The following is a 144,179-nucleotide window of genomic DNA, read 5'->3' as shown; positions in this document are numbered from 1 at the left end:
ATGATGTTTCATGTTAGGCTTTAGTAAGTGTAGCCTCTGGTGACGATTACCATGCGTTACGGTGAGGACAGCTCGGTGAAATATCAATGCCATCTCACTACAATGTTCCTGGGTAGAACTGAAATATACGAGTTGGCACATGCTGAACTAATTAGTAAAGTGGTGAAGCATAGCGTTTGTCTGACTAGGCGGACATTGACATCTTTAGTAAACGTTTGCATGGCATTCCAGACAAAACAAGAGGACGGTCACACATAACCCTTAACTTAAGTTAGCAGGCTTATATTTACCCTAGGGCACACTGAAACACAAAACCTTCCCTAACTAACTAAGCATAAAGTTAAAGTTAACTACGTTGAGCTGTCAAACAAGCTTTAAACCTCTGTGGTATAGACTGTGATACATTGCTGTGATACATTGCTGCACTAGAAATAGGTGAGAGAGTAGGACACAAAGCTTTAACAGAAAAAAGGCAGTGAGCGCTGCTTAGTGGGCTCAGTTCTGAGAGGCCTCTGTCTTCTTCATCAGCTGCCACTTGCCAGGCTGCGGGTCTGCGGTCGTGTCAGCCGATTCCCTGGGTTGGTAAGTCTGCAGCGCTGGTATGCATGGTCTCAGGATCATCCGGGGGTCGACAAGTAAGAGAGACATTTCTCCAGCCCCAGGTCGTTGCCAAAGCTGACACCCTCTGTCCATGGACTCAGGTACCTTTGCACGGCCAAGTCCTGGCCCCCCACGGGACAGTTGGAAGATCGATTTGGCATCTGTCGCCAGCAGCGTGCGACCTTCCTCCAGTGTGGTCGGTGTCTTGAGGGCTTGCCTCTGGTGGCTTTCGGCCTAGGCAGGCAGTCGTTGGTGCCGTTAGGTGCCCAGAGGAGTCCCTGCCGCTGCCGTCCGCAGGCTTCTCTCCGTCCTCTGTTTGGACCGGATGGCAGTGGATCACGCCTGTAACTTGTCCCAGAAGGCATGGAATAGTGTGTCCAGCCTGGATTCGATGGAGCTTTACTTGGACCCTTGTGTCTGTTGAAGGTTTGCGGCGCTTGTGAAAGGGTCTCCACCATCTTGTGTGGTCTGGGCACTGTCTGCTGTGAGCGGTATATCGATGCAGCAGGAAAAACGTTGATCCGTTCACCCAGTGGGGACCGGGATAACACCCGCCGGTCCAAGGGGGTTGGGAGGGGGGTTGGAGGCCAGCAGAATCGCTTGGTGTGTCAGGATCAGGGATAGCGGCCGCCTCTCCCGGCTCCAACTCTAGTAGGCCGCACGTGGCGTTCCAGTCTCCCAGCCTTGACAGGCATCAGAGAGGTATCCCTCGAGTCAGCAGTGCACCGCTGAAGTAGGTAGTGCACCCCGGTAAGTTTTGTGGCTATATAGCTGCTGATTATACCTCGAAATCTGCCCCCCAGGCAGGAGCTCGCGCTGCTCACGTCTGCACAGCTCAGAGATCAGGCTCCGCACAGCGTAAAGTTTTGTGTAGGCATAGTAATGAGAATTTGAATTGCTAAGAGGGAAAGAATCTGTCGGGTGATCTAGAACCATCACTGGACACCATTTAGTACCGGTTGGGTAGAATGGCCCTATTTGATTAGTTTTCGTTTGTTTAATAAACAGGGTAAAATGATCATCTACTTTATTTAAATCATGAAACTTAAAACATGTTTGACTGTCTGTGATTTTTTGACACCATAAACGCTTTAGGTCTCAGGAAACCATAAAAGACCATATACGGTATGTGGCGGCTTTTAAAACAACAGAAGTCTGATGTTCGAAAGGATTGGTGTCCAGTAAGTTCGAAATAGCTCGGAACGTTTGACTGTGGGAAGTCGTTTCGGAGGCCTCTGGACTTGGAGTTGTAGAATACCTTTTAATACACTTTTAACAAAGTTTTCTACTTGGAAACTGTTTATTATTAGGGTATGATGATAAAGGGACACTATAGTCAGCTTAATGTGGTTATTCTAATGAGTAAAGTCAGTCCCTGCAGGCTTTTTGCAGAGAAAATGCAGTGTTTACATTACAGCCTAGAGACACCTCCAGTGGCCACTCCTCAGATGGCTACTAGAGGTGCTTCCTGGGACAGTGCTACACAGTGCCAATGGTGCTCCCACGCTTTCAAACAGGTTAAGAGTATGATTGAGACAGTCTGGCACAGGGTTGCCACTTGACCACTGCACTTGTTAAGCAGAAGCCAGCACAACATTTCTGCAAAAATATTAAAGCGCTTAGGGTTGCACTTTGAGCTGAATGTAAGTCGTTTGGCAAAGTAATACTGGTCTTCCTACCTCACACCATGCAGTGAAGGATGTAAGGGCAGTAATTTGAACGCATGTGAAATGTCAGCCTTAATCATACTCCTTCCACATTATCAATGATGACCTTAATGACATCGTCTATTTTAGAGTTGTGTAGAGAAAAGTCTGAATGAGTGAATTCAGACTAGATGTAGTGGTGGAATAAGAATCAATAATCAATCTCTTTTTATTATTTAATTTCCTGGTGGCTACACTGAGAGGACTGGTCTTTCAGCAGGCAAAAGCTGGTTTGTTAAAGGGGCCTATCATAAAACAATTGGAAATATCTTTATCCAGAAGGAGTTGTACTGTTAGAGGGTCTTTTGTGGCTGACTGCAGGTTAGGACATTCAAATGCGGATCTTTTGTGGCTGACTGCAGTTAGGACATTCTAATGTGCCTGTTGGAAGTGACACCATACCGTATGAAAACCAGAATACAAACTTGCACTTAAGAACTGTGTTAGATGATGAGGGCTGTTCAGGCAAGCAGCAATTTAGAACGTCAACCTTTATTGGAGATAGTCATTGTTTATGGAACAGTTTGGGCACATAGCATAGTTTTGGCATAAAGAACACACATGAAGCAGCCTGCAGTTGCTGAATCCACAACTCCTGGGATTAAATTTGTTGTACACCTGAGCTTTTTCCTTAGAGGATAATGGGCCTTCTCAACTTATCTGTAAGGTCTCTCTGGATTGGTTTGTTTGGAAATTCAGAGGGAGTCTGGCTGGTTAATGGGAAACTGACCTCGTTGGGGAATAGATCGGTGGTATGTGTGGAGGACATACATGTCGCACAACCTGGGATCTTGAGCCCCGCAAAGTGTCTGCAGAAAAGTCCCGTGTCCAACTGGCTCCAGTCATCACTGGGCCAACGCTGCTGCTGCTTTTGCAGAAAAGGATTTGTGATAATCGTAAAATGCAAACCCACCATATTTGAGCCCAAGGTCTAACAGCAAATATAGGTCCAGTTCCTCTCTACGATTTGGGAGGTTTAAGCAAATTACGTCTCTGAACAGACAAAAGGTCAAGACAAATTCAGAAATGGTTAACTTATTCTTGAGTCTTGGATCTCTAGCTTTCAGAGAGATCCCAGAATGAGTAAGATTTATTATTAACTACATCTTTTGAGTCTATCAGTAGAGACACCAGATTTATGACTTTACCTTCCAATATATCTTTCCTTAAGTTCATAGGGACAAGATGAGCAGGAGTGATAATGTGTGCAGGTTGTGATGACAGGTTAACTAAATTAGCATTACCCTGGTGAGTGGATTTAGTTTGGGAGACTGGTAAAAAGGAAGTTAGTGCTTGTTGACTGACCAGGTAGGTTAGCTACTCCAAAGTTTTGAGTCTGGCGTTAATGTTGTTAATGAAAGCTGCTACTGATGAGACTGTGTTATGTAATTTAGAAAGATTATGTTGCATAGAATCCTCATGGCTGGGACCAGGTCTTTTATTATCATTATTACATTTCAACTAGCGGAACAGTTCAGCTTTCATAGCCGTGGCTGGGAAAGGGATACTCCTGTGCTTTAACGCTGCTATCTTGGGAACATTCCAAGATGTGTAACTGGAGGCAGGGCTTGGGGCTTCTGTAAGTCTGTCAGGAGAACAGGATCTAGCTGGGGTACTCGGTAGAGTCAGATCATCTCCATGAGCCGAAACGTTAGACATGATAGCAACGTGATAATGTAAGAGAAGTAATTGTGCTTGAGACTTGACTTGAGACTTGAACCTGTAGGCTATTGCCAAGTAACGAAATTATATTATAATGGCTAGTGAGTCCTTCTAGTAGCCAAGCTGCACAACAGGCTCTACTTATAAACTTGACCCGAGTGATAACGAATCCACTAATAATAGTATTGTAATAGAAAAACAGACAGACAAGTTGATACTCCTAAACAAACAAATAAGTAAAATTAGTTTAGGATGTAACCAGGGTCAGTGCAAGGATTTTTGCCCCCCTAGGCAAACAAAAATTTGCCACCCCCCATATGTCCACCATGTGACATCACAATACCCCAGGGCCGTCTTTAATGCTGATTGGACCCTGGGCAAGCATTAGCTTGGGCCCCCTGGTTCCCTCCTTCCCACCTTCTGGCATGCAAACAAGCCTTCCACCTAAAGACACACATAAAGAAAACACACACACACATAAATCGTAGACTTAGCCACACTTATTTTTCACCTAGAGAAAATACACACACTGACACACATACAGATGCAAACACTGACACAAATGCAGATACACACTTACACAGGTACATACATCCAAATACACAGACATACAAAGAAAGATACACAGATACACACTGGCACACATACAGATACACTCACTCACTGACAAACATGCAGACACACACAAACACACCCTGACATATATCCAGATACACACAATAATGACACACATGCAGATACATACACAGACAGAAATGCAGTTACACAGACACACACTAACACATACAGATGCAAAGATACACATACGGACACAGATACACAGGGCACACACTGACACACATGCAGATACACAGACACAAATACCAAGAGATACAGAGGCGGCGTGGACCGCGGTACAGGAGCTTCAGTTTCCTGTACCCAGCCGGACTGACAGGAAGTGCTCACTGAGAGAGCACTTCCTTTCAGTCCGGCCGGTTACAGGAAGCTACTGTACCACGCCCCCCCGGCCACGCTACACTGAGGGAAGCGCTCCTTCCCTCCTACCGGGTCACTCAAATCTGGCACCCCCCCTAGGGCGGTGCGCCCTAGGCGACTGCCTAAGTCGCCTATAGGACGCGCCAGCCCTGGATGTAACAAAGGCTAAGGAAGTTAAAGTAAAAGCAAATACGTACCATCCTGTACGTATGTATTAAAGGTATGAATCAGTTGTTTTGGATACAGGAACTGAATCTAATATAAGTATGAAATAATATAATTACTGCTAGAATTTAAAAAAGAATGTATTTGACTTTATTAAATATAGTAAGAATTAACCTAAAGTATCCAAGATTGCTGAGTCTTAATCAGAAAAACCCTGGTGGTATAATTCAGAAATGTCAAAGTCCTATGTAGCGTAAAGAGATAATGACATAATGATATACAAGCGCATCGCGATAAGCGTAATATGTATCAAAAGAACGTATCAAAGACAAGCACTGGAACTTGTACATTGAAGATGACACAACTGTAAACTGACATGTTTCTTATAAGGACTAACAGAACCTATCATAAGAAAGATTCAACCTATTGGACTTAGCTAACTACAATAGCCAAATTAATTAAAGGTAAACTCCAGTGCCAGGAAAACAATCCGTTTTCCTGGCACTGGAGGTACCCTCTCCCTCCCACCCCCCAATCCCCGGTTACTGAAGAGGTGCAAACCCTTCAGTCACTTACCTGAGGCAGCGACGATGTCCCTCGTCTCTGTCTCCTCCTCCGCGCCGCTCCTCCTTCTGATTCCGTCGGCCGGTGGGTGAGACTGATCCCGCCCACCGGCCGAGGAGACCTAATGCGCATGCACGGCAATGCTGCGCATGCGCATTAGGTCTCCCCATAGGAAAGCATTGAAAACTGATTTCAATGCTTTCCTATGGGGAAATTAGCGACACTGGAGGTCCTCACACAGCGTGAGGACGTCCAGCGACGCTCTAGCAAGGGAAATCCTTGCTAGAAATCAGGAAGTGACCTCTAGTGGATGTCTAGTAGACAGCCACTAGAGGTGGAGTTAACCCTGCAAGGTAATTATTGCTGTTTATAAAAAAAATGCAATAATTACAGTTGCAGGGTTAGAAGTAGTGGGAGTTGGCACCCAGACCACTCCAATGGGCAGAATTGGTCTGGGTGCCTGGAGTGTCCCTTTAATACATCTGTATTTTTATGAGACACAATGTTACACAACAGAATGAAACAAAGTAACCATGTAAAATATTATCCAACCAAGTGATATACCAACCAAGTGATATGAGAAATGTACAGCAGGTGGCGAGCTAAACGTGATTCCTGTGTCGAATTTGGTACTAATAATCGTGGGTACTGAAATACATTTACTAAGTAGAAATTTGCGGCTGAAGCCAAATGCAGCCAATACTAAGCAAAAATCTTAGTTAGCGAACTTAATGTGAGATAATATGTGAGGCTAAATGAGGCCGCCGGCAAGTACAAGCAAACTGCCATTGCCGATCCGGACCAAAATATTAGGTAAGAGAAGCGATTTCAACATATAGTGTGAATGAAACCAACATGGTTCATAACAGACAGGTAATCATTATATATTGTGAACGGCTACTCACAGTCAGTGTAGGACGGAGCTCTAAACGCTTTGAGTCGGTTGGAAATTCGCCGATTGAAACAGCATCTACTTATAGAACTAAACTGTAGCACAAGCAATTTCATACCAAGGCGGGACTTGCTAAATTCCAGGGAAGCGCAGAGAGCCCCCTCAAACAAAGTTGAATGGGCAATGCTAGCACAACTTCGAGAAAACGACGGCAGGTAAGGTAAGGGTGTTCAGGCTATATATGCCGAATAACCCCTCCCACAATTTCAGGCTTCTGCCTTATATTTATATATAGCAATTCGCCCCTCAGTCTGTTTATAGACTGTGCTGGTTTGTCAGCTACGATAGTACCATGATTATAACTATATACACGGAAGAAAATTATAAACGCAACACTTTTGTTTTTGCCCCCATTTTTCATGAGCTGAACTCAAAGATCTAAGACTTTTTCTATGTACACAAAAGGCCTATTTCTCTCAAATATTGTTCACAAATCTGTCTAAATCTGTGTTAGTGAGCACTTCTCCTTTGCCGAGATAATCCATCCACCTCACAGGTGTGGCATATCAAGATGCTGATTAGACAGCATGAGTATTGCACAGGTGTGCCTTAGGCTGGCCACAATAAAAGGCGTTTATAATTTTGTTCAGTGTACAAAGAAATAGAGCAAACAATCCGAAAACGGGATCCCTAATTTGGCAATGGATAGGACTACACAGTAGAGTTAAAAAGTTGAAGTGTTTGTAATGTCAAAAAAACAAACCGAGAGCTATAAGTTGTGGATACAATGTCACAAGCGGCTGTCATGGCAGGAACACTGTTGAGTTGTTTTTAAAATTGTAGTAAAGCTCTAAAAACAGAGAGAAATAAGGGTATAGCTCCCTGTAAGGGGGTGGGTAGTATTATTGCCTATCACGGTCAGACAGCCTAATCTGAAATGTGAGTCTCAGGTGACGGAAAGCTTCTAAACTAGTAACAGTAGTTGAAATCAGAAGCAGGCAGTCCATGGTAAGTAATTACAGTTATAATTAAAATTATTCAACCCCTATCAAATCAAAAATCATATTGTGCAGTAGTTACAAAGTAACTGCCAAGCCAACCACAATAAGCCAGCCCCACCTGGGAACCATGTAGCTGAATACAGGGTGAGGCTCAATAGGGTCAACGAAAAAATTTAATATCTTATAGTAACCGTCACATTGAATGTTTCTAAATCCTTCCCTTGGATTAGCATGGAGTAGGGCGTCCAGGTATACTATGGACAGGGCTTTGCTTACTGTAAATACCAAACCACAGTCTATCCCTATGCATTTACTAAATAAAGGCTAAATCACCATGTGAAACTAAAGTGCAAACATGATAAAATAACAGCTCGAGGCGTACATGGCACCTTCATCAGGGTGAAAAATTTAAAGCAGCCCTTTTAATGTTATGTTCTATTGATTTTCCTTTCCTGGTGCTTTCTGTATCTCCCTCCCATTGGCCTTTTTCTTTACATTTAGTGTTGTTTCTCCCTTGTGCCAGGTCTCAGTATCTGGGAGCAGCCATTTTGTTCTCTCTGCACACGATGCCTGCAGTGTGCCTTCTGTAGGGTTGATTTTACTAACGGATTTCAGGTAAATCTGATTGGTAAGTGAAACAGAACTGTGCTTTAAGCTCCGCTCATTGTCAGGTTATCTCAGTATGCCTGTTATATACAGGGTGGCCCAAACGTAGGTATACAGTTTATTTATTTTCATTTTATTACAATGTTTATTACAGTTTTATTTTTTCTTAACACTTCTCGTAAGTGCTCGAAATGTCTTCCATTAAACGTTGCAACATTCTTCGAACCTGTTCAGTACACTGTAACACACAGTACGACACAAATTCCGGTCGACATCAATGTCCATAAATGCTTCAGAGATTAACTCTTTAAATTCGACCATTCGACCTGGGGTTCCTCTCAAAAACTTTATTCTTTACTACACCCCAAAAAAGAAGTCAATTGGTGTTAAATCGGGTGAACATGGCGGCCATTCAATGCTGTCACGTCGTCCGATCCAATGCTGTAGGAAGGTGTTGTCAAGGTTGTCCCTTAATGCAAAAGAATAATGAGGAGGTGCCCTATCTTGTTGGAAGAGCAGTTTGGCGAAGTTAGCCCTGGTTCTGAGTTGTGGGAGGTCAAGCAACAAGTTTAGGTAATCTTTACTATTCACAGTTCTGTTGAAGAAAACCAGTTGTACAACACCTTCGTTGAACAGTGCACCCCAAACTAGGACACCTGGCTGGTTCAGTTAAGATGTGATTGTCAAATGAGGATTTCCATCTGCCCAATACACACATTTATTAGACATGTGCAATTTGTTTTGTTCCGAATGTAAATTTGGACATTCGTATGCTTCCAAATATCCGAAGTGCCGAACTGAACCGAATTTCGGAAGTGCCAAAGTGCTTTGGATTTCTGAAAAGTGGCAAAACAAGAGAGAGAGGGAAAATAACATGAGTGATGACAGGGGTAGGGTTAAGGTTAGGGAGCTCTACAGATGTTCCGAATTCCGAAGTGCCGAAGTACTGAATTTCGGAAGTGCCGAACCAAACTGAATTGCTGAATAATTTTTCTTACCCAAATTTCCGAACCGAACCGATTTTTTTGCCCATGCACACCCGTAACATTTATGCCTGTTCACATGGCCAGACAATTTGAAAGAAGCTTCATCTGACCAGATAATCTTATCAAGAAGGTCTGGTTTGTTAGAGATTTGGTTATCATCTCACAGAATTGCAACCAATGGTCTTGGTTGTCCTCCAGAAGACCATGTAACAGTCCTGGACGGTACAGCATCAACTTCCATTTACGCATTAAGCATTGCAAGGACGTTCTCGGTATGGATAGCGGCTGTGAACTTTTTCAGACTGTTTAGAAATGTCAAAGCAACTCTCATTTCAATTTCCTCTTTCAGAGACGTCCTAGGACATACATATTTCGGTATAATAACCACTGCACCAGTTGCTCTAAATTTATCTCTAATACGATAAAGTGTCAGATGTGTTGGTGGAGGAGTGTCAGACGCAGTATATATTTAAAATGCAGCCATTAAGAAGGTGCCTTTTAAATGTCCCCTTTAATCACATCGCCTTTTTATTATTGCAATATCATTAAACCACTGCAAGAATAGACACAACTTTAAAGAGGACGAGGACCACTGTAAGGTAACATTAGGGTTTGGAAAGGGGGCGGTTTGCTTTGGGGTAACCTTTTAGGTCTAGTGGTTGTTATGATTGGTAGGTATTTAAGGGACGGAGACCTAGACATTACCTGCCTTTAAGGTGTCAATTGTAAATTAGTCAAATCCACACAAATCCCATAACCACCTGGTGGGGGTCTGCGGATACACTGTAAAATTATTAGTCTCTTCAACTTTCTCCCCTCTATGTCCCCCAATCCTGTCTCAGTATCTCCTCCATCTTTCAATCCCTCTCAGTCTGTCTACATGTCTCTATTCCTCTGTCTGTAGTCTCTCTAAATCTCTGTCTCAGTCTCTCTCCGTTTCTCTATCAATCTCTGTATCCCCCCTCTGTCTCAGTCTCTCTCCATCTCTTTATTCCTCTGTCTGAGTCTCTCTTCGTCTCTCTCTGTTGCAGTCTCTCTCCATCTAACCCTATCTTGGTCTCTCTATCTCTGTCTCTCTCCATATCTGTATCCCTCTCTATCTACCCCTATCTCCGTCTCTCTATCTCTACCTCTGTCTCTCTCAATCTCTGTATCCCCCCTCTGTCTCAGTCTCTCTCCATCTCTTTATTCCTCTGTCTGAGTCTCTCTTCATCTCTCTCTGTTGCAGTCTCTTTCCATCTACCCCTATCTTGGTCTCTCTCTGTCTCAGTCTCTCTCCATCTCTGTATTTCTCTCTATCTACCCCTATCTCCGTCTCTCTATCTCTACCTCTGTCTCTCTCAATCTCTGTATCCCCCCTCTGTCTCAGTCTCTCTCCATCTCTTTATTCCTCTGTCTGAGTCTCTCTTCATCTCTGTTGCAGTCTCTTTCCATCTACCCCTATCTTGGTCTCTCTATCTCTGTCTCAGTCTCTCTCCATCTCTGTATTTCTCTCTATCTACCCCTATCTCCGTCTCTCTATCTCTGTCTCAGTCTCTCTCCATCTCTGTATTTCTCTCTATCTACCCCTATCTCCGTCTCTCTATCTCTACCTCTGTTTCTCTCCATCTCTTTATTCCTCTGTCTGAGTCTCTCTTCATCTCTCTCTATTGCAGTCTCTCTCCATCTACCCCTATCTTGGTCTCTCTATCTCTGTCTCAGTCTCTCTCCATCTCTGTATCCCTCTCTATCTCTATCTACCCCTATCTCCGTCACTCTATCTCCATCTCTGTATCCCCCTGTCTCAGTATCTCTCCATCTTTCAATCTCCCTGTCTCAGTCTGTTCCTCTCCATCTTTCTCTCTATCTCTCTCCCTGTCTCAGTCTCTCTCTCTGTGTCTCATTCTCTCCCCAATCTCCCTGTCTCAGTCTGTTCCTCTCTGTCTCTCTCCATCTTTCTCTCTATCTCTCTCCCTGTCTCAGTGTATCCCTCTGTGTCTCATTCTCTCCCCAATCTCCCTGTCTCAGTCTGTTCCTCTCTGTCTCTCTCCATCTTTCTCTCTATCTCTCTCCCTGTCTCAGTCTCTCCCCAATCTCCCTGTCTCAGTCTGTTCCTCTCTGTCTCTCTCCATCTTTCTCTCTATCTCTCTCCCTGTCTCAGTCTATCTCTCTGTGTCTCATTCTCTCCCCAATCTCCCTGTCTCAGTCTGTTCCTCTCTGTCTCTCTCCATCTTTCTCTCTATCTCTCTCCCTGTCTCAGTCTCTCCCCAATCTCCCTGTCTCAGTCTGTTCCTCTCTGTCTCTCTCCATCTTTCTCTCTATCTCTCTCCCTGTCTCAGTCTATCTCTCTGTGTCTCATTCTCTCCCCAATCTCTCTGTCTCAGTCTCTCGGTCTCTCTCTCTTCTCTGTCTCCCCCCGGTGTGACGCAATCAGGCTGCGCCCCGCCCATGACGTCATCTCCCGGTTTCGGTTTCGTTTCCCGGTCCGGCAAAGCTACCCCCCACCGGCACCGTGCTGCCCTGTCTGGTCCTCCCCCGGCCCTGGCTCTGCGGCCCCCTGAGACCCAACATGGCGGAAACCGAGAGCGACTCGTGGGAGGAGGAGGAGGGAGAGCGACCGGGGGCGAGGAGACACCGGGGGGAGGACATCTCACAGGTTATAATATTATTATTATTATTATTATTATTATTATTATTATTATACTGTGTATAGAGAGCGACCGTGGGGGAGGACATCACACAGGTTATAATATTATTATACTTATTATTATACTGTATATAGAGAGCGAACGGGGGAGGACATCTCACAGGTTATAATATTATTATTATTATTATTATTATTATTATTATTATTATTATTATTATTATTATTATACTGTACATAGAGAGCGACCGTGGGGGAGGACATCACACAGGTTATATTATTATTATTATTATTATTATTATTATTATTATACTGTACATAGAGAGCGACCGGGGGGAGGACATCTCACAGGTTATAATATTATTATTATTATTATTATTATTATTATTATTATTATTATTATACTGTATATAGAGAGTGACCGGGGGGAGGACATCACACAGGTTATAATCTTATTATTATTATCATTATTATTATTATACTGTATATAGAGAGCGACCGTGGGGGAGGACATCACACAGGTTATATTATTATTATTATTATTATTATTATTATTATACTGTACATAGAGAGCGACCGGGGGGAGGACATCTCACAGGTTATATTATTATATTATATTATATTATTATTATTAATATTATACTGTATATAGAGAGCGACCGGGGGCGAGGAGACACCGGGGGGAGGACATCTCACAGGTTATAATATTATTATTTTTCTTCTTATTATTATTATTATTATACTGTATATAGAGAGCGACCGGGGGGAGGACATCTCACAGGTTATATTATTATATTATTATTATTATTATTAATATTATACTGTATATAGAGAGCGACCGGGGGCGAGGAGACACCTGGTGGAGGACATCTCACAGGTTATAATATTATTATTATTATTATTATACTGTGTATAGAGAGCGACCGGGGGGAGGACATCTCACAGGTTATAATATTATTATTATACTGTATATAGAGAGCGACCGGGGGGAGGACATCTCACAGGTTATAATATTATTATTATTATTATACTGTATATAGAGAGCGACCGGGGGGAGGACATCTCACAGGTTATAATATTATTATTATTATTATTATACTGTGTATAGAGAGCGACCGGGGGAGGACATCTCACAGGTTATAATATTATTATTATTATTATTATTATTATACTGTATATAGAGAGCGAACGGGGGAGGACATCTCACAGGTTATAATATTATTATTATTATTATTATCATTATACTGTATATAGAGAGCGACCGGGGGGAGGACGACATCACACAGGTTATATTATTATTATTATTATTATTGTTATTATTATTATACTGTATATAGAGAGCGACCGGGGGGAGGACATCACACAGGTTATATTATTATTATTATTATTATTATTATTATACTGTGTATAGAGAGCGACCGGGGGGAGGACATCTCACAGGTTATAATATTATTATTATTATACTGTGTATAGAGAGCGACCGGGGGGAGGACATCTCACAGGTTATAATATTATTATTATTATTATTATTATACTGTATATAGAGAGCGACCGGGGGGAGGACATCTCACAGGTTATAATATTATTATTATTATTATTATCATTATACTGTATATAGAGAGCGACCGGGGGGAGGACATCACACAGGTTATATTATTATTATTATACTGTATATAGAGAGCGACCGGGGGGAGGACATCACACAGGTTATATTATTATTATTATTATTATACTGTGTATAGAGAGCGACCGGGGGGAGGACATCTCACAGGTTATAATATTATTATTATTATTATCATTATACTGTATATAGAGAGCGACCGGGGGGAGGACATCACGCAGGTTTTATTATTATTATTATTATACTGTATATAGAGAGCGACCGGGGGGAGGACATCACACAGGTTATATTATTATTATTATACTGTATATAGAGAGTGACCGGGGGGTGGACATCTCACAGGTTATAATATTATTATTATTATTATACTGTATATAGAGAGCGACCGGGGGGAGGACATCTCACAGGTTATATTCTTATTCTTTTTATTATTATTTTACTGTATATATAGAGCGACCGGGGGGAGGACATCTCACAGGTTATAATATTATTATTATTATTATACTGTATATAGAGAGCGACTGGGGGGGGGGGGGGACATCACACAGGTTATATTATTATTATTATTATTATACTGTGTATAGAGAGCGACCGGGGGGAGGACATCTCACAGGTTATAATATTATTATTATTATTATTATACTGTGTATAGAGAGCGACCGGGGGGGAGGACATCACACAGGTTATATTATTATTATTATTATTATACTGTATATAGACAGTGACCGGGGGAGGACATCTCAAAGGTAATAATATTATTATTATTATTATAATGTATATAGACAGTGACCGGGGGGAGGACATCTCACAGGTTATAATATTATTATTATTATACTGTGTATAGAGAGCGACCGGGGGGCAGGACATCTCACAGGTTATATTATACATGGGATTGTGAATCATGTTTTCACTTATTATTACAGCAGTCCAAGAACTCCATTTATGCGAGTTATACAAGTGCTGCAAAGTATTTTGTGATAAAAGAGGTCAGATGACCAAAGAATGGTCCCGTTAGTCTGTCCAGTAAATGTGGGATCCATGTCTTACTCCTAACTGTGTTTCTAATTTCCTTTCTTTCTCTTTCTTTATGTTACAGTATTATAAGCAAGAACGGCGAAGAAGAGCAGCCAAGGACCTGCGGAAGTATCGGAATGGCTACCCAAACAGTCGCAATCTTACTAATTACAATGTAATCCTCTCCTGCTCGTATTGCCTGACCGTCTGTGACAGCTGGGAGTTGGGGATGGGTGAATTGAGAGAAAATACCCTTTAATTAATTTTTCTATAATGATCAAATGATTAGGATGAGTTCTCTTGGCATTAAACGTATTTAAGAATTATTTCAAAAATCTTTTCCTGTGTGTTTTCAGGACAATTCATTGTTCAGAAAGCTAATTAACCCTTTAAGTCCGGAGGACGTACTATTACGCCACGCAGAAACCGGCTCTAAACGCCGGCGGGCGTAATAGTACGTCCTCGCTTTTATTGCCGCCCACGTGGCCGGCGGTATTCTCCCGCTGCAGATCGCGGTCGGGGGGGATGCCAGGCCCCCCGGGCAACCCCCCCTGTGGCCGGTGACCGCGATCTGCAGTCTCTGATCGCAGTGACAGGCTGTCACTGCGACCAGTATTCAGCATGTGTCAGCCGATTTCAAATCGGCTGACACATGCGGCCGGCGGCTTTCCCCTTCTGCAGATCGCGGTCGGGGGACTTACCTGGCCCCCCAGGCAGTCCCCCTGGGGTCAGTGACCGCGATCTGCTAGGTCTGAGATCGCAGTGACAGGCTGTCACTGCGATCTCAGAGCGCTCTGATCGCAGTGACAGCCTGTCACTGCGATCAGTGTTACATGTGTCAGCCTATTGGCTGACACATGTAACTGGCACAGTGATCCCCCTGCAGATTGGAAGGGGGGAGTGCTTGTACCACCCAGGCACTCCCCCCTGTGGTCAATTACCCAATCTGCAGGAGGTGATCACAGTGACAGGCAGTCACTGTGATCACTGATCCTGTGTGTCAGCCAGTGATGTGACATCACTGGCTGACACTGTCTCTGCCCCCTGTCCTGTAAAAAAAAAAAAATATTAGTTCAAAAAATAAATAAAAAAAATTACAGTTACAAATAAAATATACTTAGATCATATATATTATATATATATGATCTAAGTATATATATATATATATATATATATATATATATATACACACACATACACACATACACGACGTGTATTTAAATATTAATATATATATATATTAATATCAAATTACACGTAGACTGATACTGATTAAATATATATATAATTATTGTTATATATATATTTATATATAATATAAAAAAATATATATGTAAATACGTAAAAAAATAAAATTAAAAAAATATTTAAAAATAAATAATTAAAAAATATATAGATGTGTGTTATTTCGTTCTAACTGTATTGTGATAATAATATATATATATATTTATATCAAAATACACGTAGAACAAAATAATATATATCATAATATATATATCTATATACATAAATATATACGTATATATCACTATATATACCTATATATAAATAAAAATATTAAAAAAAAATTATATATATATATATATATATACGTATATATACACATATGTATATATATACATATATTAATTCTACACATATATTTATGTAATAATTTTACATAATTAGGTATCCTAATTAATTACAATTAGCGGGACCTGCCTGACAACCCATGCCGAAAGTATAGGGAATTTAATTTGCTAGCACTATATTTAACCCTATAACTTTCCAAGACACCATAAAACCTGTACATGGGGGGTACTGTTTTACTCGGGAGACTTTGCTGAACACAAATATTAGTGTTTCAAAACAGTAAAATGTATTACAACGATGATATCGCCAGTAAAAGTGACGTTTTCTGCATTTTTCACGCACAAACAGCACTTACACGGACGATATTATTGCTGCAATACTTTTTACTGTTTTGAAATACAAATATTTGTGTTGAGCGAAGTCTCCCGAGTACAACAGTACCCCACATGTACAGGTTTTATGGTGTTTTCAAAAGTTACAGCGTCAAATATAAGGCTTGTGTTTCAGTTTTTTCACATTAAAATTCGCCAGATTGCTTACGTTGCCTTTGTGACCCTATGGTAGCCAAAGAATGAAAATTACCCCTATGATGGCATACCATTTGCAATAGTAGACAACCCAAGGTATTGCAAATGGGGTTTGTCCAGACTTTTTTAGTAGCCACTTAGTCACAAACACTGGCCAAAATTGGCGTTTTTTGCATTTTTCACACACAAACAAATACTAACGCTAACTTTGGCCAGTGTTTGTGACCAAATGGCTACTAAAAAAGACTGGACATACCCCATTTGCAATACCTTGGGTTGTCTACTATTGCAAATGGTATGCCATTATGGGTGTAAATTTAATTCCTGGGCTACTATACAGTCTCAAAGGCAACGTAACCAATCTGGCGAATTTCAATTTCAAATGTAACACGCTATATTTGACCCTGTAACTTCCCAAAACACCATAAAACCTGTATATAGGGGCAACTGTTTTACACGTGAGACATCGCTGAATACAAATATGTGTATTGCATTGCAGTAAAAGCAAACAGTATTTTGACATCCACAGTTAAAATGTCACATAGAACTAAAAAAAAATAAAAAAATCTTTTTTTCTCCCATTTTTTTATATATTTTTTATATTAAATTATGTTCAATACCTAAATATTTAATGTTAAATGAAAGCCCTGTTTCCCCTGAATAAAATGATATATAATAAGGGGGGATGCATTTCATATGAAAGAGGTGAATTACGGTTGGACAGACATATAGCGCAAATGCCAGGTTTTGTTTACGTTTTGTTCTGTTCACAACTTGTACATTTGGCTGCGGTGTTAAGGGGTTAAAGGAACTATCTGGCTCTGTATGTGGGTCCCAGGTATGGCAGGCTGGAGACCGCTGGCTTTCGTAGCTTTCCTGCGCATGTGTCTTGTATCATTTTACCGGTGTCTGAGCCCTGAGTCCACACAGATCCAGGTAGTCGACAGGAGATTTAAAGCACTGCCTCGCTTTAATCTTCATACAAATCACAGCTGACTTAACCATTTGTTTACAGGCTTACTTGTCACAGTTGTAAATTACGCTTGTTTCACTGCTCACAAATTTAGAACTGTGTTTTTTCACAGGAGCCAGAAAGAATACAATCTATGTCCCTCTCAGACTGTCTGCAAGGAGACCTATAATTTACCATATCAGAGTGGGATTATCTGAACTCATACACTATTGCAAACTCTTGTAGGCCTCTCCAGTGACATGCAGTGCATATCACAGTGAGGTCTCGGGCTATGGCGAGCGGGTACAATATTCACAGCTTGCCTTGTGAACTGTTTCAGCTCTGGCCTCAATATGAGCTTTAACTCTCTATACTATATCCAGAGAAGTCCTCGGCCCTCACAGACTGCATTATTCACTGTTCTCTGAGGTCCAATGTTAAAATAAAAGACGGTTTCTCCCAGATCAGTCTCTGTAATGGCTGGATTCAGCACTGGTCCATATCCTATTCACAACAATATCATAGTATCCTTAATTACCATTAATGTATCGAAATCAAAATTCTATTCTGATTAATTATTACTGTAAACAAGAATAATGAGGAATCAAAGGATGACTGAAAACAGGTTAAATACATTTATATACAGTAGGATTGTTTCATTCTGATGGTTTATTTAAATGATTTGTGTTTATGCATGAAGGCTTCTTGTATTTGGCTAACAACACACACACACTGATTTATTTGTGTGTTGTTTGTTTGTATTTCTGTAAAGGTTTTGTATTTGGAATGTGAAAGGAATACTCCAAGCACCATAACCACTACAGCATGCTGCAGTTTTAATATATAGATCTTCGTCTTGTATTAAAATGTTTAATTATACAATTCTTCATAAAAGATAGATATTTTTTTTTTTTGTATTAGCACGTCCTAATATAGAATATAGTTCTAAAAAGAACAACATATTTCATTTTTAACTCTTTACGGGGGAATCGCTGCTTTTATTTGGGAGATTAGAAAGTTAGAACCATGATAATGTAGTCTTTTGCAATATTTAGCTGCATCGGGATTTATAGGGGATTATTGTTTTCTGGGAAGTTCTATTTTAGAGGTGAATTGGCCTCATTCTAACATATAATCCCAGGAATGGACAGTTTACTTCTAGCCTCATGATGTGTAGTTTTTACTGGGAAAGCAAACTGCAAATGATGTGTTGTTATCCTTGGCAAATCATTTGTAATCCTATCTCTCCGATAGGACGAGAGCGCAATGGAAATGCCAAACCTGGCTTTTTATCGGAACGAGCGATCTTTCAAGCCATGCGGTGAGTACAAAACTCCTGGAAATCCTCCTGGCTTTTACATTTTCCATCAAAAGTAGGATAGATTATGCAAATTTTATTTATATTGCTTTGCAGAACACTAAGCACCAAAACCACTTCACTGTAATGGAACACTGTAGTGATAGTAACACAAACGTATATTCCTGACACTATAGTGGTAAAATAACAGTTTGGGTGCCTGGTCCCATCTTTACTTTAAAAAGGTGTTTAACCCCTGAAGGACACATGACATGTGTGACATGTCATGATTCCATTTTATTCCAGAAGTTTGGTCTTTAAGGGGTTAAACTCCCCTTTTTTCCAACACCTCTCTGGTCTCGCCACAAGAGGCTCCCCCCCGCTTCGCCGTCATGGCTCAGATAATAAGATTTGACGATCTCTGACAAACCAATGCTTTCCCACTGCACCAACCAGCATCTCCTCTTTAATGCATCTCTATGGGGATTGTTCAGCGCTTCATGCAGAGCGTGGAGACCCTGTACGTAGGTGCTGCACACAGTGCGGCGCTGGACTAGGTTACACCTCTAGTGGCCATCTGAGTGACTGCCACTAGAGGTATTTCTAGGCAGTAATGTAAGTGTTTACATTAAAAAGTCTGCATGCACAGGCTATAGACACCATAAAAACTACATTAAGCTATAGTTGTTCTGGTGACTTTGGTGTCCATTTAATGTAGAGATTTTGTTGCAAGATACTGTCTCTTTATTTGGAAACTGTCAGACATTGTTCTTAGAACACACTGAGAGACGCATCAGACTGCCAGTCACTGCAGCTCTTTCTGAGACCCATTCACAGCATGGTTACACTGAGCATGTCCGATTGGTGGAGAGCAGTGATTTGCCTCAAATGATATTCAATCAAAACTGATAGTCATTGAAAGCTGAGCGCCTGCCCTGTGGAGACTAACAGGTATATTATATGGCGATTTATCTTTATTTTCTATTTAGAGCAAAGGGTAATCCTGAAACTAAACAGAAAAGTAACACTGTGATGTTAAAATCTAGTGAGCATTAGACTGTTACTTTAAATTATTAATAGCTATTTCTCCAGACTAGTGTAAACTCAGTATCAAAAAGATGGCTTTGGCACTCTAAGTGTGCTGGTGAGAGGCAAACTTTTCCAGATTGCTCTTCATACTTTGTGAAGAAGCAGAGACCGTTCTAGTTTGTGCTGTCTGAGTCAGCATCCTACAGACCATTTTATTAAGCAGTATTAATTAATGTAACCTGCATTGTATTCCATTCATTAATGCTATATCTACTCTTGCTTCTAATTAGCCTTTTTTTTTTAGCACAACCTCATTTCATTCATTAATTTGAACTTTAAATTGGAATTTCTGAACATTGACTCAGTCTGTCACCCAACTGCAAGATTTCTCACTAGCAAACTTTGAAAACAAACCCCCTCCCCCTCCGTGGGTCCTGTTTCTGTTAGCACATGATTGCTTTCAGCCTGACTGTGTGTTGAATTGAAACATAAATTCCATTTTCTTTAAGTAAAACAATATAAATGAAAGCCACAGTAACACGAAATCTAAAAGTTGTTTCTGTATGAGGTGAAATTGATCAATAATCAATCATTCAATACCTCCTTGTACAGCACTGTGGAATATGCTGGCGCTATATAAATAATCATACATGAACAACAAAACAGTGAAATGGTGGCATTGTAAGTATATTTTATATATGTCCAAAATAAAATACAAAATAACCATTTTACCCTTTCAGTAGCGAGTGTGTCCGCTGCAAGGGATTGAGTGTCTCAGGCACACAGAGGGTTAACGTATGAGGATTTATGATTGGTGGCACTGTGTCTTCAGAATTACATAAATGAATTGTTCTTTAATGAACACAACCTGCTATTGTATTTTTATTCTGTGTATAGCTCTCTATTTGACCTTCCTTGTCTTGTTTCTGTGTTAAATGCAGGAGAATACATCGATGTGATACTTGAGAAATGGAAAGATAATTATGAATTACTAGAGGAGAATCATTCTTACATACAGTGGTGAGTACTTATACCTGCTGGCATGGGAGGAGTTAATCAGCGAAAACCTTTGTGATTGGTACGATACAGGATATAAATATATCTATTTTTAACGAGACTGAATTTTGAAGATCCTCTTTATTTCAATCAAAGGAGAAAGGAGAGGATCAATACATACTGTAAACCGATCTTTATGAATGGTCATTTCTGGCAATCACTGCTCTCTATTAGAAGCATTTAACGCATTTGGTGCATGATGCATATCTTAATATCTTAAAGCGGCACTATCATGTTTTTTTTTTTTTCTTCAGATTTCCTTTCCTAATGCCCCCCATTTCATAATGATTACACTACCTCTTTGCCACTTAGTTACATAGTTACATAGCTGAAAAGAGACTTGCGTCCATCAAGTTCAGCCTTCTTCACATATGCTTTTGCTGTTGATCCAAAAGAAGGCAAAAAACCCAGTCTGAAGCGCTTCCAATTTTCCAACAAACTAGGAAAAAAATCCTTCTTGACCACAAAATAGCAGTCAGATGTCTCCTTGGATCAAGCAGCTATTGCCCCAGTAATTAGAAATTATATCCCTGTATGTTATGTTTTTGCAAGTATTTATCCAATTGCAGTTTAAACATCTGTATAGACTCTGACAAAACCACCTCTTCAGGCAAAGAATTCCATATCCTTATTGCTCTTACTGTAAAAAAAAACCTTTTCTTTGCCTTAGATGAAATCTCCTTTCTTCAAGCCTAAATGTGTGACCTCGTGTACTATGTATAGCCCTGTTTATGAATAGATTTCCAGATAATGGTTTGTACCGGCCCCGAATATATTTGTATAATGTTATCATATCCCATCTCAGGCGCCGTTTTTCCAAACTAAAGAGATTTACATTTTTTATTTTTTTTTTTTGAATTTTTTATTTTTGCAGTGCATATATTGAGTACAAACAGGCTAGAGGTACCCCAACGGCAGTCCTCTAGCAGAGCATCACATGTGACATTTGGGGTAATGAACAAAGATTTGCACTTTTTTTTTAAATAATAAGAACAAGATAGACCTCAAGCTAAACAATCATGTCTGACATTGAGGATACACTGAGGAGAGTCATAATGTTGGCTATTACAGTGAAAGGAGTCAGGTATGTGCCTCATATTTTGACAACCTGTGTGACAATGCAGACATGGTGAGAGAACAAAATGTTCATTAGGTAAACATGCTTGCAAGATTGTAGTTAGTGCACCCCTGGGTGCAGTGTCGGCAGAAGTGTGTACTGCTGTGATATTAGATAGAGTGTGGAGAGGTGTCAGAAAGGAAAGCAAAACATAAGAAAGCATAATAACTGCATGTTAACGGCATACCGTAATACAAAAGGCTTGGTGCACGGCACGTTAAACATAATTTGCTTCTCTGGTTGTCAAGGTGAGGATATGTCCAGGTATCAGTCCCCGAGGCTAATTTAGCCTATTCCTCTTGGTGGCTGGGTTGCAGTGCCGCTTGAGCCTGTGGCCCTATTGTCTCCTCGGCCCCAGGCCTGTAGGACGGCCAGCATCTGTAAGCTGCTGATTTGGGTTAGCTGAGGAACCAAGACTCTTTCCATCACAGGGGGGGCGAGGGTGGTATAAAATTTCCTTTGCTTGTGTGCCGTTCGTCGCCCGCGTGGACGCTGCTTGGAGGTTTTTCCTCGTGTGGCTCTTTGCCTGGGTGGTCGAAGTTGGGATTGTGGGGGTTTCAATTTTTGTTTCTTGCTCAGAGGAGGTGTCACCTTGCCTGAGTGCCCTGTTCTCCCATTTCCCAACTTCGGCACCGATCTATGAGTAGTGGTGTCCTGTAGCCGTGCTTGTAATTTGAGCCAGAAAGCCTGGAATATGTGGTCTAGCCGCCTCAGTGTGCAGGCATAAGTGTCGCTCAGTGCCCCTGTAGTTACCGTCTCGCCTCGTGCGTTTGTGTAGGCTGCGTCCGCCATCTTGGGATTTTGAGCCACACTGTGTGTTTTGTTCTGTGAGCTTATGAAGCAACTCTAGTATAGCTGTCTGCTCTCCAGGGGGGGACCGGGATATCCCCCGCCGGTCCAGAGCGGGGGGGGGTTAGGAAAGTCGCTTGTGTAGTGGCTTGGTACAGTGGAAGGAGAGCGGCCGTCTCTCCCCCCTTCTGCCTCCAGTGGGCCTCAACGTGCTGCCGCGGTTCTCAGTGCCTCCGAGCGTCGATAAAGGTGCTCACGGGTAGGGTCGGGTGTCCCCAGCGTGAATTTCACCTCAAGCAGAAGATTCCGAGTTGTCAGCCCGGGATACTACTGTGTAAGCAGCGTTTACAGCAGGAGCTCGTGCGATGCACATCTTGCCTGCTTGCAGTCCAGGCTCCGCCCCCTCCGAGATTTACATTTTTTAACCTTTCTTCATAACTAAAATGCTCCATTCCTTTTATCAATTTTGTAGCTCGTCTCTGCACTTTTTCTAGTGCCATGATATTTTTCTTTAGAACAGGTGCCCAAAATTGCACAGCATATTCAAGGTGTGGTCTTACCAGCGATTTATAAAGAGGCAAAATTATATTTTCATCTCGAGAATTTATGCCCCTTTTTATACATGACAAAACCTTACTGGCCTTAGCAACGGCAGATTGACATTGCATATTGCTACCTAATTTATTGTCTATAACAATTCCCAAATCCTTCTCGTGTGTGGTTATCCCTAGTTCACTACCATTTAGGGTGTAAATTGCTTGTGCATTCTTAACCCCGAAGTGCATAACTTTGCATTTTTCTACGTTAAATTTCATCTGCCATTTTAGTGCCCAGTCCCCCAATCTATCCAAATCCCTCTGCAGCAAGGCAATATCCTGCTCACATTTTATTACTTTACAAAGTTTTGTGTCATCTGCAAACACTGATACATTGCTTTCAATGCCCATTTCAAGATCATTTATAAATATGTTAAATAGAAGTGGTCCCAAAACAGAACCCTGAGGGACACCACTTACCACTTTTGTCCAGCTTGAAAATTTACCATTTATGACAACTCATTGTACTCTATCCTTAAGCCAATGTTCTACCCAAGAACAAGAATATTCATCTAGACCAATTTCTTTTAGTTTGAAGACTAACCTATTGTGAGGAACCAAGTAGATCACATCCACTGCAACACCCTGATCTATATTTCTACTTATTTCTTCGTAGAATGCCATTAGGTTAGTTTGACATGATCTATGTTTCATAAAACCATGCTGATTATTGCTAATAACACAGTTCTTCCCAATGAATTCCTGAATATTATCCCTTAATAGCCGTTCAAATAATTTCCCAGTCACAGAAGTTAAGCTCACAGGTCTATAATTTCCAGGCAAGGATTTTGAACCCTTTTTAAATATAGGAACAACATCTGCCTTCCTCTAATCCTTCGGTACAATACCTGAAACAAAAGAATCTTGAAAAATTAAATACAGAGGTTCACTTATTTCCCCACTTAGCTCCTTAAGTACTCGTGGGTGGATACCGTCAGGCCCCGGAGCTTTATTTACATAAATTTTCTTTAATAGCTGTAGCACCGTGTCTCGAGTTATCCAATCACAAGTTATCTGCAAGTTTGTTGCAGCAATCATTTGCATATCTCTTGCCATAGGATCCTCATTAATAAATACTGAAGAAAAAGTTATTTAAAATTTCTGCCTTTTCCTGGTCTTCATTGACTAACAGACCCACCTCTGTTTTCAGTGTACCTACACTTTCATTTTTTTTTTTTTTTTGTAAATATCTTTTTATTCGTATTTTGGGGTTGCATGTAGTTTCATGAAACGTAAATAACAGTGTGGACACGCAGGTCCAGGTATCAGGATATCAAGATTCAACAATGTTGGACTCGCAGGTCCAGTCTGTAAAGAAAACAAAAAATATGCAACGTATATATATGCTGGGGGTACACATTACCCCTATCAACTATACTTATTTCTACATTAGTGGACTCGCAGGTCCCTTTAGTTTGCCTGGGAACAGGGCTGAGCGTGTCTCCGGCTTCCCCTTGCGTGTGCCGTGATTATGGTTTTGGCCGACTCTGGGGTTTCAGGGGTGTGTAGCCGGGGTCTCCCGGTTCATGGGTGGGAGCCCTTCTCTTCGTGGTATGAGGGAGAGGGGGTCGAGGGGGTTCTGTTCGTCGGGCTCGGCTGATGACTAAAGGTATCTCGGGATGTCGTCCCTGACTTACTTCTTCAGTCAGTCCCCCTTCCCCCCTATCTCTCTGCTATGTGGGCTTAGTGTATCTCTTCGGTGTATCCGCCTCCCCCTATACCGATTTGGTACATAGCACTTTTCCCCACTTGGTAGTCAACCACTGCCTGGAGAGCCTGATTTCTTATGCTTGTCCCTGTCTGGCCTTGCAATCTAGCATATTTCTTTTACTTAGTTAGTGCACGCATCTTCGCTCCCCGGTTCCCGGGAGGGGGAGGGGGGGGGGGAGGAGGGGGGCAGGGGGGTCAGGTATGTAGGAGGAGGGAGGGGGGGGGTCGTGTCTCCAGGTGTGTGTCGGAAGTGTCGTCCGTGTCTATGACTGTTAGCGTATCAAGTCTTGGAAGTCTGGTTTACCGGTCGTTAGGATCCAATGGGTCCAGATGGTCTGGTACGTTTGTGATTTCCCCTCTGCCTGTAGGGTGAGCTCCTCAAGCGTTCTGAGTTCCTCCATACGTTGGAACCAGTGTGCCATCGGGGGAGCGTGTTGTTTTTTCCAGAATACTGGAATCAGGCTTTTAGCCACATTGAGGATTCTGACCGTAAGGGATTTCTTGTATACGGATGCTTTGGTTTTGGTGTGGTGTAGGAGGAGTGCTGCAGGGTCCTTCGGTGGTGGGGTGTCTGTAAATCTCTGAATGATTTTGTGTATGTGTTCCCAATAGGGTTGGATAATTGGACATTCCCACCAGATGTGGATGTAGGTTCCTGTGTGGCTTGTGCACCTCCAGCATGTATCGTCTGTTGTGGGGTCGTAAGTGTGTGTTTGGAGCGGGGTGCGGTACCATAGGCTCAATGTTTTGTAGGCTGTCTCCTGTGTCCCGCTCGACGGAGAGCAGTGGAGTGTGAGTGTGCAAATCTTGTCCCATTGGGCTGTTGTGAATGTGGTGTTAAGTGCTGCTTCCCATTTTCCCATGAAACTTGGGGGTGGCCTTCTCCTCAGTTGCATAAGCATACCATAGAGAACGGAGATGCCCTTCGCTAGGGGATCTGGGTCCATGCAGATGTCTTCGAATTCCGTCAATGATCTGGTGGCGTTATGTGTATGGAATAGTGTGTGCGTGAACATGTGTAGTTGGCGGTACCTAAACTGTAACATGAATGAGTTATGTGCATTCCCTGTCATTGCTTCGAGGGTTTTAAGTTGTCCACTGGTGGTCGCGTGGTGGAGTCTCGGAGTCTCCTGTGTCAAGAGTCTAGTTAGCGTCTTTGGTTCCATCCCCGGAGGGAAGTTCTCATTGTGGGTCAGTGGAAGTAGTGGGGATGGAGTGGTGGTGAGTGTTAGTGGGATGGCTATTCTGTGCCAGACTTGCATTGTGGCCTTAATTAGGGGGTGTGGAGCCGCCAGTCGTCTGCCCTGTGGGTGGTCTAGCCAGGGGAGGATCGAGATGGGTTTGCCTATCTGTGCCGATTCTATGTCTTTCCAGGGTTTGGGTACACCTGTTTTGGTCCATTCCACTACTCGTTGAATATGCGAGGCATAAAAGTATCTTTTAAAGTCAGGGAAGGCTAGCCCCCCCTTCTCTTTCGGTAGCGTAAGTGTGTCATGTTTTATCCTTGCCTTAAGTTTGTGCCAGGCGAATTTAAGGGCCATGGACCTGAGGGAATTAAAAAAGGCTTCCGGGATGGCGCATGGGACCGCCTGGAACAGGTACAGCACCCGTGGCAGGATGTTCATCTTGAGTACCCCTATTCTCCCGAACCATGAGAGCCGCACCTGCTCCCAGTCCCGAAAGTCCTTTCGGAAGATGTCGAGTAGCGGTTGGAAATTAGCTGCGTAGAGCTGGGTGAGATCTCTTGTGATGTTCGTCCCTAAGTATCGCAGGGATGTGCCTGACCACTGGAACGGGAGTTCCCGCTTCAGGGTTGTGGCCGTGTGTGATGGTATTGAAACATTGAGTATGGTAGATTTGGAGTAATTGATCTTGAAATTCGACAGTACCCCGTACGTGTCGAATTCCTGTAGTATTGCTGGCATTGTGGTTTCTGGTTCGGTGACAAAGAATAGCAAGTCATCAGCGTATGCTGCTACTGAGTGTCGTTTCCTCCCTACCACTAGACCTGGTATTAGAGGGTTGTTGCGGATTGAGGTCAAGAATGGTTCCAGGGCTAGTATAAATAGGAGGGGTGAGAGGGGGCAGCCCTGTCTAGTCCCGTTCATTATCGAGAAGGGGTCGGTGAAGGCTCCGTTGACGCATACTCGCGCCGTTGGTGTGGAGTAGATGGCTCTAATCCAGGACATCATGGATGGGCCCATCCCCAGCCGCTCTAGCACTTGGAACATAAAGTCCCATGATATTCTGTCAAAGGCCTTCTCTGCATCTGTTGAGAGCAGAAGAAGGCCCGTGTCACTGATTGTAGCAGCGTGGATCAGGGCCAGTGTCCTGGTCGTATTGTCTCTCGCTTCCCGATGTGGGGTGAAACCTACTTGATCCTCGTGGATCAGGTCCGGGAGGTAGGCCTGCAGTCTCTGCGATAGTACCTTGGTGAAGAGTTTGATATCGCAATTGAGCAGAGATATAGGCCGGTAACTGGCACATAATTCAGGGTCTTTCCCCTCCTTAGGGATTAAGCTAATGTTCGCCGCCAGGGACTGCGGCGGAATGTGGATCTCGTCGCGAATCGCGTTGAGGGCTACCAGAAGGCGTGGGAGAAGGAGTTCAGGGAAAGATTTATAGTACCTAATCGGGAGTCCATCCGGGCCTGGGCTCTTGCCCTGTTTGGTTTGTTTAAGGGCCCCTGTTAGTTCTTGAAGTGTGATGGGTTCGTCTAGTTCCGTGCTCGCCTCTTGTGTCAAACTGGTGCCTATACGTGATTGTAGGTAGTGTGTTATGCGGGCTTTCTTTTCTGTTAGTTCCCTCTCCGTCAGGTGTGATTCTAGTGAGTATAAGTCCGCGTAATAGGTCCGTATGGTGTCGGCCATGTCTCGTGGCATGTTCTGGAGGTGACCCTGTTTGTCCCTGATTTTGGGGATGTATGCTGTCGATCTCTTCTTGGCAATCATGCGGGCAAGGAGGGCTCCACATTTGTTGGCGTTAGTATGGAAGAACGCCTTGGAGTGAGTGTATGCTCTATGGTAATTGGTGTTGAGGAGGGAGGAAAGTTCCCTGCGTAGGGCTGTCAGTTGTGCCCCGTCTGATGGAAGGTGGGATTGCTTGTGGGTGTCCTCTAATTTGCGAATGTCATTCAGTAGGGTGGTGAGTCTGGCGGTTTTTGCTCGTTTGAGGGCAGCACCTTTAGCTATAAAATGTCCCCTCATCACGCATTTGTGGGCTTCCCACAGGCAGAAGGGAGTGGTGTCAGGGGTGTCGTTCTCTGCGAAGTATTGTGTCAGTCGTGTTTTCGCTTCTGTCTGGGCTACTGGGTCGTTTAGGAGGTAGTCGTTTAGTCTCCAGTTATTGCATGTGGGTCTGAATAGCGGGGATGTCAGTGTCAGTTGGATTGGGGCATGGTCCGACCAGGTGGCCGTGCCTATTGTGGATCGTCGGATTTCTGTCAGATAGTAGTGTGGTATTAAAAAGTAATCTATTCTTGAGTACGTGCCATTGGGGGTCGAGTAGAAACTGTAATCACGGTCGCCTGGATGAGTCGCTCTCCAGCAGTCTACTAGTCGGTGGACGTGAAGGGTTTTGTCAATGTCCTTCAGTATGTGTCGGGGTATCGAGGAGGTGCCTGTGGATGTGTCGAGGTGTGGATTCAGGGCTACGTTTAAGTCACCCCCTATAACCAGACAACCCGTGGCGAAGTTTGTTATAGTTCTGGTCACGGAGCCTAGGAAACGGTGTTGGCGTCTGTTGGGGGCGTAGAGGCATGCGAACGTGTAGGGTCGGTCTGCTACCATTCCCTTGACACAGACGTAGCGCCCCTGTGTGTCACTGAGGACGTCGGTGGGGTCAAAATGTAGGGATTTGTGTATTAGAATCGCCGTGCCTTTAGTTTTCCCTTCCGGGTTGTTGCTGAGGAAACATTGTGTGTATCTATGGTCTGTGAGTTTAGGGGCTTGTCCCTCCTTAAAATGTGTTTCCTGGATTAGGACAACCTGTGCCCTTTGGCTGTGAAAGTGTCGGAGTGCTGTGGAGCGCTTTTCCGGCACATTCAGGCCTTTTGCATTTATGGAGAGGAGGTTAATCTCCGCTCTCTTGTGGGTGGTATATGAGTGCGAGGTCATGTCGTCTCCGGATTGTCTGTACGTGGGGAGGGGTAGGTAGGTGTGGTTGGGGATGAGGGGGGGGTGGGTAACGGGAAGGGTACGCTATCAGCGTTAGCCTGTAGCTGCCTCTCTCCCTCTCGGGTCCCCGGGACGGGAGCTGCGCGCTCACAAAAGCAACAAAATAAAACCGTGAACAATCAACAGTTTAACTAACTATACAACCTACTAAGGTAAAGGTGTGGGCTAGGTGGGAGCCGACTCGGCCGAACCAGTCGGTCCAGTCGGGTCCCCCCGCCGTGAACTGTACACCCCTGTCCGATGGGAGCGTGGCCTATCTCTTCCCTTCCCCTCTGGTCGGTCTCCGTCTGGGGGTCGGAAGTCTAGGTGGTATTTGAGCGTGTCCTTCCAGAGGACTATGTGTGGGAGACCTCTGTCTGTCCTGTGTCCTCCTTCCTTGCCCCTCTAAAGATTGTCTTGCCAGCCTCAGCGGTCATTATCGTGTGGGAGACCCCTCCCTCGGGAGTCCCGTTACTACTAGGGTGACCGGCCTATTCTGCGTAGCCATGGCGGTCTCGGATAGTCTGTGAATTTCGAATGTCCCTCATCGCATGTCCCCACTCTGGCCCGGGGGTCTGGAAATTGTGTAGTTTTGGTCTAGGGGTTCGGGTGGGGAGCCCGTAGGTATACCGTGGCATGTGTCCGGGTAGTGGAGGCCCTGGGGGGGGGGGGGGGGGAAGGGGGGAAAGAGGGCAAAAGCAGGAGTAGGGGAATGGGGCCCAGTAGCTCAGGTAATGGAGGTGGCCTCTCTGGGTTATGAATTCAGGGGGGGGGGGGGGGGGGGGGGAACCAACAATCCCTTCCATGTCCACCCTCCAAATCCCCCTCCCCAAACAGCCAAGGTGTCCCATTGGTCAGTCCAGGCCCCGGTAGTCCCACTTCAAGAAGAGTCCCTGGTGCATATCAAGTCCCCAGCCCGCTCCCCCTCCCCCCCCCCCCCACCCCAGCAATGCAGCAAAAAACACAAAGAACTGTGTCCCTATGTATTGTCTGTGTGTTTGTGTGGCCAAGGGCCTAGATGGATGTAGTTATAGTTACGTGTTCCGCCGGCCCCTCTTCGTCTTCGTGGTCTCTTGGCGCGGCTAGTGGATTGCTCCGGCCGGTCTCGCAGTTTCCGTCCGGGTCCTCTGTCGGCGCTGTGATTGTGGCTGCCCCCGTGGTGGTGGCGGAGGGCCGTTATAGTAGTCGAGTGGGTCCGGCCAGTTCATCTGGAGCGGGGGCAGGTGGAGTTCGTCTGTGAGATCTTCCAGATCTTGTGCAGTACGGATCTGTCGAGGGCCGCCGGTAGTGCTGGCAACAAGGCCTGTCGGGAATGTCCATCTGTACCTGACGTTCTGGTTGGCCAGAGCTCTGGTCAGCGGTTTCAGAGCTCTGCGGTATCCCAAGGTGGCAGGGCAGAGGTCTGGAAACAATTGAAGCTGTTGTCCGTTGTGTGTGACTTCCTTTCGGTTGCGGGCCTCGTGTAGGATCTCTTCTTTCAGGGCATAGACTTCCAGGCAGCAGATCACATCTCTTGGCGGGGCCTCTGGTGGGCCTCTGGGTCTAAGCGCCCTATGTGCCCTAACAAATGTTATGGAGGTCCCTTCAGGGCGGTTCAGGAGGCCATTAAATATAGTCGTGAGCAGGCCCGTTAGCTGCGCGGGGGTCTCTTCCCCTTCCTGTAGACCCCTTATCCGTATATTATTTCTGCGGCCCCTATTGTCTAGGTCCTCTATATGTCGTGCCATGGCCTGCATTTGGGTCAATTGTATAGCTTGGGTCTTTGTCTGGGAGGTTTGTGCTTCTGCCAGTTTATCGTGGTCTGCCTCTATTCGGGCCATGCGGTCCGCCATACCTTGTATGTCTTCCCTCATTAGTTGAAGGTCTGCCCTGATGGATGCCTGAAGGGCCGTGTTGGCGGTCGCCAGGTCTGCCCGGGTGGGTAGTTCTTTCAGGAGGCTTAGCCAGTCCGGTGGTGGGGCTGCCATGTGGTCTCCTCTCTCTGGGGAGTGCGAGGTGGGAGTAGAGGCTTCAGACTGAAAGTAGGCCTCCGAGTCCGCCTGGGAGGTCGGGTCCGGTGTCGCGGTCAGGAACTGCCGCATGGAGGCATGCATCTGAGCTTGGCGGGTCCCCGAGGGTCTGGGGGTACTCCCTGGTTTAGAGTGTTTTCCCATAACGGGGTGAGGCGGCAGATATTAGGCTGTTTTCGGGCTTGGTCGGAGGAGCTCGAGGTTTATGCGGCCATTCCGTTCCGCTGCCAGGCCACGCCCCTCATTTTTTGTTTTTTTAGAATTAATGTACTTGAAAACATTTTGGGGGTTGGTTTTGCATTCTTTGGCTATCAATTTCTCATTTTCTAGTTTAGCCACTTTAATTGCCTTTTTGCAAGTATTATTGGCTTCCTTATATCTTATATAGGATGCCTCTGATTTGTCCGATTTAAATGCTTTAACCCCTTAAGGACACATGACATGTCTGACACGTCATAATTCCCTTTTATTCCAGAAGTTTGGTCCTTAAGGGGTTAAATGCCCTTTTCTTATTTTTAATCTCTTGTTTTACTTCTCTACTAAGCCACATTGATTTTAATTTGTTTCTTTTATATTTATTACCCAATGGTACATACTGTGAAATAATATTTGTTTAAATAGTTTCCTCAGTGTTTTTATCACTAAGGAGTTTATGCCAGTCGATATGTTGTAGAGCTGCCCTAATCTTATTAAAATTGGCTTTTTTTAAATTATACGTTTTAATATACCCCATGTGCTTTTGCTTTTTTGAGTTTATTTCAAAAGTGACCATATTGTGATCACTATTTCCCAAATGCTCCCCTACTTGAATGTTGGTTAAAAGATTAACATTGTTTGTTATAACGAGATCCAGACAAGCATCCTTTCTAGTTGGTGCTTGTACCAGTTATGACATAAAAGTGTAATTTAACACATTCAAAAACCGGATTCCTTTTGCTGAAGTACTAGTCCCTTTATCCCAATTTATGTCCGGGTAATTAAAATCAACAATAATTAACGTGTTACCCCGATTTGCAGCTTTACCAATTTGCTCTAACAGCAGTTCTTCCTCATTAATATTTACATTTGGTGGTTTATAACATATCCCAACCAATAACGTATTTCCCTTTGTTTGCCCCAAGCAGATATCTACCCATAAAGCTTCCACATTTTCCTCGTCACACTCCACATGCCTAAGATTTGACTTTAACTCATGGCTGACATACAAACATACCCCACTATATGTGTACCCATTTAAGTTAACTGCCCAGTCATGTGTCCCATCCCACCATGTTTCTGTTATTCCTATTATTATCATATTGTTTAGTGTATGCGATTGCCTCTAGTTCCCCCATTTTGTTATATAGGCTCCTTGCATTAGTAAGCATACATTTAATATTACCAGGAGTCATTTGTACTTTTTGTGAATTATTAATATTACATACCTCCTCTGTTCTGAGCTTCCCCCTCCCCCCATCTCCACCCCCTATTGTTCTGAGCTAAAGCCCATCTCATTTCTATCCTATCTCCATTTTCTAGATTGCTTTGACCCTCCCCCCTACTACTGGTTTAAAATCTCCTCCAACCTTCTAGCCATTCTATCCCCCAGCACAGCAGACCCTCTTCCGTTTAGGTGCAATCCATCACGACTATACAGGTTGTACCCAAGCGCAAAATCGGCCCAGTGCTCTAAAAACCCAAAACCCTCTTTTCTCCACCAAGACTTCAGCCACGCATTGACCTCTCTAATCTCCCGCTGCCTTTCTGCTGTAGCGCGCGGCACAGGTAATATTTCTGAAAATATTACCTTGGAGGTCCTTTTCTTTAGCTTACTTCCTAGATCCCTGAACTCACTCTTTAGGACCTTCCATTTTCCTCTGACTTTGTCATTGGTACCAATATGGACCATGACAGCTGGGTCATCCCCAGCCCCTCCCAATAATCCCTCCACTCTGTCGGCAACATGCCGGACCTGAGCACCCGGGAGACCGCACACTGTCCGGTTGAGTCGAGTGGCAGATTACCCTATCTACTCTCTTAATAATAGAGTCCCCTACCACCACAACCTGTCTAGACTTCCTTACCCTCTCAACCCCACCAGTACTAGAGGGGCTGTTCCCACGGCTGTTAGAAGGAATAGCTTCCTGCAGTACAGCTACTCCTGAACTGATGCTCCCAACATCTTCACTCAAACGGGCAAATCTGTTAGGCTGCACTAGATCAGGACTAGCTAAACCTTTCCTCTTCCCTCCCCCTCTGCTTCCTCGCCCCACTGTTACCCAGCTATGTGCCTGTTCTCCAACTGTCTTATCTCCTCCCACTCCACTACCTGCACCCACTAAACTCTGCTCAGTGAGCAGCAGACTCCTCTCAAGATTATCAATCTCCCTCAGTGTTGCAATTTGCCCCTCCAGATCTCCAATCCGAGCTTCCAGAAAAGCCACTCGCTCACACCCACCACAGAGGTATGGACCCTGGACAGATTTATCCAGGCATGCATACATGCAGCAGGATGTACAATGAGTAAAACTTGTAATCTTGCTAGCACTCATCCCCAGTTACAAAAACACTTACCTTTATATTTATTATCTTTTCCCCCTTGTGCCTGACTCCATACTTGGGGTTCACCTCTGTCCATGATGCCTGCAGTTTGCCTTATCTGTGATTGATTTTACTGATTGATTGTGGGTCAAAAAAGGTTCAGACACGGAGCTGTGTAGAAACAGACTGGATAAAAAGGTTCAGACACGGAGCTGTGTAGAAACAGACTGGATAAAAAGGTTCAGACACGGAGCTGTGTAGAAACAGACTGGATAAAAAGGTTCAGACATGGAGCTGTGTAGAAACAGACTGGATAAAAAGGTTCAGACACAGAGCTGTGTAGAAACAGACTGGATAAAAAGGTTCAGACACGGAGCTGTGTAGAAACAGACTGGATAAAAAGGTTCAGACACGGAGCTGTGTAGAAACAGACTGGATAAAAAGGTTCAGACACGGAGCTGTGTAGAAACAGACTGGATAAAAAGGTTCAGACACGGAGCTGTGTAGAAACAGACTGGATAAAAAGATTCAGACACGGAGCTGTGTAGAAACAGACTGGATAAAAAGATTCAGACACGGAGCTGTGTAGAAACAGACTGGATAAAAAGATTCAGACACGGAGCTGTGTAGAAACAGACTGGATAAAAAGGTTCAGACACGGAGCTGTGTAGAAACAGACTGGATAAAAAGGTTCAGACACGGAGCTGTGTAGAAACAGACTGGATAAAAAGATTCAGACACGGAGCTGTGTAGAAACAGACTGGATAAAAAGATTCAGACACGGAGCTGTGTAGAAACAGACTGGATAAAAAGATTCAGACACGGAGCTGTGTAGAAACAGACTGGATAAAAAGGTTCAGACACGGAGCTGTGTAGAAACAGACTGGATAAAAAGGTTCAGACATGGAGCTGTGTAGAAACAGACTGGATAAAAAGGTTCAGACACGGAGCTGTGTAGAAACAGACTGGATAAAAAGGTTCAGACATGGAGCTGTGTAGAAACAGACTGGATAAAAAGGTTCAGACATGGAGCTGTGTAGAAACAGACTGGATAAAAAGATTCAGACACGGAGCTGTGTAGAAACAGACTGGATAAAAAGGTTCAGACACGGAGCTGTGTAGAAACAGACTGGATAAAAAGGTTCAGACATGGAGCTGTGTAGAAACAGACTGGATAAAAAGGTTCAGACACGGAGCTGTGTAGAAACAGACTGGATAAAAAGATTCAGACACGGAGCTGTGTAGAAACAGACTGGATAAAAAGATTCAGACACGGAGCTGTGTAGAAACAGACTGGATAAAAAGGTTCAGACACGGAGCTGTGTAGAAACAGACTGGATAAAAAGATTCAGACACGGAGCTGTGTAGAAACAGACTGGATAAAAAGATTCAGACACGGAGCTGTGTAGAAACAGACTGGATAAAAAGGTTCAGACACGGAGCTGTGTAGAAACAGACTGGATAAAAAGATTCAGACACGGAGCTGTGTAGAAACAGACTGGATAAAAAGGTTCAGACACGGAGCTGTGTAGAAACAGACTGGATAAAAAGATTCAGACACGGAGCTGTGTAGAAACAGACTGGATAAAAAGGTTCAGACACGGAGCTGTGTAGAAACAGACTGGATAAAAAGGTTCAGACATGGAGCTGTGTAGAAACAGACTGGATAAAAAGATTCAGACACGGAGCTGTGTAGAAACAGACTGGATAAAAAGGTTCAGACACGGAGCTGTGTAGAAACAGACTGGATAAAAAGGTTCAGACATGGAGCTGTGTAGAAACAGACTGGATAAAAAGGTTCAGACACGGAGCTGTGTAGAAACAGACTGGATAAAAAGATTCAGACACGGAGCTGTGTAGAAACAGACTGGATAAAAAGATTCAGACACGGAGCTGTGTAGAAACAGACTGGATAAAAAGGTTCAGACATGGAGCTGTGTAGAAACAGACTGGATAAAAAGGTTCAGACACGGAGCTGTGTAGAAACAGACTGGATAAAAAGGTTCAGACACGGAGCTGTGTAGAAACAGACTGGATAAAAAGATTCAGACACGGAGCTGTGTAGAAACAGACTGGATAAAAAGATTCAGACACGGAGCTGTGTAGAAACAGACTGGATAAAAAGGTTCAGACACGGAGCTGTGTAGAAACAGACTGGATAAAAAGGTTCAGACACGGAGCTGTGTAGAAACAGACTGGATAAAAAGGTTCAGACACGGAGCTGTGTAGAAACAGACTGGATAAAAAGGTTCAGACACGGAGCTGTGTAGAAACAGACTGGATAAAAAGATTCAGACACGGAGCTGTGTAGAAACAGACTGGATAAAAAGATTCAGACACGGAGCTGTGTAGAAACAGACTGGATAAAAAGATTCAGACACGGAGCTGTGTAGAAACAGACTGGATAAAAAGATTCAGACACGGAGCTGTGTAGAAACAGACTGGATAAAAAGATTCAGACACGGAGCTGTGTAGAAACAGACTGGATAAAAAGGTTCAGACACGGAGCTGTGTAGAAACAGACTGGATAAAAAGGTTCAGACACGGAGCTGTGTAGAAACAGACTGGATAAAAAGATTCAGACACGGAGCTGTGTAGAAACAGACTGGATAAAAAGATTCAGACACGGAGCTGTGTAGAAACAGACTGGATAAAAAGATTCAGACACGGAGCTGTGTAGAAACAGACTGGATAAAAAGGTTCAGACACGGAGCTGTGTAGAAACAGACTGGATAAAAAGATTCAGACACGGAGCTGTGTAGAAACAGACTGGATAAAAAGATTCAGACACGGAGCTGTGTAGAAACAGACTGGATAAAAAGATTCAGACACGGAGCTGTGTAGAAACAGACTGGATAAAAAGATTCAGACACGGAGCTGTGTAGAAACAGACTGGATAAAAAGGTTCAGACACGGAGCTGTGTAGAAACAGACTGGATAAAAAGGTTCAGACACGGAGCTGTGTAGAAACAGACTGGATAAAAAGATTCAGACACGGAGCTGTGTAGAAACAGACTGGATAAAAAGATTCAGACACGGAGCTGTGTAGAAACAGACTGGATAAAAAGGTTCAGACACGGAGCTGTGTAGAAACAGACTGGATAAAAAGGTTCAGACACGGAGCTGTGTAGAAACAGACTGGATAAAAAGGTTCAGACACGGAGCTGTGTAGAAACAGACTGGATAAAGTTTATTTTTGAAAGCTCTGGTAGCTCCCAGTCTGTCACTGAACATGTGTCGTCTGAAACAGCAGGTTTTACAAAGTATGTGAAAATGGCCATCATTAAAATGGTTTTGGTGCTTGGGCTTTTCAAAAAGCAGGGGTAGAATGCCTTGCCTATCTTTCAAGTCTGACTAATGAACTACGGTCCGTTCCTGCGGATATTTCAGTATATGCTCAGTATGTTATTTGTGTTGGTTTTATACTTTTTGCCTGTTGTTTATTTTATATGTAAACTCTAGTCTGTCATAGTTAGGTAAACAAGTGGCGTTACCCATCATATTGCAAATATTATTACAATGTTCTATATTTACCTGATTTCATTCGGTATACCGTATATACTCGAGTATAAGCCGACCCGAATATAAGCCGAGGCCCCTAATTTTACCCCCAAAAATTGGGAAAACGTATTGACTCGAGTATAAGACTAGGGTGGGAAATGAAGCAGCTACTGGTAAATTTCTAAATAAAATTAGATCCTAAAAAAATTATATTAACTGAATATTTATTTACAGCGTGTGTATATAATGAATGCAGTGTGTATATGAATGCAGTGTGTGTGTATGCAGTGTGTATGAGTGCAGTGTGTATATAATGAATGCAGTGTGTATGTATGAGTGCAGTGTGTGTATATGAGTGCAGTGTGTGTATGAATGCAGTGTGTATATAATGAATGCAGTGCAGTGTGTGTATGAGTGCAGTGTGTATGCAGTGTGTGTATGAGTGTAGTGTGTGTGTATATGAGTGCAGTGTGTATATGAGTGTGTATAATGAATGCAGTGCAGTGTGTGTATATGAGTGCAGTGTGTATATGAGTGTGTATAATGAATGCAGTGCAGTGTGTGTATATGAGTGCAGTGTGTATATGAGTGCAGTGTGTATATGAGTGCAGTGTGTATATAATGAATGATGAATGCAGTGTGTGTATGAGTGCAGTGTGTAGGCAGTGTGTGTATAATGAATGCAGTGCAGTGTGTGTGTATGAGTGCAGTGTGTATGAATGCAGTGTGTATAATGAATGCAGTGCAGTGTGTGTATGTGTGAGTGCAGTGTGTGTGTGTGTGTGTGTGTGCAGAGCATTGGTGGGGGTTGGGCATTTTATTAATTATTATTTAATTATTATCTTAATATTTTTTTTGTTTGTTTTTTTAGGTAATTATTTTTTTATTTTATTATTAATTGTATTATTTTTTTTTGTTATTATTATTTTAATATTTTTTTTCTTATTATTTGTTTTATTAATATTTTTATTTTTTCGTCCCCCCTCCCTGCCTGTTAGCTGGCCAGGGAGGGGGGCTCTCACTCCCTGGTGGTCCAGTGGATGGGCTGTAGGAGGGGGGCTGGCAGGAAGCTGTAACTTACCTTCACCGCAGCTCCTGTCAGCTCCCTTCTCTCTCCTCCGTCCGTGCAGCTCCCAGGTCAGTTTCCTCTGCATCTCTCGCGGCCGCGCGGAGCGTTGCCACGGTAACCCGTGGCAACGCTCTGACCCCGCGGCTCTCGCGAGAGTTGCAGAGGAAGCCGACCTGGGAGCTGCACGGACGGAGGAGAGAGAAGGGAGCTGACAGGAGCTGCTGTGAAGGTAAGTTACAGCTCTGTCAGCCCCCCTCTACCCCCAGTCTGTATTATGGCAATGAAAATTGCCATAATACAGACACTCACTCGAGTATAAGACGAGTGGGAGTTTTTCAGCACAAAAAATGTGCTGAAAAACTCGTCTTATACTCGAGTATATACGGTACTTTGATATTACTGCTGTGGATTCGTCATCTAGAAAGTTGCTGTGCAACTAAATGGATCCTTGTTAACCCCTATATCTTTTATTCCAGGCTTTTCCCTCTGCGCGAGCCAGGGATGAACTGGAAAGCCAAGCCTCTAACTGTGGCTGAGATCAAGGTACAGGTTTTAAGTCACTGACCCATGATGGTTGGCATGCCTCCTGTCACTGGCTCATTATACTATCTCTGCCTCCCTCTAGGAGCTGAAAGGTGATAAGGAAGCCACGCGCAGGTTTGTCGAGGCGTACAAACTCATGCTCGGGTTTTACGGCATCAAGCTTGTGAACGAGGACACCGGTGAGGTGGATCTAGCTCATAACTGGGAGGATAGATTTGAGAATCTGGACTAGTGAGTTAAAAAGATTCTGTTTTACTGTGTGTGCTTGGGGTAATGCGCCCATTGTATGTATAATGGTATCATTCTGTCTTGTTTTCAGTCACAGCCACAACAACCTACGCATCACTCGAATCCTGAAGTGTTTGGGGGAGCTAGGCTTCGAGCACTACCAGGCTCCCCTAGTCAGGTTTTTCCTGAAACAAATATTGTGTGAGAAGCAATTACCGAATGTTAAAAGCAGCGCCTTGGACTATTTCATGTTTACCGTGAAAGACAAGAACCAACGCCGAGAATTGGTGCACTTTGCCTGGGAGAACTATGAGCCCCAAAATCTTTTTATGTGGGGCCCAATAGAGAAGCTCAAAGAGTATAAAAAACACAATGAACTTGTGTCAGGAGATGAGAGCGACCAACAGCCCGCAAGTGAGAACAATTATCAAAAAAATTTCAACATTGCAAAACAGGAGGGAAGTAAGAGCAATGAGCCATGCGAAGATGATGGGCGTATACTAACCAGTAGCTTGGAAAAGCCAAGGGACAATAGCGAAAAGCAAGACCTCACAAAAGAAGAGATAAGTTGTGAAAATATTAAGGAAAGCAAACAAGCAGGTGATGGTGGGCTCGACAACAATTCCATCACAAAAAAACTAAATGGTAACCCTAGCACTGGCCAGATCAGTAGATTAACAAGAGGTGAAAGGGATGTTGATAAAGAGGTTACTGAAGAGGTTAAGCAAGATTTAGTCTGTAGGGAGGGAGAGAAGGAAAACCAAATTTTAAACAATGGTGAGGCAGAGTTCAGCGGAGAGACAGGCAATACTGTAGAGGACAATACACAATATCAACCAAAGGTAGATCCCAGGAAAAGGAAGATTGATGAGGAGAATCAGTATGTCCCCCAAAAGGCTGATTCAACAAGTGACGAAGAGCTCTCCTTAGAAATGACCCAAAATTGCAATATAGACAGCTCCTCCCCACCTGCTGAGATGGATGACCCTAAAAGCCAGGAAGCCATGGCAAAAAAAAGTAAATTGGAAAATAGTCCATGTAAAGGTCACATTTCGTCAGATGGAATCTCTCACACTGGTGGAGATTCAGCTACAAATGAGGATTTGGTCATTCCATTTTCAAACTCAGAACCAGATCTGCCGGAAACGACAAATAAACAACATGAGAACATAAGTGAAAATTCCCTTCATACAGGAGACATCTCAACAGACAAAATTTTTACAAGATAAAAACACGGCATCTGAGTTTTATGAAGCAGAAGGTTGATTTAAGGATGAAAACTGGATAATCTGGAATTCTGCATAAAGTGGTTGTTCAGTGCAGAGCAACAGGTGATCAGAGAGGACGGTAAACTCCTGACTACCTTGTATTTCTTAGTAGGGTTTGAGGCTGATGTCTACATGTTGTGGATCTACCTGTGACAAAGAACATTGAGCTGTGCCACTGCTCTATATGTCAGAATATATCCTGATACCTGTGGCCTTTTAACCAGTCTGATGCCAGAGCTCCCTGAATCCTGAGCTCTCATCGATTTCTTTAGACGGGTGGTGGGAAGAAAAGGAGAACGTTTAATTACCATAATGGTCCTTCAGGCAGAAACTCTGGAATTAGCCTCTGTCTGGTGCTAGGTGGGAACTTCACACCATCCATTCATTATTTCATATCTTTATAATTCAATTGCTTTACTTTCTTCTTGCTAAAATGAAAAATATTTGCCTTTTGAAATGTTTACAGAGGTTTGTATGAAATCTTTATGAAATGCAGATTGTGATTTCTTTTTCTCTGTTTCGCTATGAATTTACAATTAAACCAGCGATTGTAGCCCTTGTGTCCTGTCTTGCATTTAGTCACAAAGTAGTAGATCTGTTGCGTGAAGTATTGCTCAGGCTGGCGGGGAGTGTGCGGAGTGTCGATCGGCCTAGCAGGGAGTGCACCTCAGCCTGGGAGGGAGTGTGCAGAGTGTCGCTCAGCCTGGGAGGGAGTGTGCAGAGTGTCGCTCAGCCTGGGAGGGAGTGTGCAGAGTGTCGCTCAGCCTGGGAGTGAGTGTGCAGAGTGTCGCTCAGCCTGGGAGGGAGTATCGCTCGGCCTGGGAGGGAGTGTGCGAAGGGTCGCTCGGCCTGGGAGGGAGTGTGCGAAGGGTCGCTCGGCCTGGGAGGGAGTGTGCAAAGGGTCGCTCGGCCTGGGAGGGAGTGTGCGGAGTGTCGCTCGGCCTGGGAGGGAGTGTGCGGAGTGTCGTTCGACCAGCAAAGTGCATGTAAAGGTTTACTGCAAAATGCAGTCTATTATAGATCATGAGGGAGGAAAGATGGTCACACTTAACATCCTGGTAGGGAGCACAAACCTCAGGGTTCTCAATCACTGAAGAGAGGGGGATGATTTCATGAGCGGACACTTTATATTTGAGCGAGTTAAGAATGTAAATGCTATTCACAAACTGTTTAAAGCTCATAATCAGTGGGCCACTGAACTCTGAAGGTTTATGTATACTGTTTAGTCAACTCTGCATTTCTCTATATTCCAAACTCTGCAGGTCTCTATATACTGATCACTGAACTCTAGAGGTCTGATCACTGAATTTTCAAGGTCACTGTATACTGATCAGTGAACTCTGCAGGTCACTGTATACTGATCAGTGAACTCTGCAGGTCACTGTATACTGATCAGTGAACTCTGCAGGTCACTGTATACTGATCAGTGAACTCTGCAGGTCACTGTATACTGATCAGTGAACTCTGCAGGTCGCTGTATACTGATCAGTGAACTCTGCAGGTCACTGTATACTGAACTCTGCAGGTCACTGTATACTGAACTCTGCAGGTCACTGTATACTGAACTCTGCAGGTCACTGTATACTGAACTTTGCAGGTCGCTGTATACTGATCACTGAACTCTGCAAGTCGCTGTATACTGATCACCGAACTCTGCAGGTCGCTGTATACTGATATCTGAACTCTGCAGGTCGCTGTATACTGATATCTGAACTCTGCAGGTCGCTGTATACTGATATCTGAACTCTGCAGGTCGCTGTATACTGATATCTGAACTCTGCAGGTCGCTGTATACTGATATCTGAACTCTGCAGGTCGCTGTATACTGATCACCGAACTCTGCAGGTCGCTGTATACTGATCTCTGAACTCTGCAGGTCGCTGTATACTGATCACCGAACTCTGCAGGTCTCAGTAGACTTTACAATAAATCTTGCAGCACTGCATAACATTATAAAGGTCCACTTTGGGCTAGATAAATGTTTCCTCAATTTTTAATGTAAAAATACATATTACATGAATACATTTTAAAAACAAAAACCAAACAATAATTAATGGGACTCACGCAGGGTATCAGTGGATCTTCCCAGCTCTTTGTTCATAGGGCTGTTATATTGTGATTATTCCCATTGCTTGTGTTACTCTTAATGGGGATAAAAGAAAACGGCAAGTACTAAACATAATATATCAATATATAGTGTTGTCTCCTCGAGTAAACTTTCTAATTACATCCCTGCAACTGTCTGATTCTGAATCCTTTGATGGAAGACTCTGCATGTCAGGAGTCTCTGTATGTTTCTTGTGGCCTGTGTGATGCCCCTGGCTGTATGTACCCTTCCTATTGTCTATTGTGCGGTGTTGCTGTAGGTGTAACGTTGTGTGGAACAGGTGATGGTTTATGTGAACTGTAATTTATCAGATGTGAATTGTCTGGTTGTCTGTCTAGTGGCCCATCCTTACACTTGCATTCATTCCATGTGAAGCCAGTGCCTTGTTTATTAGCAATGTAAATAGAAGTGTCTGTGTTCTTTGAGAAAAGCCATGGATTGTTTAATTATCCCGAGGCCAGAGCTACGAGGCCCCAGTAAGAGTCACTGGTGGTTCTGGTTATAGAGAAGCTGGTAAACCGTTTACCCTGGTTAAAGGGTGCGATCCTGACAGATATCACATGTGAGGACATGGACAGGGTATCAGTAGGTATACACACTGTATTCTTCAATGAGTATTTGTCAATTATTAGTTTTTTTTGGGGGGGGGGAAACGTTTGAACTGAAAGGATCGGTCAGATATTTCCACTAATGGTGCATGCGCACAGCCAATGCAGTTATGCAAGTGTGAAAAACTATGCATAATTGGAGAAAGCAAGGAACACAATCTATTTTTATTTTTTTATTTGACAATTTTAATTTTGTCATAAGGAAAAACATGGGGGTACAGAAAGGAAAGGGGAGAAGGGGTTCAAGTTTTACACAGCGTTTGGATGTAACATTGACACTTTCATTTTAGGAAGTACAATGGTTTCATCATTTGTGATACAATCGGTTATCATTACACTTTGGCAGGCACTCTCCTGCTACTTGGTGCGAGGTTAATGGTTGTGGCTACCCGCCTATTATAGGGATACCCCATCACCAGATGGGATGCTGATGCGTACACGCTTATGGGCTTCCAATGGGTTTGCTTCTGCATCTACCAATTTGCCAATTTTTTAATTCTGGCGTAGCAAGGAGGATACAAAAGGGAAGAGGAGGAGGGGTTGAGGGTTTCAATTACTGTCGTGTTACCTATGGATATCAGCGGGTCCACACGCCCTACATATCTTATACATCATGTTTCTTGGAGGATAATGTGTATCAGTGGTGCAACACGTTTCACAAGGCATAAGTGGGTCCCAAATGTTTCTGGATGTATATACCATCCTCGCCATTTTGAGGTTGCAGGCATGATGTGGACCAATCACAAAACCCATCTATTTGCTTTGACCCTATTTGCTTTGCCTTATTGTGTCTTCTGTTCTCAGTACCCTTTAGTGTGTCCCTTAATTACTTGTGTAATATTCTGGTATTGACCATCGCATTGTTACTGACCCTGCGTTTATTTTTAACCCTTTCCTGTGTTCTTTGGCTGATTACCGTGTAACTGACTGTTTCTGACTTCGCTTTTATCTCTGAAGTTACGTCCGGCCATTCTAAGGCTCGGTAATACATTATTTCCTTGTTTCGTCCCTTGCCGTCCTAAACTCTGCATGTTGGAGTTTTTACTTCATGACATCAAGTTTATTCACTTATGGATCAGGAAACCACTGGATAGGAAAGTTTGCAATTGTCTTGAGGTGGAATGTCCCTGTGACAGAGCTCACCTGTTCCCCGACTGTGTTCCTCAGCCAAGCTCACTTACTAGCTGGAACCGGGAAACCTGAAGTGCTTGTGCCCCAGTAGCCACAGCTTGACTGGCGTCCTTCTAGAATTAAACCACACGGCCAGGCTGTAGCTCTCCTTTCAGGCAGGTATCGTCCCCTCTGCCTATTCCGCTGCAGCTCTTCTTACAGGCAGGTATCGTCCACTCTACATACAATAAATACCAAATAAAAAAAGTTACGTGTGCACTAGCCTAAATTCCTATGCATATTTTAATAGATTGAGGTTATTTAGTAACTCCTAATGGCCATTAGATGCAAGCCCACCTACCATGTCAAGGCAAACTTTCTAGGTGGGTCGTACACTAACAATTCACCTGGCTTCCTTCAGCTTCAGGCAAAGAAATCTCTGAGACAGAGCGGTATTTTTCTAAACCCCTACATACTTATTAACCCTTGATAGGGAACACATGGGGTGGGTGGTAGCATTGTAACATGGCTGTGTGATACAAAAGTGAATACAAATACACAAAAATAAGTTCTGCGCTTTAAACTCCCACTACTCCTGGGGGGCAGCAACGACCATAGCACACATCAGCCGCAATATATACAATAAAAAACAAAGAAAAAAAGTTACCTGCACACTAGCCTGAATCCTTATGCATATTTAAATAAATGGAAGTTATTTAGTATCTCCAATGGCCATTAGATGCAAGCCCACCTGCCACACCACGGCAAACCTCTTAATCCTAAACTAATGTCACCTCTGCCTATTCCGCTGCAGTCCTTCTTCCAGGCAGTTATCGTCCCCTCAGCCTATTCCACTGCAGCCTTTCTTCAAGACAGGTATCACCCTCTGCCTGCAATATGATTTATGTTGTCTTTACAAAGGAACTTGCAGTTTTCAGGCCTAGTTCTTTTAATTTATCCCAGGGCTAGAGGGGTCGTGCAGCCAACCGGTACAACAACTCTGTGTCTGGGATCCCCAAAATTTCACACAAGATATAGTTCCAAAGATACTAACATACAAAGCTTTATTTTTTCCTTGGGACTAGCCCATATGATAATTACATAAAGCTTATGGTGACACACTCAAATAAATACATAAAACCAAACCATGTAAAGAAACATACAGGCACTCATAATAACATATAAACATAATAAAGGGACGGAGAAGACAATAACTAACATGAAATATCTCTCCTGCCTGCAGAAACCATAATATGCAAATATATCTGAATATGCAAATGAACAAGCCTTGCTATTCAGGTAGTACATATTGATGTTGCTACCAGCAGGTGGCGCTGTAAAGGCTCCACAGGCATATCCATCAGGAGAGCACACAAAACATATAACAATAAAACAATACACACCCTGCACCTATAATGGAAGCAGGGTGATTTAGACAGAGGCATATCCCAGGGTCCTACATATAATGCCCATATGAAACCCCAGGTGATGCTACCGTCACAGTCCCATAGTGCCAGATGATACCATGTCAAAATACAGTTTAAGGAACACAAAACTGCAACTTTTACAAGACTACTTAAAATCGCCTATCTCAACAAACAAATATGGGGATCCAGTTCCACCATATGATAAGCCCACCACTACTCCACAGTACCGCAATATCGGTGGGTCATACACTAATTTTAATGTGGGAGACAAATTGTGTAGTGCTACTGCTAATTGAATTAAAGTGTAATCCAAATAGCAATTTCACTTCAATAATAATTTTTATTTTATACAGTGCAGATATGTGATCTGCATTGTGAGTGTATACATCGATAATTAGTACTTGATACTGATTAATAAATCCACTGGAAACTGCAAAACGCGCCTCGGAGGGTTGGAGCACCATACACTTTGTTTTGTATATTTCTTTTAATTTGTTTTTAGCATATTGTGATTTTAAGATGAAAAAATATTTGTCTACTTGAGCAACATTATCTGGTGAACTCCAGCTTTGATACCCACTTCTATCCATGGGTGGTGTCCACTTAAAATGACAGACAAGCTGTTATACCTAGAGCCAGGACTAAGGGCTCTAGAGAAGGTTAGCAGGGGACTTGTATATGTACATCTGTCACTTTAACATTAACATACTTCACTAAATGCTATTGCTCTTGTCTACTTTTTGTCTCCCCTTTCATGAATCCATTTAGATAAAGATAGTAGAGGGTCTGTGTCACATGAGGACACATTTACCTATGTGGTTTGAGCCTGTCCTATCTGTCCTATATATTACATCCGTACTTACTTACAGACTATTGGGTCCCTTGTCCCAAGACAACCTGTTTGGCAATCCCTTCCTGAAAGAACTCCAAAAACACATTAATTTGTTTATTACAATGAATAAAGCACAGTCTCCTTTAAAGAAGGTATTTCGATAGATGCCTTTCAAGGGTCTTATTTTTCCCATTTCTGGCAGACGATAATACTAGCCATTTCTGTCCTTTAGGCCCCCATGTATATCAACCCCCTACTTTCTACAAGGACAGATCTTTCCCATCTCAGCGGTAATTGGGGTGTGGGCAAGAAAGTCAGTAATGTGGTACAGCCAGGATCACTTCCACCAAGTCCTTCAGTCCTGGTGGCTGTTTAGTAATTTTTTCAGCTGGTCGTATTGCCCTTTGTTTTAAGGCCTGGGAGTGCATTTCGACACAAGATTGGATCTTGTAGAAGGTGAGGGATTTCTTCATTAAGTTCTCCACTTCTCCCGTTTAGAGGTGAGTCCCACACCTGTTGCAGATGTTCTCAGGTATCCAACGCCTGTTGGGCAACAAGGTTTGCTTGCTGAGTTTCAAGCCTGCCATTTGTCCCACACCAGAGGAGGGCAGCTTCATCAGCACACTTCAGGTCAATAAGAAGACAGAGGATTTCTTTTCCTTCATAAATTTAAAGGAATATATTGTGTTTAATCTACACTGTCATTTCAAAATGGATGGCATCCATCTTCTCGGAGATCTACTACGTCCTGGCGACTGGTACACTCACTTGGATTTGAAGGAAGCATATCTCTCTGTGTCAATCCCTCCGGTTTTGGTGGCAGTGTCGTCTAGCAGTTGACTTGTCTTTCCTTCTGTTTCAGTTCGGCTCCTGGTGTTTCACTAAACTACGGAAACCATTCGGGGCCATCAGTGGTTGCAGGGCATGAGCTGCAACATATATCTAGACAACCTTCTCCTGTTTTGCGATGACAAGCTTAGGCTCTGGGAGCAGACAGACAGTTTAGTCTCTTTTCTGTAGTGTCTGAGCTTCCTCGTGAACTGGGACAAAACCATCTTGGTTCTGGTTCAGTCGATACAGTTCTTTGGATTTAAGATCGATGAGCTCTCTTGCATGCTTTGCTTCTCGCCATCCAAGATATCCAGCACCACGGTTCCCCTTTGACAACTGGCATGCCTGGTGGGTCTCCTGTCATTTTTTTTTCAGGCGATCTTCCCAGGGCCTCTGCACTACAGGGCTGTGAAAAAGTTGAAGGCAGATTATTTGAAGCTGTGTTTCATTTTTGATCAGGTGGCGATACTGATGATGTATGTCTGGTGGTTGCTTCATGTGTTTGCATTAAACAGCAAAGCCATCTTCAGTTCACATCTGGATTTTATGATGGAGTCTGGTACCAGCCTTTTGCACTAGAGGGTGGCCAATGTGAACCCTCTTGGTCGGTTCAGAAGACTTTTCTCCACATACGCAGTGGATGTGTTTTCTCCAGCATTGCCCAGAGTGAAGAGTTAAGTGATCCCTCTTTTCACTTTGATTTCCCAGGTGTTACATCACCATAGGAACCATGAAGGATCCATCGTGATTGGGACTCCCCTTTGGCAGAGCCAGCCATGGCTTTCGGACCTCTCCTATGCTGACCCGCTTCTACTTCCCTAGCCTCTTCTTCTCCAGGTTAATCAAAGTGATCCTCACACACTGGTTCTCCGAAACTGCCTCCTTCTGGTGGATTGAACTCTTTCTGTGGTTCCTGGGATGTCTCAGGCTTATTGAAAACTAGAGACCTTCTTTGGGACTCCTGGACCCATAGAACACGACAATGCTACCTACAATGCTGGTGCACTTGGTCCCTGTTTCCGTAGTCTTTAAAAAAAGTTATCACAACTTTTTTGTAGGGTGAATCTTACCGCTCGATTAACGTGGTCCACCCAGCGATTTCAGTAGCTCATGTTCCTTCTCAGGGTGTTTCTATTGGGAAGGATCCTTTAGTGTGTAGCTTGTTGTGCGGTATCCATCTTTCACATATTTCTAGACCTAAATCTGCTCACCTTTGGGACGTTTTGCTGGTGATTCACTTCCTAAAAGATTGGTCTGTTGTCGGAGAAGTTCACCCTTCTGTTGTCTCTTTTGACGTTGATGATTTTTCCTTTTGACATTTAGACATTTTTTTTTTTTTTTTAAATTCTTTATTTTTATTGTGCTGTGAATGAATAACATGCAGGCTCGTGGTGCCCCAACAGCATTCCTCGAGCTTATACACAGATAATACAGTTGGTGCATTAAGATTAACGGCACATTTTTATATATGTTAGAGTAATTCTGTAGATTAGACATTGCGAGTGGTAATAGTATAAGATTCATTTACAAGAGAGATATAGACAGAACTGTCATAGGTTGCTAACAGGTTGAACCAATCATGTACATAACAGACTGCTGTATTAATGTGTCTAACTATATATAGGTGATAAGTTTACTAATGGCTAGAGCCTCCCTTGTCATTATAGTTGTGGTGACCCGAAAGTACACGTGTTGTACCCTATCTCTGGCAGTAAGGTATTGTGGTTATACTCGGGTAGGCTCTGCCTGGTGTTTTATGGTCATGAGTGGCACCCCCCTCCCCACCGTGAACAAGGTGTAACGCCAAGTTTAAGAAATTGCCAGTGTCCATCTCCACTAGGAGATTGGGCGTGGGGGTTGGTGAGCGGCAGTGGGGCTGACTTTGCACCCAGTGAGCACTTACGGTTAGGAGACAGATGTGGAGAAAAGAAAAGTAGTAATTGCAGCAAATATAAATCAAAATCAGGGAACACCTAGCAGTTCACTGCTATCTGCTATTATTGTGACCACAGTGTGAGTAAGGTGTGCAAGTGTCCCAGGATAGTCCGGAGCAGGCATTCGGTTCCGGTAGCCAGTGTTGGGTAGTCCTCTAGCCAATTCCAGTTCTCAGAGTTCGCAGTGTAGTCGACGGGGTCTGCTTGCTGTGATAGTGTAGCCTGCCGCTCCAATCGATATTGGGGTTTTTTGCAGCTGTGCGGACCAAGCTTCGTCTCAGTGAAGTGAAACTGCTAGCGTGACGGGGTCTATAAGAGGTGATGTACCGCTGGTGGGGGTGTCGCCTCCGGGGTTTGCCCGGGTGAGGGTCTGATTTTTTGCGGCGTTGGCTGGGGAGTTGCTGTGAAGTCTGCCCGGGAGCCCATGGCCGTTTCCGGTCCAAAGTTGGCGCCGTGCGCCGCTGCTGCTTCTCAGGTAAAGTCAGTTTCGCCTGGCACTTGGGTTGATGGGTTGCCTCCACCCGCATAATAGGTCGGTTGAGCTTGCGGGCTCTCCTATTTCGCCGACCCCGGCGCTGCGTGCAGGCTTTGTGTACATGAGAAGGCGGGTGTTTGCGTTTAGGGTACACCGGCATTATGGTGGCGATATAATGTGCTTTGGCCTGTTGCTCCCGGATTGCTATTTTCCTCCAAAACCTGGTGAACAGCTCATCCAGTTTAGCTTCGAGGTCAGGTTTCTCCATGCGTCGAGTACATGTGGCAGCGGCCATCTTGCCTGACCGTGCCGTTTCTTGCTGCTCGCTGGGTGCCACCCCTGGGGTCTGGGCAGAGATGTCGCTACTCAGAGCTGGACCGGGATGACCCCCGCTGGTCCAGGGGGGGGAGCAGGGCTTTGGTGGGTTTGTGGCTCCGACGTTTGGGCGAGGAGAGCGGCCGTCTCTCCCCGGTCCCGCCATCAGTAGGCCGCAGCTATCCACCTCTGGTTCCCGGTCACCAAATCGCTCGTTACAGGTATCGGGCTGATCACCGGGGCGCCCCCATTGTAGGGAGTGCACCCCAGCTTTCATAGCTTCTCGTTTTAGCGGGAATATGTGCGGAATCGATAAGTGAGGCAGGAGCCCAGCTTTCATGCGTCCGTTCAACTAGCTGGCTTGGCCCCGCCCCCCTTAGACATTTTCTTTTACATGTTGGATAAAGATGGATTTGACTTTTGTTTTATATTCTTTCTTTCCGAACCCAAACTTTGTGTGAATAAAGCTTGTGTGTGTTATGTTTGGGTCACTTCTCCTCTTCGGGATTCTCTGTTAGGACAGCTACTTATTTTATATGTCAAACCCATGATGACCATGTTGGCCCATTGGGTTAGCTGTATTCTTTCTTTTGTCAGGTACATCTTTGGGGAACATTTTACATTTTGCAGATTGGACCAGGTAGGAGGCTTGTCATGGGTTTCATTTCCGCTCATCATCTCATGCTTCTTTTACACATTTTGTTGAAGCATTAAAAAAGTAAAATATAAAGCCTCCTGTCAAGTATTAAAATTGCTAATTATTCTAGCTTTAGTTAAGTAATAATCCTAATTTTCATAATGACAAGAGGCAAAGGATTTTCCTCTCTTCATTCCGCTGTTTTCTTTTTCCTGCCCTATGTGTTTCTGTTATGTTCTTTGCTCTGGTTGAGCATATCCTCTTGTTTCTCTCTGGACTGTTATAGTTGAAGTTTTATGCTGTTTTTTGACGATTATGTGAATGCATTTTTGTTTTGTGTTGGAGTTTATTGACTGTTATTGGTATGACATTTGTTGCTATGCCATCATACTTTCATGACTTTCTTTTTCTTTAAGCGTAAAGTCCATTGTTTGGGTTGCGTTCTGGAGTTGTCTACGTAATTGGTTGCCTGTTATGTCTTCATGTTTTCTTTAGTGGTTAGTGTTTTGCGTCTTCTCAAGGAAAGAGGGGTTTGCTTTCTGTGATTGGTTTCTCTTGTTGCTTTGTAAATGTTTGCACCGATGGTGGTGAAGTAAAGGAAGTTAAGCAAATTATTCACCTCCTATCCTTATTAAAATTAGGATTGCTCACTGAAGCTAGAATAATCTTCAGTTATTTTATTTTTTTTTTTTTAATTCTTTATTTTATTGTGCAGATCATTACAGCGTTGCCAGCCATGCCACAACAGCCGAGGCAGGCAAATCTTTGTCAACATAACAACAATATGGCATTTGCAAGGTCAGCACATTTTTCAGTTTTAGTGATTGTTACAAGCACGGATTATGTTGACTCTTTTGTGATACTATGGCTTCGGTACTTGAATTCTGCACCCTCTCCCGAATGGATTATATATACACCGGTTCGTTAAACGAACAACCGACCACCCGGCTCCTGGCGTGTGCCGCCACTTAACCCCGGTCACCTCTCAATCTACCGAACGGTCGACCACCCGGCTGAGAGCATGTGCCACCAATTGATGAACCAGGGAGTTGCGGTTTGCGGTTAACCGCAGGCTAATTGACGGCCCCAGTATATATCCGTTCGTGCCTTATCTACTGATGGTTAAACTACCAAAAGGGTAACGAACGGGGACCACCTTCAACCTGGCGTGTGGCCTCAATTAGAATGTAGAATGTTGCGGTTAACCGCAGGTTAAGTGCCCCTTCACGGAGGGCTAACTTCGTATACCGAACAGCGACAACATCCAGCCAGAGAGCGGGGATTCGGTCACAACTCTGGCCGTTATTAGTTCCACGAGTTGACGCCAAGGTCCTGCTGCCTATTGTTGCACCTAAAAACATGGCCGCCATTTCCAGCCTGCGACCAAATACACGAACAGACTTTATCATGACGAAATACAGCAGAGGGTTTGTGAGTTTGAGTCGCTATTCGGGGAACTAGTACACACAGACCGGAGCTACAAAATGAATGGTGAAAGTACCGAAGTATATAAAAAAAAGCTAGAGTTATGTATTTTTAATCTGTTTTCTGTGTGTAAAATAAACGTGGGTTTTGGGCGCTTGGAGATAATTGTATTACTCTAACCGTTGGATTGAAATGATACAATGCATTCTTATTGGTTGATCCCTTGTGTTATCCATGTATCCCATCAGGTCCAGAGGCGGCTGTCCCTGGACCTGAGATTTTGCATAAATACCGTTCCCTGTGTGCCATTAAAACCAGTTCTTGTTTGACCTTCAAATCGCAGCCTCGACTCGTTTTGTGGGGAAAGAGTATCCTAGCTGTAAAATAGCTAGTGGGATTGTTCTACACTTACAGGATCCTTCTGGATATCGAGCTAAAGCGGCTTATCTCTCTCTCTAAACTGGGATCCAGACTATCCAAGCGGTCCAGCTTCCAGCTAGCCTGAGAGTAACTGTAACAGTGACTAAACAGGCAAATATGTTTTAGCAGGAAACTAATCTAGACAAATAGGCATTGCATAACATGTAGGCTGGTAAGTTTCATTTTGTGAAAGCCACTGGGTGGCAGTTAACTATACTGGTACCCTACCGCTTATGCGTAGAGTGTAGTATACTAGTGAGAGGGCCCAGCATTGTGTGTGTCATTGAGTGGTAGATACTATTTGCGTAAGTAATTCGCTGAGTTAGCTGTTATGTGTAGGGCTAGAGGTGCTATTATATGCTTAGACAAATAGGGAAATTACTAGGTTGGCATAAAATAGGATGAAGTTATTGTAAAGCTAATTCAGGTTTAGTCTTGTGTAAGTTTGATTGTGAGCTTTTATATCGAGTGCAAAAGTAACATGTTTGCAAAGTTGTGCTAAGTACAGGCTAGCTGTGTCCCAGGATGGAAACTCGTAAGGGATAATAGTTAATACATATTTCCTGGGGGCCTAACATTGAGTGCTAACGTAATTCTACATGGCAAACAATAGAAACATTGAACATAAAATCGACAGATGTATGTGGGTACAGTCAACCCTATATCGCGCTGGCAATACTTGTATCCGTCTGGAACCCTGGTTACACTGGGTCTAGTGTGAGTCCACTTGTGGTGCTTAAAATGTGATATGTAAAGGCTGTGCATAGTGATGTCGCCTGGCGCCAGTTCTTATGAGCCTTTTTTTTTCGTGGTTGGGACGTGCCCGCTGCACCCTTTCGTTGGAGCTGGTCTCCGTATTTGCCTTGTGTCCCGTCGCTGGTGTTGCTGTTCAGGAGTCTTCTGGGTTGTTTCACCCCTTTGGGGTCTTGGTTGGTCGAGAATAAGGTAACTTTCTTGGAGACAGCATTTGATATAAGCAGCAACTCCGACTTGCAGTTATTTACATTTTGGGGAGTTAACTTAGGTGATCTATATGTCAAACATGCAACCCACTGTGTTTTGAGGTTGATCTTGGCAGTCTATATGGCTGTTGAAGCCGTTCTGGTGGTTGGTCGGGCAAAGGTGGGGTATTGTGGGCGGCTACGGTTACTATGTATTGGTACCTGCCCGGTGTTGTATCAGGTTCTCGTTGGGGTGTGTGGAGCATTGCCCCTACGAGGTGACTGCCGCATAAGAGACCGGCGTGGAACCCCGGGGGATAAATGGTGCGGTCTTGCCCGGTGTCCAGGTGTGGGTAGCCGGGGTGTTATTGGCCGGTCCCTCCTGGGTGAGAAGTTAATGATACAGTCGGCAGTAAGGCCTGGGCTTCCTGTATGTCTTGGATGATGTGTGTGGTCGTTCCCTGTGATACTGTCAGCTCCCTGGAGGAGCGCCAGCGGTAATCGATGTTGTGTAGTCGGAGCACCGAGGTGAACGGCTTAAATGCTCTGCGCCCGGCTAGGGTGCCTCCAGACAGGTCTGTATAAAACGTCAGATCCATGGCCTCAAAGCGGAGGAGTGTTCTTCCCCGTAGGGCAGACAGGATCGCCGCTTTTTCTTTTCTGTTGTGGAGGGTAAGGATTACATCCCTTGTGGCTTTTGTTGGAGCGTTGGCTGGTTTGGGGACCCTAAAGTCTCCCTCTGGGGCAGGAATCTCGGCTTGTCTGTGTGTCAAGATTACTGGCAATAGGCGCCCCATGACTTTTGGCAACTCGGTTTCCGGAATTTCTTCAGGGACTCCCCTGATCTTAATATTGTTTTGCCGTCTGGAATCTTCTTGTGCCGCGAGGCGGCGTTCATATTGCTGGTTCTGCTGTTCCAGTATGGATTGTTGTAAGCCGGTTAAGTCTTGAGCCTGTGAGGCTCCTTCCAGATTGGTGATGCGGCCCGTCAGGCCTTGTATATCTGCGCGGAGCGCTGTGACATCCTCGTGGATGTGTTTCTGTAGGTCCGCAAGTAGCGTTTTGAGGACCGCTGTGGTTACAGGCTCCGAGTCTCCCCCGGCTCCACGCTGCTTCGTCTTTGGTTTGGGGTTAGGAGTCGGCACATATTCTTCCTCCATGTCATCGGATACCTACTCGGAGAAGTCCGAGCACCCGCCATGCAGCGCCGCCATGTTTAAATCTCTGTCGCCACGAGTTTGCCTTCACATCTCCCCAATCGTGAGCCCCGAGGTTGGCTTGTGTGGGATCGTTTTCTTCCCCTTTTTCCCCCCATATAATCTCGGGGTAGTGTCCTTTGGTCTGGGTGAAAGGGGGGTGATATTATGAATTTATAATCTTCGTTTAGGGCACGGAGCTGCTCTCTCTTGCGTCTGTTCACTTCGGCGCTCAGGCCCCGCCAAATCTTCAGTTTTATGCTGTAGAATAGATTGTTATGAATCTTTATAACGTGAATATTAATTCATTTTATAACCATGCTGGCAGATCATGGTGCCACATGTCCTCAATGCCTCACTATGAGAAATGGATTGGACACTGATCATTAAGCTTTATGGTCCCATTGTAGGAGGTTCTGGCTGCAGCGAGGAGTCTGTCCCGGGACTCGATTACAGATATGTCTAATTGCATGTTAGCCGCATTATGTAACACTCAGGCCATAGCATTGTTTTAGTCACACATGTTGCGTTCTAATACGCGGAACTTGCCACGTGTGTCATTTTATTCTATTAGCCACACATGTCATGCGCACCATTTAACTTTATTGAGTGCACCAATCACAAGAAGAGATTGCACAGTGTGTTGGCGCTTCTAGTAAAACAAGTGAGGGTGTTTAACAGTTGTTTCCCCTATCACCTTAAATATACTCACAAATGAAAAGCAAAACAAACAAACAATACACCTCACAATGAGTACACACAGAGTATACTTATGGACAATATTCTATCAGCATGAAAATATTAAATCTGTATATCAAATATAAATGGCGAAGCTCAGGGAATAGCGCCGTGTCTAGCTCTATAAAAGCAGGTCCAAGGTGCCTTTACAGGATTGAGATCCCCCTGGGTCAGGAACCACAGGAATCTTGCAGATAGAAGAAGCTGGGCCACAGGTTGCTTGCCATGAGTGCCATTTTAGTCTATGATACTAAATGGACCATTTCCTTCCATATTTGCTGTTTTATTCGGCACAAATCATTCTATACTATTGACATTTAAGTCTATGTGGGCTTTTTTACTCCATTTTCTATTCTCACGGTTTATGTTCAACACCCCTAATTTCAGGGTGAACCCCTTCCCTTGGAATATTTCAGTGCCAAGCATCATACAGTATCGTAATGACTACAGGTACAGATAAATAGGTGTTTAAATCATAAGGAAATAAGCAGATTATATATCATTTAAAGGGAAATGGCTACTGCTGGTGTAATATGGCATAGGAAGGGTTAATAAACATGACATTCCGTGCTGGTATAGGAAGGGTTAATAAACAGGACATTCCGTGCTGGTATAGGAAGGGTTAATAAACAGGACATTCCGTGCTGGTATAGGAAGGGTTAATAAACAGGACCTTCCGTGCTGCTATAGGAAGGGTTAATAAACAGGACATTCCGTGCTGGTATAGGAAGGGTTAATAAACAGGACATTCCGTGCTGGTATAGGAAGGGTTAATAAACAGGACCTTCCGTGCTGGTATAGGAAGGGTTAATAAACAGGACCTTCCGTGCTGGTATAGGAAGGGTTAATAAACAGGACCTTCCGTGCTGGTATAGGAAGGGTTAATAAACAGGACCTTCCGTGCTGGTATAGGAAGGGTTAATAAACAGGACCTTCCGTGCTGGTATAGGAAGGGTTAATAAACAGGACCTTCCGTGCTGGTATAGGAAGGGTTAATAAACAGGACCTTCCGTGCTGGTATAGGAAGGGTTAATAAACAGGACCTTCCGTGCTGGTATAGGAAGGGTTAATAAACAGGATCTTCCGTGCTGGTATAGGAAGTGTTAATAAACAGGACCTTCCGTGCTGGTATAGGAAGTGTTAATAAACAGGACCTTCCGTGCTGGTATAGGAAGGGTTAATAAACAGGACCTTCCGTGCTGGTATAGGAAGGGTTAATAAACAGGACCTTCCGTGCTGGTATAGGAAGGGTTAATAAACAGGACCTTCCGTGCTGGTATAGGAAGGGTAATAAACAGGACCTTCCGTGCTGGTATAGGAAGTGTTAATAAACAGGACCTTCCGTGCTGGTATAGGAAGGGTTAATAAACAGGACCTTCCGTGCTGGTATAGGAAGGGTTCATAAACAGGACCTTCCGTGCTGGTATAGGAAGGGTTCATAAACAGGACCTTCCGTGCTGGTATAGGAAGGGTTCATAAACAGGACCTTCCGTGCTGGTATAGGAAGGGTTAATAAACAGGACCTTCCGTGCTGGTATAGGAAGGGTTAATAAACAGGACCTTCCGTGCTGGTATAGGAAGGGTTAATAAACAGGACCTTCCGTGCTGGTATAGGAAGGGTTAATAAACAGGACATTCCGTGCTGGTATAGGAAGGGTTAATAAACAGGATATTCCGTGCTGGTATAGGAAGGGTTAATAAACAGGATATTCCGTGCTGGTATAGGAAGGGTTAATAAACAGGACATCCCGTGCTGGTATAGGAAGAGTTAATAAACAGGACATCCCGTGCTGGTATAGGAAGGGTTAATAAACAGGACATTCCGTGCTGGTATAGGAAGGGTTAATAAACAGGATATTCCGTGCTGGTATAGGAAGGGTTAATAAACAGGACATCCCGTGCTGGTATAGGAAGAGTTAATAAACAGGACATCCCGTGCTGGTATAGGAAGGGTTAATAAACAGGACATTCCGTGCTGGTATAGGAAGGGTTAATAAACAGGATATTCCGTGCTGGTATAGGAAGGGTTAATAAACAGGACATTCCGTGCTGGTATAGGAAGGGTTAATAAACAGGACATTCCGTGCTGGTATAGGAAGGGTTAATAAACAGGACATCCCGTGCTGGTATAGGAAGGGTTAATAAACAGGACATTCCGTGCTGGTATAGGAAGGGTTAATAAACAGGACATTCCGTGCTGGTATAGGAAGGGTTAATAAACAGGACATTCCGTGCTGGTATAGGAAGGGTTAATAAACAGGACATCCCGTGCTGGTATAGGAAGGGTTAATAAACAGGACATTCCGTGCTGGTATAGGAAGGGTTAATAAACAGGACATTCCGTGCTGGTATATAGGGTATTTTCAATGAGCAGCTCATGTAGCATTGGGTCCTTAATAAAGTATATTACATTTTAACCCTGCAGGTGGCAGACATTCCGCAATGCCACACATACCCCCAACATTTCATATGGACATTGAGGTAATCATTTAGGGATGTGGCGAGGGGTGGGCCTTTCCTTACTAATAACCATTCATAGAACTAAAATTTAATTTATAACGAGAACAATGTATCTTGTTATAAATTAACAAGATTTCTAAACACATTACTGGGAGTATTATTGCTGTGGAGCTCTGTTATACACTCAGACACATTACTGGGAGTATTATTATTGTGGAGCTCTGTTATACACTCAGACACATTACTGGGAGTATTATTGCTGTGGAGCTCTGTTATACACTCAGACACATTACTGGGAATATTATTGCTGTGGAGCTCTGTTATACACTCAGACACATTACTGGGAGTATTATTGCTGTGGAGCTCTGTTATACACTCAGACACATTACTGGGAGTATTATTGCTGTGGAGCTCTGTTATACACTCAGACACATTACTGGGAGTATTATTGCTGTGGAGCTCTGTTATACACTCAGACACATTACTGGGAGTATTATTGCTGTGGAGCTCTGTTATACACTCAGACACATTACTGGGAGTATTATTGCTGTGGAGCTCTGTTATACACTCAGACACATTACTGGGAGTATTATTGCTGTGGAGCTCTGTTATACACTCAGGCACATTAATGGGAGTATTATTGCTGTGGAGCTCTGTTATACACTCAGGCACATTACTGGGAGTATTATTACTGTGGAGCTCTGTTATACACTCAGGCACATTACTGGGAGTATTATTGCTGTGGAGCTCTGTTATACACTCAGACACATTACTGGGAGTATTATTGCTGTGGAGCTCTGTTATACACTCAGGCACATTACTGGGAGTATTATTGCTGTGGAGCTCTGTTATACACTCAGGCACATTACTGGGAGTATTATTGCTGTGGAGCTCTGTTATACACTCAGGCACATTACTGGGAGTATTATTGCTGTGGAGCTCTGTTATACACGCAGACACATTACTGGGAGTATTATTGGTGTGGAGCTGTGTTATACACTCAGACACAGTACTGGGAGTATTATTGCTGTGGAGCTCTGTTATACACTCAGACACATTACTGGGAGTATTATTTCTGTGAAGCTCTGTTATACACTCAGGCACATTACTGGGAGTATTATTGCTCTGGGCTCTGTTATACACGCAGACACATTACTGGGAGTATTATTGGTGTGGAGCTGTGTTATACACTCAGACACATTACTGGGAGTATTATTGCTGTGGAGCTCTGTTATACACTCAGACACACAAACAATATGGAGCTTCTAGAAAAGAGGGACAAAGGGATTTGGGCTCGGAATAGGGACTGTCTCTCCTAAATCGGGACACTTGTCAGGTATGGGCATACAGTGGACTCCACCAGCTAGCTGGGTGTAAAACACATAGAACATTGTATTCTAGGAAAATATTGATCTTTTATTAATTCCAGTCTCAAGCTGACTAAAACAATACTGACAGGGTTAAATCAAATTTCAGGCCATCAGCTGATATGAAAAAAATTATCGGACTCCAGCTTTGTTTTCAGTTTGGGCTATTTTGTCCTAAAATGTTACATTCCCAACAATTTACACTTTAGTGAATTACTTTAAGGGTGAAGGCAATAATAACTTGGTTTCTTGTGAGGGCCTGAGTTTTGCCTCAGTGTTCCTTGCCCCAGAAGCTCACACTCTAAAAGTGCGCAGTGTAAGTTGCGGGATGAGGCTGGGTAACAAGCCCCCCTTTCTGTTTTCCTTGCATTCCAGTGGGTCCAGCTGCCAATCACTGGCATAAATGAGAGCTCCCATTCATAGGTGGGCTTTCCTGGTCCCCCTCCCTCAGTGTCCTCTCTCTCTCTCTCTCCACCTCCAGATCTCTGAAGCCCCCTGGCTCCCAGGACCTGCAGACTGAATTTAATCTGGAGTGGGACATCTCTGGTTCAGGGCTTGGAGACCGTTGCAGAGGGAATAGGAGGCCAGCTTGCAGCCCGCAGTGGGGAGAAGGTGCTGAGCAATGATGGCCAGGTTCCCAACGCTTGTCCTTCTCTTAATATTGCATCTGGTGACAACGAGAGGGCAGGTAAGAGACGCCATTCCTTCCATGCTCCTGCTTTTCTAATACCTGGGATGTGTCTCTTAAAATGGAGCCTGGTTGGGAATTTAAGGGATAAAAGGAGTCTGTTTCTTCAAATTTTAGGTTGTAGAGAAGCCGTGCGTTGGGTTTATAAATGGTGTATTTTGGGGCTGTATTTGTCTGTGTGATATTGAAGTTGTTAGTTCAGCTTTACTCCATCCCGTGCACATTAGCCAGAGATCTGACACCCACATCCATCAGGAATAATTAACTCAGGGACAGCCAGAGCCCTCGACTGGGTGAAAGCGCGGCCCGCACTGGGTCTGGGCTTCAAAGGCCAATATGAGGGCCACTGTGACACATTTGGCAGGAAGGTGTGAATTGAACCTTTCCGGCCACCCTGGACATAGTGATGCCTTGTGAACCGTGGGTTTTGAACGAAGAGACCAGTCAATGCCCATATTTGATTTTGGTGATATTTAATCTGGTTTATCTTGTGTGCCTGATACTAGAAGCGTGGAAATATCCCATGTTTTATTGGGGTATAGGATACTGCCTTTTCGTTGCTTCCCCTTAGGGATCTTATTACCTGTAGCATGTGTGTCTACCACAAAAACCTGAGACTGCCATTCCTTGCACAATGTGTGTGACCGACCTGAGACTGCCATTCCTTGCACACTGTGTGTGACCGACCTGAGACTGCCATTACTTGCACACTGTGTGTGACCGACCTGAGACTGCCATTACTTGCACACTGTGTGTGACCGACCTGAGACTGCCATTCCTTGCACACTGTGTGTGACCGACCTGAGACTGCCATTCCTTGCACACTGTGTGTGACCGACCTGAGACTGCCATTACTTGCACACTGTGTGTGACCGACCTGAGACTGCCATTACTTGCACACTGTGTGTGACCGACCTGAGACTGCCATTCCTTGCACACTGTGTGTGACCGACCTGAGACTGCCATTCCTTGCACACTGTGTGTGACCGGCCTGAGACTGCCATTCCTTGCACACTGTGTGTGACCGACCTGAGACTGCCATTCCTTGCACACTGTGTGTGACCGGCCTGAGACTGCCATTCCTTGCACACTGTGTGTGACCGACCTGAGACTGCCATTGCTTGCACAGTGTGTGTGACCGACCTGAGACTGCCATTGCTTGCACACTGTGTGTGACCGACCTGAGACTGCCATTACTTGCACACGCTGTGTGTGACTGACCTGAGACTGCCATTACTTGCAGACTTACAGGATTATTGACTACATTTTTATTTGTTGCAAATTTTAATTTCACATTTTAGATAAAGAAACATGGAAGAATTCTCCATGTACGTATGTTTAGCAAGTCATATTATGATTTATTCTGTAAGGAGTGGATTAGGGTAAAATGAAAGTCAAATTTAAAAATTTAAACCAGACTAGTCAAGTTGGAAAAACTAAGGGATATGAGAATTTTAGCCACATTGACGTTTTGCAATTTGTTGTGTTGGTTTTTTTATCATGCTTCACTATTTAGTGAGTACACCTGAGTTATGTTTTAGCCATGAGCCCCATTCTCCCCTGATGGCTCTCAGCGTGACACGTTTCAATGCCCTCATTGTGCAGCTCTGAGGAATGTGTTGGTTATTATGGAAGGAGACTGAGTACTCAGGACAGTACATGGGCTATTCACCATCAATGCCAGATTGTACCAGAAATTCTCCTCTATCACACAAAGCGTCACTAGAAACCATGCAATGGGGAATTTCTTACTAATAAACGTATGGTTTTATATTGTAATTCTGATCTTTAGGAATTCCCAACTGGCGAGACCACTGCTAGTCCCTGTTATAAATAAAAAGGAACCTGCCTCCCTCCTCCCGTATGGAAACGGTACCATGGATTCAATTCCTCCACCAATCCATAATACCCTCTGTGGATCACAGTATAGAATTGGATGGTGGATGTGTAAACTCTAAATAGTCATTTAGTGAGCTGGGAATGGTGTGATATAGTGAGCTGGGAATGGTGTGATCCAGTGAGCTGGGAATGGTGTGATCCAGTGAGCTGGGAATGGTGTGATATAGTGAGCTGGGAATGGTGTGATATAGTGAGCTGGGAATGGTGTGATATAGTGAGCTGGGAATGGTGTGATCCAGTGAGCTGGGAATGGTGTGATCCAGTGAGCTGGGAATGGTGTGATATAGTGAGCTGGGAATGGTGTGATATAGTGAGCTGGGAATGGTGTGATACAGTGAGCTGGGAATGGTGTGATACAGTGAGCTGGGAATGGTGTGAACCAGTGAGCTGGGAATGGTATGATCCAGTGAGCTGGGAATGGTGTGATATAGTGAGCCGGGAATGGTGTGATATAGTGAGCTGGGAATGGTGTGATATAGTGAGCTGGGAATGGTGTGATATAGTGAGCTGGGAATGGTGTGATATAGTGAGCTGGGAATGGTGTGATATAGTGAGCTGGGAATGGTGTGATATAGTGAGCTGGGAATGGTGTGATATAGTGAGCTGGGAATGGTGTGATATAGTGAGCTGGGAATGGTGTGATATAGTGAGCTGGGAATGGTGTGATATAGTGAGCTGGGAATGGTGTTATATAGTGAGCTGGGTATGGTGTGATATAGTGAGCTGGGAATGGTGCGATACAGTGAGCTGGGAATGGTGTTATATAGTGAGCTGGGAATGGTGTGATCCAGTGAGCTGGGAATGGTGTGATATAGTGAGCTGGGAATGGTGTGATACAGTGAGCTGGGAATGGTGTGATATAGTGAGCTGGGAATTGGTGTGATATAGTGAGCTGGGAATTGTGTGATATAGTGAGCTGGGAATGGTGTGATCCAGTGAGCTGGAAATGGTGTGATATAGTGAGCTGGGAATGGTGTGATATAGTGAGCTGGGAATGGTGTGATATAGTGAGCTGGGAATGCAGAATCAGGTGTTGACCAACACGTTCCTCACAGAAGAATTAAAGTCCCTTTTTTATTACCTAGAAACATTGAATCTTTTTGTCAGATGTTACTTTCCTTCGCCCCATTCAGCACTGTTTGGATCCTGTGTCTGGCACAGCCTGTATAGTGATCCGTGTTTATTCGGGAGGGGGCACAGATTATTAAATAATTCACATGCTGGTGGTCAGGCATGGAGTCTAATTAACCAGCATGGCTCCCCATGCAGGACTCCAGTCCGTTACTAGTAACCTACAGGTGAAAACACACTATTTTCAGCCATCAAGAGGCTCATTCATGACAGTTTGACATTTTGTGGCCTGACAGAAGAATTGGAAAAATGACCAAATTATAAAAAATCCCCAATTCAGTTAAAAGATCAGACTGACTTTATTGTTTTCGTCCTTGGTGTCCATTGTGACCCTGATCGATTTAATAACTGAAATCTCAGGGCACTACATGCTCAGAGCCAGTCTTATAGCCTGTTAGACAGCCTGTGGCCTTGTTCCATGGATAGACAGTCACTATCACCACTTTGTCTTTTCACAGAGAGCTGGACCACCAGGACCCCCGGGCCCTCAAGGACCCCCAGGAATTCCCGGCAAAGATGGAATAGATGTAAGTAACGCTATGATCAGGGGCTCGGTTGGACCTTGATAGACTCACACTATGGATAGATTAACCTCTTTGTGTCTGGAGTCTGTGTTATGTGTCAGCGGTGTATGTGGCACTGAAGAGGTTAATGAGATGCCTGCCTGCTGTGTTTATTTAGTGCAGTATAAAGGAAGCTCTGTATACAGGGAGCCCCCCTCCTCCCAGCTCCTGCCAGCAATATACAGAGCTCCTTGTCTGTTTCATGGACCACATCTGCTCCCGCAAGGAGACTGCAATCTGACCATTCACACCGGCAGCAGCGTACAAACACAGGCCAGGGGCCCATAGGGGCTTATTAATAATAATACGAACTAATACAAGCAGATCAAGTTAGTTAATATTCATAGAACATTTTTGCATTGATGTAAACGTAGATCACCTCTCAGACATTCACCTTCTTATTAAAGGGGGAGGTGTGTTTAGATTGCTAGAGTGACTGGGCCACAGAGCTTGCAATCGTATTATAGTGATGTCATTGATACAGTAAAGCTGCCCAGTGTTACTCTCTCCCTGCAATTATATCAGATTCTGCTCTGTCAATAAAACAAAGGAGAAACCGCTTCCTTTCTAATCACATCTCTCCCTTCATCCCTATCTCTCTCTCTCTCTCTCTCTCTCTCTCTCCACCTTCTCTCCTTTCATCCATCTCTCTCTCTCTCTCTCCTTCTCTCCATCCATCCCCCCTCTCTTGCTCGCTCTCTTCTTCCATTCCCCCCTTTCTGTTTACCTCCTTCTCTATCGCTATCTCTCTCTTCTTCCATCCACCTGTGTGTATGTGTGTCTCTCTCTCTCTCGGTCTATCCCCTTCCCCCTATTACTATATCTCTCTTTCCTTCCATCCCTCTCTGTCTCTCACTCTCTATCTCTGTCTACCTCCTTCCCTCTCTCTCTCCTTCCATCCCTCTATCTATCTCTCTTCCTCCTCCCCTCTCTCTATATCTCTCACTCCTCACCTATATCTCTGATTCACTATCTCTATTTCTATCTCCCGCTCTCCTTGCTTCTTTCTCTCTCACCCCCTCCCTCCCTCTCTATCTCTCGCTACCTCATTCTCATCTCAATTTTCTTCCTCCAATCCATTTAATTCAAAGTGATTTCTACTGGCATAAACATAATGGGTTTATGATACTAACTGTCCCCAACCCACAGTGACCGCACAACATAAAACTGTCCTCCACCCAGAGTGCGCACACCCCATAAAACTGTCCCCAACCCACAGTGAACGCACAACATAAAACTGTCCCCCACCCATATTGAGTGCACCCTATAAAACTGTTCCCAACCCACAGTGACTGCACAACATAAAACTGTCCCCCACCCATAGAGAGCGCACCCCATAAAACTATCCCCCACCCATAGTGAGCGCACCCCATAAAACTGTCCCCCACCCATAGTGAGCGCACCCCATAAAACTGTCCCCCACCCATAGTGAGCGCACCCCATAAAACTGTCACCCACCCATAGTGAGCGCACCCCATAAAACTGTCGCGCACCGCATACAACTGTCCCCAACCCATAGTGAGTGCACTCCATAAAACTGTCCCTCACCCATAGTGAGCGCACCCAACATTTCACATGGACAAAGAGGGTCCCTTTAATTTTAGGGGTGTGGGTGTGGCCAGGGGCGGGTCTGTCCTGAGTGAGAGTTAAGGTGTGGCCATGGGCGTGGCTGTACTAAATGAGGTTGTGGCCAGGGGCAGGGCTATTCTTACTAATAATAATTTATGCAACTAATAAAAAAACAAACCGCTGAATATGATCAATATATCTTGCACTAGGTGTTTCAGGACCCCAGACAGAAACATTTAAATGATTCCAAAACATTATGGAGGTTTTATTTGGGGGATTTAATGATTAGAAGGCTGTGCTCTCTCTAACTGCACAATTTATGTTAAATTATTTTATTTCTCTCTTAGGGCGAGCAAGGACCTGCTGGTCTGCCTGGACCCCCGGTAAGTGAAAAGTGTGACCCCCGAATCACTGTGAAGGGACCACTGCAAATTATTGCGATGCACCTAGTGAAGGCGAGAATAGTGCGGTATTAACTCACAGGCAGAGAAAGTGTTCAGCGAGTGCTGTATGCTTATCTCCCAATATTTCACATTGATTGGGGGACACTTTCATTTTAGGGGAGTGAGTGGGGGTGTGGCCAGGGACAGGGCTTCTTCTGAGTGGGGTAGGGCTGATTACTAATAACAATTTATCCAACTAAAATGTAATTTATAACAAGAACAATGTATCCTATTTACACAGACTGATTTCTAAACACATTTATTGTACTTTAAAGACACATTACTGGGAGTATTATTGCTGTGGAGCTCTGTTATACACTCAGACACATTACTGGGAGTATTATTGCTGTGGAGCTCTGTTATACACTCAGACACTTTACTGGGAGTATTATTGCTGTGGAGCTCTGTTATACACTCAGACACATTACTGGGAGTATTATTGCTGTGGAGCTCTGTTATACACACAGACACATTACTGGGAGTATTATTACTGTGGAGCTCTGTTATACACTCAGACACATTACTGGGAGTATTATTGCTGTGGAGCTCTGTTATACACTCAGACACATTACTGGGAGTATTATTGCTGTGGAGCTCTGTTATACACCCATACACATTACTGGGAGTATTATTGCTGTGGAGCTCTGTTATATACCCAGACACATTACTGGGAGTATTATTGCTGTGGAGCTCTGTTATACACTCAGACACATTACTGGGAGTATTATTGCTGTGGAGCTCTGTTATACTCTCAGACACATTACTGGGAGTATTATTACTGTGGAGCTCTGTTATACTCTCAGACACATTACTGGGAGTATTATTACTGTGGAGCTCTGTTATACACTCAGACACATTACTGGGAGTATTATTACTGGGGAGCTCTGTTATACACTCAGACACATTACTGGGAGTATTATTGCTGTGGAGCTCTGTTATACACTCAGACACATTACTGGGAGTATTATTACTGGGGAGCTCTGTTATACACTCAGACACATTACTGGGAGTATTATTACTGGGGAGCTCTGTTATACAGTCAGGAACACTAACAATATGGAGCTCCAAGATAAGAGTGACATTAGGACAAAAAAAGAGAGATTTAGTCAAAAATAGGGACTGCCCTTCCTAAATAGGGACACTTGGAAAGTAAGTGTATTAGTTTCTGTTATGTGTGGGGCCAGAAAGAAGGTGCATGACAATGTGCAAAGATTCATATATACCCATAAAGGCATAACCAATCTGTAACTTATTTTTGAATATTGGATTGCAACTCCCATGAACACAAGACCAGAGTCTAGCTAAGGGTGGTAGGGATGCAACTCCTATAACCCATATGTCATATAATGAATACATGAATTCCCTGGGCCCCAGTCTCTACGCATTTCTTTGACATTATGCCTTTATGCCAGAAAAGGTGAAAGAAGACCGATTGATCAAAAATCACGATTACGGGGATGAAATAATCCAACATATTAATTATGTAGCACAAAAATTACCCACAATTTTTTGAATCAGTTTACAACACTTAAAATGTGCACCAGCGTGAGGGGTTCTAAGGCCGGTTAGAGCAAGAGTAGTGAACGCAGGGAACAGCATTCTGGAATAAAAGGGAATGTTACTCCCAGCATGCTAAGCAAGTGTTTCTTATCTGCTGAGTTTGCAGGTTTCAAGGCACATAATAGATTTTAATGTTCTGCTTATTATATCCATGCTGATTTTATTAACAATAGCACTGTAATGCAATCTGCAAATGTTCATTTATTTATTTCTGTTCTAATTTGACAGGGACCTAAAGGGGCTCCTGGAAAACCAGGTGAGGCTGGTAAACCAGGCCTGTCCGGACTTCCAGGGATTGATGTAAGTGTCTCATTAACCTGTTCTTCCACAGATCCCAGAAAAGGGTTAAACAGACTTGGTAATTAAAGGACAGCTGGGAGCTCAGGAGTTAATATACCAATTAATCTGACATCTCTATCTCAGGGGCTGACTGGACCAGATGGAAAGCCTGGGCCTGATGGACCCCCAGGGGAACGGGTAAGTGTGCACATGGCATATAACTGGTTAAATATATGGTTTGATGTTCTGCTTCATTTCAGCTGGTACCGGGGTTAGTGTATTATATGCTATAGAGCTGAGGTACCCTCAGATACCTTTATTGGTATTTATGAAGCAGCTACATATTCTGCAGCACTGTACAATAGGTGGACCAATAAACGAGTAGCTGCAGCAAGGTAAACATTTAGGAACAGAAGGTGGTGAAGGCCCTACTCTAACAAGCTTAGATTCCAGGTTAACAAAAATGTAAGTTGAGATGGTGTCATGAGATTTATATAGAAGTATTGGGGGTCAGGAATTTGATGTTGCTTTGAGTGAGGTTTATGAGATTGATGGTGTGAAGAATGGGGATCATGAGAGTGATGTAGGGGTGAGTGGGGGGTCATGAGATTGATGTAGGGGGTCAGTGGAGGTCATGAGATTGACGTAGGGATGAGTGGGGTCATGAGATTGATGTAGAGATGATTGGGGGTCATGAGATCGATGTAGGGGTATATGGGGGTCATGAGATTGATGTAGGGGTCAGTGGGGATCATGAGATTGATTTAGGGGAGAATGGTGGTCATGAGATTGATGTAGAGATGATTGGGGGTCATGAGATCGATGTAGGGGTATATGGGGGTCATGAGATTGATGTAGGGGTCAGTGGAGATCATGAGATTGATTTAGGGGAGAATGGTGGTCATGAGATTGATGTAGGGGGTCAGTAGAGGTTATGAGATTGATCTAAGGGTGAGTGGGGGTCATGAGATTGATGTGGGGGTCATGAGATTGATGTAGGGGGTCAGTAGAGGTTATGAGATTGATCTAAGGGTGAGTGGGGGTCATGAGATTAATGTGGGGGTCATGAAATTGATGTAGGGGTCAGTGTAGGTCATGAGATTGATGTAGGGATGAGTGGGGTCATGAGATAGATGTAGAGATGATTGGGGGTCATGAGATCGATGTAGGCGTATATGGGGGTCATGAGATTGATGTAGGGGTCTGTGGGGATCATGAGATTGATTTAGGGGAGAATGGTGGTCATGAGATTGATGTAGGGGGTCAGTAGAGGTTATGAGATTGATCTAAGGGTGAGTGGGGGTCATGAGATTGATGTGGGGGTCATGAGATTGATGTGGGGGTCATGAGATTGATGTGGGGGTCATGAGATTGATGTAGGGGGTCAGTGGAGGTCATGAGATTGATGTAGGGATGAGTGGGGTCATGAGATTGATGTAGAGATGATTGGGGGTCATGAGATCGATGTAGGGGTACAAGGGGGTCATGAGATTGATGGAGGGGTCAGTGGGGATCATGAGATTGATTTAAGGGAGAATGGTGGTCATGAGATTGATGTAGGGCAGGGGTGTCAAACTCAAATTCATCGGGGGCCGCATCAGCAGTTTGGTCACCCTCAAAGGGCCGGTTGTATCTGTAGGACTATGTGTCCACTCTTTATTATCATAAATTATTACACACACACACTGACAGAGACATACACACACACTGACAGACAGACATACACACACACACTGACAGACATACACACACACTGACAGACAGACATATACACACACACACTGACAGATACATACACACACACACACACTGACAGACATATACACACACACTGACAGACATATACACACACACTGACAGACAGACATACACACACTGACAGACACACACACACTGACAGACACACACACACTGACAGACATACACACACGACAGACACACACACACACACACACTGACAGACACGCACACTGATAGAAAGACACACACACACTGATAGAAAGACACACACACACTGACAGACAGACATACACACTGACAGACAGACATACACACAGACATACACACACACAGACAGACATACAGACATATACACACACACACTGACAGATACATACACACACACACACACACACTGACAGACAGACATATACACACACACTGACAGACAGACATACACACACTGACAGACAGACATATACACACTGACAGACATATACACACTGACAGACACACACACACTGACAGACACACACACACTGACAGACATACACACACTGACAGACATACACACACTGACAGACATACACACACTGACAGACACACACACTGACAGAAAGACACACACACAGACATACATACACACACACACACAGACAGACATACACACACACACACAGACAGACAGGTTCAGGAGGGTGGCTTACCTGGGATCCAGAGTGCTGCCTGAGGTAGTTGGGCTGCCCTCTGCTGTCTTCTTGGGAGGACTTCCTCCCAGGCTGACGTGAGGGGGCCGGCGGTAGCTCCGCCCCTGCTGGGCGCCAGCCGCGCTGTGTGCTACAGAGTGAGCAGGGATATGACGTGTTCATATCCCCGCCCCCTCCACACAGTCCGCGGCACTGCAGCTTGGCGCTCGGCCACGCTACAAGAAGTGACCGGCAGGAGAGGGGAGCTGTGCGCTTCCCTCCTGCCGGTCACCCGGACATTTGCGCCCCCGGGCCGGTGCGCCCTAAGGCGGCCGCCTAAGCCGCCTTATGGACGCGCCGGCCCTGGGTGAAGGCTGGTGGCCGGCGGCGGCTACACGGGCCACATGATGAGGTCTGGCGGGCCGGATTCAGCCCGCGGGCCTTGTGTTTGACACCCGTGATGTAGGGGGTCAGTAGAGGTTATGAGATTGATCTAAGAGTGAGTGGGGGTCATGAGATTGATGTGGGGGTCATGAGATTGATGTGGGGGTAATGAGATTGATGTAGGGTGTCAGTGGAGGTCATGAGATAGATGTAGAGGTGATTGGGGGTCATCAGTTTGATGTAGGGGTGAATTGGGGTCATGAGATTGATGTAGAGGTGATTGGGGGTCATGAGTTTGATGTAGGGGTAAGTAGGTGTCATGAGTTTGTATTGGGGTCATGAGATTGATCTAACTTAGAGTGAAGGCATAGAGTGTTGGTGAATAGAGAGTATCAGGATCATAGAGTATTAATGGATAGGAAGTATCGGGGTATAGAGTATTGTATTGGTGGAGAGAATTGGGACTCAAATAGCTGTGAGAGAGAATCGGGAGTCAGAGAGAGTGGGGGGGGGTCTTGAGATTGATGTAAGGGTGGGTAACAGGAGTAGGGCTCATGTGACTAATGTAGAAGTGATCAATGGTCATAAGATTGATGTAGGGCTGATTGAGGATCATGAGAGTGATATAAAGTTATAACAGCTCATGAAATTATGTAGGGATGAGTGCGGGTCATGAGATTGATGTAGCGGTGACTGGGGGTCATGAGATTAAAGTGGGGGTCATGAGATTGATGTAGGGGTGAGTGGGGGTCATGAGATTGGTATAGTAGTGATTCAGGGTCATGAGATTAATGTAAGAGTGATTTGGGTTCATATGATTGATATATGGGTGACTGTTGGTAATGAGATTTATGTAGGGGTAAGTGGGGCTCGTGGGTTTAATAAGGGGTGAATGGAACTCATGAGATTTATGTAAGGATGAGTGGAGAGAAAGAATTGTGAGACAGAGAGAGACAATATCAAGGGACGGAGAGACAATATCAAGGTACAGAGTAAGTGAGAGAGAGAGAGAGAATCGGGAGACAGAGAGAGAGCGAGAGAAGATCGGGAGAGAGAGAATATCAAGGGACAGAGTGAGAGAGCGAATCAGAGGGAAGCGTGAGAGAATCGGGAGACAGGTAGGGAGAAAGATAATATCAGGGGGCAGAGTGAGAGAGAGAGAACCAGTGAGAGAGTTATCAGGACCCTAATGTAAGTTGTACAGAATGTTTTGTTTATGTTTTTACCGTTTACGTCCTTCTACATGATGACTGCCCTCCACGTGTACAATTAATATAATGTCAGGAGAAAATCATGGCGTTACTTTCAGCAAATTAAGTGTCACAAGGCAGCACTTTCATGCCCAGAATGACATGCACTTATATAAACACTGTGAAATGTCCGACCTGGAGGCTTGGCTCTATGTATGAGTATTCAACGATTATATGGATGTTGCTTCTCCCTTTCAAGGAAATCAAAAAAACGGCCAATGCTGTGTGTGCTCATTTGCATATCTTGCAAGGCATTCTGGGTGTGCTGTGGTTATACAGTAATAAAGAGCGGCTGTGTATAGGCAGATATTCAGGTTCAGTCAAAGGGGGGAGGTAATTATACTTTATACACACACAAAATGGAGAGCATTAACCCTGTGTGTACCCAGGTACACATTTGCTGTGAAGCATTCTGTCCCAATAAGTGAGAAATGCTTCCAACACAAAGCCTTCTGCAAAAACACAGGCTGGCAAATGAAATAACACCGATCGGCTATTCGTGGCCAAGTGTTTAAATACAGGACCCTGTTACTGGGTGAGGTTATATCTGGGTTTTTTCCAGGCATTGACAGTGTGTATTGACGTGTTTGTCCTCTTTATAATTTATATTGAAATATTGCATACATACATATACCCCTGGTTACAGCAATCAAACACTATAGTCACCTAAATTACTTTAGCTAAATAAAGCAGTTTTAGTGTATAGATCATTCCCCTGCAATTTCACTGCTCAATTCACTGTCATTTAGGAGTTAAATCACTTTGTTTCTGTTTATGCAGCCCTAGCCACACCCCTACTGGCTATGATTGACAGAGCCTGCATGAAAAAAAAAAACTGGTTTCACTTTCAAACAGATGTAATTTACCTTAAATAATTGTATCTCAATCTCTAAATTAAACTTTAATCACATACAGGAGGCTCTTGCAGGGTCTAGCAAGCTATTAACATAGCAGGGGATAAGAAAATCTTAATTAAACAGAACTTACAATAAAGAAAGCCTAAATAGGGCTCTCTTTACAGGAAGTGTTTATGGAAGGCTGTGCAAGTCACATGCAGGGAGGTGTGACTAGGGTTCATAAACAAAGGGATTTAACTCCTAAATGGCAGAGGATTTAGCAGTGAGGTTGAAGGGACATGTTCTATACACCAAAACTGCTTCATTAAGCTAAAGTTGTTCAGGTGACTATAGTGTCCCTTTAACAATACTATACCCAGGACATACTTTAAAATGAGAGAAATATCAATGTATCCTTCCTGGTAAAATATTTTATAAATAAATAGTAAATGCACTACAGATGTCAGGTTTGTTGAACTGCAGGGTTTATGTGATCTCCATACTGTCTGAAAGGTTGACAGACTGTGATGTTTTGTATATTTTAGGGAGATATTGGACCTCCTGGGCCAGATGGACCTCCGGTACGTAAAGAATCCGCCAAATCTAGACTGGACGTGAAGGAGTGACCCTTACTTTATGTGCTATGTGACAGTAGATCAACTGGGAGATTGTGATTAATTAAACGTTTTGTGGGATTCTATTGGTTGTATGTCCTACAGCCATAATGCGATCTTCAAAATAGAACCCAGACAATCGACTGGTATGTCTACAAAGGGCATAAACCATGGATTAAAAAGATTAGAATGGAAAATGAAATGGAAAAAATACAGAATTTCACACCGACATCCTGTTTCTATAATGCAGTATTACCATACCATCACTAGTTCATACTAGCTGTGCAGGTAGTGAGAGTTTTACTGTGATAAGATGCTTTACTCCTTACTAATTTTTTTATGTTTCTTGGTTTTCTTTTAGGGTCGAGGACCTTCAGGACCTCCTGTAAGTGTGACCTTTATCTACCAAATGATTTCACCTTTCTCCATAAAAGAGATTGGTCCTTGGGTGACATTTCACCATTACAGACACTGGGCCTTGGGTGACCTTTCTCCATCACAGAGACTTGGCCTTGGCTGATCTTTCTCCATCACAGAGACTGGGCCTTGGGTGACCGTTTTTCAGTAGAGAGACTGGGGCTTGGGTAATCTTTCTCCATCACAGAGATTGAGCCTTGGTGACCTTTCTCCATTAAATAGACTGGATCTTGGGTGACTTATCTCCATCACAGAGACTAGGCCTTGGGTGACTTTTTAAGATAACAGAGAGTGGAGTTTGGGAGACCTTTCTCCATCATTGAGACTGGGCATTGAGTGATCTTTCTCTGTTAAAGAGACTCGGTCATGGGTAACCTTTCTCCGTCACAGAGACTTGGCCTTGGGTGATCTCTCTCCAATAGAGAGCCTGAGCTTTGTGTGACCTTTCTCCATCATGGAGACTAGGCCTTGGAAGACCTTTCTCCATTAGAGAGACTAGGCCTTGGGAGACCTTTCTCCATCACAGAGACTGGGCCTTGGGAGACCTTTCTCCATCAGAGAGACTGGGCCTTGGGAGACCTTTCTCCATCAGAGAGACTGGGCCTTGGGAGACCTTTCTCCATCAGAGAGACTGGGCCTTGGGAGACCTTTCTCCATCACAGAGACTGGGCCTTGGGAGACCTTTCTCCATCAGAGAGACTGGGCTTTGGGAGACCTTTCTCCATCAGAGAGACTGGGCCTTTGGAGACCTTTCTCCATCACAGAGACTGGGCCTTAGGAGACCTTTCTCCATCACAGAGACTGGGCCTTGGGAGACCTTTCTCCATCACAGAGACTGGGCCTTGGGAGACCTTTCTCCATCACAGTGACAATGCATTGGGAGACCTTTCTCCATCATTGAGACTAGGCTTTGAGTGATCTTTCTCTGTTACAGAGACCGGGTCTTGGGTAACCTTTCTCCATCACAAAGACTGGGCCTTGGGTGATCTCTCTTCAATAGAGAGCCTAAACTTTGGGTGACCTTTCTCCATCACAGAGACTAGGCATTGGAAAACCTTTCTACATTACAGAGACTAGACCTTGGAAGACATTTCTTCATTACATAGACTAGGCCTTGGGTGACCTTTCTCTACCAAATGATTTCACCTTTCTCCATAAAAGAGATTGGTCCTTGGGTGACATTTCACCATTACAGACACTGGGCCTTGGGTGACCTTTCTCCATCACAGAGACTTGGCCTTGGCTGATCTTTCTCCATCACAGAGACTGGGCCTTGGGTGACCGTTTTTCAGTAGAGAGACTGGGGCTTGGGTAATCTTTCTCCATCACAGAGATTGAGCCTTGGGTGACCTTTCTCCATTAAATAGACTAGGCCTTGGGTGACTTTTTAAGATAACAGAGAGTGGAGTTTGGGAGACCTTTCTCCATCATTGAGACTGGGAATTGAGTGATCTTTCTCTCTTAAAGAGACTCGGTCATGGGTAACCTTTCTCCGTCACAGAGACTTGGCCTTGGGTGATCTCTCTCCAATAGAGAGCCTGAGCTTTGTATGACCTTTATCCATCATGGAGACTAGGCCTTGGAAGACCTTTCTCCATTAGAGAGACTAGGCCTTGGGAGACCTTTCTCCATCACAGAGACTGGGCCTTGAGAGACCTTTCTCCATCAGAGAGACTGGGCCTTGGGAGACCTTTCGCCATCAGAGAGACTGGGCCTTGGGAGACCTTTCTCCATCAGAGAGACTGGGCCTTGGGAGACCTTTCTCCATCAGAGACTGGGCCTTGGGAGACCTTGCTCCATCAGAGAGACTGGGCCTTGGGAGACCTTTTTCCATCAGAGAGACTGGGCCTTGGGAGACCTTTCTCCATCAGAGAGACTGGGCTTTGGGAGACCTTTCTCCATCAGAGAGACGGGGCCTTAGGAGACCTTTCACCATCACAGAGACTGGGCCTTGGGAGACCTTTCTCCATCACAGAGACTGGGCCTTGGAAGACCTTTTTCCATTAGAGAGACTGGGCCTTGGGAGACCTTGCTCCATCAGAGAGACTGGGCCTTGGGAGACCTTTTTCCATCAGAGAGACTGGGCCTTGGGAGACCTTTCTCCATCAGAGAGACTGGGCTTTGGGAGACCTTTCTCCATCAGAGAGACGGGGCCTTAGGAGACCTTTCACCATCACAGAGACTGGGCCTTGGGTGACCTTTCTCCATCACAGAGACTGGGCCTTGGGAGACCTTTCTCCATCACAGTGACAATGCATTGGGAGACCTTTCTCCATCATTGAGACTAGGCTTTGAGTGATCTTTCTCTGTTACAGAGACCGGGTCTTGGGTAACCTTTCTCCATCACAAAGACTGGGTCTTGGGTGATCTCTCTTCAATAGAGAGCCTAAACTTTGGGTGACCTTTCTCCATCACAGAGACTAGGCCTTGGAAAACCTTTCTACATTACAGAGACAAGACCTTGGAAGACATTTCTTCATTACATAGACTAGGCCTTGGGTGACCTTTCTCCATTACAGAGACAAGGCCTTGGAAGACCTTTCTTCATTACATAGACTAGGCCTTGGGTGACCCTTCTCCATTACAGAGACTGGGCATTGGTGACCTTTCTCCTTAACATAGACTGGGCCTTGGGTGACCTTTCTCCATCACATAGACTGGGTCTTGGGTTGCCTATTTCCACTTTAAGTGATTCCAGTTGGATCTTGGGAGATCATGATATAGAATGCAATTCCAGTATGCATTTAGATAGTGTATTATCATTAGCTGGAACATAGACATTCCGTTTCTGATTGTGTTAGAGCCTGTGTTCAGATAGGATTGTGCAAGTAACCATATGTTGTTGATGAAGCGATATTGAAGCACTTGCTCACTTTTTTATATTATTTGAAAGATAGCTCCCACATATTGATTAGATCCTAGTGTTTAACTGACTTGTATGAAGTTGTCACCATCCCAGTGAGTCTACCCTAAACTGCAAGATACTCCCATCACTACAGGCTTCTCACTGTCTGTTCTTTGCCTCCTTTCAGGGTCTGGCGGGACCCAGCGGATTACCCGGTGGACGCGGACCTCAAGGCCCCTTGGTAGGAACTCTTATTTCTTTACCCACTAATATACTGAAAGCCACTGTTACCTCCATCTCAACCACAACTGTTCCACAGAAATCCGATGGTGTTGTTTTTGGGATAGCCCAAAGCTTCCAGTGACACTGCTGGTTAACATGATAGGGATCAGTATGCAGTTTATTAAAAAAAAATACATCACCCTTTTATCGATAGGGCTCTGTTTACATAAATTGTAGTTACTGATAAGTTAATGCAGAGTGTGTGAAATTAGAGAAACTGGCCTTTTAAGTTATACCCTACATGAGTCATTGCTCATAACTCTAACATTCCAGGTTTAATCGGTTGTTCAGCAGTGTCATTATGTTGCTTACTTCCTGTGACATTTAATGGTAAAATGGTTGTCCAGTGGGTGGGTGAATAAGCAAAGTAAATATGTACCCTTTATAAATGTATGTGTAAAATACTTCCTTAAACAGAGATACCCTAAAGTTTATGAAAAAGTACCCAAATGTATTCAGGAACCCCTAGCACACATTTCTAGGGTTCGGGAACACTGCTATGTGATACAGGAGGTATTTTTTTTTATTTAGCTTCAGTAAGAGTTTGTTATTAATGTCAAAAAACTCATTTCCAATTTAATGGGTTTAATTAATTAACAAACCTAATGAATAATCCATTTGATGTACTGATAAAATAATATTCTGTGAGCTCCGACTTAGTTTGCCATCTGTCTGCATCTCTTGAAGGAGGAAATGGGAGATCTATTCTGGTGTCTTGTTCCACTAGGGTGTTACCGACCCAATTTATTGGGGGGTGGGGGGGCCTTGAGATGTTGGCCATCTTGGGTAGTACAGGCAGTTTTGGGGCGTTATCACTTTATCACAGCACATGGTGATGTCATTATGCTGATAGCCCCCTCCCCCCAATACTTGTATTTGAACACTTGTAACACTTGTTTATTCCTGATTTTATAGGGACCTTCAGGACCTCAAGGGTTACCTGGTCCTCCTGGCCCACCAGGACCCCCAGTAAGTTTATTTTCATGAGACATCATGCTGATACAGAGGTGCTGGACTATATTAACACACTAATATGTAAATATTAACATGAAGATACGGAAACATACTTATACATAACAATAAAAATATAATATGCAGACTATGGAATATAGTCATGCACGGTTACATAATAACACAAACCAGAAACATAATAACAAATATACACTTGAATAAAGTAACACGTAACTATTGGTACATAGTTACACTCAGATACTGGAACATAGTAACACATAGACACTGGAACATAGTAACAAGTAGATATGGAACATAGTAACAAATCTGTAACAAGTAGACATTTGAACATAGTAGCACAGACACTGGAACATAGCGACATATAGTAATATTCAGACGCCGGAACACTAAGACACCGGAACCCAGTAACACTCGGACACCGGAACCCAGTAACACTCGGACACCGGAACATTAAGTGTTACTATGTTCTAATATGTATGTGTTACTATGTTCCATTGTTTGTGTGTTACTATGTTCCAGTGTCTATTTGTTACTATGTTTCAATATCTGACACTGGAACTTAGTAACACATAGATATTGGAACATAGTGACATATAGACACTGGAACATAGTAAAAATCGGATACTGGAACACAGAAGAAAAAAGACACTGAAACATAGTTACTCCTGAGACCGGAACATAGTAACATATAGTAATATTCAGATACTGGAACATAGTAACATTCAGACACTGGAACATAGTTACTCCTGAGACCGGAAGAGAGTAACATATAGTAACATTCGACACTGGAACAAAGTAACACATAGATATCGCAACAAATAGTCACTGGAATGTGACACTGAAACACTGACACTGACACTGAAACATAGTAACACTCAGACACTGAAACATTGTAACACTCAGACACTGAAACATTGTAACACTCAGACACTGGAACATAGTAGTAGTCAGACACTGGAACAACACTGTAGCACTTAACCCTAGAACATAGTGACATATAGTAATAATCAGACACTGGAACATAGTGACATATAGTAATATTCAGACTCTGGAATACAGTGACATATAGTAATAATCAGACACTGGAACATAGTGACATATAGTAATATTCAGACTCTGGAATACAGTGACATATAGTAATAATCAGACACTGGAACATAGTGTAGGAACATATATTAATCAGACACTGGAACATAGTGACATATAGTAATATTCAGACTCTGGAAAACACAGAAAAACACGGACACTGGAACATAATAAAAAGTAGATACTGAAATGTAATAAAAAGTAGACACTGGAACATAGTAAAACTTGGACACTAGAACATTGTAGCACTCAGACACTGGAACATAGTGACATATAGTAATAATCAGACACTGGAACATAGTGACATATAGTAATATTCAGACTCTGGAACATAGAAATACACGGAAAATGGAACATAGTAACATTCAGACACTGGAACAGATTAGCATGCAAACACTGAGCAATGTACCACCACACATCCGTTTTGGCCCCAGACTCTGAGACCACTAACTCTATATTTACCTATTCTCGTGTCCTTTGCAGGGTCTGCCAGGGGTTATTCCAGATGGTAACGGTGATTTGCAGGTATGTATTAACCCTTCTCCTGCTTTTCTCAGACTGTGACATTTAGTAACACTCCCATCACCCCACAGACAAGATAATGAGCCAGTCCGTTCCTTTGACCCCAATAATGGACTTCCTGAGGTCACGAGGTCAGACGTTTCTTGTAGTTGGCGCCCAGGTTTGCACACATCTCTGGAGGGATTTTGTCCCACTCCTCTTTGCAGATCCTCTCCAAGTCATTAAGGTTTCCAGGCTGACATATGGCAACTTGAACCCTCAGCTCCCTCCACAGATTTTCTATGGGATTAAGGTCTGAAAACTGGCTAGGCCACTCCAGAACCTAAATATGCTTCTTCTTGAGCCACTCCTTTGTTGCCTTGGCTGTGTGTTTTGGGTCATCGTCATGCTGGAATACCCATCCACGACCCATTTTCAATCCCCTGGATGAGGGAAGGAGGTTTTCACCCAAGATTTTACTGTACATGGCCCTGTCCATCGTCCCTTTGATGCGGTGCAGTTGTCCTGTCCCCTTAGCAGAAAAACACCCCCAAAGCATAATGTTTCCACCTCCATATTTGAGGGTGGGGATGGTGTTCTTGGGGTCATAGGCAGCATTCCTCCTCCTCCAAACACGGCGAGTTGAGTTGATGCCAAAGAGCTCTATTTTGGTCTCATCTGACCACAACACTTTCACCCAGTTCTCCTCTGAACCATTCAGATGTTCATTGGCAAACTTCAGACGGCCTGTACATGTGTTTTCTTGAGCAGGGGGACCTTGCGGGTGCTGCGGGATTTCAGTCCTTCACGGCGTAGTATGTTACCAATTGTTTTCTTGGTGACTATGGTCCCAGCTGCCTTGAGATAATTAACAAGATCCTCCCTTGTAGTTCTGGGATGATTCCTCACAATTCTCATGATCATTGACATTCCACGAGGTGAGAACTTGCATGAAGCACCAGACCGAGGGAGACTGACAGTTATTTTGTGTTTCTTCCATTAGCGAATAATCGCACCAACTGTTGTCACCTTCTCACCAAGCTGCTTGGCAAAGGTCTTGTAGCCCATTCCAGCCTTGTGTAGGCCTACAATCTTGTCCCTGACATCCTTGGACAGCTCTTTGGTCTTGGCCATGGTGGAGAGTTTGGAATCTGATGGATTGCTTCTGTGGACATGTGTCTTTTCTACAGGTAAAAAGCTGAGATTAGGAGCACTCCCTTTAAGAGAGTGCTCCTAATCTCAGCTCGTTACCTGTATAAAAGACAACTGGGATTGATAGGGGATGAAATACTTATTTCACTCATTGACATGCAAATCAATTTATAACTGATCATTTCTTTGTCAGTGGACAAACGTTCAAAATCAAATACTTTCTTTCCCTCACTGTATAAATTATAGATACATTCTATCTATGGAGATAGCAGAAAGTAGAGTTTGTTTTGTTATTGATGTTGGGGCCCCCGGGGCCGTGATAATTCCAGCTTGTCCAATCAAACATTCATTGACTTGCTATGGTGGGGGAGACGTCAGAAAAAATCTCTGCCCTTGTCAGATATGGACATTCATGTACCCCATTAGCAATAACGGGTGACTTTCCCAGACAGGAATGGGGGGTTCTGCAGTGCTTCCCTTACAAATCATGCAGCATTGCATCTGGTTTTCAGAGTAGATATAGTACACCATATATTTACCTTCACAGCGCCTCCCTTTCCAAGTCACACATCATAGAGATAAGAGAGATGTCCTGATGCTCGGTTACAATGGTGCCCCAAGCGGCCACACAGCTCGCACACCCATCTTCTGACTGGAAGATTCTGTTAATACGTGCAATCAGTTCGCCATTTGTGATCCATCCGATACCAAGTTGAAAACTTATTTTTTAAGCATTTTAAACAGGAATACAGCATTCCTTACAATCTCCATCCGTTGAACCATATAATTCTCTTTTCTTTAATAACGGGCTTTGTTGTCCTTGAAATTTGGGAATTATATTTTATCTGTATCTTTATTGTTGGAAATATTTTATCGTCACATTATTTCACACACAATTCACTAATTTAGACGCATAGTGATTAATTGAGGTTGAGTTATTAAATGATAACTATAAGTGACATTTTATGGATTTTACAGTACTCCTAGTGTACATCGTTTGTCTCTTTCCTCCAAGCTCTGAATCCCCTGCTTTAGCCTAGAAATATTACTCCTATCACCGAACGAATAACTGTGTCTTCTTCCTGCAGTGCCCGGCTGTGTGCCCGCCTGGACCCCCCGGACCTCCTGGAATGCCAGGATTTAAGGTAAAGTGCCGAATGTTTCCTTATTATATTTAACCGCTATTGACGATGACGCGAATGTGAGCCCATCCATTATGAGCCAGCTTGTGATCTGCTGCATTAATCGTATTCCTTACACCAGGATGGGAGGCCATCGGAATGGATTACGATGATGGTTGCTGTAATCTGTCATTTCTTCCTGTTAGAGATTGGTTACATTTAATGGTTAGTTATCCGTTCTGTCCAATGATGCCGTATGTCCTGAGATCTGCTATTACTCTGTTGTTGTACGAAATTCACTGCACAGAAGATGGAGCGGACTAACTGCGATAAGAAATCCATTATCCATTATAATGGAGGTGTAAAGAATCTGCTCTATTCGATATACCATTCACAACACAGGTGTGGGTAGCACTTGTACAGAATGTAGTTGTAGTTCATTGATACACAGCATTGGTGGAAAGCAATAAAAACCCACAGACTAACGTGTGTACTGCATATTGTGTTCACACTGATCTCTCTTTTCAGGGTCACACAGGGCACAAAGGAGAACGAGGGGAGACTGGGAAAGATGGGCAGAAGGTGAGTCTGTGGAGTAATTCCTAAATCTATACACCCCTGCTCCTGCAATTCACACCCTAAATCTATACACCCCTGCTCCTGCAATTCACACCCTAAATCTATACACCCCTACTCCCGCAATTCACACCCTAAATCTATACACCCCTACTCCCGCAATTCACACCCTAAATCTATACACCCCTGCTCCCGCAATTCACACCTTAAATCTATACACCCCTACTCCCGCAATTCACACCTTAAATCTATACACCCCCTGCTTCCTGTAATTCACACCTTAAATCTACACACCCCATCTCCCGCAATTCACACCCTAAATCTATACACCCCCTGCTTTCTGTAATTCACACCCTAAATCTATACACCCCTACTCCCGCAATTCACACCTTAAATCTATACACCCCTGCTTCCTGTAATTCACACCTTAAATCTATACACCCCAGCTCCCGCAATTCACACCCTAAATCTATACACCCCCTGCTTTCTGCAATTCACACAATTAATCTATGCAACCCCTGCCCCCTCGCAATTCACTCCTTAAATCTATGCACCACTTGTTCCCGCAACTCACACCCTACGTCTATACACACCCTGTTCCCCGCAATTCACACCCTAAATCTAAACACTCCACCCCCCCGCTTCCTGCAATTCAAACTTTAAATCTTTACAGCCCCTGTTTCCTGCAATTCTCAATCTAAATATATACACACTCTGCACACGCAATTCACACCCTAAATCTATACACCCCAGCTCCCGCAATTCACACCCTAAATCTATACACCCCCCCGATCTCCGCAAGTCACACCCTAAATCTATACTCCCTCCCGCTCCCCGCAATTCACACCCTAAATCTATACACCCCAGCTCCCGCAATTCACACCCTAAATCTATACTCCCTCCCGATCCCCGCAATTCACACCCTAAATCTATACACCCCAGCTCCCGCAATTCACACCCTAAATCTATACTCCCTCCCGCTCCCTGCAATTCACACCCTAAATCTATACACCCTCCCGCTCTCTGCAATTCACACCCTAAATCTATACACCCTCCCGATCCCCGCAAGTCACACCCTAAATCTATACTCCCTCCCACTCCCCGCAATTCACACCCTAAATCTATACTCCCTCCCGCTCCCTGCACTTCACACCCTAAATCTATACACCCTCCCGCTCTCTGCAATTCACACCCTAAATCTATAAACCCCCCCCCCGCTTCCCGCAATTCACACCCTAAATCTATACACCCTCCCGATCCCCGCAAGTCACACCCTAAATCTATACTCCCTCCCACTCCCCGCAATTCACACCCTAAATCTATACTCCCTCCCGCTCCCTGCACTTCACACCCTAAATCTATACACCCTCCCGCTCTCTGCAATTCACACCCTAAATCTATAACCCCCCCGCTTCCCGCAATTCACACCCTAAATCTATACACCCTCCCGATCCCCGCAAGTCACACCCTAAATCTATACTCCCTCCCACTCCCCGCAATTCACACCCTAAATCTATACTCCCTCCCGCTCCCTGCACTTCACACCCTAAATCTATACACCCTCCCGCTCTCTGCAATTCACACCCTAAATCTATAACCCCCCCGCTTCCCGCAATTCACACCCTAAATCTATACACCCCCTTCTCCTTTCCAGAAGCGTTGCTGTGTTCAGCCGTGTGTTGTAGTTCCAGGAATATATACAAACTAGATGTTGTATAATGGGGGGATTGTTCTGTAATATGGTATAAATGGTAATAGGTGAAGTTAGTCTGGATACACAAACATTGTGCTATGTTTATATTTTCCATTTACCACAATCTCCGAGCAGTGAATGAGCTATTTATCCAAAAATCTGTTACTCGTTTTTTCTAATTGTAATCTTTGTATGTTCAGGGTGATTCTGGGCCCCCAGGACCTGCTGGAATCCCTGGCAGCGTTGGCTTACAGGTAAACACACACAGCTATTATTATTATTATTATTATTGCAATTTATATAGCGCCAACAGATTCCGTAGCGCTTTACAATGTTATGAGAAGGGATTTAACTATAAATAGGACAATTACAAATAAACTTACAGGAACAATAGGTTGAAGAGGACCGTGCTCGATCGAGCTTACATTCTATAGATCTATGCATCCCTGACATGCAGAGCTTACACTCTTAAACATTATTATAATGAAATATATGCTCTAACAACAGATGGATCAATTATAAAGCTTCCAATATTTCATTCATTGTTCTCTTTCAATACTGCTGGGAGATCATTCCATGTACCCACCACCTTTTTATAGCTGTACAGCTGTATCCTTTCCACACACGGTAACATCGCCTCCTGTATTAATCTTTGCCACTTCTACTGGACGATGATTCCATGTACCGACCACCCTGTCAATGTATTCTCAGAAATATTAAATTACTGTCCTTGACACTGGCTACTAAGTCCAGATAGCTGTAAGATAGTTTGAAATATTTATCTCTTAACGCTAGCCATTCCAGGAATGCCACCTAACACCCCCTAATATCATGTTCTGTTTTCAGGGTCCAAGAGGTTTGAGGGGTGAAGTTGGACCACAGGGGCCCGCAGGAGACAGGGTAAGTGTCGCTCCTATATTCAAGTTTTTCTATTCTTTCTTCTTTCTTTCTTTACTTCATAAACATTTAAATAAATAACGGGGGAAAAAAGAAGAAAAAAACCCAAAAGTTATCACACATCATTTGGTTCTATTTAGATTCGGTACTAGAAAGCACAGTGACTCAATACTAACGAATTGTAAGTTTACTCAGATGTCAAGAGTGAGTATCAAAATATCTCACATCACAGCTCCCAAACCTTGGAGTATCTATGTTGCTTGCCAAAGGATGACCAGTGTAACTCCCCTGGGGGTCTAAGCGATTCCACCTCGGCTACCCAATGTTCGAAGCTGGGAGGATCAAGCAGTTTCCAGCAAGAGGGGATAAGAGATTTGGCTGCTCCAGTCAGAAGCCAAAATAGTGCTTCCATGTGATTGTCTGGAGATACTTTAGGCCAACCCAAGAACACTTGAGGCGGCGTGAGAGAATATTTAAGATGCATATGTTTACTTATAGAACCCAGAACCCAGACCCAGAAAGATGTTATTGCTGCACAGAACCACCAAATATGTTTTATAGAACCTTCTGTGTCCTGACATCTCCAACATTTTTCGGTAACAGGGATACAAAGAGTGTAATAGTGAGGGTGTTCTGTACTACCTAGAGATTAATTTACAGGAGACCTCTTGCACACAGAGGCTAGCGGAGGATAGGACGGCCCTATTGTATATAAACTTCCGGTCCCGTTGTGTTAGCAGAATGTGTAGGGAGAAGGAGGATCCTGTGTAAAGAGTCGTGAAAATTGAAAAGGAACTTTTGCATGTGTCAATCATTCTGCATGTGTCACGCATAGTGTATATGTTCACAGCATTGGTACATTTTTAAGGGGAAACTAAACTGTCTTCCTTTACCTCCAATCTCATAACTCATGAAAAAAAGGTGTAATTAATTTTCAGCATGTCCTATTTCATTGTAATACGAATTACAGAGGATGTCATGTTTTAAAGCTGGTGGTTCGTGGTATTTATTGACTTATAAACGATCCCTGCACACACACATACATACATGCAATTCTGAATTTGGGAGCACATATGGTACTTAGTTTCTTGAATTCAGGTAAAGTTTGCGACATAGAATAATATTTCAATTAGTTATTGTTGGCTTGCACTAGTTACTCTGTCTTAATCTATTTCATTTATCTCCTGTCTGTTTGTTTTTTGTTTGTTTTCAGGGAGATACTGGATTTCGGGGTCCCCCGGGTCCTCCAGGACCCCCTGGGAAGGCTGTACGTATGAATTAAGCATGTTCCCCATCCTACCGACACTTTCTCCTTCTCTTGCATACAGACATAGACCCCGTACAAAGATATAAACACTCATGGTGACATAGACCCCATACAGAGATATAAACACTTGTGGTGACATAAACCCTGTACAGAGATATAAACACTCGTGGTGACATAGACCCCATACAGAGATATAAACACTCATGGTGACATAGACCCTGTACAGAGATATAAACACTCGTGGTGAAATAGACCCTGTACAGAGATATAAACACTCGTAGTGACATAGACCCTGTACAGAGATATAAACACTCGTGGTGAAATAAACCCTGTACAGAGATATAAACACTCGTAGTGACATAGACCCTGTACAGAGATATAAACACTCGTGGTGAAATAAACCCTGTACAGAGATATAAACACTCGTGGTGACATAGACCCCATACAGAGATATAAACACTCATGGTGAAATAGACCCCGTACAGAGATATAAACACTCGTGGTGACATAGACCCCATACAGAGATATAAACACTCATGGTGACATAGACCCTGTACAGAGATATAAACACTCGTGGTGAAATAGACCCTGTACAGAGATATAAACACTCGTAGTGACATAGACCCTGTACAGAGATATAAACACTCGTGGTGAAATAGACCCTGTACAGAGATATAAACCCTCATGGTGACATAGACCCTGTACAGAGATATAAACACTTGTGGTGAAATAGACCCTGTACAGAGATATAAACACTTATGGAGATATAAACACTCGTGGTGAAATAGACCCTGTACAGAGATATAAACACTTATGGAGATATAGACCCTGTACAGAGATATAAACACGTATGGAGATATAGACCCCGTACAGAGATATAAACACTCGTGGTGAAATAGACCCTGTACAGAGATATAAACACTCGTGGTGAAATAGACCCTGTACAGAGATATAAACACTCGTGGTGAAATAGACCCCGTACAGAGATATAAACCCTCATGGTGACATAGACCCTGTACAGAGATATAAACACTTATGGAGATATAGACCCTGTAAAGAGATATAAACACTCGTGGTGAAATAGACCCCGTACAGAGATATAAACCCTCATGGTGACATAGACCCTGTACAGAGATATAAACACTTGTGGTGAAATAGACCCTGTACAGAGATATAAACACTTGTGGTGAAATAGACCCTGTACAGAGATATAAACACTTATGGAGATATAAACACTCGTGGTGAAATAGACCCTGTACAGAGATATAAACACTTATGGAGATATAGACCCTGTACAGAGATATAAACACGTATGGAGATATAGACCCTGTACAAAGATATAAACACTCATGGTGACATAGACCCCATACAGAGATATAAACACTCGTGGTGAAATAGACCCTGTACAGAGATCTAAACACTCGTGGTGAAATAGACCCCGTATAGAGATATAAACCCTCATGGTGACATAGACCCTGTACAGAGATATAAACACTTGTGGTGAAATAGACCCTGTACAGAGATATAAACACTTATGGAGATATAGACCCTGTACAAAGATATAAACACTCATGGTGACATAGATCCTGTACAGAGTTGTAAACAATCATGGTGACATAGACCTCGTACAGAGTTATAAACACTTGTAGTGACATAGACCCCGTACAGAGATATAAACACTCAGGGTGACCTACACCCTGTACAGAGATATAAACACTCAAGGTGACATAGAGCCTATACAGAGATATAAAAACTCATGGAAACATACACCGTACAGTGATATAAACACTCAAGGTGACATAGAACCTATACAGAGATATAAACACTCATGGTAACATAGACCTCGTACAGCGATATAAACAATTATGGTGAGATGTAAGTGTAACACGGATAAACACAGGTGCAAATCAATGCATTCCAGTTTATCTGCTTCTAACATGGGGATCACAATTTTTTTTTAATTTTTAAGGGATTCAAACCAGTCTTCTCAATCAGTGTAGGCCTTACATGACAGGTACTGAAAACAATGACACGATGAACAGACCAAGAAGAGAGGGGCACTTTGGCACTGTGCTAACCCTTTCCATCCACAGATCTCATTGCTGCGTCTGTCTCTCATTGTAGGGGGACCAAGGCGTCCGAGGTTCTCAGGGATACTGGGGTCCTAAGGGAGACACGGTGAGTTTTCTGGTCAAGGATGACCATCCCCCTTCTGATTACCCACGCTTTCTGTTTAACACTTTTATTGCTCACCATTCAAGGAGATTAAAGTAATGTGTTCTAGAGTTTAATATGTTATGACATCACATTATGCGCACAGCCCTTGAGTTATATTATAGTAATCATTGGCACAGGCTCTGTGCATGCGGTTAATGATGCATGCTTGGAAGATAGATGTTAATTTGTGCTGTGATTGGTATTATGAGCCCATTATGAGTGGTGTAAATCTGTAGTACTGTAGAGACATTTATAAAGTGTATGTTAATACAATGTTTTTTTTTTCCAGGGAAAATCGGGGCCTAAAGGAATGCCAGGAGGTGCTGGACCCTTAGGAGAACCGGTAGGTGGCCAGATTCTAATTCACAATAGTTTATAGAACAGGATAATTGCGACATGAGTGTGTGATACCTATATATGGGACATCTAGGAGCATGCATATATAACAATAGGTAGAATAATCTAGATATGTGTGATATATGTACACACATATTTGGAGTCTTTCTAACACTCCGTTACAGAGTCTGGAAGTTTCTCACAATTCTTGGTGTTGTCTAACGCACCTTATCCCCTTGTCTCCTCTTCCCCAGGGTATGCCCGGACAAGATGGACGAGATGGGAACTCAGGACTGGATGGTGAGAAAGTAGGTACTTCTAGGGGACGTGTCTCGCCGTGGGTTTCAGTGCAAAACAAAGGGGGCAATCTGTGGACAACAACTCCCAATGCACTCAACTAGATAAAAATATGATTTAGGGATGTACTGGCTTACTCATATCCTGAGAACATCTAACAATCTTCTGGATGTCGGTGAATTCACAAAAAGTGTAACTTTTATTCTCCAGGCAGCCCCTTGGCTGGAGGGAGCCCAGTCGGTTTTAGCTGAGCAGAGGTTTATGTTGAAGACTCCTGGTAATAATGGGAATTAAAGGGACACTATAGTCACCAGAACAACTATAGCTTATTGAATTTGTTCTGGCCTCAGGCTTTTTGCTGTAAACACTGTCTTTTCAGAGAAAATACAGTGTTTACATTACAGCCTAGTGATAACTTCACTGGCCACTCCTCAGATGTCTGTTAGAGATCCTTCCTGGGTCATGGCTGCCTAAAATGCATCCAAACATTGTGTCTCCACCCTCTGCATGCAGACACTGAACTTTCCTCATAGAGAAACATTGATTCAATTCATCCCTAGGAGGAGATGCTGATTGGCCAGGGCTGTGTTTGGCTCTGCCCCTGATCTGCCTCTTTGTCAGTATCAGCCAATCCTATGGGGAAGCACTGTGATTGGATCAGGCTACCAGTTAGGCAAACAGCATGCAGATCTACAGCTTCTGGCTTGAATACAGTACGATTTTGCTATATTTATGGAGGCCAGAGGGGCTAGATGGTGGTTATAACACTATATAGGGTCAGGAATACATGTTTGTGTTCCTGACCCTATAGTGATCCTTTAATATGAAAAATGTAATGAATTTACCAGATGGTGAGCTAGTCAGTGGTTCAGTAACCACCAACTGCGCTAAGTGGCGTTCCTGTAACGGAGGTAGCTCCAGTTTGGCTCTGGTCCCTGGCAGTTTGTATCTTTACATACAGAGAATAGGGGGCACTACGTCCACCAGCTCAGTTCTCAGTATCACATAATAACCGAACCCAGTAATCTCCAAGATTATATTCTATTAAAGTAATTTGTGGAACTGGACACTTTATGCAATAATGATATCTCTAGAATAATGCAGTGAGAACTAGAACCGTTCACATGTGTCTCAGTGGCCTTGAATTATTTTGACTTGCTTTTATTTATCCACGATAATGTGTAATCTAGACCAACCTGTATTGATCCAGAATAACGCTATGTAATTTAGACCAAGCTGTATTGATCCAGAATAATGCTATGTAATCTAGACCAAGCTGTATTGGTCCAGAATAATGCTATGTAATCTAGACCAAGCTGTATTGATCCAGAATAATGCTATGTAATCTAGACCAACCTGTATTGATCCAGAATAATGCCATGTAATCTAGACCAACCTGTATTGATCCAGAATAATGCTATGTAATCTAGACCAAGCTGTATTGGTCCAGAATAATGCTATGTAATCTAGACCAAGCTGTATTGGTCCAGAATAATGCTATGTAATCTAGACCAAGCTGTATTGGTCCAGAATAATGCTATGTAATTTAGACCAACCTGTATTGATCCAGAATAATGCTATGTAATCTAGACCAAGCTGTATTGGTCCAGAATAATGCTATGTAATCTAGACCAAGCTGTATTGATCCAGAATAATGCTATGTAATCTAGGCCAACCTGTATTGATCCAGAATAATGCTATGTAATCTAGACCAACCTGTATTGGTCCAGAATAATGCTATGTAATCTAGACCAAGCTGTATTGATCCAGAATAATGCTATGTAATCTAGACCAAGCTGTATTTAGCCAGAATAATGCTATGTAATTTAGACCAACCTGTATTGATCCAGAATAATGCCATGTAATCTAGACCAAGCTGTATTGGTCCAGAATAATGCTATGTAATCTAGACCAAGCTGTATTGATCCAGAATAATGCTATGTAATCTAGACCAACCTGTATTGATCCAGAATAATGCTATGTAATCTAGACCAACCTGTATTGATCCAGAATAATGCTATGTAATCTAAACCAAGCTGTATTGATCCCGAATAATGCTATGTAATCTAGACCAAGCTGTATTGGTCCAGAATAATGCTATGTAATCTAGACCAAGCTGTATTTAGCCAGAATAATGCTATGTAATCTAGACCAAGCTGTATTTGTCCAGAATAATACTATGTAATCTAGACCAACCTGTATTGATCCAGAATAACGCTATGTAATTTAGACCAACCTTTATTGATCCAGAATAATGCTATGTAATCTAGACCAAGCTGTATTGGTCCAGAATAATGCTATGTAATCTAGACCAACCTGTATTGATCCAGAATAATGCTATGTAATCTAGACCAAGCTGTATTGGTCCAGAATAATGCTATGTAATCTAGACCAAGCTGTATTGGTCCAGAATAATGCTATGTAATCTAGACCAAGCTGTATTGGTCCAGAATAATGCTATGTAATCTAGACCAAGCTGTATTGGTCCAGAATAATGCTATGTAATCTAGACCAACCTGTATTGATCCAGAATAATGCTATGTAATCTAGACCAAGCTGTATTGATCCAAAATAATGCTATGTAATCTAGACCAAGCTGTATTGATCCCGAATAATGCTATGTAATCTAGACCAAGCTGTATTTAGCCAGAATAATGCTATGTAATCTAGACCAAGCTGTATTGATCCAAAATAATGCTATGTAATCTAGACCAAGCTGTATTGATCCCGAATAATGCTATGTAATCTAGACCAAGCTGTATTGATCCAGAATAATGCTATGTAATCTAGACCAAGCTGTATTGATCCAGAATAATGCTATGTAATCTAGACCAAGCTGTATTGATCCAGAATAATGCTATGTAATCTAGACCAAGCTGTATTTAGCCAGAATAATGCTATGTAATCTAGACCAAGCTGTATTGATCCAGAATAATGCTATGTAATCTAGACCAAGCTGTATTTAGCCAGAATAATGCTATGTAATCTAGACCAAGCTGTATTTAGCCAGAATAATGCTATGTAATCTAGACCAAGCTGTATTTAGCCAGAATAATGCTATGTAATCTAGACCAAGCTGTATTTAGCCAGAATAATGCTATGTAATCTAGACCAACCTGTATTGATCCAGAATAATGCTATGTAATCTAGACCAACCTGTATTGATCCAGAATAATGCTATGTAATCTAGACCAAGCTGTATTGATCCAGAATAATGCTATGTAATCTAGACCAAGCTGTATTGATCCAGAATAATGCTATGTAATCTAGACTAAGCTGTATTGATCCAGAATAATGCTATGTAATCTAGACCAAGCTGTATTTAGCCAGAATAATGCTATGTAATCTAGACCAAGCTGTATTGATCCAGAATAATGCTATGTAATCTAGACCAAGCTGTATTGATCCAGAATAATGCTATGTAATCTAGACTAAGCTGTATTGATCCAGAATAATGCTATGTAATCTAGACCAAGCTGTATTTAGCCAGAATAATGCTATGTAATCTAGACCAAGCTGTATTGATCCAGAATAATGCTATGTAATCTAGACCAAGCTGTATTTAGCCAGAATAATGCTATGTAATCTAGACCAAGCTGTATTGATCCAGAATAATGCTATGTAATCTAGACCAAGCTGTATTGATCCAGAATAATGCTATGTAATCTAGACCAAGCTGTATTTAGCCAGAATAATGCTATGTAATCTAGACCAAGCTGTATTTAGCCAGAATAATGCTATGTAATCTAGACCAAGCTGTATTTAGCCAGAATAATGCTATGTAATCTAGACCAAGCTGTATTTAGCCAGAATAATGCTATGTAATCTAGACCAAGCTGTATTTAGCCAGAATAATGCTATGTAATCTAGACCAAGCGGTATTGATCCAGAATAATGCTATGTAATCTAGACCAAGCTGTATTGGTCCAGAATAATGCTATGTAATCTAGACCAAGCTGTATTGATCCAGAATAATGCTATGTAATCTAGACCAAGCTGTATTGGTCCAGAATAATGCTATGTAATCTAGACCAAGCTGTATTGATCCAGAATAATGCTATGTAATCTAGACCAAGCTGTATTTATCCAGAATAATGCTGTGTAATCTAGACCAAGCTGTATTTAGCCAGAATAATGCTATGTAATCTAGACCGGGTTTTTATGCTGTATCTATACTGAAGCTTTGCAATCTATATTTTTAGATAATTTTTTTGTTGTTGCTATTTTAAATTTTTTGCCATGTATTCGAGATTAATATTTTATATCTAAAATAATGCTGAGTTATTGCAGTGGGTTAAGGTATCCAGATAAATCTAAACAGTAGATTAGTGTTTAAAAAATAGTTCACAGAAAGTATGATGATGGCGTTAGATTATCATATCAGATTGTCATCATGAGATCAATAGCATTTATTTAAAATAACCTAAAAATATCTAATATCCTGAACAAAATGGTGTGTTAACAATTCATCAGAACCAGGTTTTGTGTATACAGAAATGAAACCTTTTGTGTTTTGCAAAAGTCAAGATACAGAATGTATTGTGACAGGATGTATCTTGTGGTTAATTTTGCAGTTTACATTTTACATATAACATTATTTTTCAGTTTAGAATATGTTATATGTTCATTGAATGCAACACACACATACGCACACATTATTATATGTCCAGATTAGTGCAGTTTAATCTAGAGCAGTCATTATATATCCAGATTAGCCTTGTGTGCTAAATCACTCATTATATATCCAGATTAGTGCTGTGTGATCTAGACCAACTATTAAATACCCAGATTAGTGATGTGTGATTTAGATCAGTCATTATAGGCCCAGATTAGTGTAGTGTGATCTAGATCATCCATGTTATATCCAGATAAGTGCCGTGTGATCTAGATCATCCATTGTATGTCCAGATTAGTTCTGTGTGATCTAGATCAGCTATTATATGCCCTGGTTAGTGCTGTGTGATCTAGAACAGTCATTATATTTACAAATTAGAGACATATGATCTAGATAAGCCATAATATATCAATATTAGCTGTGTGATCTAAATCATCCCTTATATATCCAGATTAGTGCTGTGTGATCTAGATCAGCCATTATATGTCTTAATTAGTGCCATGTGATCTAGATAATCCATTATAAATCCAGACTAGTGCCGTGTGATCTAGATCAGCAATTATATGTCCAGATTAGTGCTGTGTAATCTAGATAATCCATAATATATCAATATTAGCCGTGTGATCTAGATCATCCATTGTATGTCCAGATTAGTGCTGTGCGATCTAGATCTGCCATTATATGCACTGGTTAGTGCTGTGTGATCTAGAACAGTCATTATATTTACAAATCAGAGACATGTGATCTAGATAAGCCATAATATATCAATATTAGTTGTGTGATCTAAATCATTCATTATATATCCAGATTAGTGTTGTGTGATCTAGACCAGCAATTAATTATTCAGATTAGTGTTGTGTGATCTAGATCAGCCATTATATGTCTTGATTAGTGCCATGTGATCTAGATAATCCATTATAAATCCAGACTAGTGCCGTGTGATCTAGATCAGCAATTAATTATCCAGATTAGTGCTGTGTGATCTAGACCAGCAATTAATTATCCAGGTTAGTGATGTTTGACCTAGATCGGCAATTAGTGCTGTGTGGTCTAGACAAGCCATAATATATCAATATTAGCCGTGTGATCTACATCAGCCATTATATATCCAGATTAGTGCCGTGTGATCTACATCAGTCATTGCATATCCAGATTAGTGCCGTATGATCTACATCAGCCATTGCATATCCAGATTAGTGCAGTGTGATCTACATCAACCATTGCATATCCAGATTAGTGCCGTGTGATCTACATCAGCCATTGCATATCCAGATTAGTGCCATGTGATCTACATCAGCTATTACATATCCAGATTAGTGCCGTGTGATCTACATCAGTCATTGCATATCCAGATTAGTGCAGTGTGATCTACATCAGCCATTGCATATCCAGATTAGTGCCGTGTGATCTACATCAGCCATTACATATCCAGATTAGTGCCGTGTGATCTACATCAGCCATTGCATATCCAGATTAGTGCTGTGTGATCTACATCAGCCATTACATATCCAGATTAGTGCCGTGTGATCTACATCAGCCATTGCATATCCAGATTAGTGCCGTGTGATCTACATCAGCCATTGCATATCCAGATTAGTGCAGTGTGATCTACATCAGCCATTGCATATCCAGATTAGTGCAGTGTGATCTACATCAGCCATTGCATATCCAGATTAGTGCCGTGTGATCTACATCAGCCATTGCATATCCAGATTAGTGCCGTGTGATCTACATCAGCCATTGCATATCCAGATTAGTGCCGTGTGATCTACATCAGCCATTGCATATCCAGATTAGTGCCGTGTGATCTACATCAGCCATTGCATATCCAGATTAGTGCAGTGTGATCTACATCAGCCATTGCATATCCAGATTAGTGCAGTGTGATCTACATCAGCCATTGCATATCCAGATTAGTGCCGTGTGATCTACATCAGCCATTGCATATCCAGATTAGTGCCGTGTGATCTACATCAGCCATTGCATATCCAGATTAGTGCCGTGTGATCTACATCAGCCATTGCATATCCAGATTAGTGCCGTGTGATCTACATCAGCCATTGCATATCCAGATTAGTGCCGTGTGATCTACATCATCCATTACATATCCAGATTAGTGCTGTGTGATCTACATCAGCCATTGCATATCTAGATTAGTGCCTTGTGATCTACATCAGCCATTACATATCCAGATTAGTGCAGTGTGATCTACATCAGCCATTACATATCCAGATTAGTGCCGTGTGATCTACATCAGCCATTATATGTCCAAATTAGTGATGTGTGTTCTAGATCAGTCATTATATGTCCAAATTAGCCGTGTGATCTAGATAATCCATTATTTGTGCAGATTAGTGAAGTGTGATCCAGATAAATCCTTATATATCCAGAAGTGATCTCGATCAGTTTTGTTCTATAAACTCTTCTCTTTGCTTTGTGTCTTCCAGGGTGATGCTGGTAGAATGGGAGTCCCTGGAGAAAAGGGTCCAAACGGGCTTCCTGTGAGTAACGTGGCATACAGTTAGTTGTAGAACAAATATCCACCCATATTGAATGCCGCCATGTTATCTGACACAAACATTTATATTTTGTTTTGAATCGTTTGATAGTATAATGTAAATTAGATAATAGAAAATACACCTCTGCCCTGAAATGCAGCCGATATTACTGTCCTGATGCAGTTTGTCCGTAGAGGAGCCTGTATGACTTTTCGTAAACCTGTTTGCCTAACCGAATGCATGTTCCATCCCAACACCTTTTGGTTTATAAATCAATGGACCCTAAACGAAGTAAACAGACCCATTCTGTTCACTCCTTGTGTAAATCTGCAGGGTTATATCTGAAATTAAACGGTTTGAGTCTCTGTGTAATATATTTCCCTGAATATAACCTGAATTGATGATTTCTGAGTTAATTACGGGGGTTAATTTCCACGTTTTCATCCTCCTCCTGTTAACCATGTATTGTGTATCTTCTAATAGGGGCTTCCAGGTAAAGCCGGACTGAAAGGAGAGAAGGGCCAGTTGGTAAGTGTCTGATAGCCGGTCTCATATAAACACTGGAATATTGTGTCTGTACACTGGGGTGTAATTCTGTCCGGCATTGTTTCTCTTGCAGGGATCCACTGGACAGCTTGGAGAATCAGGACCTTCGGGAGAGCCAGGTATTCCCGTATGTATCCCCCAACAGCCAGTAAGAAGCGATGTTTAAACCCCCAGCCAGGTGCTGCTCGTGGTGGGGGGCATTAATAACTCCCCCCTTTTAGCTCTGTTACCATCCAGCTCCATGGCCCGGAACAACTAGTCCAGGGGTTTGTAAAATACTAACACAGAATAACAAGCAGGAACATTCGTTTCTATAGTGACTGTTGTAGATATGGAATAATCAGCCAGAACATTCAGTTGGTTTCCACGGTGACTGCCCTACACCTAGAAGCCCGTTTCAGACAATAAATTGGTAACTCTAACGCAGTGTTTTATAAAATGAGAAGGTTTGATTGCGGCAGCTCACACTCTAATTAGGTGGGTGGCTGGTTGTTTTTGTGCAGGGTAGCCAACTGTTAAACTGGCCCGTGTAGAGAGTGCTTATTTACCTAGATTAGTATGTCGCCATGACAACAGAGATTATTGCACATTCACTCCCCTGAGGGCAGTCTCCAACACTGTGTTTTTTTCTTTCTTTTAGGGTGAAGCGGGGCCCCCAGGAGAAAGAGGGGCTGCGGGACCCAGAGGCGGAGCGGTACGTTTGAAGAGAACATGATGTACTTTTAATATGGTTGCCACCTGGCCGGTATATAAGGCTGTCTGGCCGGTGCCGGTATTTTTCTCTGACGGGAGTCTGGGAGAGAACGGTGACAAAAATGGATCTAAAATATCCACCTCTATTATACACGGCAGGTACACACACAATCGGACACAGGGATGCACACACAGTATACACACACAATCAGACACAATATGCACACACAATCGGACATAGTATATACACGACTCACTCACAGTATACACACAATCAGACACAGTATACATGCACTGTATACACGCTGACACGCTCACAGTATGCACACACAATTAGACACAGTATACACACAATGAAACACTCAATCAGACAGTATACACACAATGAAACACACAAGAACATAGTATACACACAATGACACACGCACACACAATTAGACACAGTATACACACAATGACACACACACAGTTAGACACAGTATACACACAATGACACACACACACAGTTAGACACAGTATACACACTGACACATTCCTACACATACACAATGCTGCATGCACTGTCAGACATAGCACACACATTGTAAGTAGTATTTTAGTGATTTAGGGAATAGTCTTGATCCATTTGTTTCCTCTTATGTCACTCCCTGTGATGTTACGTAAGATCACGTGATGTCATGTCCTGTGATGGTGTGCATATATAATTATTTATGCAAATTAGCATGGCTGGTATTTTTTCCCCTATAAGGTGGCAACCCTGGCTTTCAACCATCCTTTTAAGTAATATATTTGAGACAGAGCGCTATGCGCTAAAATATCCTCCACAATTATTAATCAGAGATGGGGGAGGCAGTGACTGCCTTCTGACAAATTAACCCCTTGAGTGTCTAAATATGTTTATCTCTGTACCCAAATAATACTCCCCAAACTCTGGTCCCAAGAAATAATGTGCTTTTATAAAAGCACACTCATAAAGTAAACAAGTCACATGGACACCTTTATACCAAGGATGCAGCCGCCATCATCATAGCGCTGTACAAACTGTGACGTGTTACCGTCACTGTATCATGCTGGGTTTAATAGTAAATATGTTACAGGATATTAAATACTGATATAAATCAATAGTATTGATGCAATATTAGCATTAGACTGGATTCTTAATTACACGAGAGGAAATGTACATAGGCTGCAGCCCATTACTCTCTCTATTCTAAGGAACATCCTAAAGTCTGAATGAGTTTACCGGAGGAAGGACAAACCATCTCCACACAGCGTCTCTCCCAGTGAATATTGGTAAATCAGAGAAGCTCACATTTTCAATTTTTTTCTCTGCCCAGGGATCTACGGGGCTGCAGGGACCCATCGGTGTTCCAGGGGTGCGAGGCTTTCAGGTCAGTGTTTTGTGGAGTTCATTATTTGTGGTTAGCAGCGGCTGATCCGATTATAGTTTATACTCTGTATCAGAGCAGGGCAGTATGGTAAGTGACAGGGCAGGGACAGGTATGTATGGAGGAGAGGTAGCAGCCAGGCCAGCAGTAAGAGCCCTGAGACACCCACTGGCCAAACATGCAGTACTGCTCATGTTTCTCCCAGCATGGAAACAGTAAAAAGATGGCTGTTATGTGTAATCCATGTTGCAGGGCTGCTTTCATTATCCGGGTTCCCATGGAAACTGTATATATATCTTGTCTGTCTTAATGCATCTTACTCCTACACCATCCCCTTAAGCACAGCTTCATGTGCAATTTATGGGGGCTGTGTCTCTTTAAGGGCTGATAGATGGTTGGGGCACAGTCTCTTTAAGGGCTTATAGAAGGCCAGGGCACGGGGCACCGTCTCTTTACAGGCTGATAGAAGACCAGGGCACGGGGCACAGTCTCTTTACAGGTTGATAGAAGGCCAGGGCACGGGGCACAGTCTCTGTACAGGCTGATAGAAGGCCAGGGCACGGTGCAGTCTCTTTACAGGCTGATAGAGGGCCAGGGCACGGGGCACAGTCTCTTTACAGGCTGATAGAAGGCCGGGGCACAGTCTCTGTACAGGCTGATAGAAGGCCAGGGCACGGGGCACAGTCTCTGTACAGGCTGATAGAAGGCCAGGGCACGGGGCAGTCTCTTTACAGGCTGATAGAGGGCCAGGGCACGGGGCACAGTCTCTTTACAGGTTGATAGAAGGCCAGGGCATGGGGCACAGTCTCTTTACAGGCTGATAGAAGGCCAGGGCACGGGGCACAGTCTCTTTACAGGTTGATAGAAGGCCAGGGCACGGGGCACAGTCTCTTTACAGGCTGATAGAAGGTCAGGGCACGGTCTCTTTACAGACTGATAGAAGGCCAGGGCATAGGGCACGGTCTCTTTACAGACTGATAGAAGGCCAGGGCATAGGACACAGTCTCTTTACAGGCTGATAGAAGTCCAGGGCATAGGACACAGTCTCTTTACAGGCTGATAGAAGGCCAGGGCATGGGGCACAGTCTCTTTACAGGTTGATAGAATGCCTGGGCACAGGGCACGGTCTCTTTATAGGCTAATAGAAGGTAAGGGCACGTGGCAGTCTCTTTATAGGCTGATAGAAGGTAAGGGCACGGGGCGCAGTCTCTTTACAGGCTGATAGAAGGCCAGGGTACGGGGCACAGTCTCTTTACAGGTATATAGAATGCCTGGGCACAGGGCACGGTCTCTTTATAGGCTAATAGAAGGTAAGGGCACGGGGCGCAGTCTCTTTAAAGGCTGATAGAAGGCCAGGGCACAGGGCACAGTCTCTTTACAGGCTGATAGAAGGCCAGGGCACGGGGCACAGTCTCTTTACAGGCTGATAGAAGGTCAGGGCACGGTCTCTTTACAGACTGATAGAAGGCCAGGGCATGGGACACAGTCTCTTTACAGGCTGATAGAAGGCCAGGGCATGGGGCACAGTCTCTTTACAGGTTGATAGAAGGCCAGGGCACGGGGCACAGTCTCTTTACAGGCTGATAGAAGGCAGGGGCACAGTCTCTTTACGGGCTGATAGAAGGCCAGGGCACGGGGCACAGTCTCTTTACAGGTTGATAGAATGCCTGGGCACAGGGCACGGTCTCTTTATAGGCTAATAGAAGGTAAGGGCACGTGGCAGTCTCTTTATAGGCTGATAGAAGGTAAGGGCACGGGGCGCAGTCTCTTTACAGGCTGATAGAAGGCCAGGGCACAGGGCACAATCTCTTTACAGGTTTATAGAATGCCTGGGCACAGGGCACGGTCTCTTTATAGGCTAATAGAAGGTAAGGGCACGGGGTGCAGTCTCTTTACAGGCTGATAGAAGGCCAGGGCACAGGGCACAGTCTCTTTACAGGTTGATAGAAGGCCAGGGCACGGGGCAGTCTCTTTACAGGCTGATAGAAGGCCAGGGCACGGGGCACAGTCTCTTAACAGGCTGATAGAAGGCCAGGGCACGGAGCACAGTCTCTTTACAGGCTGATAGAAGGCCAGGGCACGGGGCACAGTCTCTTTACAGTCTGATAGAAGGCCAGGACACAGTCTCTTTACAGGCTGATAGAAGGCCAGGACATGGGGCACAGTCTCTTTACAGGCTGATAGAAGGCCAGGGCACGTGGCACAGTCTCTTTACAGGTTGCTAGAATGCCTGGGCACAGGGCACGGTCTCTTTATAGGCTAATAGAAGGTAAGGGCACGTGGCAGTCTCTTTATAGGCTGATAGAAGGTAAGGGCACGGGGCGCAGTCTCTTTACAGGCTGATAGAAGGCCAGGGTACGGGGCACAATCTCTTTACAGGTTTATAGAATGCCTGGGCACAGGGCACGGTCTCTTTATAGGCTAATAGAAGGTAAGGGCACGGGGCGCAGTCTCTTTACAGGCTGATAGAAGGCCAGGGCACAGGGCACAATCTCTTTACAGGTTGATAGAAGGCCAGGGCACGGGGCAGTCTCTTTACAGGCTGATAGAAGGCCAGGGCACGGAGCACAGTCTCTTTACAGTCTGATAGAAGGCCAGGACACAGTCTCTTTACAGGCTGATAGGTCAGGGCACGGGGCACAGTGTCTTTAAGGGCTGCATAGTACCGTATATACTCGAGTATAAGCCGACCCGAATATAAGCCGAGGCCCCTAATTTTATCCCAAAAAACTGGGAAAACTTATTGACTCGAGTATAAGACTAGGGTGGGAAATGCAGCAGCTACTGGTAAATTTCTAAATAAAATTAGATCCTAAAAAAAATATATTAATTGAATATTTATTTACAGTGTGTGTATAATGAATGCAGTGTGTGCGTATGTGTGCAGCGTGTGTGTATGAGTGCAGTGTGTGTGTGCATGAATGCAGTGTGTGTGTGCATGAATGCAGTGTGTGAATGCAGTGTGTGCAGGGCCGGTGCAAGGATATTTGCCGCCGTAGGCAAAAAAAAATTTGCCGCCCCCTCCCCCCCATATGTCCTGACTTCCCCTCCTCCTCCCTCAGTGGTCCTTACCTCCCCACCCCCGTGTTCCTTCACTCCCCCCCCAGTGGTCCTGACTCACCCCTCCCCTAGTGGTCCTTACCCTCCCCTCCCCTAGTGGTCCTTACTTCCCCCTCCCCTCCCATAGTGGTCCTTATCCCACCCCCTCCCTCTCATAGTGGTCCTTATCCCCCTTCTCCCTCCCATAGTGTTCCTTATCCCCCCCATCCCTCCCATAGTGGTCCATATACCCCCCCTCCCTCCCATAATGGTCCTTATACCCCCCCCTCCCTCCCATAGTGGTCCTTATCCCACCCCCTCCCATAGTGGTCCTTATACCCCCCCTCTCTCCCATAGTGGTCCTTATAGCCCCCTCCCTCCAATAGTGGTCCTTATCCCCCCCCTCCCTCCCATAGTGGTCCTTATCCCCCCCTCCCTCCCATAGTGGTCCTTATACCCCCCTCCCTCCCATAGTGGTCCTTATCCCCCCCTCCCTCCCATAGTGGTCCTTATCCCCCCCTCCCTCCCATAGTGGTCCTTATACCCCCCTCCCTCCCATAGTGGTCCTTACCCCCCCCCCTCCCTCCCATAGTGGTCCTTATCCCCCCCTCCCTCCCATAGTGGTCCTTACCCCCCCCCCCTCCCTCCCATAGTGGTCCTTATACCCCCCCTCCCTCCCATAGCGGTCATTATACCCCCCTCCCTCCCATAGTGGTCCTTAACCCACCCCCTCCCTCCCATAGTGGTCCTTATACCCCTTTTTTTTATTATTAATTTTTTTTTATTATTTTATTTATTTTTATTTTTTTTCGTCCCTCCTCCCTGCTTGATATATGGCAGGGAGGGGGGCTCTCCTTCCCTGGTGGTCCAGTGGCAGTTCAGTGGGGGGGAGAGGGGGGCTGGCAGAGCTGTAACTTACCTGTCCTGCAGCTCCTGTCAGCTCTCTCCTCCTCTGCGCCGTCCGTTCTGCTCTTCTGTCAGCTCCCAGTGTAAATCTCGCGAGAGCCGCGACTTACACTGGGAGCTGACCGAGGTGCTGAACGGACGGCGCGGAGGAGGAGAGAGCTGACAGGAGCTGCAGGAAAGGTAAGTACAGCTCTGCCAGCCCCCCTCTCCCCCCAGTCTGTATTATGGCAATGCAAATTGCCATAATACAGACTCTGACTCGAGTATAAGCCGAGTTGGGGTTTTTCAGCTCAAAAAATGGGCTGAAAAACTCGGCTTATACTCGAGTATATACGGTAGATATTTAATTTGATTTTTTTGTAATAAAATATGTTCTATAATCATGACATGACATATTTTGACATCCTGCATCCTTTTCTTTTATATTTTTAGGGTATTAAAGGGAGCATCGGAGACCCTGGCTTAGCAGGTCCAACTGGGATCCGTGGTGGATTTGGAGAGCGTGTAAGCGACCCTTGATATCAGTGCATACCACGTTGTTATATCTGTCTTTATTCAGTGGGATCAAACTGTGCTTTGATCCCAGTCTGAATACAGTCCGTATTGTCTAGCTATCACACATGGAGACTCATATAACGTGTAGCCCATGGCTACTAAAACAATTGCTGACTGCAATAATAGACAATGTAACGTCACAGTTTAGCCTGTGCAGTTATTGCTTCCTTGCACTACATGTGGTGGCCCAAGAGTTTGGGCAATTTGTTTCCTTTTAGAGGAGATAAATGCACCAGCTGTTGGTAATTCCCCTTCTGGGATAGAATCGCATAAACCACTATTTCAGTGGTGAAAGACCTGACATTATCACTGCGCAATGACACCCGGACCGCCAGTGTATGGTATCTGCCAATAGCACGCAGAGAATGTACGTCCTTCTAGTCGAGTTATCAGAGTATAATGTTCTGATCACTACGTTAGTTTCTAATAGTCCTGTTCTATTTTTTGGGGCTTTGGTGGGTACTGGAAATTAAAGTTTCCTCTGACGCCTGCTTGTTTCAGCTCCAGTGATTTTAATGTACCTATGTCACACTAGACATTTCTGTCCAGTAGCAGTGTCCTACCTTCTCATTATAACCACTTTGCTGCATACAATTGTCTTTACTTTCTGTCATAATTTACAGCAGTCATGGTTAACGTTAGCTATCAATGTTTCCTAGGGTTTGTGCTAAATAAATGCTTTTTCTGCATTTTTCTAAACATCAAATGGGTTTGTGCAATCCATGAGCTGGACCTTAGCACCGATACAAAGTATAGAAATTGCTCAGTCTCTGTTCTAGATAACTCTCTAGATGTTTCTTCACTGTGCAGACGTGCCATATTAATCAGAATTCTTCCCATCAGCACAAATCCCTAATGAACCACGGACAGATTAAGGGCCAGTCTCCTGCTGTACTCTAAATTATAAATCTAAGTCCTCCAAGCATTAAATTGCAGATTATCCAGCAGGACGGAGGACGTTCTGACCACATCAATCAGGTCTAAGGTCCGGAAGTCGGTCGTAACACGCTGGGAATGAAGGAACATTCCCAAACACAACCCTAAATGGCCTCTAATCCTGCAACAAATTGTCTAATTAGTCTGCAATTAACCGAAAGGCCACAGCAGCCGTGGAGGGAGGAGCTTACTGAACTTTGCTTTGTTAACTTCATTAATTCTTGGCTTTCTCTTTTCTCAGGGACCTGTTGGAGCCGCTGGACCCAAAGGAAACCAGGTGAGGTCTACAAGACAGGTCTAATTGGTAGCAATTTCCCTCTTATTATTGGAGTAAACTTTACTAAATTTAGAGCTCCCTACTGCAGGTCAACATGCAATATATTGATCGTTATACCATCAGATCTCCATGAGTAAAATGCTGCCCCATGGTGGTGACAGACTGGTAGAGAACACAGCTGTAGATATTGCTTGTTAGTTGTGGTTATTAGAATGCAGCATTAACCCACACTGTGTATTTTAGATAGCACACGGCTAAGCTGACTGCAGTGTCCGTCCCTGCTGCCAGTTAGTATGATGAAACGGGGCGACCGCCTGCAAATTAGGAACCCGCAGTAAGAGCACAGACTAAAACTAACCACACCCTGGGAGAGTCATTTACTAATGGTTAGCCACAATAGGCAAGCTGAAAACATGTATATCTTGAAGCATTTTCCCATATTGTCCATTTTGGTCATTTGAATTTGTGACATCTCAGTTTAGTGAATATCAGTGTGTGTTTAAACTTCCTGATGGAGTTGCGTTTCTGTTTTAGGGACTTGGTGGCTCAGACGGACTTCCAGGCGAGAAAGGAGAGTTGGTGAGTGTAACACCGCTGGATTTTCCCGTCTCTGGTGTAATGTTTAAACTTTTTTCCCCACTAATTACCTAAATATCAACTCTTAGTACCTACCCTCCGCAGAACGGCCCTCAATATGAAGATACGTTGCCCAACTCCGTGCTCAGAGCTGTGTTGCATGAGTTGGGGTTTGTCCAACTCAAAATTCACTCCAATACTCTGGGTACAGCGGTGACTGCGTTTATAATACCGGATCTCCGTATTTACAGGGTTATTCATAGGAGTGTGAATTGTTGTGAATTTCAACCTTCAAGGCAAAATAGCTGAACTGAAAACAACTTTTTTGGAGTATTTTCCAATTCAGATATGTTGTCCTAAAAGTTGAAATTTACTCTGAATGCACACAGAATTTCCAACTCTTTAATGCCCCTGTAAGATTATGTGTCGAGGATTTTAGAGGACAGATTCTATGGATATTTAAAGTATGATCTGGGTCAATATGTTCTTATTCCACGAATTCCCCTGGTCACCACACCCTTATATCGGCTTTGTGTTTTTTTGTAGGGACCGTTTGGCCCTGTGGGACAGAAAGGAGAGGTAAGATAACACTTTCCTGCACATACAAAGGTTTATTATTTTTGGTTGTTTTCTGATCTGAGTCTACGCACTTTCCATTCTTATCTTGAATTAAAGGGGAGTGATGGATCCCCTATATATTATTAAACAGAAGACAATCTGTCCATTCGCCCTTTGACCCTTAGAACCTCATCATTTACTAGAGAATCTGCTAATTTACTCTGGAAATCTGCCCATTCATCCTGATCCCAGGCAGTTCTGCCTTATGGAAAGTAGGGTCCATTTCACATTGATGAAGTACCTGTGTTTTGTTTCCCCCCCCTAACAGGCCGGTGTGAGAGGCGAACCTGGTCCTAAAGGGGTTGTGGGGCCCAATGGTACAGCTGGTGTTCCAGGCATCCCAGGACCTCCGGGGCCAATGGGATTCCAAGGAGAGCAAGGAGTACCGGGAATCACGGGAAAAGCCGGAGTTCCTGTAAGTATGAGCCGTTATATTCCAGACGGCAATTTGCTGATTAAACTATATCCATTTACAGAATTTACACGTTTTGTTATATAGAACAACATAAACGGTAGCATTTTAGTGATGAACACTGCACAAGCACAATGCGTAGATATAGAGAATCATTACACGGGAAGCCAGTGCAATCTGTAAATAAATGTACAGGAAACAAAAAGCAGAAGTATTAAATCCATTTCCAGCACGATATCATTTCCTGCTTCTATTTGAACGGTCTAGCTTTATTCAATGAGACATGAAAGAAACAGGAACAAAACCCAAACTAGACAAAGTGACCAAGAGATGTGGGCGCTGCTCCCTTAGTCTGTGTAAAGATGAAAGTATCTATTGATTGTCTGACATTGAGGAGCCTATCCATCCGGGGAGGCCAAGATTTGTACTTGGATGGAATATAGTTTGTCAGGTGTACAAGGTGACACTTTATTAGAACAAAGCTTCCAGTAGTGTTATTTAGGGGGTGTCCCGCACACTGCAAAATGATCTGTTTCTGCCAAATAAAAAATTTAGGTAAATTAAAGATTTTATAACGCAGCTGTTTAGATTGTAAGCTCCTTTGAACAGGCCCCTCTTTATGTTTTACATTTTTTATTGTAAAATGCTATCTAAATGGTGATATTAATAATAATGATATAATCAATACAGTGCTTTATCTTTGTGTGTCTTAGGGCAAGCAGGCGAGTGAGCAGCATATTCGAGAGTTATGTGGAGGAATGATCAGCGGTGAGTAAAACCAGCTTACGACAGGGAGACGGTGGGGAGAGCTGCCGGGTTTTAATTCTTTTTACCAGAATACCGTAGATAACAATGAATAATTCTACACACGGCAATGCTGGCTATATACCAAAAGGAAAAATAAACATAAATTAGAATACAGGGGTGGGGGGACCCCATGAAGCAAGTTATACTTTATATCTGCGTTAGAACCTCTGTACTCCAGCCATTTTATCTAGAGGAAGTAATTATAACTTACAGCTGTCGGTTTGTCCTTTAACCAAACAGCTGAACATCTGTCTTTTTTTGAGACCCATAAAAATGCACAATAAACCCTCATTTTGGACAAACATGGCCCACTGCTAATGCTCCAGCTATATGTGCCAGCATGTCTCCCATGGAATATAATGCAATGGGTATCTTTAGCTTATTTCGGTCTGTGCCTGGAATACAATGACGTTTCTTTATGGACACACGTTATTATGTCAGTAACGCGATTAGCCCCTTAAGGACACAACTTCAGAAATAAAAGTGAATCGTGACGGAATATTTCCATCACGCGTCCTTAAGGGGTTAAACCAGTCAGTTACTGTAACTAATAAAGGCACCGGTTTTATCAATACACGTTTATTTACGAATGTGAGAACTTTTAAGAATTATGAATTGTAGGTAAAATGATTTGAATTGGAAAAAGTTAGTCATTCGTTCAGTTCTGCTATTTTGGGCAAAAGTTCTCTTAGCATTTAGTTTGACTTCTCGGTGGTTCACCCTTTAGTTAATTACTTTGGTTGAAAGGTATGAAATAAACACTGAGCAAAATTGTTGTTTTATAAAGCAAACAGGAGATTGTGTGATAAACTCATTTTAAAGTAAGGATCAGTGGGTTTATATAGATTATAATACATAGTGTGTATTTACTCTATACTTTCTTTCCAGACCACATTGCACAATTAGCTGCTAATCTCAGAAGACCCCTAGCCCCTGGTTTGATGGGTCGGCCAGGGCCAGCAGGACCACCAGGACCTCAAGGAGCCCAAGGTCGTGTTGGACATCCTGGGGCTCGTGGCCCGCCAGGGTACAGAGGACCAACTGGAGAGTTAGGTGATCCTGGTACAAGAGGTTAGTGCCTGATGATTTCTATTAATGCTCTTTATCTGTAAATTGGAGTGATGGGTGAGATTGTTCTTGGTCATTACCTCCCTAAACTCTCCTAACATGTTCTAGGTGATGCTGGAGAAAAGGGGGACAAAGGACCCGTTGGACGAGGTATTGATGGACCTTTTGGAGATCAAGGAGAACAAGGTATTGTCATTCTAGCTCCAGCTACACAACAAAAGAAAGCAGAAGCAGGCATTCCCATTCAAAATATACACATCAAATGGCATCACTTAATAGCCCATTAAAACATCTCCCACCCAAAAACACACAAGTGACACGTGCACGAGAACCTACAGTACAGACAGCATGCCCCCATTCACTGAGAACCTACAGACAGTGTGCCCCCATTCACTGAGAACCTACAGACAGCGAGCCCCCCATTCACTGAGAACCTACAGACAGCGTGCCCCCCTTCACTGAGAACCTACAGTACAGACAGTGTACCCCCCATTCACTGAGAACCTACAGACAGTGTGCCCCCATTCACTGAGAACCTACAGACAGCGAGCCCCCCATTCACTGAGAACCTACAGACAGCGTGCCCCCCATTCACTGAGAACCTACAGACAGGGTGTCCCCATTCACTGAGAACCTACAGACAGCGTGCCCTCCTATTCACTGAGAACCTAGACAGCGTGCCCCCCATTCACTGAGAACCTACAGACAGCGTGCCCTCCTACTGACTGAGAACCTACAGACAGCGGGCCACCCATTCACTGTGAATCTACAGACAGCGGGCCACCCATTCACTGTGAATCTACAGACAGCGGGCCACCCATTCACTGTGAATCTACAGACAGCGGGCCACCCATTCACTGTGAATCTACAGACAGCGGGCCACCCATTCACTGTGAATCTACAGACAGCGGGCCACCCATTCACTGTGAATCTACAGACAGCGGGCCACCCATTCACTGAGAATCTACAGACCGCGTGCCCCTGATTCCCTGAGAACCTACAGTACAGACAGTGTGCCCCCCATTCACTGAGAACCTACAGACAGCGTTCCCCCCATTCACTGAGAACCTACAGACAGCGGGCCACCCATTCACTGAGAATCTACAGACAGCGGGCCACCCATTCACTGAAAATCTACAAACAGCGGGCCACCCATTCACTGAGAATCTACAGACAGCGGGCCACCCATTCACTGAGAACCTACAGACAGCATGCCCCCCATTCACTGAGAACCTACAGACAGCGGGCCACCCATTCACTGAGAATCTACAGACAGCGGGCCCCCCATTCACTGAGAACCTACAGACAGCGTGCCCCCCATTCACTGAGAACCTACAGACAGCGGGCCACCCATTCACTGAGAATCTACAGACAGCGGGCCACCCATTCACTAAAAATCTACAGACAGCGGGCCACCCATTCACTGAGAATCTACAGACAGCGTGCCCCCCATTCACTGAGAATCTACAGACAGCGGGCCACCCATTCACTGAGAATCTACAGACAGCGGGCCCCCCATTCACTGAGAACCTACAGACAGCGTGCCCCCCATTCACTGAGAACCTACAGACCACTTGCTCACTATTATATGCGTAATAAAACTTCCTACCACATAGAGAATAAAATCTCATGTAGCCCAACAGAAAGAACTTGGCATATATTTTGCATTTGCTAAAAATGTTTCCCAACACAATGTGTAAATTATGTGTGCACCTACTTGCAGTGAAAGGTACATTCTAAGTACCAATACAACTATGAAGCAGTTTTAGTATAGATCATGCCCCATGCAGTCTTATTGCTCAATTTTCTGTCATTTAACAGTTACATCACTTTTGTTTCTGTTTATGCAGCCACAGTCACCTCCCCTGGCTGTAACTGACACGACCTACATGAAAAAAATAGTTTTATTTTAAATCAGATCTTACAGAGCAGTGTGTTTACTTTACAAGTTCTTAGCTCCTGTTGTGTTAATTGAACTTTAAATCACACACAAGGGGGCGCTGCAGGCTCTAGTGGGTGAACACAGCAGGAGATGAACACAGCAGGAGATAGTATACTGTAACCTAAACACACTGTGCTGTAAAGAGTAAACATTAGATTACTCTTTACAGGAAGTGTTTAGGAAGGCTGTGTAAGTCACATGAAGGGAAGTGTGACTAGGGTCGTATAAACAAAGTGATTTAACTTCTAAATGGCAGAATTTCGTTTTTTTTTTTGCTAACAATTTATATCTATTGTGGGTATATTCAAGTACTAGTGAGACAGGTTGAAACGGAGTGCTGAATAATATGAGCCCTATGGCCCATGCACAGTAATGGAGGGAGACAGATATAGTAAATGTGAGTAATTAGGAGACTAGTTTTGCTGGATACATTGAGTCACTCTTAATAAACCTGCTTATGATAAACTAAAATAACAGGGGAACGTAAACATAAAGACATATCTCGTTTTGAACATGTAGTCCTCTGTATTGTAACAGTCGTGTGTTTATGTTGCCTTCCGTGAGCAGGGGGGGCATCGAAGGTAACCCACAGAGGTTTTGAGTCCCGCTTTGCCCGTGCTTCAGCCTACTCCTTGTGTGGTCATCTCCCAGGCTTGTATTGTGCTGGTCAGCTTGCGCAGTCTCCCAGATGTAAGGGAGTGTGGAGCCCCGGAGTCCTCCACATTGTGGTCCGAGCTGAGTTCACCCGTCTCGGGTCGGGGTAGCTCCATGGTCGCCTACCCGGTGTGGACGTCACTCTGGGTCGTGTACCTCGTTGTGTCGCTTGTTTGGTCGGGCCGCACCTGCCCCTCTGCATTTTGCGTTTCGGGGGTCTCCTCCCGACCATGTAGGAGAGGGCCCTTCGCCGGAGATGGGTGCTCGCGGGTGCAATACGCTGTGCAACTCGCGGTGAGTTGTGTGGTCTCTCGGTAGTTAGTGGTGCGTGTCCCTGAGGCCGCATGCGAGCCCTCAGCTGTTTCCAAAAGGAGGCGAAGATAGCATTTAGCCTGTGTTCAGTGTCCAGCCATATACTTTGTGGGTATGCTGTTGAGACGGCATCCGCCATCTTGGGGGCTTGCGTGCCAGTAGGTTTGGAACCCTGTGTCCCTATCGTTTGTACACCCCTTCGCAGGGGGAGCTTGTGGAGGTGGACCGGGATGACCCCCACCGGTCCAGAGGGGGGGAGACGAGGGCCCAAGTCCTGGATCTTGGCTGGTTGTGGCGTCAGGAGAGCGGCCGTCCCTCCCGCGCCTGCCATGTTTGTAGGCCTCACCATCGTGTCCGTGATTGGGGTTTGATCTGTCGCTTGATTAGTGCACCCCGATGTCACTGCTCACTGGGTGGCCTTTCTGACCCGTTTGTGCGCCATTAGGGCTATAAAAATTGGAGAAATTTGCCGGTTTTAGCGGGAGCTGCTGTAGTGTGCTTCCACTCTGCTCCGAGGTCAGGCCCCGCCCCCCAATTTTGTTAGTTTTGTGCCTGTAGTATCCCTTCAAATAAAATCGTATTTATGGTACGAATTATTGTACAATGTTCTAACTTTGGGTACTTTGTTATACAATGTATATATGTTTTGATTTGTAAAAAATGTTTTGGTGCTAAGAGGGTGTACGCCTTTAAATATATTTATTGTACACTGAATTCCACTTTAAAGAGTACATGTTTAAAAAAAGTTTTATTTTCCCATTCATAATGCCCACATTTCTGAAGAGGGAATTCTGGGCAATCCCTCTGAATGAAAATTTTTATTTGACATTCCAGGTGCCCAAGGAGTACCAGGAACAAGCAGAGATGGCCGGGATGGTGCACACGGTGAGCCTGGTTTCCCCGGTGAGCCAGGAAGAGCTGGTTCGATAGGTGCCCAGGGTACCCCTGGAATATGTGATACATCGGCCTGCCAAGGTGCTGTTTCAGCAGGGAAATCTAGCCACCCTAAGAAATCCTAAAAGTCTCAGCAAGAGCAGGAACTGAATATTTAATGTGGTACGTGGACATATAAAACAGAGAAGACAACATCCTGGAAGAGCGTCCCTTTAAACATGCCAATACGGAGCGGACATATCCAGCTACCAGCCAGCTCCATCAAACCGGAAAGCGTCTGATATAAAGTATTTTGGAAGTTGATTTTTTTTTTTGTGTGGGGGTGGAGGGAGGTTACATTTTACTATTATCCCCAACATCTTCTTTTATTTGTTAACCCTTTTCTAGACACCTCATCTGCTCTCTTTCCTTGCACATGTTACCAAAGCGTTTTTTTGGTGCTCCCACCCCCACCCTTGTGTCCCTTCCCAATGCTGTCCTTTTAGATTTCACCGAAGTGTGAGAATTAAGCCTCTTGCATTCTAATCTCGCTGGAGGTAAGTGTATATAGAATATTCATGTATATTTCAATCAAAAGGGCTATTTCCAATCAGGGCTAGGTTATTATTTTATATATATTTTGGGGTGGGTGTTCATTTTTGGGGGGTTTTCCACACCTTAATTTGAAAAGGAAAAGCCGCATCTAATGTTAAAACAAAGAATTTCCAGAATAAAAGCTGATGTACCGTAAAATGCATTGTACAAATAAAAAGGACATTTTTTGATTTTTTTTTTTTTTTTTTTTAATAACAGATCTAATAATGTCATGTTTTAACACATCTCATTCCTATCCATTGGACAAAATAAATGGCTGCAAACGTGTGAATATCACTGATTAGAGATTAGTATTTATTTTGGTGACTTGTATGTACAAACTTGTTGCAATATGAATAAAGCCACTTTGCGTACACAGAAAAGATAATTGTTCAAGGTATTTGCGATTTATTAACAACAAAGAACATTTTACTTGAACAAAAAAAAGTTAATATATTGTGTACTTTCAAAAACAGCATATTTTTTAAATGCATCATATTTTTTGGAATATATTTTTTGGTAACCGCTTGATATTGCTCGCAATCACACCTCAAACAGCCAGCTGAAAGGGTGCTGGCCACCATACAATGTGTCATCGAATAACTGTTAATACATGACATTGAGGATCAACGGCCCCTGCGATCCAGTCTTTTAAACAGCCGGCATTTTAAGGTGGGATTGTAAACCATATTTAGCAAACGAGACATGGATAATTCAGTTAATAAAATAAACATTACATCTGTTTATAAGAAATGCAATAAAATGTAAGTGATGCTAGGACACTACGTTTAACGGTCATTTTCCTAATACGAATATGACAAAATAAATTATACAAAAACCATTGCAGGGCAGGCTGGCAAATGGTTATTATTGTCCTCACACACACATCAGGTCCTGTAACTAACGCAGTGTTCAGTAGTAGCTCTAGGTGAAGTGAAATGTGCATTAGCTGTACCAAACGCGTTTTGGACATTTGACATTAACATATTGTTTGTGCAGAAGTGAAGTCTCTGTCTATCTATTAGGAATGAGCATCTTTCCGTGCCAAAAGATCATACTGCGTCTCCACTGACTGCAAGCTCTGTGGATTACTGGATACCTGTGGCTGAGCTTCTCTGGGCCATCTCCTGAACAAGGCCAGCCCTTAAGCCTTCAGATGACTTCAATTTTAATCGTCTTCCTGTTTTTCCACAAAATACACTTTCAAATTCCTACAAGTCAAGTCAGAGTTTAAATGTGTTTAAAATGGAGAAATTCTCATCTGTGACAAGAAGTGCTTTCTGTGTCCATTTATAAAATATTAATTAGCTGGAACAGAACATGAAAGGGGGTGGGAGAGCTCATATACCAACATCATACGAATGGTTTATAAATATGGAATTATGGGCCAATAATGACAAACCGTTGGCACAGTGTCTACCTATAGAATAGCCAGAGATAACTGCCAATCGTCAGATCCCATTATCTGTATTGATTTGTATTACAATGAGAGTCTGTGTGACAGGCTGTAATTCTATCTGAGCGTGTCTGTGTGAGTCCGTAATCATGTCACTGCGTGAGTCTGTATTTTCAGAGTGTCTGTGAGAGTCTGTAATTGTTCTAATGTGTGTGTGTGTGTGTCTTTAAGAGTCTGAGAGTGTCTAATTCAGTGTGAGAGTATGAAATTCTATCTGAGCGTATCTGTATGAATCCGTAATCATGTCACTGTGTGAGTCTGTATTTTCAGAGTGTCTGTGAGAGTCTGAAATTGTATCAGAGCTTCTGTGTGTCTTTAAGAGAGTCTGAGAGTGTCTAATTTACTGTGAGTTGGGGTTTGTAGTACGGTGCCCATGAGTCGTGTCTGAGAAAATGTGTAGCGATATCTGAGGGTGTCTGTGAGAGAGCTTTTTCCAGCATGCATTTTTCCAAGTGACCATTTCAATATATGAAAAACCATTTATACATTTCTTTTTTTAAATGACTTGATGGTGGGTGCTGGGTATAGCCAGCCTTGTATACAGAGGACTTTATATGTAAAGTGACAGTTAAAACAAATCTACAGATTATTTAAAGGGACACTGTAGGCACTATAAGCATTCCATCTCATTGAAGTGGTTATAATGTCAGAAGTCCCCGTGACGCTGTCCCTCCAATCAGTGTTAAAGGGATATATCAGTATTTTTAGCACTACATTTTCCTCTGCCTCCCTGACCCCCAGCACTCTAAGGATTAATAAACCCTCTCTTTACTCACCTGATTCCAGCACTGATCTCCCCTAGCACTGGGTCGGCACTCAGCCTCCTCTGACGTCACCCGAGGTGGGGCGCTAATGCACATGAGCAGCGGGCGCCTTAGGCCCTCTGTATAGGAAAGCATTGCTTCAATGCTTTCCTATGGGGATCTAACTGATGCGTGAGCATGTCAAGCTTCAGTTAGGTAACCAAAAGTCGGTAATCTAACTGACAGCCACTAGAGGCAGTCTTAGTCCTGCAATGTAATCATTGCAGTTTCTATAAAACTGCAATGATTACATTGCAGGACAAAGCACCCAGACTAGTAGTATTATACAGCCCAGTACTGGGGACAGACATAGTCACTAATGACAGCCTTAGATAGTATTATATGGCCCGGTACTGGGGACAGACACAGTCACTAATGACAGCCTTAGATAGTATTATATGGCCCGGTACTGGGGACAGACACAGTCACTAATAACATCCTTAGATAGTATTATATGGCCCGGTACTGGGGACAGACACAGTCACTAATGAGATAGCATTGTACATTGCAGGACAAAGCACCCAGACTAGTAGTATTATACAGCCCAGTACTGGGGACAGACACAGTCACTAATGACAGCCTTAGATAGTATTATATGGCCCGGTACTGGGGACAGACACAGTCACTAATGAGCCTTAGATAGTATTATACAGCCCAGTACTGGGGACAGACACAGTCACTAATAACAGCCTTAGGTAGTATTATATGGCCCAGTACTGGGGACAGACACAGTCACTAATGACAGCCTTAGATAGTATTATACGGCCCGGTACTGGGGACAGACACAGTCACTAATGACAGCCTTAGGTAGGATTATACGGCCCAGTACTGGGGACAGACACAGTCACTAATGACAGCCTTAGATAGTATTATACGGCCCGGTACTGGGGACAGACACAGTCACTAATGACAGCCTTAGGTAGGATTATACGGCCCAGTACTGGGGACAGACACAGTCACTAATGAAAGCCTTAGATTGTATTATACGGTCCAGTACTGGGGACAGACACAGTCACTAATGAGAGCCTTAGATAGTATTATACGGCCCGGTACTGGGGACAGACACAGTCACTAATGACAGCCTTAGGTAGTATTATACGGCCCGGTACTGGGGACAGACACAGTCACTAATGACAGGCTTAGATAGTATTATACGGCCCGGTACTGGGGACAGACACAGTCACTAATGACAGCCTTAGGTAGTATTATTCAGCCCGGTACTGGGGACAGACACAGTCACTAATGATAGCCTTGGATAGTATTATACGGCCCGGTACTGGGGACAGACACAGTCACCAATGACAGCCTTAGGTAGTATTATACAGCCCGGTACTGGGGACAGACACAGTCACTAATAACAGCCTTAGATAGTATTATACGGCCCGGTACTGGGGACAGACACAGTCACTAATGATAGCCTTAGATAGTATTATACGGCCCGGTACTGGGGACAGACACAGTCACTAATAACAGCCTTAGATAGTATTATAAGGCCCGGTACTGGGGACAGACACAGTCACTAATAACAGCCTTAGATAGTATTATACGGCCCGGTACTGGGGACAGACACAGTCACCAATGACAGCCTTAGGTAGTATTATACAGCCCGGTACTGGGGACAGACACAGTCACTAATGATAGCCTTGGATAGTATTATACAGCCCGGTACTGGGGACAGACACAGTCACTAATAACAGCCTTAGATAGTATTATACGGCCCGGTACTGGGGACAGACACAGTCACTAATGACAGCCTTAGATAGTATTATATGGCCCGGTACTGGGGACAGACACAGTCACTAATAACAGCCTTAGATAGTATTATACGGCCCGGTACTGGGGACAGACACAGTCACTAATGATAGCCTTGGATAGTATTATACGGCCCGGTACTGGGGACAGACACAGTCACTAATAACAGCCTTAGATAGTATTATACGGCCCGGTACTGGGGACAGACACAGTCACCAATGACAGCCTTAGGTAGTATTATACAGCCCGGTACTGGGGACAGAAACAGTCACTAATGATAGCCTTAGATAGTATTATACGGCCCAGTATTGACACTAAAAGCCACACACAGTTACCTTTCTGAGTGATTCTCCATGTCTCTCCTGGATATATTTCAGAAATGCAGTAGTCCATTGCAAAGTTGTGGCTTTATCTGTGTCAACATTACAAAACGGAACTAAATTGTTCAGTTCATCACAGCAAACCCTTATTCTGCGCCTGCAAAAAAAAAAAAAAAAAAAAAAAAGTACACAATTTTTCTTTTGGTAGGTACACACAGAGTATACACAAAGTATATTTTATCAAGGACAAAGGGGTTTATTCTCTAAACACTGAGCTATAGTGAACTGAAAATTGAAAGGCAAAAAAATAACTACTCAAATATAACTCTGCTCTAATCGTAGCTCGGCTATTTTAGCCTAAATTTTGACATTCAGTTCACTATAATTTAACCCCCAAAGTCTGCTGGGAATATTCTGGCACAGTACACTTTACTGTAAAGATACCCTAAATGGGCGTTTGTGAACCCTAACTCTAACAGCACTGAAACCAGCGGTTACTCAGTGCTACGTAAAACTAAAAACTGCCTTTTCAGAAAAAAAAAAATCTATGTTTACATTACTGCCTAGGGACACATCCAGGTGCTTCCTGGGTCAGTGATGCACAATGTACAGCATTATGTTCAGCGTCTCCACTCTTTGCATGCCATTTGGCTCTGCCCCTAAGCACACCTCCTTGGCTGAGATCGTCAGAACTTTCCTATGGTAAAGCATTGGATTGATTGGATTAACGATGATTTCAGCCAAGAAAGCAGATTGAGGGCGGAGCCAGCGCCGGCAGACTCATACGGCACTGGAATAAGGTGAGTTCTTTACCTTTTTAAGTAGGGAATGGGGAGGCTGGGGGTCCAACATGGTATTTTAACACTGTAGGGTCAGGAATACACATTAGTGACCTTTAACAAATAACAATACACACCCTGCACCTATAATGGGCACAGGGTAACCTAAACATAAGTCATCTAGGGACCTACATAAATATCCACCTTATGCTCCCAGTGATGGTGACTACCGTCACACTGGATATACAACGCTCGCTGTCCATTTTTTATGTTCAATGCAATATATGCTGACACAAGAGAGACATAACAAGTCAATCAATACACAAGCTCAAACTATTACTCTGCTGATCAGAGAGGGAGTAAAGACATCCTTACAAACACGCACACTGCGGAAATAAAAAAAATGAAAAGGGTACAAAACCTATCAGGGAAGGAAAAGAATTGCAGTAACCACGGTGCGACCTAAAATGAGATAAAGGGCACTACATAGCTTAGTAAAATTAAAAGCAAACTAGGTGAAGATGGAAGAAATACTATATTATAAAATAGCATATTCTATAATGTCATGCTCTCTGCAAATTAACCATCAGCCGGGAGAACGCCAGTCTCCTTACACACACAGGCAAGTAGTACAAGGTCTGTGCCGGGGAAGAAGGGAGCACTCTAGCCCTGCACACCTGCCATGTCTGTTATCTCGGCAGGTAATGGAAGCATATGGAAACTTTCCTGGTTGCCTGATTGACAGCCAATCTGTCAGTGTTTCTGCCCCCTGTATATATGATAAAGAGTCCCGGTTTTAATCTTTATGTGGGTGCTTTCAAGTGTCTGCAGGGATTTGATAGTTGTAACAGTAGTGAATAAACGTTGTCTTTATATGTATCCGACCTTTAATAAAAAAAGATACTGACATAGCGTGATACAGTTACAAAGTTTTATTTCCCATACGAAAAAACCCCTATAAGAGGAACTCTTACAGTGTAAAATGGTGAAACTTATTTCTAAGATTCACTATCAAAGCATGGTAATACAGAGTATCGGTTAGTGGGTGGATGGTTACCGCTCCGTTGATCTTTAGTTCCAGACCGGTCCTGTGCACTCGGGTCGGTCCTTACAGAGACGCCAAATAACCGGTACTGCTGCAATTATTTCAAATTCAAAAGTCCCGCCAGAAACACGATCTACGCGTTTCGCTCGTTCCAACGAGCTTTCTCAAGATACAGTGTACTGGGGGACTGTGCTTACATATATACATCAATCAATTATAAAATCATTCCATTGAAAAATCATTCAATTAAAAAATCATCTCATACATATAAATCTTCTGTGTGTCTCCACATTCCATGAACCTCATAATCTTTTTAATCTTATGACCACATATAATTATTTCGTTAAAACGTGAACTATAAGTCATGAATTTATGATTAATAGACAATTTAAATCGATATAATCTTATGTTACTGACGGAACAATTAGTTCCACTCTTACATGCAGTAAAAATTCGTTTCAGCAAACGACTTCTGTTCCGTTTCTTTATAGGTAAAAACGTAATTAAAACTTGAACCTTTACTTAATGTAACATCAATCCATTTTCAAGCCTAGTATATGGTATAACTTTATGCGTGATTTAAATCAGCTCGATCTTATGTATCTGATAACAACACGCAATTATTTTGGCACCATTTTTACCATCAAAACCCAAAATTATATTTAGGGGAGCACCAACTTTGAAAGATAAGTTAGTACATAGCTATGGACCGTCTCCTGAGAAACATTTTTTAAATTCCCATGTAGGCTTTTTTAAATGTGAGTCTTGCAGAATATGCAAATTAGAAGGTCCACCTTTTGGCGCCATTTTTGAATTTTCAGCAGTAACCACGAAGAGAAAATATAAAATAAAGGAATGCATAACCTGCAATTCCAAACAGATTATTTGTTTATTGAGTTGTACTTGTGGTCTACAATATGTAGGACAAACGAAACGAATGCTAAAGACAAGATTGGGAGAACATGTATATAATATCAATAGAAAATTTGATAAACATTCACTGTTAGAACATTTTACTACACATCATAATAGTAATCCAGCATCTTTATCCTATTGTGGAATTCAGAACATTAAAGTCCCTTGGAGGGGGGGAGATCTGGTAAAATGTTTAATACATAGAGAAACTTACTGGATCTACACTTTAGAAACCTTAGCCCCATTTGGTCTGAATGCTGAAGTGGAAATAGCACATATTTTATGATTCAAGAAAATAATGTTTTTGAACAGGATCCACAGTGTGCATATATATTATTTTACTAGACTTCTTTTTAATTGACATCACTCTATCTCTATATATTTATCTCCATATGACATTGGAATAAGTGAGACATCCCGTATAGGAATGAGGTTTGTTCCTTTTAAGTACGAATATAGGGATGTCTGCACATATCTAGAAGCACATGTATATAAAGACAAAAGGAAATTTTCACTAAGATTGCAATATTTTGATCGTTATTTTTAAGGCTGTGAACAGCATACAGGAAGAAAGAACAATAAGATCGGAAACATGATAAAATGGAGAATAATATATTGTTCATTATTGTTTTACTGCACAAAAGATTGGGACTTATTGGCTTTCATTAGGGACAGAAGAGTGTACTGATTGAAAGTGTCTGCTATGTTTTACCTCGTTTGAACTAGGTTTAGAAACTGATCTATTATACATTAATTTAAGGTTTGTGTTTTAATCAAGTCCTGAACAAATAGAGAAACAGCAAGATATAATTTGTTTAATAAATTTAACTTTTATTGCGTAAAAAATCGGAACTTAATAGTTCCGTCAGCTAAGTAAGACTATGGCGATCTAAACTGTATATTGATCTATGATTTATAATATGTATCTTAATTATGCATATTTATATTAACCAATATTAAATAATTGCGTGTTGTTATCAGATACATAAGATCGAGCTGATTTAAATCACGCATAAAGTTATACCATATACTAGGCTTGAAAATGGATTGATGTTACATTAAGTAAAGGTTCAAGTTTTAATTACGTTTTTACCTATAAAGAAACGGAACAGAAGTCGTTTGCTGAAACAAATTTTTACTGCATGTAAGAGTGGAACTAATTGTTCCGTCAGTAACATAAGATTATATCGATTTAAATTGTCTATTAATCATAAATTCATGACTTATAGTTCACGTTTTAACAAAATAATTATATGTGGTCATAAGATTAAAAAGATTATGAGGTTCGTGGAATGTGGAGACACACAGAAGATTTATATGTATGAGATGATATTTTTAATTGAATGATTTTTCAATGGAATGATTTTATAATTGATTGATGTATATATGTAAGCACAGTCCCCCAGTACACTGTATCTTGAGAAAGCTCGTTGGAACGAGCGAAACGCGTAGATCGTGTTCCTGGCGGGACTTTTGAATTTGAAATAATTGCAGCAGTACCGGTTATTTGGCGTCTCTGTAAGGACCGACCCGAGTGCACAGGACCGGTCTGGAACTAAAGATCAACGGAGCGGTAACCATCTACCCACTAACCAATACTCTGTATTACCATGCTTTGATAGTGAATCTTAGAAATAAGTTTCACCATTTTACACTGTAAGAGTTCCTCTTATAGGGGTTTTTTCGTATGGGAAATAAAACTTTGTAACTGTATCACGCTATGTCAGTATCTTTTTTTATTAAAGGTCGGATACATATAAAGACAACGTTTATTCACTACTGTTACAACTATCAAATCCCTGCAGACACTTGAAAGCACCCACATAAAGATTAAAACCGGTAATTGCTTGTCTGTCATAGCTATTGGGGCATTGACGGAATGTTTGTAAATCGTATGCACGCAAAAAATAAAGACTATAAAAAAAAAAAAAAAAAACGGGACTCTTTATCATATTTCTTTTTTGTTGACCCCTAAGTGTACAATAGGGGTATATCAACTAAGCACTGATAATGTTAGGAAAAGGACCATTTTTATTGGAATCAGTCATTTTATAAACTGGAAGGCACGCTGCACACACTCAGAGCACTGCAGCGAGCTTCATTCAGCCCTGGAATAAGCAAAGCAGCAAATTGCCTCGTGAAATACAAAGAGGTTTTGGACTTGCTGTGATATATGTATGCACGATCAAATGCCGAAATGTCCCATGTAAACATTATTTCATGGAATAAAGAGAAGGTTATACAAAATTAATAAATAAAAAAAACACTCTATACAGCAGAAAAATATGTTAAGCATCCGAGAGTAAGTATTCTAATAATAAATCATCATAAAAGCAGACCTATCACTTGGAAGTTTTAATAAATATAGTTTCTTCGTTAAAAAAACTGCTTATTATTGCTTTGCGATTTTGCTAGATTTCAGTTTTGTTAAAACGTTATTGAAGTCGGAGAGAAGGATAAACTAGCAGACTCTCCTCAACGGATAATTCAGCTGCAGCTTTTCCCTTACCGTCTATCTCTCTCCATACGGTTATGCTTCTCCCGCCGCTGAGAAGTTCCTGATTGTTTCTGGCTGCCCACTGTGGACTCACTAACATTTGGTTGTGTGGATGGCAAAGAAGTTGTCTTGCTTTGACCGTCGAGCACATTCTGTATGTCATTAAGCACGTTCTGTTCGGCGCTGGTGTCCAGCTGGCGCATTCGACCACGACTTCTTTTGTGGAGTGCTAGTTTAGAAAATAAAGATAACAAGTGAATTGTTATTGTTACATTAGACAAAACAATAGTTTAAACTCATACATCAGCTAACTATAGCAGATTACTGTACTAAGAACGGATGATACGGTACGTGCTCCGATTTAGAGGATCTGGTGATCTCATTCATCTTCATTTATTGACATGCGACTGTGATAAGGGATAATTCACAGACTCACCTCCCACTTTTATCCACACTTGATCAGGTAAGTGTTTATTTTGCGTGCCTACAGTCTGATTAGCCGGTTCAACTTCCTGCTGATAGCAAAAGGAAAATGTCCTTGGCATCGATAATTCCTGGTGTATGGATACTTCGGAGAGAGGGCAAGAACTCATGCAGCCTGCAGAGGAACTGGTCTGGAAATGAAGACACACAGCTCACTCATTCCTCAAAGATTAGGGTGGTGTAAATGCCGTGCAAACTACTAGACAGAAAGGATCATACCTGGCTTTGGGAACTATTTCCATTCCCACTAGAATTGCTGCCACTTGTGAACACTGGGTAAGCAAACGGTAGTGCAGATGTGCCAGGCGATGCTTTATTTTTCACCAGCGTGGAACACTTGCTCTGCTGTTGGACGCCGATGAGTTGCGAAGGGTGGCGAATTAGGTTCACCAAACTATAGAATAAGAAGAGGACAGAATAGTTACAAATGTGTAAAAAATATCTACAACTGAAAAATAGCACGTGGTTCTATTAACGCAGGTACCAGAAAAACCTTACACACATTAATGGTATGTCACGGCTCTTCGCCTGCGTAAACATGGTACTTACTCACCTTTAAGTGAAAACCTACTATAGCATCAGTAATAAAAATAAAACTGTATAAATAAAAATTACAGTGTGTCATTTGGTTCAATGTAAGTATAAAGTGAAAAGGGAGAGAACGATGCTGAGCCTGTCCAATATAGTAAGAAAGGGAAATTAGAGGCACCGGTAACAATATGATTAAATCTAACAAATGTTTCTATTCTGAAGGAGTGTAATTATGGCTCTGTAAACCTGAATAGACTTTTTGTGAATACACAGGACTGTCCTCACAAAGATGAATAAAGTGCTAATATAAATGTGATTGGGGAGGGGACTATCACTTCCCAGGATTTCTAATGTTAGGTTTCCTTATCCCTTATATTTAAGGGGACACTATAGTCACCTGAACAACTTCAGCTTAATTAGGTTGTTCAGGTGAGAACTATAGCTCCCTTCAGCCTTTCTCATGTAAACACTGTATTTTCTGAGAAAATACAGTGTTTACATTGAAAGCTAGGAACACCTCCAGTTGCAGTCACTCAGAGTGAACCAGAGGGACTTCGGAGTAGATGGAGGCATAATATGCCTCCATCCACTCAGATCTGCCGTCAGCAGAGCACAGGGCAGCACTGTGCACAGCATCCTGTGATTCAGTATCTCCTCCCTCTGCATGCAGACACTGAACTTTCCTCATAGAGATTCATTGATTCAATTCATCTCTATGAGAAGATGCTGATTGGCCAGGGCTGTGTTTGAATCATGCTGGCTCTGCCCCTGATCTGCCTCTTTGTCAGTCTATGAGGAAGCATTGTGATTGGATCAGGCTACCACATGTCAGCAGACTGCTTGTTTTTCTGAGTCTAACAGCATGCAGTTGTACAGCTTCAGGCTTGAATACAGTAAGATTTCTACTATATTTATGGAGGCATGACGGGCCCAGGGGGGCTAGATGGTGGTGTTAACACTATAGGGTCAGGTATACATGTTTGTGTTCCTGACCCTATAGTGATCCTTTAACATATAACATATATTATATATGTCACATATAAGGTAAAATTAAATGTAGAAATCACCCCACCCCGTAACTCTATCCTGCCTCCATCTCTCTGTCAATCATTCTTACCAGATCTTCCTTATTCTATGGTTGAACTTAGTTTGTGCAAAAGTTACAATAAACAGTCTTCCTTCTGCAATGTGTGCCCTGGCTGTGCCAGGACTAAACTGGGTTGTGATGACAATTGCTAGATCTTTAAAATATATTTAAATGAAAATGGAACACCACATAAAAAAAAGTGGGGGGGGGCGTGGCCGGCTGCCGAGCGAACAAGACGCAAGTGTGTGGAGCTCCGTATCAGCAGACAAAAAAAGTAAGCACTCACCCGACATCCAGCTCCCAAAACCGGCCACACACACGCCCCTCGACTAGAGACACTAATGGGGCGCAAAAATAAGAAAAACCGCCAGCCAGAGACACCCAAATTAGCCGATATCCGGCTATCATTTACAAGGCCTACTCCACAGGCAGCTGCCAAGATGGCGGCCGCAGTTAGTAGTGCAGAGGAAGACTCCCAGGACGACAGGGAAAGCCTTACCTCACATACAGCAGAGTCTGAACTCCCATGTCCTGATACAGAATCAGAGGCAGAATCATCCCCTGTCACGAAAAGAGACATCAGGGATCTCTTACAAGAAATGAGAGAAGTGTGGAGGGCAGATATTTTAAACACACAGAAAGAGGTGGGGGACATCCAACAAAGGCTAACAGCAATGGAAACTAGAGAAAAGGCAAGAGACCACCAGATGCAGAACTCCCAAGACACAATGCAGACTCTCTCCTCACAAGTCCAGAAACTAACCCGAACTGTCACCACTATGGAAGCTCGACACAGAAGGCGGAACATACGCCTCAGAGGGATTCCAGAAAATGTGGAAGGAGAGGCATTAATACCCTATATACATCGCCTATTATCTTCAATGGGCCTTAAAGGAGGCGCTGACCCCGCCGCAATACTTTCAGCGTTTCGAATCCGGAAAGCGGCAACGGCACCGGAAAACGCGACCAGAGACACTATAGTGGTCACAAAGGACATGGCAACCCGCACCGCCATCATGTCCCGCTCAAGAGACCTGGGCACTGTGCAAATGGAAGGCAACACGGTGGCCCTATATGGGGATATACCATTCGCAGCACTTGCGGAACGGAGGCAACTTGCACCAGTTGCCAAACGATTGCGAGGAGCAGGAGTCAGATACCGATGGGGAGCAGACGGGTCCCTGGAGGTACCACGGGGAAACCAGACGCTCACCCTGACTTCTATGGACGACCAAAAGGAGTTTCTCAATCAGCTGCACCTTCCGGAGCCCGGGGGGCCAGACTCCACAGAAGAGGACACCGCAGCGCAAAGTACGCCCAAAAGCAATCTGGGTCCGAAGACAAACATGTATATAGCGAAATTACCCAAGAGACACTCACAAGCCTCACCATTAAGTGGCGGCACACATACCCTCAGATCCCGTATCGCTGACCAGCTGTGGCGCAAGTAGCGCGAGACCAGTCACCACCTGAAACCTCACCTGAGCGTCACCTACTCCTCAATATACCTCTTACAGCCCCAACAGACGACTTGGTATTGTAACCGGACACTAAATGTGGATATAGTCAGGTTGATATATGTTACACTAAAGCAGAGCGAACTCTGAGTCATCACTATAATACTGTGCTACCTATTTCTTATTATTGTTATAATCTTATGTTACCTAATTATTGATATTACTCTCATATTATGACAAAGTTATATTATGAATATCCAATTCTAATAAAAACATAAATTGGAAAAAAAAAAAAAAAAAAAAAAAGTGTAAAGGTTAGTTTTAAAAGACGCTATAGTCAAGTGGGATCATGAGTGGAATATACCACTACCTGAATTAGTTTATGAGGTTGGGATTTAATTAATTCATTTTTTTTACAAAGAGTGGGATATGATATGAGGTTGGGATTTCTGAAAGGGACACTATAGTCACCAAAACAACATTAGCTTAATTAAGCAGTTTTGGTGTTTAGATCATGCCCCTGTCTTACGGCTCAATTCTCTGCCATTTAGGAGATAAATAATTTTGTTTATGGAGTCCTATTTACACATCCCTGCATGTGACTGACACTGCCTTCCTAAACACTTCCTGTAAAGATTCATATAATGTTTACATTTCCTTTATTTCAAATGTTGTTTAATTTAGAATTTCTTATCTTCTGCTCTGTTAATAGCTTGCTAGTCCCTGCAGGAGCCTCCTGTGTGTGATTTAAGTTCAATTTACAGAGCAGTAGATAAGAACTTTGAAAGCAAGTTACATCAGATTGGAAATTAAACCATTTTGTTTTCATGCAGTCTGTGTCAGTAACAGCCAAAGGAGGTGTGGCTGGGGTTGCATAAACAGAATCAATAGTGATTTAACTCCTAAATGGCAGAGAATTGAGTAGTGAGACAGCAGGGGTTTGATCTACACACCAAAACTGCTTCATTAAGGTAAAGTTGTTTTGATGTCTTTAGTGTCCTTTTAAGCACCATAACCATTGTAGCACCCTGAGTTGTCATGGTGTCTGGAGTCCCCTGGAACTGGCCACGCTAAGCAAACAGTTTTCAAGCTTTTTGACACTTATCTGGCTTTTCTCGGTGCTTCCGGTCTGGTCCATTTCAAATATCCCTAAAGTTACATCCAAATAGGGGATACTGAAATCCATCTTCTGCTTTAGGTATTCAGGAAGAGCAGGCTGAATACCTAAAGTAGAATACCCAGGTAAGTGTCAAACTATTAGAAAACAATTTGACTACTTACCAAATTGTGCATAGTGCCAGGAGACTCATGGCTCCATAACGGCTACAATGGTAGGTGATATTCTGTGTTTCATTAAATGGTGCTATTTCCAGAGACGTAACAGTTTATTTTTAAATACATTTTGCTAAACATTATCATATAACATGCTTGCATTATGTATGTAGAAAAACGAACATACTTGTTCATGGGAACCCCAGACTCCTGCAGTTCTTGCGACCTGGGCATTTCAGCCTTCATACTGTTGAATCTGTCCTCTAACCGAACACGAACTGTGGATTTAGACCTGGCTTCGCAATTTGGCAGCAAGTTCTCATTTTCTTTATTGGTTCCACCAGTATTATCACAATGCTGTACTCGGGCCAAGCTTAACCTCTTGGGATCTTTATTATTCTCGCTCGGAGTCTTCTCAGCTTGGTTTAAAGTCAGGTGGGACTCGTTCAGCATTAGCGACTTAAAGTCCTTAAAGTCTGGGGGTCCAAGGGAATGGTTGGAAGTAAGCATGCTACTCTCAGACACCAGAGCTGACTGGTATATTCCATGGTGAACACTGGGCCCTCCTGAACTAGAAGTAGTGAAGCTGGTTTGGTTTTTCACACTGGAGGATAGATACTGGGAAAGGCTTGATGAGTTGCTGGCTGTGTAGAAAGAAGAGTTAAGCTTGGCCTCCATTTCCCCCTCTGAGGCTTGAGCGTCCATGTGTGAATAAAGGATTTGCTGAAGCTGTGTATACTCCACCTCAGTCATTTCCACTATGTTTAAGTCAGTGGCTGTAAAATTCATGGCCTGTTCATTCCCCATGACTTCCCTGGAACCTCTGGGCCCTGTAGAAGCAGTAGGGTCGGATGAGAGGGTATGGGTGCTTGATGCCATGCTCTGCGCTTGGATTGAACTGTACATTATGGCATCAGAGAGTCACACTGTCCACGAAAATAAAAAATATATAATATTAACCTTTCTATACATAGTATTAATCACTCTGTATACAGTAGATATGAATCACTCTGTATATAATATTAATCACTCTGTATATAATATGAATCACTCTGCATATAATAATAATAATTACTCTGTATATAATATGAATCACTCTGTATTTAATAATATATAATCACTCTGTATGTATTATTAACCTTTCTATATATAATAATATTCACTCTATATATAAGATGAATCACTCTGTATATAATATTATATAATCACTCTGTATACAATGATATATAATCACTCTGTATGTAATATTAATCACTCTGTATATAATATTATATAATCACTCTGTATGTAATATGAATCACTCTGTATATAATAATAATCACTCTGTATATAATATTAACCTTTCTATATATAATCACTCTGTATGTAATATTAACCTTTCTATATATAATAATATTCACTCTATATATAATATTGATCACTCTGTATATAATGTTATATAATCACTCTGTATATAATAATATATAATCACTCTGTATGTAATATTAATCACTCTGTATATAATAATATATAATCACTCTGTATGTAATATTAATCACTCTGTATATAATATTATATAATCACTTTCTAAAGATATTTCACGAATGCCAATACAATTATTTTATTTGCAACGATCCCACTAACGTTTACAACCGGTTTTATTATATTTTAAAAATGTGCAACTGTATATTGTCATGACCATGTCTGCATTAACCTGCCTGTATCTGCTGTTGTGGCACCATGAGCCTGTTTGTACAATCAATTGCACCAAAAATAAAGAATAAAATAAAAAAAAAATTTATAGTTTACTCTGTATGTAATATGAATCACTCTGTATATAATAATAATCACTCTGTATATAATATTAACCTTTCTATATATAATAATATTCACTCTATATATAATATTAATCACTCTGTATATAATATTATATAATCACTCTGTATATAATAATAATAATAATAATAATCACTCTGTATATATTATATAATCACTCTGTATATAATAATAATAATCACTCTGTATATAATAATAATAATAATCACTCTGTATACAGTAGATATGAATCACTCTGTATATAATATTAATAATCACTCTGTATATATAATAATAATAATAATCACTCTGTATATAATATTAACCTTCCTGTATATAATATATAATCACTCTGTATATAATAATAATAATCACTCTGTATATAATATTATATACCATATATACTCGAGTATAAGCCGACCCGAATATAAGCCGAGGCCCCTAATTTTACCCCCCAAAACTGGGAAAACTTATTGACTCGAGTATAAGACTAGGGTGGGAAATTCAGCAGCTACTGGTAAATTTCTAAATAAAATTAGATCCTAAAAAAATTATATTAATTGTATATTTTTTTACAGTGTGTGTATATAATGAATGCAGTGTGTGTGTATGAATGCAGTGTGTGTGTGTATGAGTGCAGTGTGTGTTTATGAATGCAGTGTGTGTGTGTATGAGTGCAGTGTGTGTGTATGAGTGCAGTGTGTGTATGAGTGCAGTGTGTGTATGAGTGCAGTGTGAGTGTGTGTGATGCAGTGTGTGTTTGTGTATGTGTTGCAGAGCCTTGGTGGGGGGTGGGCATTTTTATTATTATTTTTTTTAATTATTATTATTAATTTTTTTTGTATTCTTTATTTTTGTGGTGCATTTCAGTGAGTACATGCTCTTGTAATGCCACAACAGCAGTAGCAAGATGGGTGAATAACATAGTTAAAACAGATATATGGCATGGATAGTTATTGCACACATTTTTAAAAGGTAAGTAGTATAGTTTTAGGCTTTCCAACGTGTCTATAGTGTGTGTAGAGCAGTTTCATCGTTAGTTATTTAGACAGATTGGTAAACATGCATGAGTGTGTTATATAGCAAACTAGTAGGCATATAGATAAAGGTGACGCTTCTGGGTGAGATAGTACAGGCTTGTCGTCAGCCTCTTAAGTAAGATTAGAGGGATGCGTCCCGGTTACAGTAGGCAAACATACAGGCGCATTGCTAACGGGCTATCAGAGATGGCGCCAACATTAGTATTAAAGACATTAGTACAGAGCTCTGTCCTGGCGAGTTAATGCTGAGATAAAGAGCTTTGGGGACGGTACTATAGCTTATATCAGGGGGTTGGGGCCACTGGGTACGCAGAGATGTTAGAATCAATGAATACTGTGGGTAGGCAATTTAGGCGTAGCGACAGTGTGTGCAAAAGAACTGTGGGGCAACAATGTAGGAACAACAAGTTAGGAACCATGGAAATAAAATGGATGGCACATTACTACTACTTGCTCTGTGTGCTCTGTGGTACAGCAGGTAAAGTTCACAAGTCTTTCAGCCAATGCCCATAGAAGGGCAGTTCCGGTTACCACTGCTTACTCCAATGGGGGCTTTCTCACGGGCCTTGGCCTCCCAGTCGTTTGGCCCAGGCTTCTCCATGCTCACCTTCCAGCTCATGTCTCGGGTGATGTCGTTGGAGGCCCCTTCATTGATGTTCCCAGGCCGAGATGTCGCTCCAGCAGTGATCCGTGGTGTACCTGTGGGCAGCATCGCGGCTTGCAGCTTGAATTGGGGTCGGTAGGGTGGTGCTTCGTCGATCACAGACTTTTGGGACAGGTGAGTTGTTTGTTTGCAGTGCTTGCTCTAGGAACCGGCTCCTGCGTGTGTGGAAGCGAGTGGGTGCGCCCGAGTGTCTTGGCGCTGTTTCCCGCCATGAAGATTTTTGGCGTCCACGCAGCCGGGTGGCTGCTCTGGAGGCTAGAGGTAGGAAGACATATTGGCGGCGGCGAGTTGTGGGGCGTATACATGTAGCCACCGCTTTTGCCGCTAGATGGTAGGCCATTCCACGTCCGCAAAGCGCTGTCCAAAAGCCCCTGCAGATCCGGTCCCTGCAGAAGCCTCCAGGGGATGTGTTGGGCTCTGCGTCTTGGGCCTTTTCCGAGGAGCCGTCTTGCCCGCGCTCTGCGGTGCATTGCCCCTGCAGACGGTGTAGCCTGTTAGTCCGTCCCCAGGTCTGGTCAGTTCATCCATTTGGGACCGGGATATCCCCCACCGGTCCAAAGGGGGGGGGGGGGGTCGGATGCTAGCGTATTCGTTTGGGGGCTCCAGTGTCGGGGAGAGCGGCCGCCTCTCCCCGGCTCCAGCCCTAGTAGGCCGCACTTGGCGTTCCACTCTCCCGGCCCCAACGGGTTTCGGTGTCGTTCCATTCGAGTCAGTGGTGCACCCCCGACATGGGTGGTGCACCCTGGTGGGTTCTTGGGCTTTGTAGCCATTGCTTTGACCCCGATTTTTGCCCGACAGGCAGGAGCTCGTGGTGTCCACGTCTTTACAGCTAGGCGGTCAGGCTCCGCCCCCTTTTTTAATTATTATTTTAATAATTTTTTTGTTATATTATTATTATTTTTTTTTTTTTTAAATATTATTATTTATATTTTTTTTGGACCCTCTCCCTGCTTGATACATGGCAGGGAGGGGGTCTCTCATTCCCTGGTGGTCCAGTGGCATGGGCTGTGTAGGAGGGCAGCTGGCAGGGAGCGTTTACTTACCACTCCTGCAGCTCCTGTCAGCTCCCTTCTCCTCCGCGCCGGTCCGGTCAGTTCCCTCTGCAAGTCCCAGTGTAAGTCTCGCGGCCGCGCTATGACTCCGCGGCTCTCGCGAGACTTACACTGTGAGATGACAGGGGAGCTGACCGGACCGGCGCGAAGGAGAAGGGAGCTGACAGGAGCTGTAGGAAAGGTAAGTTACAGCTCTCTGCCAGCCCTCCTCCTACACAGCCCCTTCTCTGTATTATGGCAATGTAGGTTACCATAATACAGACATTGACTCGAGTATAAGTCGAGTTGGGGTTTTTCAGCACAAAAAATGTGCCGAAAAACTTGACTTATACTCGAGTATATACAGTAATCACTCTGTATATAATAATAATTATCACTCTGTATATAATAATATATAATCACTCTGTATACAATAATAATAATCACTCTGTATATAATAATAATAATCACTCTGTATATAATAATAATTATCACTCTGTATATAATAATATATAATCACTCTGTATATAATAATAATAATAATCACTCTGTATATAATAACATATAATCACTCTGTATATAATAATAATAATCACTCTGTATATAATAACATATAATCACTCTGTATATAATAATATATAATCACTCCGTATATAATAATAATAATCACTCTGTATATAATAATATATAATCACTCTGTATATAATAATAATAATCACTCTGTATATAATAATATATAATCACTCTGTATATAATAATAATAATAATCACTCTGTATATAATAATAATAATCACTCTGTATATAATAATATATAATCACTCTGTATATAATAATAATTATCACTCTGTATATAATAATATATAATCACTCTGTATACAATAATAATAATCACTCTGTATATAATAATAATAATCACTCTGTATATAATAATCACTCTGTATATAATATTATATAATCACTCTGTATATAATAATAATAATAATCACTCTGTATATAATATTATATAATCACTCTGTATATAATAATAATAATCACTCTGTATATAATAATATATAATCACTCTGTATATAATAATAATAATAATCACTCTGTATATAATAATAATAATCACTCTGTATATAATAATATATAATCACTCTGTATATAATAATAATAATCACTCTGTATATAATAATAATAATATCAATCACTCTACACACAGTAAATATTTGGATAATAATTCCCAGTGTTTCGGTCTATAAACACTGTGATCTGTTGTTATAATTGTTTACATTAATATTAATAAAAGTTACAGCTGGAAAGGGCCCCACACACCTAGCACGTCACTGCCACCGGGGACCCGCGGGGGAGGAGCTACAAACCGCCCTAACGGCCTGCTGCTGACGTCATTGAGCGCCCCGGATCCCTCAGACGGTAGGTAGGTGCATGTGGAGAGCGCCACCTTCCGTCCTGGATGGCGCACTGCAGGGACTCCAGGAAAAGGAAACTAACGGCCGGTTACGTCACAGTCAAGGGGACTCATGGGAATTGAAACGTGACGGCGGCCATTATATTGGAGACTCAGCGGCCATTTACTTACAGCAGAAACAGCTGGGATTTTATTTAGAAATAGACTGCCTTCTGCCCTCATAGCAGCTGATTATATACATGGCATTATGGGTGGCAGGGTTAGGCCCCAGAGCATTATGGGTGGTAGGGTTACACCCCTGTGCATTATGGGTGGTAGGATTATACCCCAGAGCATTATGGGTGGTAGGGTTAGGCCCCTGTGCATGATGGGTGGTAGGGTTATACCCCAGAGCATTATGGGTGGTAGGGTTAGGCCCCTGTGCATTATGGGTGGCAGGGTTAGGCCCCAGAGCATTATGGGTGGTAGGATTACGCCCCTGTGCATTATGGGTGGCAGGGTTAGGCCCCAGAGCATTATGAGTGGTAGGATTACGCCCCTGTGCATTATGGGTGGTAGCGTTAGGGCCCTGTGCATTATGGGTGGTAGGATTACGCCCCAGAGCATTATGGGTGGTAGGGTTACACCCCAGAGCATTATGGGTTGTAGGGTTACACCCCAGAGCATTATGGGTGGTAGGGTTACACCCCAGAGCATTATGGGTTGTAGGGTTACACCCCAGAGCGTTATGGGTGGTAGGGTTAGGCCTCTGTGCGTTATGGGTGGTAGGGTTACACCCCTGTGCATTATGGGTGGTAGGGTTAGGCCTCTGTGCATTATGGGTGGTAGGGTTACACCCCTTTGCATTATGGGTGGTAGGGTTAGGCCTCTGTGCATTATGGGTGGTACGGTTAGGCCTCTGTGCATTATGGGTGGTAGGGTTAGGCCTCTGTGCATTATGGGTGGTAGGGTTAGGCCCCTGTGCATTATGGGTGGTAGGGTTACACTCCCTGTGCATGATGGGTGGTAGGGTTATACCCCAGAGCATTATGGGTGGTAGGGTTAGGCCCCTGTGCATTATGGGTGGTAGGGTTACACCCACGCATGATTGGTGTTTACATGCTGGCTCCTTCGGAATAATTACACAATATTTGTTATGGGAATTACCAACATTTAACGGCATTTCCAGTCACATCAACACTTTTGCATATAATTTTTGCCAATTATGGAAACAATTTATTAAATCTGTAATTTTTTCCCCCCGACTGTTTATTTGCACCCCAAACTTCAGAGGCACAGGGATTTTTATTCATTTATTTTTTTCTCGAGGTGGGATACGCCTTACCCGTAAAGCACCTCACCGAGTGGAGTGTCCCTTTAAGAATGTTATAATGATTTGCTGAGAAATTCCTAACAACTAGTTATATAGAGCAAAAAGACCTATATAGGTGTATGTCAGAGACAGTTATCCAACATTTAAAGGGAAACTTAGCACCAAAACAATTTTAGCATAATGAATAACTCCCAGTATTTCAAACTGACAAAGAGTGGCACTTTTATTTATTGTAGTTTACAGACACATTACTGGGAGTATTATTGCTGTGGAGCTCTGTAATACACTCAGATACATTACTGGGAGTAATATTGCTGTGGAGCTCTGTTATACACTCAGACACATTACTGGGAGTATTATTGCTGTGGGGCTCTGTTATACACTCAGACACATTACTGGGAGTATTATTGCTGTGGGGCTCTGTTATACACACAGACACATTACTGGGAGTAATATTGCTGGGGAGCTCTGTTATACACTCAGACACACCAACAATATGGAGCTCTAGGAACAAGGGACATTAGGTCAGAAAAGTCACTGCTCAATATTTTGCCATTTAGGAGTTAAATCACTTTTGTTTCTGTATGGTTTCATTTCAATAAGATTTTACAGAACAGTGTTTTTATTTTGTCTTGCTCTGTTAATTAAGCTTTAGCACACACTGGTGGCTGCTGCAGGCTCTAGCAGAGCAGGAGATGATGAATTCTAAATGAAACACACTGTGAACTAAGGGACATGATAAAGACATTACATCACTTATTGAAGGATTACTATAGTGTCAGGAAAACAAACTCGTGTTCCTGACACTATATAACCCTTATGTCCCCCCTCACCCTCAGGTCCCCCCTTCAGCTACTTACTTTAATCCAGCGCCGGGCCAGAGCCGCGCGCGCATTAACCCCTTAAGACCGCAGGACGTACTATGCCGTCCTTATTTTGGTGGCTCTAAAAGCCGCAGGACGGCATAGTACGTCCTGCGATCTTATGTACTTACCCGGTCGCCGGCGATCCCACGCCGGCGATCGCGGTATGGGGGACTTACCTGGGAGCCCAGGGAGTCCCCCTGCGTCCTCTTCAGCCGCCCAGGGCCATGTGATCGCGAGGACCCCGCGATCACATGGACGGCATAGCCGTCCAAGGCATTGCCAGCAGGGGGAGTGCCTGTAATGACAGGTACTCCCCCTGCTGTCTGAAAAAAAATTAAAAATGTTAAAACAGTGTAAAAATAAATTATATATACTTAGATCATATATATATTTATTATATATATGATCTAAGTATATATATACACACATATACACACATACACATAAATATGCATACACTGTCTACGTGTATTTTAATATTAATATATACATAATTATATATATATATTAATATCAAAATACACGTACAATGATATTGATTAAATATATATATATATATGGCCCAGGGCCATGTGATCGCGAGGTCCTTGCGAGGACCCCGCGATCACATGGACGGCATAGCCGTCCAAGGCATTGCCAGCAGGGGGAGTGCCTGTAATGACAGGTACTCCCCCTGCTGTCTGAAAAAAAATAAAAAATGTTAAAACAGTGTAAAAATAAATTATATATACTTAGATCATATATATATTTATTATATATATGATCTAAGTATATATATACACACATATACACACATACACATAAATATGCATACACTGTCTACGTGTATTTTAATATTAATATATACATAATTATATATATATATTAATATCAAAATACACGTACAATGATATTGATTAAATATATATATACATGGCCCAGGGCCATGTGATCGCGAGGTCCTTGCGAGGACCCCGCGATCACATGGACGGCATAGCCGTCCAAGGCATTGCCAGCAGGGGGAGTGCCTGTAATGACAGGTACTCCCCCTGCTGTCTGAAAAAAAATAAAAAATTTTAAAACAGTGTAAAAATAAATTATATATACTTAGATCATATATATATTTATTATATATATGATCTAAGTATATATATACACACATATACACACATACACATAAATATGCATACACTGTCTACGTGTATTTTAATATTAATATATACATAATTATATATATATATTAATATCAAAATACACGTACAATGATATTGATTAAATATATATATAATTTTCATTATATATATATTTATATATAATAAAAAATAAATAAATATATAAATACGTTAAAAAAATAAATAAAAAAATAATAAAAAGATAATAAAAAAAATAGATAAAAAATATATAAACATGCGTAATTTCATTCTAACTGTATTTTAAAATTAATATATATATATTGATATCAAAATACATGTAGAACGAAATAATATATATATCTATATACATAAGTATATACGTATATATCACTATGTATATACCTATATATAAATAAAAATAATTAAAAAAAATTATATACATATATATACACACATATATATATACACACATATATATATAATAATTCTACGCATATATTTATGTAATAATTTTACATAATTAGGTCATTTTATTAATTACAATTTGCAGGACCTGCCTGCCAACCCAGGCCAAAAGTTCAGGGAATTACATTGTCTAGCACTATATTTAACTCTCCAAGACACCATGAAACCTGTACATGGGGGGTACTGTTTTACTCGGAAGACTTCGCTGAACACAAATATTAGTGTTTCAAAACAGTAAAATATATTACAACGACGATATCGTCAGTGACAGTGATATTTTTTGCATTTTTCACACACAAATGGCACTTACACTGACGATATAATTGTTGTGATACGTTTTACTGTTTTGAAATACTAATATTTGTGTTCAGCGAAGTCTCCTGAGTATAACAGTACCCCTCATGTACAGGTTTTATGGTGTTTTCAAAAGTTACAGAGTCAAATATAAGGTTTGCGTTTCAGTTTTTTCACATTAAAATTCGCCAGGTTGCCTTTGAGACCGTATGGTAGCCCAGGAATGAAAATTATCCCCATGATGGCATACCATTTGCAATAGTAGACAACCCAGGGTATTGCAAATAGGGTATGTTCCGTTTTTTGTTTTTTTTAATTCTTTATTTTTGTAGTGCGTATGTTAGTTACAAGCATACACATGGTACCCCAACGGCATTCCATATGTAGGTTACATTACATTAGTTACAGTAGGGGGTCGATAAGCAGTGCACTTTTTTTTTTTTTTTCGTGTACAAATATTAATGAATGCATTACTTGAATCAAGATTGTATAAACATGTTTGCAGTACATATCTAAGCTATGCTGCCGACTTCAATTTGCAAAAGAGGAACGACCTAGACATATATACAAACAGGTTGAGTTGAATATTTAAATAGTTAAAGCAGGTCTAGCGAATCTGATACAAGTTAAGCTATCTTAGCTGGGTCGCAGCCTGATAGGAAAGCTAGGCATAAGTAGTAGGCCAATGTAAAGGCTATGTGTTTGTTTATGCTATACATTGCAACGATGTGGGCTATATTTAACGATGGGTCAGCCTTGATATATTTAACTAAAGAGTACTGAGGCTTAACATATTATCAAGGTGGGTTTAAATGAGTAGTGTCACCCTGGCTGGTCTAACTTGCGCGGGCTGGTATAGGCCCTGGGAATTGTCCGTGGGACTGGTAGGCTGCCTCTCCGGTATGCGCCACTTCATGCTCAGCCGATGTCTCGTTTGACTTGATAGTGTTGCTGGGTATAATTATCCACCAGAGCGGGGGTTCGGGCAAAGTCCAGTAGTTGGTGTCCTGCGGGTCACCCGGATCGGGCATCAGTATGGCAGAGTCCGCTGGGGTAAATATTAAGTCCCTTAAAGTCTGTCGCTTGGTGTCGCCTGTGTCCCATCGCTTGAGCTGCTGCTTTGCAGAGCCTGTGGTCAGCGGGTAAGCCTGTAGGCGGTTTGCAGGAGCATGTCGTTGAGTGCAATAGTCCCTGTTCCCCAGGGTGAGTAAGTGCAGTCAGCGGTTCTGTCGAGCTACTTTCCCTGCTTACTCTTGGTATTTCTCGGTGGTGGGATAGTGTAGACCTCTCTCGACGGTCTATGGTGCGAGGTATGAGGGTCGCAGGCTTCTCCGCCTCCCCAAGGCTCCGTCCGGAGGTCCCGATCATTGCTGAGGGCTCGTTATGGTGGTAGCCCGTCTCTCTCGCCGCGGCGCACATGGCGTCCGCCATTTTATGTAGAGCGCCCGGGTCACCATGCGAAGCGGTAGTGTCCCTGGGCCTAGCTCGTTTAGCCGTTGGGTGAGGACCGGGATCACCCCCCCGGTCCAAAGGGGGGGGAAACGGGGCCGGTTCCGCCCGGGGCTGGGTCTCTGGCCGGGTGCTGTCTGGCAGGATAGTGGGGCAGCGGCCGTCCGCCCCACTCACTGCCGGCGAAGGCCTCGACCGGTCTGACGGCGACCTTCCCTCCAGGGGACTGAAACTTGGAAAGCCGGCCTCTCCCTGGATCCAGCACCTCCTCGGCACTGAGTACCATTGCTCTTGGTCCATAAGTATTATTTTTCGTCGAATATTAGCATTTATGGCTGATGATTAGCAGGAGCTGCTCTCTCATGCGACTTTCCCGCTCGGCGGTCCGGCCCCGCCCCCCATGTTCCGTTTTTTTAGTAGCCACTTAGTCACAAACACTGGCCAAAATTTGCGTTCAAATTAGTTTTTTGCATTTTCAAATATTAACACTAACTTTGGCCAGTGTTTGTGACCAAGTGGCTACTAAAAATGACTTGACATACTCAATTTGCAATACCTTAGGTTGTCTACTTTTGCAAATGGTATGCCATCATGGGGGTAATTCTTATTTCTGGGCTACCATATGGTCTCAAAGGCAACGTAACCAATCTGGCGAATTTCAATGTAAAAAAACTGAAATATGTAACACGCTATATTTGACCCTGTAACTTCCCAAAATACCATAAAACCTGTACATAGGGGGTACTGTTTTACACGCGAGACATCGCTGAATACAAATATGTGTATTGTATTGCAGTAAAAGCAAACAGTATTATGACATTCACAGTTAGAATGTCACGTAGAACTAAAAAAATTTAAAAAATTCTTATTTTCTCCCATTTTTTAAATATTTTTTTCATATTAAATTATGTTCCATACCTAAATATTTGATGTTAAACGAAAGCCCCGTTTCCCCTGAATAAAATGATATATAATAATGGGGGGTGCATTTAATATGAAAGAGGTGAATTATGGTTGGACAGACATATAGCGCAAATGCCAGGTTTTGTTTACGTTTTTTTGGATCACAACTTGTACATTTGGCTGCGGTCTTAAGGGGTTAAAAACGCCCTTAGGAAAGCATTTCTCAATGCTTTCCTATGGACGTTCTGCACGCTGCATGCGATTTTCGCATTCAGCGTCGCAGAAGCATCTCTAGCGGCTGTCAGGAAGACAGCAACTAGAGCAGTGATGGCGAACCTTTTTGAGCCCGAGTGCCCAAACCGCAATACATGCCAACTTTTTTTTCCTTAAAGTGCCAACACGGCAATTGCGTGTGTGTGTGTGGGGGGGAGGGTGCGTGTTGTATGTGTAAATGAGGGGTGCTGTGTGTGTGTGTATGAGGGGTGCTGTGTGTGTGTGTATGAGGGGTGCTGTGTGTGTGTATGAGGGGGGTGCTGTGTGTGTGTATGAGGGGGGTGCTGTGTGTGTGTATGAGGGGGGTGCTGTGTGTGTGTGTATGAGGGGGGTGCTGTGTGTGTGTGTGTGTATGAGGGGGGTGCTGTGTGTGTGTGTATGAGGGGGGTGCTGTGTGTGTGTGTATGAGGGGGGTGCTGTGTGTGTGTGTATGAGGGGGGTGCTGTGTGTGTGTGTATGAGGGGGGTGCTGTGTGTGTGTATGAGGGGAGTGCTGTGTGTGTGTATGAGGGGGGTGCTGTGTGTGTGTATGAGGGGGGTGCTGTGTGTGTGGGGGGGTGCTGTGTGTGTGTGTGGGGGGGGGTGCTGTGTGTGTGGGGGGGTGCTGTGTGTGTGGGGGGGTGGTGTGTGTGTGTGTGGGGGGTGCTGTGTGTGTGTGTGTGTGTGGGGGGGGTGGTGTGTGTGTGTGTGTGTGCTGTGTGTGGGGGGGGTGCTGTGTGTGTGTGTGGGGGGGTGCTGTGTGTGTGTGTGTGGGGGGTGCTGTGTGTGGGGGGGGGGGGTGCTGTGTGGGGGGGGGGGTGCTGGTGTGTGTGGGGGGGGTGCTGGTGTGTGTGGGGGGGGTGCTGGGTGTGTGTGTGTGGGGGTGGTGTGTGGGGGGGTGCTGGGTGTGTGTGTGTGTGGGGGTGGTGTGGGGGGGGTGCTGTGTGGGGGGGTGCTGTGTGTGTGGGGGGGTGCTGGGTGTGTGTGTGTGGGGGGGGTGCTGGGTGTGTGTGTGTGGGGGGGGGGTGCTGGGTGTGTGTGTGGGGGGGGGGTGCTGGGTGTGTGTGTGTGTGGGGGGGGTGCTGTATGTGTGTGAGAGGGGTGCTGTGCTGTGGGGGGTAAGGGGTACTGTGTGGGGGGTAGGGGTACTGTGTGGGGGGTAGGGGTACTGTTTGTGGGGGAGTAGGGGTACTGTTTGTGGGGGAGTAGGGGTACTGCTGGGGGGTAGGGGTACTTCTGGGGGGGGTGGGGTGCTGCTGGGGGGGTGGGGGGGTGCTCTGGTGGGTAGGGGTGCTGCTGGGGGGGTGGGGTGTTTCTGTGGTGGGTAGGGGTGGTGCTGTGGTGGGTAGGGGTGGTGCTGTGGTGGGTAGGGGTGGTGCTGTGGGGGTTGGGGTGGTGCTGTGGGGGTTGGGGTGCTGGGGGGTATGGTGCTGCTGTAGGGGGTTGGGGTGATGCTGGGGGGGTAGGGTGGTGCTGGGGGGGGTAGGGTGGTGCTGTGGGGGGTAGGGTGGTGCTGTGGGGGGTAGGGGTGGTGCTGTGGGGGGTAGGGTGCTGGGGGGTAGGGTGCTGCTGGGGGGGTGGGTAGGGTGCTGTGGTGGGTAGGGGTGGTGCTGTGGTGGGTAGGGTGCTGCTGTGGGGTGGTGCTGCTGGGGGGTAGGGGTGGTGCTGTGGTGGGTAGGGTGCTGCTGGGGGGGTGGGGTGGGGGGTAGGGGTGGTGCTGTGGTGGGTAGGGGTGGTGCTGGGGGGTGGGGTGCTGCAGGGGGGGGTAAGGGTACTTCTGGGGGGTAGGGGTGGTGCTGTGGTGGGTAGGGGTGGTGCTGTGGTGGGTAGGGGTGGTGCTGGGGGGGTAGGGTGCTGCTGCTGGGGGGTAGGGGTGGTGCTGTGGTGGGTAGGGTGCTGTGGTGGGTAGGGGTGGTGCTGTGGGGGGTAGGGTGCTGGGGTGGGGTGCTGCAGGGGGGGGTAAGGGTACTTCTGGGGGGGTAGGGGTGGTGCTGTGGTGGGTAGGGGTGGTGCCGGGGGGGTAAGGGTGGTGTGTTAGTATCCCACCCCCCTCCTTCTTACCTTCAATGAAGTGTGGGGGGGGACACAGCCATCCCTGGTGGTCCGGTGGTGGTAAGTACTGCAGGGGGAGGGATCTGTGTAGCAGCTCCCCTGTCCTCCCGCGCGATGCTGTGTGGAGCGTTGCCATGGTAACGCTCGGCAACGCTCCACACAGCATCGCGCGGGAGCTGCTACACAGATCCCTCCCCCTGCCTCCCGACCCGGAAGCAGAATAGGCGCATGCCGTTTCGGGCAGGCAGGCGCCTATTCTGCAGTGATGGCGGACCTGTGGCCGCGTGCCCACAGAGAGGGCTCGGCGTGCCACCTGTGGCACGCGTGCCATAGGTTCGCCATCACTGAACTAGAGGCTGGACTGACCCTGCAATATAAAAACATATCAGTTTCTCTGAAACTGCTATGTTTACATCTGAAGGGTTAAAACCTGGGGGACCTGGCACCCAGACCACTTCATTGAGCTGAAGTGGTCTGGGTGACTATAATGGTCCTTTAAGCTAAAAGGTGTTTAGGTGCTTAGAGTGTCCCTTTTAATCTGGCCATTCTGTGTGATACTGCATGCTGTAAGTCACTCTGTCCGCTGTTTACAGAGCACATTGAAACAAAAGTGCAAATATGATGCCAAAATAGTGAGCATCAAACATAGTTAATTTAGAAATATATTTCAGTTCAGCTACTTGGTATGAAATTCCTAACAATTCAGTGTTTAACCCCTTAAAGGGACACTATAGGCACCCAGACAATGTGATCTGGGTGCAGTGTATTGCTCTTAACCCCTTAACACCGCAGCCAAATGTACAAGTTGTGAACGAAACAAAACGTAAACAAAACCTGGCATTTGCGCTATATGTCTGTCCAACCGTAATTCACCTCTTTCATATTAAATGCACCCCCCCTTATTATATATCATTTTATTCAGGGGAAACAGGGCTTTCATTTAATATCAAATATTTAGCTATGAAACATAATTTAATATGAAAAAAAATGGGAGAAAATAAGATTTTTTTTGATTTTTTTCGTTCTTCATGACATTTTAACTGTCAATGTCATAATACTGTTTGCTTTTACTGCAATAAAATACACATATTTGTATTCAGCAAAGTCTCACGTGTAAAACAGTACCCCCTATGTACAGGTTTTATGGTGTTTTGGGAAGTTACAGGGTCAAATATAGCGTGTTACATTTGAAATTGAAATTCGCCAGATTGGTTACGTTGCCTTTGAGACTGTATAGTAGCCCAGGAAATAAATTTACACCCATAATGGCATACCATTTGCAATAGTAGACGACCCAAGGTATTGCAAATAAGCGATGTCCAGTCTTTTTTAGTAGCCATTTGGTCACAAACACTGGCCAAAGTTAGCGTTTGTATTTGTTTGTGTGTGAAAAATGCAAAAAACGCCAATTTTGGCCAGTGTTTGTGACTAAGTGGCTACTAAAAAAGACTGGACATACCCCATTTGCAATACCTTTGGTTGTCTACTATTGCAAATGGTATGCCATTATAGGGGTAATTTTCATTCTTGGGCTACCATAGGGTCATAAAGGCAACGTAAGCAATCTGGCGAATTTTAATGTGAAAAAAATTAAACACAAGCCTTATATTTGACGCTGTAATTTTTGAAAACACCATAAAACCTGTACATGAGGGGTACTGTTGTACTCAGGAGACTTCGCTGAACACAAATATTTGTGTTTCAAAACAGTAAAAAGTATTGCAGCAATAATATCGTCCCTGTAAGTGCTGTTTGTGCGTGAAAAATGCAAAAAACGTCACTTTTACTGGCGATATCATGGTTGTAATACATTTTACTGTTTTGAAACACTAATATTTGTGTTCAGCGAAGTCTCCCGAGTAAAACAGTACCCCCCATGTACAGGTTTTATGGTGTCTTGGAAAGTTATAGGGTTAAATATAGTGCTAGCAAATTAAATTCCCTATACTTTCGGCATGGGTGGTCAGGCAGTTCCCGCTAATTGTAATTAATTAGGATACCTAATTATGTAAAATTATTACATAAATATATGTGTAGAATTAATATATGTATATATATACATATGTGTATATATACGTATATATATATATATATATATATTTTTTAATATTTTTATTTATATATAGGTATATATATAGTGATATATACGTATATATTTATGTATATAGATATATATATTATTTCGTTATAAGTGTATTTTGATATAAATATATATATATTAATATCAGAATACAGTTAGAACGAAATAAAACACATCTATATATTTTTTAATATTTTATTTTTAATTATTTTTTTTATTTAATTTTTTTACGTATTTACATATTAATTTTTTTTATATTATTTATAAATATATATATAACAATAATTATATATATATTTAATCAGTATCAGTCTACGTGTAATTTGATATTAATATATATATATAATTATATATATATTAATATTAAAATACACCTAGACGGTGTATGTGTATGTGTGTATATGTGTATATATATACTTAGATCATATATATATATATAATATATATATATGATCTAAGTATATAATTTATTTATTTTTACACTGTTTTAACATTTTTTTATTTGATTTTCAGCCAGCAGGGGGACCAACTGTCATTACAGTTGGTCCCCCTGCTGGCAATGCAGCAGGCAGCTATACCGGCCATGTGATTGTGAGGTCCTCGCAAGGACCTCACTCTCACATGGCCGGGAGGGCTCCTGGAGGGCGGACGTGCCGCGGGGGGCTCCCTGGGAGTCCCCCGAACCGCGATCGCCGGCGTGGGACCGCCAGCGACCGGGTAAGTTACTAAAAACCGGAGGGCGTACTATTACGTCCGGCGGCGTTTAGAGCCGCTTTTAAAAGGACGTAATAGTACGCCCTCCGGTCTTAAGGGGTTAATCCTGCAAAGTAAAACACTGTAGTTTCATAGAAACTGCAATGTTTACATTGCGCCACTAAGACTGGCTGTTTACCAGACGGCCACTAGAGGCACTTCTTGCTTGCTAGGTAACTTTAGATGGCCTCACAGATGCTGGTCATCCTCATGTGGGGAGAGGAGAGGCAGAGGGGACTATAGTGTTAGGAATACAGCTTTGTATTCCTAACACCATAGTACCCCATAAGGACGGAGGCAATTGGACAAATTATGACAAAAACAAAGCCTAGAATTTAAGCTATATGTCTGTTCAACCATAATTTACCTCTTTCATATTAAGGGCACCCAGACTTATTATATATATTTTTGTTCAGGCTTTCATTCCACATCAAATATTTATATATGAAACAATTTAAAATAAATAAAATCTAAAGCGGTTAGCTTTTACTGCAATAAAATTTACATATTTGTATGCTATGTCATGTCCCACAAGTGCAATGA

General features: G+C 43.2%; 3 protein-coding genes across 4 annotated transcripts; 2 read left to right on the top strand and 1 right to left on the bottom strand.

Moving 5' to 3' along the window:
• Positions 1–11,541: 11,541 nt before the first annotated feature.
• OGFR (opioid growth factor receptor) lies at positions 11,542–40,905 on the top strand. Of its 2 annotated transcripts, XM_063459586.1 has the most exons (9): positions 11,542–11,792; positions 14,498–14,590; positions 14,772–14,800; positions 17,321–17,450; positions 18,721–18,787; positions 20,734–20,812; positions 38,790–38,856; positions 38,939–39,087; positions 39,176–40,905. In XM_063459586.1, the coding sequence occupies exons 1-9, from the start codon at positions 11,706–11,708 to the stop codon at positions 40,311–40,313; spliced, it is 1,839 nt and encodes a 612-aa protein (XP_063315656.1). In that variant the 5' UTR covers positions 11,542–11,705; the 3' UTR covers positions 40,314–40,905. The 2 variants fall into 2 exon arrangements, with proteins under 2 accessions (XP_063315656.1, XP_063315657.1); XM_063459587.1 differs by lacking the exons at positions 14,772–14,800; positions 17,321–17,450 and having other exon boundaries at positions 11,545–11,792.
• Positions 40,906–59,605: 18,700 nt separating this feature from the next.
• Positions 59,606–112,061, top strand: COL9A3 (collagen type IX alpha 3 chain). The gene is made up of 32 exons (XM_063459581.1): positions 59,606–59,863; positions 63,352–63,420; positions 65,373–65,408; positions 67,257–67,328; positions 67,452–67,505; positions 72,728–72,763; positions 73,158–73,181; positions 76,246–76,299; positions 77,256–77,309; positions 78,882–78,923; positions 81,140–81,196; positions 81,701–81,754; positions 83,642–83,695; positions 84,288–84,341; positions 85,552–85,605; positions 87,730–87,783; positions 88,112–88,165; positions 88,413–88,466; positions 95,518–95,571; positions 96,052–96,096; positions 96,188–96,241; positions 96,755–96,808; positions 98,145–98,198; positions 102,573–102,644; positions 103,873–103,908; positions 104,443–104,487; positions 105,031–105,063; positions 105,371–105,517; positions 106,228–106,282; positions 107,210–107,392; positions 107,498–107,575; positions 111,132–112,061. Exons 1-32 carry the CDS (start codon positions 59,798–59,800, stop codon positions 111,314–111,316), a joined length of 2,037 nt encoding a protein of 678 aa, XP_063315651.1. The 5' UTR covers positions 59,606–59,797; the 3' UTR covers positions 111,317–112,061.
• Positions 112,062–112,852: 791 nt separating this feature from the next.
• On the bottom strand, positions 112,853–132,132 carry TCFL5 (transcription factor like 5). Its single transcript, XM_063425921.1, has 7 exons — positions 132,006–132,132; positions 126,349–127,087; positions 122,034–122,208; positions 121,765–121,945; positions 121,344–121,578; positions 116,111–116,252; positions 112,853–112,975 (listed from the first exon to the last, which is right to left on the bottom strand). The coding sequence occupies exons 2-7, from the start codon at positions 127,065–127,067 to the stop codon at positions 112,853–112,855; spliced, it is 1,575 nt and encodes a 524-aa protein (XP_063281991.1). The 5' UTR covers positions 127,068–127,087; positions 132,006–132,132.
• Positions 132,133–144,179: the final 12,047 nt, after the last annotated feature.

The sequence above is a fragment of the Pelobates fuscus genome, chromosome 6 (assembly GCF_036172605.1).
Source record: "Pelobates fuscus isolate aPelFus1 chromosome 6, aPelFus1.pri, whole genome shotgun sequence".
NCBI classification, from domain to species: Eukaryota; Metazoa; Chordata; class Amphibia; order Anura; family Pelobatidae; genus Pelobates; species Pelobates fuscus.
The sequence above is the reverse complement of the archived record's forward strand: the minus strand, read 5'-3'. Positions and strand labels throughout refer to the sequence as shown.

Bases quoted from the DNA above. Each gene is read 5' to 3' on its own strand.
- COL9A3 (XM_063459581.1), top strand. From the start codon at position 59,798: ATGATGGCCAGGTTCCCAACGCTTGTCCTTCTCTTAATATTGCATCTG. The intron at 81,197-81,700 runs GTAAAGTGCCGA...CTCTCTTTTCAG, and splicing joins CTGGAATGCCAGGATTTAAG to GGTCACACAGGGCACAAAGG. The intron at 104,488-105,030 runs GTGAGTGTAACA...GTTTTTTTGTAG, and splicing joins CAGGCGAGAAAGGAGAGTTG to GGACCGTTTGGCCCTGTGGG.
- TCFL5 (XM_063425921.1), bottom strand. From the start codon at position 127,067: ATGTACAGTTCAATCCAAGCGCAGAGCATGGCATCAAGCACCCATACC. The intron at 122,209-126,348 runs GTATGTTCGTTT...CTTATTCTATAG, and splicing joins TCTGGGGTTCCCATGAACAA to TTTGGTGAACCTAATTCGCC. The intron at 116,253-121,343 runs GTAAGGGAAAAG...TTTTTTTTGCAG, and splicing joins CGTATGGAGAGAGATAGACG to GCGCAGAATAAGGGTTTGCT.
- OGFR (XM_063459586.1), top strand. From the start codon at position 11,706: ATGGCGGAAACCGAGAGCGACTCGTGGGAGGAGGAGGAGGGAGAGCGA. The intron at 14,591-14,771 runs GTAATCCTCTCC...GTGTGTTTTCAG, and splicing joins GCAATCTTACTAATTACAAT to GACAATTCATTGTTCAGAAA. The intron at 39,088-39,175 runs GTGAGTTAAAAA...TCTTGTTTTCAG, and splicing joins AGATTTGAGAATCTGGACTA to TCACAGCCACAACAACCTAC.